The sequence below is a fragment of the Schistocerca cancellata genome, chromosome 3, assembly GCF_023864275.1.
Source record: "Schistocerca cancellata isolate TAMUIC-IGC-003103 chromosome 3, iqSchCanc2.1, whole genome shotgun sequence".
NCBI classification, from domain to species: domain Eukaryota; kingdom Metazoa; phylum Arthropoda; class Insecta; order Orthoptera; family Acrididae; genus Schistocerca; species Schistocerca cancellata.
In genome coordinates this window covers 49,690,195-49,834,373 of record NC_064628.1, presented here as the reverse complement: position 1 = coordinate 49,834,373, position 144,179 = coordinate 49,690,195, and the positions used below count along the sequence as shown (strand labels likewise).

Below are 144,179 nucleotides of genomic sequence, written 5' to 3'. Positions count from 1 at the left end.
CATGGCCGTGGACTTGCGAGTAAGTTCAAATAAACAACTAAAACATATTCGTGTGGTATAGTGAAACCGGAAGCCCCACTCATAGAGTAGAAATATCTCTGGAGTGAGCATTCAGAAGCGCAGAATTGATTTTGTGTTGTCAACATATGTTGCCACAATGGTCACGTGATCTCGGGGCGCTGTAGATTTGTTCGACATTTGTCCTATAAATTTTGAATGTTGTCATATCGCTAGTAAAGACAGATTCCCTTCGTAAGTGCTGTGGATTTAATATAGACGTTTTGCAGGCACCATAGCAGTTTGCGTCTGATATTTGAAATAAATTGTGCTCTTAGCTTTGAAGAGCAAAATGAACGAGCATGACGTCACAGAAGCTTCACGTCAGCATGTATTTAGAATGTCTTTCATGTCACATCTCGTCAAGTCACTTAACACAGTACTGAACGGCAAAATTGGGGTTTTGAGTCACCATCCCTAATATGCATAAAATGTTATAGTATCAGAACTGAGGAACTAACAATGACAAAAGTTTGTCAATGGCTGAAGCAAACTTTATAACCTATGTTCTTGAGCAGTTATGTTCGGTAAATTACTGAGAAGTGAGACAACGTTTCAAAACATCGACAATTATTTGCTAGGGAAAATATGTACATTCATACGCATCAAAGAAAGCTTCAAACGAATCAATGAAGCCTGTTAAACTTATCCATTATGTTTTTTTCTTACATAATTAATAACGTCATAAACAACTGTATTTTACTCCTTCATTAAAGCTGACTTTATTGCTTAAAATGTCATATGATGGAATTTGCTTCGTCTACTTGTGTTCTTACACATATACATTGTGGGCGTCAGCGCTGTTGTGTTATCGTAAAACATAAACAATTTTTCGCCGTCAGATATACGACCTCAGTTGTGTAAGAAAGTGGAAAAAATATGCCACTCGCCATGGAAGAACTCCAATTTTTCACTAAAACAAAGCGCTATTATAAATTATAAAATAAAGATAATGAAGATACAACAGTGCAAAATCCACTATTATAAGGAGAATGAGCGCGGCGAAAATAGGTTAACTTAAGATGTTAACAGACTGATACCGTCAAAAATTTCTTCCCGAGAAACCTTGATGTACCGTGAAATGACGTGACGTTCCATTGATGACCTGTGCGAATGCCTCCATTCGAAAGGTATTGTAGAATGTTTTGATGTTATGTGACAAGACGTGACGTCACCTGATGCCGGATGTGAATTGGCGTTAAACAATCGACGTCGTCCCTAGATCACATGACAATTCCAGTTTAATGTTGACAACATGCGCAGGACGCAATGCTCACTCCAGAGATATTTCTGCTCTATGGCCCCACTTAGCGAAATTAAAAAAAATGACTTCATCCGCAGAGTAATAAATCTGCACGATAAAGGCTTTGTTGTACTTCTGGGAGGCGCAAACGACGTCTATAAAAATGAAACAGCGAGTGTAACCATAGAGTAAATATCTCTGGAGTGAGCATTGCGTTCTGCGCATGTTGTCAACATTAAACCAGGATTGTCACATGTTTTCTGGACTTCGTTGTGCGTGTGGGCTTTCCCCAGAGTTTGAAGTTTATAATATCAAGAGTTTTTGTTATGTTTTCACCGTTTGTTGATAGTGTAATAGCGATAGTGAATTACTGTTGTTGCTACGGATACAAAAAAATATGTGAAAGGAGGGATAGTAACTTTGCATGGGTACTATGTTTATAAATTTCGATACGCATTATAATTAAGGCTTGATTCTGTAGACCTATTTTCCTACGATTTTATGACTATATAATAGATATTACGGCTAGTACAAAACTTACAAACAATCACTTCCTCTCGTAAATTTGCTAGTGGAACAGGAAAGGGAATGGTTAGTGTTTCAGCAAATACTATCCTCCATGCATTTATCAGTGACTTGTCGATTATGTATATAGATTTAAAAGACGGGAGACAGATAAATTCAATAGAGTGGGAGTCTGTAATTGTCTTCATATAATATGTGTGTCCAAACCTTTTTGTGTACTATAAAGTTACAGTAGGAGACCATGTGAAGTGTGTGTAGGACATGCAGGATGATTATGTGTGATTTATATTTTAGTTTCACGAAGGATGAACAACGAGTAAAGATGAGGCTCCAGAAAATGAGGAGGAGTAATTTTGTCCTCACAAAATATTCCAAAGTATGTTCAAAACACTTTGAAGAGGAATGTTTAGACAGAGAAATATATGGACGTGTGTGGCTGAAGGTAGATGCTATACCAACTATTTTTAATTTTCCACAGCACCTACTACCAATTTCTGCGTTCAGCTTGTGATGACCTCAACCCACAGGAAAAATAATAATCAAAATCTGAACTGTGAAGTCATCCAAAATTCTACTTGGAAAACCACACTCTTTGTTATACTTTTCAATTGGTCATGATCCCACTTTGTTTATGAACTGAAACCTCTAATATTCACGAGAAACTGCTCTGAAATTAACCTGAACCGACAAAATTGTGTATACATTCTCTGAAGCTTCAAAGGAATTAGAAAAAGTGACAAAATTTCGTGCATCACACACAATATTGTTAACAACCGCATGAACACTGGGAGGGGAGGGGGGGGGGTTCACCATACATCTACCCACTTTTGAGTATAACCAGTGTCTCTTAATACTATGACTCGTAGCAATACAATATCAAAAAACTTTTATTACTGGGTAAACAGTCACTACGTGATTTGACAGCTGACATTTATAATTTCCGCTCACGTCAGGAAAAGCACCAATAAGGGAACAGCAGCTTTTACATTATTGGTCAGAACGCAAGCAATTATGGCAGTCGCCGTAATTTTCGCGCGAAGCCATATTTCACGACAAAATACTCGTATTAGTTACTGTCATATATCTAGTCTCATAACAATACATAAAACTACATAAAATAACTACAATAATTTTGACATGCAAGGAGAATTAGTCCTAATGAGAGGAAGAAGTTTATATTTACTGGTGTTTCAACAGTGACTACCAGGCAACTTTTAATTCACTGATTGTAATTTCGTTAGCAAAAAGCAAACAAACTAAACAAAGAATTTAATTAAACAGAGTATGTAATTCTTATACTTTTAATAGAGAAAGAAAGTTTCTAGGTCAGGGGATAGCGTTCAGCGAAATCCCTTAACTTTTTGTTGCATACGAAGCGTTGCGTTAGGCAGCACGATGTCGGCGGGTTACGATGATGAGAGCAGGATGCACACAGTTCCGCTGGTTAATCTTCTCCGGTGAAACGCAAATAAAGTTCTGGCACAGCTGTAACATTTAACCCGTGGTGATTAACAAACCACAAGACGCCAGTATACGAACGTTGTTGACATGTATTCTCTTTCAAAGTACATGACGTAGACATCGCTCGTTTTTACACTTTATGCACTGTCCGTGACGCTATCGTCCATAATTACACGGTTCGTCACATTCATATAGTCTTAGCCACAAATACACAGTTCATAGAATTGTTCATGTATGTGAAGCACACCGTAAACAATGTCCACTCTATTCTCGCATTTCAAACTTCGACAACGTCACTGAAAGCCAATTATATTGCACAATTTATTAGTCTTCACTTTCATGGCTTGATAGAATGTGATATACAAAAGTTCCACCACCCAAAACCAATACCAGCAAAGTTCATTCGAATAAAGGCACAGTTCGCGTCGGCCACAACAAAGTAATGTTAGTGGCACTTTCACAGTCCGGTTTATTTGCTCTTAAAGTTCGCTGGCGATGGCATTACATACCGCAGTGGTAAAGAGAATTAACAATCTGATAGTTCGGTATCACTGTCCATACAATTACGTATGCTTTTCATGGAACACAGTACTATTTTTCCCGCGCACGCTTCACAGACACGCCATCCACCATCCCCTCTACTACGCAACAACCTTTCAACTCTCGATATCACTATCGCTGTCCCCTGTCTATAGATGCTATATCGTTATCGTAAATTACATAAACCTTTATAAATGTTATTGACTGCAGTTTTCACAATTAATAATATTCCAAAAGAGAACTTTAGAAACTTTACCACAGGTACAAAGCAAGAAACATATTTATCCATTGGCAAACGAAATAACCACAATTACATCTTTACAATTAAAAACCGCAGTAGAATGTGACATAATCACAATTAGAAATGCCCATATGAACGAAAGAAAATGAATAGAAATCTAAAGTAAATCACGAAAAAAATTTATATACGTAATTAGCAATGCCTTCACATATGCCCCCCATTTCATCATGAGATGTTCCCAGGAACCTCTCAAGATAAAATTTCATTGACTCATGTGAGACAACCAACTTCATAAAGCTAGGTCAAGTCATGGGTATATATATTGCCCTAAAGTATTCAAACTTCTATTCAGACTATTTGACATGAATAATTGGATACATCATATAACATTACAAATAAACTTAACAACAATGAAACAGCATTTTACACAATTCTTTGAGAATGCTGACATAAAGCAAGCATATCAAATTAACAAATGAATATTTCATATAGTAAAGACTAAAACTAAGACAGGTGTTAAGTTACAGCACAAACAGAATTCTAGGATGAACAAATAATTACAGTAAACCTATACAATGCTGCCGCAGACAAATCTTGCTAGATTCTTGACAGTTGTACATACTACTTGTCATCACACAAACTGGAGTGTCTTTGGAAGAATTTGTAAGCAAACCCACAGTCTACTATAACAACTCACATTTCATTGCTTGAATCTGATAACTACTTGACTCTTCGCATCATCAAACATGTAAAAAAAACTATCTGGTTTCAAAAAGAAATTTATATAATGGTATACAAGAAATTATTCTTAAACCACTTCTTATTTACAGTTCATAATCAAATCTTTACACTGTTTACACTGAAATTTATTTCCTCTGAAAACTGCGAGTGGGCAACTGTATTAGTGTGGTTTTCTGCCTTATATGGTTTTAAATCAACCACATTCTTAAGGGCAAATTTCTTCTTGGACATGGGATAAATCAGATAGAATGCATTCGGGTGGGGTATACCAGCCACCTCAAATGGTCCTTTGTATTCATCAAAAAATTTAGAATTCTCACTAGTTATCTCTTTTGACTTCTCATATGTCTTGACCAAAACCAAATCTCCTATCCTTATATCAACACCCTTCACCTTATCATCATGTCTTTTTTTTTTCTTTCCAACAGTTTCTTCTCTACCAGTTCTCTTACCCTTTTCTTCTTTTCACCCCAAGGGAAAGATAAATTTTCCTGCACCAGATTTTTTTTGTCTCTCACCTTCCATAATCTCCTGAGGAGTAAACCCCATTACCTCATGAACAATAGCATTCATTACATCCTCAATGTCTCTTATTATGTCTCCCCATGAACTGTGGTTATTGCTACAATAAGTACGGCAGAATCTGCCAATCTCCCTCATATAACGTTCTACTGGATTCCCTTGCGGATGATACATTGATGTGTAAATTACTGTAACTCCTTGATTGGTAAGGCCTTCTTTCCACTTCTTACATGCAAACTGTGACCCATTGTCGGATAATATGGCCTTAGGTTTCCCAAACTTCACAAAATAATCACCTTCCAATTTACTCAAAACGGCTTTTCCAGTAGCTCTACATAGCAGATAAAGTTTTATAAATTTAGAAAACACCTCCAAAACTACAAAAATGTATGCAAAACCTCCCTTGGTTTTTGGTAACTTACCATAAAGATCCACCGATAACAGTTCCATTACATCATTCAGTTTAATATTTTCTATAGGGAGCCTACATGTTTGGTTAGTAACTTTGGCTCATTGACAGTTGTCACATGTCTTAATACGGTTATTCACTCTCTTTACCATGTTGTCAAAAAATACACATTCCCTCAATTTCTGGATACACTTCTTAGCACCAACATGTCCAAAACTCAAATGAATATAGTCTATTATCTCATCTATATATCCACGGGGCCAACTTACTTTCCAATCTTCTGAATTTTCATCAGTTCGTCTAAACAACACTCCATCATGAATTTTGTAATACTTTGGCAACTTATTGTTACTATCTTTCCTTTCCAGTTCACACTTCACCATTTTCCACACTTCATCCTGCTTCTGATACCTTCTCATGTTTTTCCAAATACCTTCAGTTTTCTTCTCTCCTTGAACACCTTTTATATAAAACAACTTTACATGCTCTTCATCAATATCACACCCTGCATCATTACCTTCACTCAATGGTAACCTGGATAAAGCATCTGCTACTTTGTTCTGTGTACCTTTAATATACTTTATCTCAAAAGGAAACTATTGTAAGAACAAAGTCCATCTTGTTAACTGTCTATGTACCAGCTGAAACTTTTTGAAAAATATAAGAGCTCTGTGATCATTATATATGATAGTTTTATTCCCCCGTAGGTAATCTCTGAACTTTTGAAATCCCCAAACTATTACCAGTGCTTCACACTCAGCCACAGTGTAATTTCTCTCATACCTGGTCAATGACCTACTCGCAAAGGCTATGGTCCTATGATCTTCCTTTTCCTCATCCCCAAAATTTTGAAACAATTACACTCCAATACCGACTCACTCGAATCAGTCCCCAAACAGAATGGTTTACTAAGATCCGGATGGTGTAAAATCTTTTCCACTTTCAAAGCTTCCTTAAGTTCATTAAAGGCTTTCTGACACTTTTCTGTCCAAACATAGTTCACTTTAAGACTCAATAATTTGTTCAGACATGGGATTAAAAGCTTGCCCTGGCACAAAATTCCGGTAAAAATTACACATACCCAAAAATGATTTCAACTCTTTTCTATTTCTTGGGGATGGACACTCTTTGATTGCTTTCATTTTGTCTGGATCTATCTTAATACCAGCAGTTGACAAAATCCTACCCAAAAACTTTATCTCTTTGCAAACAAATTCACAGTTTTTGAGTCTCAGGGTGATGCCCCCTTTCCTTAAGGCTTGAAACAACTCATTTAATAAACAACAATGTTCTTCCCATAACTCAGTGGCAACTAATAGGTCATCCACATATATTGTCAGTTTTGAACTCAGCTCTGGTCCTAATACTTGATCAAGGGCTCGTATAAAAACAGACACACTAATATTCAGCCCGAATGGGACAACAGTGTATTAATAACACTTCCCGTTTACCAAAAATGCTGTATACTTCCTATATTCCTTAGCAAGTGGCACCTGCCAGTATCCGCAGGTCAGATTGAGACTACTAAGATAGTTTACTTTGTGATACCTCTGTAACATCCCCTCCATACTCTCTGGCCTATCAGTTTCTCTCCTTACCACTTCGTTTAACATCCTGGCATCAACAACTAGTCTCACACTACCATCTTTCTTGCCCACAATGACCAGAGGTGAATTATATTCACTCTTCCCTCGCTCTGTAACACCACAATTCAACATCCTCTCAATTTCTTTATTTACCGCCTCCCTCTGTGCAAATGGTATGGAATAAGGTTTTTTCGAAAAAGGTTCATGTGGTTTGATATCCAGCTTACATTCATAATTCTTTACTCTTCCTGGCCTGTCAGAAAAAACTTCCCTATTCATCCACAAAACTTCTCTCAGTTCTTCTCTCTGGCATTCATTTAACCCTTCAACTTTAGAAATTTGGTTCTTCAATTCGTCCATAAGTCCACTTGTATCCTCCTCACTCCTATACTCCAAGTTCAACTTATCATCACCCAAATTAGTTACTACAGGCATCATTTTCACTTTTAAATACCCTAACAATCGGTCCTTATCTATCACCAATCCATCAAACCTCACACTGATCCTTGACCCATCACTCTCAAAATTAACAAAACTCTCTCCACAATTTATCTCTGCCTTGCACTCTGTCAACCAATCCATGCCCAATATAATATTCACTGTTAACCCAGGTACTACAAAAAAATTATGCACTAAACCTATGCCCCCAATCTCAAATTCCAAAATTATTTGGTCTTTAATTACCTTGCTTAATTTCCCTGTAGCACCCACTATCTTAAAACCACTACTGGTACATTCATCACTTCATTATGCTCCTTTATGTAATTAAATAAACTTTCAGCAATAGCACTAATTTCACTACCTGTATCCAAAAGAGCTTTTTCTTCCCTACCATACATTCCAATTCTCACAAAAGGTTGCTTAATCCTATCACCATCATCACTACTTTCTTCACATAACAAATCCTGCTCAATTTCATTATGAGCCCAGTCATCACAATTCAACTTTGAACTTTCCTTTCCTTCTAAACCTTTCTGAAGAGCACAAACACCTACTTCTTCCTCATCATCAGCTGCTATTCCTACATCTCTGTGAATAATAAAAACATTGACATCTTCTTCGTTACTTACTTTCTCTTTATGGTTCAAGGCATGTGTATTCATCACCCCTCCATTGACCTCAGAAATTGACCTTTCTCTTGGCTTAGCATCTTTGCTTAAATCATCACATGCATGGAAAGCACCCCTTTCACTACTTTCTTTCTCTCCTCCCATACTGCAACGATTACTCATACTCTCCCTTTCATTATTACCACTTGCATCTTGAAATAATTTCTTTTCATTTATCACTCCCTTTGGCTGCCTTTCATATACTTTGACTCCCTCATACATCTGGCAAAATCTCTCCATACATGAGTCCCCTAATTCCTTACCACCTTCACCACTAACCTCAGGTCCAATTTCTTCCATCACCAGACCATGATGACTACACACCCTATCACCATAATCATTACTAATACTACTACCCATCACTGTATCCCTTACATTACCATGGTGATTTGAAAATTCAGTAGGCCCTAACCTTTGACCCGCCCCAGCACGGGCCTTCACTGTAGCGGGGTCCGGTTTCCCTCTCGTGATTCCCCTACTGTCTGATAACCTTGGCTATTTCCTCTAAAAGCTCCTCGGCCTCTTCCCCTACCTCTAACATTTACCTGGTTCATTCTTCCTACTCTATCCTGATTATCATAATGACCATCCACATGTCTATTTTCATTAAATGAACAACCCACTTGCCACCTATCCACATCCCTCACTCTGTTCAGAAAGTCTTTGATAGTACTAAAATTTCCTATCAATCCACATCTTCTATTAGGAGGCAACTACCCTATCAATACTTCTATAGAATGAGATTTTCACTCTGCAGCAGAGTGTGCGCTGATATGAAACTTCCTGGCAGATAAAAACTGTGTGCCCGACCGAGACTCGAACTCGGGACCTTTGCCTTTTGCGGGCAAGTGCTCTACCACTGAGCTACCGAAGCACTTTAATCTGCCAGGAAGTTTCATATCAGCTCACACTCCACTGCAGAGTGAAAATCTCATTCTGGAAACATCCCCCAGCCTGTGGCTAAGCCATGTCTCCGCAATATCCTTTCTTTCAGGAGTGCTAGTTCTGCAGGGTTCGCAGGAGAGCTTCTGTAAAGTTTGGAAGGTAGGAGACGAGGTACTGCCAGAAGTAAAGCTGTGAGTACCGGCTGTGAGTCATGCTTCGGAAGCTCAGTGGTAGAGCACTTGCCCGCAAAAGGCAAAGGTCCCGAGTTCGAGTCTCAGTCGGGCACACAGTTTTTATCTGCCAGGAAGTTTCATATCAGCACACACTCCACTGCAGAGTGAAAATCTCATTCTGGAAACATCCCCCAGGCTGTGGCTAAGCCATGTCTCCACAATATCCTTTCTTTCAGGAGTGCTAGTTCTGCAGGGTTCGCAGGAGAGCTTCTGTAAAGTTTGGAAGGTAGGAGACGAGGTACTGGCTGAAGTAAAGCTGTGAGTACCGGGCGTGAGTCGTGCTTCAGTAGCTCAGTGGTAGAGCACTTGCCCGCGAAAGGCAAAGGTCCCGAGTTCGAGTCTCGGTCAGGCACACAGTTTTAATCTGCCAGGAAGTTTTAATACTTCTGTAGTATTCTTGTCACTCCATGGGCTGTCCAAATGTTTTAGTTTACTAACCCATTTCTCACAATATTTTCTCATATTCTCCCTACTCCTCCTATCATACCATGGCGCCTTCTTAAAAGCTTCTCTGACATCACTTTGTTTTTCTTTCGACCAGTATTCTTTCAAAAACGCTGACACAAAATCCTCAAATGTTTCATATTTTTCTGGTGCATCAGGTCCCCAATCTAAACCTTCCCCTTTTAAACAACCACTTGCCCTCCTTAGTTTGTCCTTTTCTGTCCAATCTGTAGTAAACTGACTTCTCATACTATTCACAAAAGACACGGGATGTACATCTCCACTAGGATCAAAAATTATATTATTGAAACTACTACCATCCCTTATCTGCACTATTACTGGTGATGTAGTAAACTGCTTACCCTGTACTGTCTTTTCTAAACTCCCTACCCTATTCTCGATCTTAGCAGTGGTCTCTCTAATATCTTCCACTTCTGCCTTAGTCTCTTGTCTATATTCACGGAACATTCCTTTGCAATAATCTTTAATTTCATCCTTCCCCTTCATACATTCAGTAGCGTGGGTTTTAATGTTTTTATCCAAGCATTCTACTCTTTCCTTTATGATGTTTTCAAACTTCTCTTGCTTCTTATTTAACTCAAACTCTGTCTCTTTAAAAGTCTCTTTAACGTCATCTTTAAACTTCTCAAAATCTTTATCAACCTCTGACTTAAAGCCCAAGATTTTCTTTTCCAACCCATCTTCCATTTCCTGTTTAAATCCCCTCAGAGGTTTTTCAAACTTTTCGTCTAGCTTTTTTATTTCTTCACCCATTTTTTCCTGTGATTTGCTAACAGCTTCTAGCTTTCCACTCACTTCTGTTTTCATTCCTTCCAGTTTCGTCAAGAGCAATGCTAACATACTTTCCACTCCTCCCTTGTCATCTGCTTCTCTTCTGACACCTGGTTCCACATTAATGTCAAATCCTTTATCTACCTTCTCCATAACAAACTCTTCTTCTTTATTTCTTTCTTGCTCACTTTCCCACACCTTGAAACTAGCTACACGCTCATCTTCTTTCATTGTCATTTTGTCTACAAGAAGTAACCCACACAAAACAAAACAAAAAAATTTTGACTCTTCCAAATTCAAACATCGATCCTAAAATTGACAGGTTCGAAAAGACTGTCCTGGCACAACACAGCGCCATATGTGATGACCTCAACCCACAGGAAAAATAATTATCAAAATCTGAACTGTGAAGTCATCCAAAATTCTACTTGGAAAACCACACTCTTTGTTATACTTCTCAATTGGTCATGATCCCACTTTGTTTATGAACTGAAACCTCTAATATTCATGAGAAACTGCTCTGAAATTAACCTGAACCGACAAAATTGTGTATACATTCTCTGAAACTTCAAAGGAATTAGAAAAAGTGACAAAATTTCGTGAATCTCACACAATACTGTTAACAATCGCATGAGCACTGGGGGGGGGGGGGGGGGTTCACCATACATCTACCCTCTTTTGAGCATAACCAGTGTCTCTTAATACTATGACTCGTAGCAATACAATATCAAAAAACTTTTATTACTGGGTAAACAGTCACTACGTGATTTGACAGCTGACATTTATAATTCCCGCTCACGTCAGGAAAAGCACCAATAAGGGAACAGCAGCTTTTACATTATTGGTCAGAACGCAAGCAATTATGGCAGTCGCCGTAATTTTCGCGCGAAGCCATATTTCACGACAAAATACTCTTATTAGTTACTGTCATATATCTAGTCTCATAACAATACATAAAACTACATAAAATAACTACAATAATTTTGACGTGCAAGGAGAATTAGTCCTAATGAGAGGAAGAAGTTTATATTTACTGGTGTTTCAACAGTGACTACCAGGCAACTTTTAATTCACTGATTGTAATTTCGTTAGCAAAAAGCAAACAAACTAAACAAAGAATTTAATTAAACAGAGTCTGTAATTCTTATACTTTTAATAGAGAAAGAAAGTTTCTAGGTCAGGGGATAGCGTTCAGCGAAATCCCTTAACTTTTTGTTGCATACGAAGCGTTGCGTTAGGCAGCACGATGTCGGCGGGTTACGATGATGAGAGCAGGATGCAGACAGTTCCGCTGGTTAATCTTCTCCGGCGAAACGCAAATAAAGTTCCGGCACAGCTGTATCATTAAACCCGTGGTGATTAACAAACCACAAGACGCCAGTATACGAACGTTGTTGACATGTATTCTCTTTCAAAGTACATGACGTAGACATCGCTCGTTTTTACACTTTATGCACTGTCCGTGACGCTATCGTCCATAATTACACGGTTCGTCACATTCATATAGTCTTAGCCACAAATACACAGTTCATAGAATTGTTCATGTATGTGAAGCACACCGTAAACAATGTCCACTCTATTCTCGCATTTCAAACTTCGACAACGTCACTGAAAGCCAATTATATTGCACAATTTATTAGTCTTCACTTTCATGGCTTGATAGAATGTGATATACAAAAGTTCCACCACCCAAAACCAATACCAGCAAAGTTCATTCGAATAAAGGCACAGTTCGCGTCGGCCACAACAAAGTAATGTTAGTGGCACTTTCACAGTCCGGTTTATTTGCTCTTAAAGTTCGCTGGCGATGGCATTACATACCGCAGTGGTAAAGAGAATTAACAATCTGATAGTTCGGTATCACTGTCCATACAATTACGTATGTTTTTCATGGAACACAGTACTATTTTTCCCGCGCACGCTTCACAGACACGCCATCCACCATCCCCTCTACTACGCAACAACCTTTCAACTCTCGATATCACTATCGCTGTCCCCTGTCTATAGATGTTATATCGTTATCGTAAATTACATAAACCTTTATAAATGTTATTGACTGCATTTTTCACAATTAATAATATTCCAAAAGAGAACTTTAGAAACTTTACCACAGGTACAAAGCAAGAAACATATTTATCCATTGGCAAACGAAATAATCACAATTACATCTTTACATTTAAACACCACAGTATAATGTTACATAATCACAATTTGAAATGCCCATATGAACAAAAGAAAATGAATAGAAATCTAAAGAAAATAACGAAAAAAAATTTATATGCGTAATTAGCAATGCCTTCACAAGCTTAAATACATTTTCTGCACAAATCAAATAAAAAACACTATAGTGTAGCTAATCAATGTACACATTCATCTTCTTTGATGTATTTTGCCTCCAATTTATTTTCTTCGCCATTTGATTAAAGGCTTAAAATATTAGTAAACATGTCACCAAACACTTTCATTTGTGTCATTTTTCACTTCCCTTAATGGTGTTATATGGGTTGACTGTTACATGACCAATTGTATTTGCTTGCAGTACATTTATTCTCCGATCGCCTTTTTCCCCCCTTCTTACTCAGTCTACTATTTATTTAATAAACTGGGAGCAATTACGTAAAATGCGTTAAATAAACACTTCAAAGCGTCACCAGTAAGAAAAATTGTGCTTTAGGTCGCAAAAACGAGAAAACAAATACGCAGAAATAGCAGAAAAAAGGACGAATTAACAGGAATATAATCGCTAATGTGTGGCAAATTCGGTGTGTTTCGGACACTTGCAAAAGTACTAGCGTACTGTCAAGTCGTTTTGCAAGACTATCACTGCAAAAATGTACGTCTGGCTCTGTAATACTATAAAGTGCCACTCCAGAGATAATTAACCGATGAGTGCCATGGAGGTATTCTTACCTCCATGATGAGTGCAACGTGCGATCTTAAACTGTCTGAGAAATCTTATTCACACAAACGTAGTAATGGTCAATATTCCGCATCGCTATGATCATGTAAGATTGTCATGTGTTAATACGGAAATAAAAAGTGCCAACAATCAGTTTGCAAAAATCAGCAGACCCTTAAAAAACGTGAAATGTGTTGACATAAGCAAAATTGGACGTAGATTCCACACACACCACGGACTTCACCTCAACGGCTTGGGAAAAGAATATCTGGCAAACCTGATAACCAAGGAAGTAAAAAGCCACCAAAATAAATTCAAAAGCAAAATGATCGCCATCGCCAGACTCCATAACGAAAACAATTCCAAAAAGGTAAAAGCATTAGAACCATCATCAGCACCAACAACGCATGTAAAAAAAGACGTGGTGACTGAAAGAACAGTGGACAGCGATTTCAACGACAAGAGAACTACATCATCCAAATATTATTTTAGACGAAAACAAGAAAAACGAGAAGACTCCAAGTTGACAAGAGAACACAGCAGTAGTGGAAGAACCAACATTTGAAGTGTCAGAAACAGCATCACCATCAATAACAACAGTAATGGCAGTATTAAGTACATTAGCAGCAGCAACAATTAAATTACCACAGCCCAATGTACAGGCACGTCCCATGAGGTGCAGGAAACCTGTCCTTCTCAAGGATTTTTGGTATCTCACCAGGACACGGAAATGAATATGACAGCACAAAATGTGAATAAAGCTGTTATCAGTTCTCACCCTGGTCACCTGCAAATTTTAAGTCTAAATATTCAGTGCTGTAGAAATAAATCACTAGAACTTGAAGTAGCAATGAATGGTGCTGACGTTGACTGCATGTGCATCATGGAGCATTGGTGCAGAACTTTTGAACTAAGTATCATTAATATTCATCCATATGAGTTGGCAAGTCAGAATTGTAGAAAAAATGCCAAAAATGGAGGTGTATGTATCTTTAGTAAATCAAGTATCAGGTATGAAAGAAGGTGTCAAGCTGAATTATTGAGTGTGGAAAATCATTTTGAAGCACCAGCTATACAGTTGTATGAAATACAGAGAAAAGTCATAGTAATAGCAATAACAGACCACCTACTGGGGACACAAACATATTCATTAATAAATTAGAAACACTGCTTAACACTCTTTTTACTGAAACAGCCACTGTAGTTGTCTGTAGGGATTTCGGTATAAATCATATGCATGCAAGTAGGCTAAAAAACCAATTCCTAAATCTATTATATAGTTTCAATCTGTTTCCACACATACAGGAACCCACAAGAATAATATATACTGCAAACAGTCTTGTAGGTAATATATTTTAAAACATACAATCCACAGAAGTAGAAGTAACAAATACTGATTTGGGATTATCAGACCATAATGTTCTTGTCCTCAAAATTCCTTCAATGCCACTGCAAGAGAAAAAAGTGTTTTTCATGTATAAAAGAAAATTTTCCACTGAAAACTGTGTAGATTTTACAAATATCCTAACTAGTGACTCCTGGGCAGAAGTGCTGTCCCTAACAAATACCAATGATGCATACAGCACTTTTTCTTCAATTTTCATGGGACAATTTGAAATTTGCTTTCCAAAGAAGCTGTCAAGAATCACACCACAATACAAAGCCAAGTTCTTGGATTACAGTTGGCATCAAAATCTCTTGTGGAAATCTAAAGAGACTAAATTCAAAATTGAAGACATCTACAGATTCACTGTTCATACAATATGTTAAGAATTACAGGAGAGTATATCGACAAGTAATTGCCAAGACAACATTTATGAGTAATGACAACTTAACTAGACAGTCTGATAACAAATCAAAAGCCATATGGGGTATAGTGAAGACTGAAACATGAAAGAGATGCAAAGACCAGGATATCACTCTCAAAAACACAGCAAATGTCAATATTAAAAAACAAGATTTGCCAAATTACATCAACAATTATTTCATAAATGCAACAACTTCATTAAGCTCGAAATTGACAAACCAAGAAAAACCTTGTAGCATGAGGATAGATCCAACAGATGAACATAAAGTGTTCAAAGTAATACAAAGTTTGAAACCTAAAATGTCAGCAGGAGTAGATGAGGTGCCTGTTTATATCATAATAATGACAGCTGCACAAATTGTAAAGTCCTTGGCACACATAGCCAACTTATCATTTAGTGAAGGAGTGTTTTCAGAAAGGATAAAAATGTCAAAAGTGAAGCCATTATTCAAAAACGGTGAGAAGCATAAGGTGGAAAACTATGAGCCAATATCCCTCCTTCCAGCATTTTCCAAAATAATGCAAAAGTTAATGAAGGACAGAATCAACAAATATCTAAATGACCATAAGTTACTAAATAGAAATTAGCATGGCTTCCAGGCAGGTAAAAATACAGAAACAGCACTAATGTGCTACACTGAACAAATAATCAAAAACCTAGAAAAAGACAACAGCATAGTAGGAATAAATTTAGATCTCTCCAAAGCATTTGACACTGTCAATCATGACATGCTTTTAGAAAAAGTGGGAGCATTAGGTAGTCATGGGACAGGGAAAAGGTGGTTTGAATCATAACTACAAAACAGATCACAGATTGTAGGACTGATGTCAGATTACTCGAACCACAAAATAAATTTAGTATCAGATGCAAAAAAAAGTGGAAATAGGAGTGCTGCAAGGCAGTATTTTACGCCCCTTATTGTTCCTTGTCAGCATAAATGACTTTCACACCTCAGATGGAGCAGCAAAGGCCATACTACTCACAGGTGACATTAGTGTGATAATTCAAATGCTGAAAACAACTACTGATCAAGTAATAAAGAATGTCCACACTTGGTTCAATGCAAACCGATTGACATTAAATGAAAATAAAACAAATTATATGCACTTTAGGAAAATATGTCAAAATGTAAATCTAGATCTGGTGTTGGGTGACGAGGCCATAGACAGTGTGGCATCAACAAAATTTCTGGGGATTCATGTAGATAAAAATCTTATTTTTAGCGATCATGTAATGAAACTTGTGCAGAAACTTAACTCAGCTTGTTTTGCTCTTAGAATTAATGCAAATGTTTGTACTGCAGAGGGTGCCAGGATGGCATATTTTGGTTATTTTCAGTCTCTTGCAACGTACGGAATAATATTTTGGGATTCCACGACTTGCTATCTACAACAAATCTTTCTGTTACAGAAGAGGGCTATCCGAATAATAACACACAGTCATCCACACACACAATGCAAACCCTTATTCAACGAGCTTAAAGTTCTAACAATACCTTCTTTATATATATACAAATGTGGTTTATATGTTAGGGCCCACCTTGCAGATTTTCAGACAAATGCCGCCTTGCATAATTACAATACTTGAAACAACACAGCTCTCCACACTCAGTGAACAAAAAGAACACGCACACAATGGCATGTGAGCCATATGTGTACAAAACTCTGCAACATACTGCCAGCCAATGTCAGGAAGATAGAAGATGAAAACAGATTTAAAGTACTAGAATTTAAAGAATATCTCAAAATGGTTCAAATTGCTCTGAGCACTGTGAGACTTAACTTCTGAGGTCATCAGTCCCCTAGAACTTAGAACTACTTAAACCTATCTAACCTAAGGACATCACACACATCCAAGCCCGAGGCAGGATTCGAACCTGCGGCTGTAGCAGTCACGCGGTTCCAGACTGTAGCGCATAGAACCACAAGGCCATTCCGGCCAGCAAAGACTATCTACTTGAACAATGTTTTTACTCAGTAAATGAGTATTTAGGCCAATAAATAATTCTGATAATGTTTATATCAAGGTAAAACTGTCTTTCATCCTCTAAATTTTCTGTAAATTTTTTAAACCTGATGGACAACTGTTGAGTGTGGTAAAATCTTCACTGAATTATTGTAGTGAATACAAGGGCTTCCTGTTTAGGGAATCAAGAATCTTTATTCACCATAAATCATTTCACAATGATGTGGGTTTTGTCAATTTGATACAAGATAAAGTATATACAATGCACAGTAGTGCAATGTGTAGCATTAAATATTAGTTCTAATAAGTTTATGCAGTATATAATAATACAATTAAAAGTACCAGTTTTTAAAAGTTAGTATAATAATATGGTAAATCAAAGTACTCTTTAATATTATAAAAATGGTGATCTGTTAATCAGTTGTACCACTTATGTTTAAAACTAATTATATCCATGGTCCGAGCAAAGACTGGTAACTTATTGAAAATTCTGAGTGGGTTTACTTTGTGAGAATTTCCAGTCATTGCTAACCTGTGCCGACATATATCTAACTGCAACTTAGCCCTAACATTGTGGTCATGAACTACCCCCTGACAACAAGTTCTGTCATATTATTTTTAATATATATATGGTTATAATAGAAGGAAACATTCCATGAAGGAAAAATATACCTAAAAACAAAGATGATGTGACTTACCAAATGAAAGTGCTGGCAGGTCGACAGACACACAAACGAACACAAACATACACACAAAATTCAAGCTTTCGCAACAAACTGTTGCCTCATCAGGAAAGAGGGAAGGAGAGGGAAAGACGAAAGGATGTGGGTTTTAAGGGAGAGGGTAAGGAGTCATTCCAGTCCCGGGAGCGGAAAGACTTACCTTATGGGGAAAAAAAGGACGGGTATACACTCGCACACACACACACACATATCCATCCACACATATACAGACACAAGCAGACATATTTAAAGACAAAGAGTTTGGGCAGAGATGTCAGTCGAGGCAGAAGTGCAGAGGCAAAGATGTTGTTGAATGACAGGTGAGGTATGAGTGGCGGCAACTTGAAATTAGCGGAGATTGAGGCCTGGTGGATAACGGGAAGAGAGGATATATTGAAGAGCAAGTTCCCATCTCCGGAGTACGGATAGGTTGGTGTTAGTAGGAAGTATCCAGATAACCCGGACGGTGTAACACTGTGCCAAGATGTGCTGGTCGTGCACCAAGGCATGTTTAGCCACAGGGTGATCCTCATTACCAACAAACACTGTCTGCCTGTGTCCATTCATGCGAATGGACAGTTTGTTGCTGGTCATTCCCACATAGAATGCATCACAGTGTAGGCAGGTCAGTTGGTAGATCACGTGGGTGCTTTCACACGTGGCTCTGCCTTTGATTGTGTACACCTTCCGGGTTACAGGACTGGAGTAGGTGGTGGTGGGAGGGTGCATGGGACAGGTTTTACACCGGGGGCGGTTACAAGGGTAGGAGCCAGAGGGTAGGGAAGGTGGTTTGGGGATTTCATAGGGATGTACTAAGAGGTTACGAAGGTTAGGTGGACGGTGGAAAGACACTCTTGGTGGAGTGGGGAGGATTTCATGAAGGATGGATCTCATTTCAGGGCAGGATTTGAGGAAGTCGTATCCCTGCTGGAGAGCCACATTCAGAATCTGATCCAGTCCCGAAAAGTATTCTGTTACAAGTGGGGCACTTTTGTGGTTCTTCTGTGGGAGGTTCTGGGTTTGAGAGGATGAGGAAGTGGCTCTGGTTATTTGCTTCTGTACCAGGTCGGGAGGGTAGTTGCGGGATGCGAAAGCTGTTGTCAGGTTGTTGGTGTAATGCTTCAGGGATTCCGGACTGGAGCAGATTCGTTTGCCACGAAGACCTAGGCTGTAGGGAAGGGACCGTTTGATGTGGAATGGGTGGCAGCTGTCGTAATGGAGGTACTGTTGCTTGTTGGTGGGTTTGATGTGGACGGACGTGTGAAGCTGGCCATTGGACAGGTGAAGGTCAACATCAAGGAAAGTGGCATGGGATTTGGAGTAGGACCAGGCAACCGTGGGTTGCGAAAGCTAGAATTTTGTGTGTATGTTTGTGTTTGTTTGTGTGTCTATCGACCTGCCAGCGCTTTTGTTGGGTAAGTCTCATCATTTGTCAAATGTCTGCTTGTGTCTGTGTATGTGTGGATGGATATGTGTGTGTGTGCAAGTGTATACCTGTCCCTTTTTTCCCCCTATGGTAAGTCTTTCCGCTCCCAGGATTGGAATGACTCCTTACCCTCTCCCTTAAAACCCATATCCTTTTGTCTTTCCTTCTCCTTCCCTCTTTCCTGACGAGGCAACCGTGGGTTGCGAAAGCTAGAATTTTGTGTGTATGTTTGTGTTTGCTTGTGTGTCTATCGACCTGCCAGCGCTTTTGTTTGGTAAGTCTCATCATCTTTCTTTTTAAATATATATATATATATATATATATATATATATATATATATATATATATATATATATATATATTTAAAAAGAAAGATGATGAGACTTACCAAACAAAAGCGCTGGCAGGTCGATAGACACACAAACAAACACAAACATACACACAAAATCTAGCTTTCGCAACCAACGGTTGCCTCGTCAGGAAAGAGGGAAGGAGAAGGAAAGACAAAAGGATTGGGTTTTAAGGGAGAGGGTAAGGAGTCATTCCAATCCCGGGAGCGGAAAGACTTACCTTAGGGGGAAAAAAGGACAGGTTTACACTTGCACACACACACATATCCATCCACACATACACAGACACAAGCAGACATTTGTCTTTGCCTTTACAAATGTCTGCTTGTGTCTGTGTATGTGTGGATGGATATGTGTGTGTGTGCAAGTGTAAACCTGTCCTTTTTTCCCCCTAAGGTAAGTCTTTCCGCTCCCGGGATTGGAATGACTCCTTACCCTCTCCCTTAAAACCCAATCCTTTTGTCTTTCCTTCTCCTTCCCTCTTTCCTGACGAGGCAACCGTTGGTTGCGAAAGCTAGATTTTGTGTGTATGTTTGTGTTTGTTTGTGTGTCTATCGACCTGCCAGCGCTTTTGTTTGGTAAGTCTCATCATCTTTCTTTTTAAATATATTTTTCCCACGTGGAATGTTTCCCTCTATTATATATATATATATATATATATATATATATATATATATATATATATATATATATATATATATATGATGTGACTTACCAAATGAAAGTGCTGGCAGGTCGACAGATACACAAGTCGACCTGCCAGCACTTTCATTTGGTAAGCCACATCATCTTTGTTTTTAGGTATATTTTTCAATTCAAGCCTTCGCAACAAACAGTTGCTTCGTCAGGAAAGAGGGAAGGAGAGGGAAAGACGAAAGGATGTGGGTTTTAAGGGAGAGGGTAAGGAGTCATTCCAGTCCCGGGAGCGGAAAGACTTACCTTAGGGGGAAAAAAGGACGTGTATACACTCGCACACACACACATATCCATCCACACATATACAGACACAAGCAGACATATTTCTCAATGAAAGAGACGAGCAGAGGAGCAATACGGCTTTGAATGTGATGAATTCAGCATCTTCAAGAATTGTAGAGTTATATGGGTTGTCATCATTACTGGCTGTCCAGGAGTCAATCAAAAGAAGGGCTTTAGTTTTTTCTTGTATATCTGGCCTCATTACTTGTTCTAGTAAGACTTAAATCCATCTTCATCATATTAGCAGATTTGTTAGCAAACGCCTTGATGCTTGGTAAATTTATATTCACAATTGCGGGAAAACGGCCAGGATATACATACTGGGTAGCAGTGTACCATCTGCCACAATCTCAGGCTTAATATGTAATTTGTGGTTGCTGCTCTGGATCCAAAAAGCTTTGTTGGCATTAATTACTTTGATCTGGTGGCAGATGTTTATCCTCGGTGAGAGACTTGATTTCTCTCACAAATTGTAAGCTTGTTGTTGAATATTGGCATCCCTTTCAACCAACCGCTTGCTAACTTTTTAGGTTATTTTGCGACACAGTCTTATTCTTACACTCAAATTTCTTTGCCTGCGAGTTGGAAGCTTTGAGCTGGAGGGTTTTATGAGTCAATTCTCTTCTTTATTTCTGATGCCCATTGATGTACAGAACAATCATGTGGCAGTGCTGAAGTACTTATTCTGCACCATGTTCAGGAGACATAAAGCCTCCATTAACAAGAGGGTCTTAGTAACTTGACTCCTGGGGACAAGTGATAACAGAGCCCATTGAAATCCCTGCAGAGTGGTAAGAAAGGCTCAAAGAGGTATGTGATGAAGTTAGTAAGCCTTGGGTAACTGGTTCATTGGGGAATGGAGCAGCGCTGAGAGAAGTTGAGTGGATAAAGGGAATATACAGTAACACTTCTTCCAGTAAATCTGTCCTCAGACAGCTATCAACTGGACATCATTCATGTGTATCTGTCCTGAGCATCCACCCTCATTTCCTTGTAACTTCTTCCTCTCCTGTTTGCATTCCAAACTTTCTTCTTCCTCTCCCTCTCTTTCCTTCTATTTTTCCTTCCTCAATTATCCGTAGCAGAAATTCTTGTGTAATATGTGATCCATCCAAAATGTTTATCTCAAGTTCCCCTCCTCTCCCACACTGCTCAGCACCACCCCATTTCTCATTTTATTGAGTTATTTCACTTTCTCCATAGCCCCATTTCAAAACTTTTTAAATACTTTTGTTCTTTCTATCTGACTGCCCATATTCCAGAAACATAAAATACCACAAAACTTCCTGGTAGATTAAAACTGTGAGCCGGACCAAGACTCGAACTCGGGACCTTTGCCTTTCGCAGGCAAGTTCTCTACCAACTGAGCTACCCAAGCACGACTCACGCCCCATCCTCACAGCTTTACTTCTGCTACTACCTTGTCTCCTACCTTCCAAACTTTACAGAAGCTCTCCTGCGAACCTTGCTGAACTATATCAGTGCACACTACGCTGCAGAGTGAAAATCTCATTCTGGAAACATCCCTGAGGCTGTGGCTAAGCCATGTCTCCACAATATCCGTTCTTTCAGGAATGCTAGTCCTGCAAGGTTCACAGGAGAGCTTCTGTAACGTTTGGAAGGTAGGAGACGAGGTACTGGCAGAAGTAAAGCTGTGAGGACAGGGCGTGTGTCGTGCTTGGGTAGCTCAGTTGGTAGAGCACTAGCCCGCGAAAGGCAAAGATCCCGAGTTTGAGTCTCGGTCCGGCTCACAGTTTTAATCTGCCAGGAAGTTTCACATCAGCACACACTCCACTGCAGAGTGAAAATCTCATTCTATAAAATGCCACACTCCAGAAAAAACATTTTGTGAACCTCTTCCTACATGTAATGGGAATGCTTCTGGCTGTCAGTAAACCTTTCTCTCTCCTGAAAGCACTCTTTCTCATGGGTATTCTGCGTCTCACTTCCTCTGTATAAGCTTCCCAAATATTAGAATGACTGGACCTCGTCTACCATTCCATAAAGTTATATACAAATCATGTTATCTTCACTTCTAATTCTCATCACTCTGGTCTTGCCAATGTTCAGCTCAATTCCAAACTCTTTACCCACACTTAAAATATTCCCCTTCATTACCGGGAGCTCTTCCTCCATTTCTGCTAGCACAGTCATATCATTAGTGTTCTTTTTGGTAGTTTTTATTATTTCTCCTCCCACTACAAGTCCTCCTGATTTTTCCAAGGCCTTATTTATTAGCTTGCAGCATATACATTGGAAAACACTAGTAACATAGAGCAACCCTTCCTCACACCTCTTCCAATACCCACTTCTTCACTTTCATTTTCTTCTCCTTGAACTACCACTTCTGTCTGCTTTTTCAATCTTCTATCCTTCCATTCTATACCAGTATTTTCCAGAATCTTCCAACAGCATACATCAGTGAGTTCTGTCAAATGCTTTTTCCCAGTTGACAAAACACACAAACATTTGTCTATTCACTTCCAAAAATCTTTCTGCCATCATCCTCAGACACCCAGGTGCATCTCTGATCTCTCTTCCTTTTCTAAATCGGAACTGATCTTGTCCTATATTCTCCTCTATTTTCCTTTCTATTCTTCTCAGCCCTACTCTGATGACCACCTTGGTAACATGGCATTCAAAATTAATTGTCCTATTATCTTTACATTGATTGGCACTGTATTTCTTTGGTAGAGGAACCATTACAGTTATAAGGAGATCTTCAGGCTGGATACCTATTCTTAGATCAGATTCGTAATTCTAGTTGTAGTATCATTGCCTAAGGACTTCATTGCCTCAGACGGTATTAGTACCAAAAACATACACATATACTGTACAGGTTTTCAGAAATGTTCTTATAAAACTTGTTGAGAGTGAAGTGAAACAAACTTCCAACCATGTTTCAAGCAGGGAAGTCCAACCACCACCTAACATAGATTTCAGGGCTGGAAAAACGATTAAATGTTCTCCATTGCCCCATAATACTCTACTCCTCCTCTCCTGTGAAAGAAACTCTATCTTATTTCTGCAATGCCAGGTCTCTGAAAAATAAAGCTGATGAGTTTGGTATACTATTAAAAGGTAACAAAAGAATGATTTTATGTATAAATGAATGTTGGTTAAAGGAAGATGTAAAACTGTATGCACCATCAGGTTTCAAATTAGCTACATACTACTACAGACCCAGTAAATCTTATGGTGGCTCATCCATATATGTTAGCAATGATCTAGACTTAAAATTTTCTGTTCTTGAAGTTAGTGACTCATGCATTAAAGGTGTTTATGAAGCAGCTGCTTTGATTATACCTAGTATACAGCTCATAACTGTTTTTTTATACCACACTCCTGATATTAATTTTTTGGGATCTAAACCTAGATATTAGCAAAATGGCAGACAGAAATGTTAATCTAGTAAATATGCTAAGATCCTATAATCTCTTTTGTGTTAATAAAAGTCATACAAGGCATTTCTCCTGCCTAGACAATCTAATAACAAATGTATACAAATGTGATTTTGAGCTAGGCTTATTTAATGTCGATTACCTGTCAGACCATAGAGGAATATGGGTGAAACTAATTACTGAAAAACTATCAGTTTAATAAGCCATGGCTGCAAAATACTAATACGAATCCTTTACAGATGAATAGAAAACTTGGTAGAAGCCAACCATGGGCAAGATCAGTTTGGAGTCTGTAGAAATGTGGGAACACATGAGGCAATACTGACCCTACGACTTATCTTAGAAAATAGATTAAGGAAAGGGAAAACCTATGTTTCTAGCATTTGTAGACTTACAGAAAGCTTTTGACAATGTTGACTGAAATACTCTTTCAAATTCTGAAGGTGGCAGGGGTAAAATACAGGGAGCGAAAGGCTATTTACAATTTGTACAGAAACCAGAGGGCAACAATAAGAGTCGAGGGGCATGAAAGGCAAGCAGTGGTTGGGAAGGCAGTGAGACAGGGTTATAGCCTATGCCCGATGTTATTCAGTCTGTATATTGAGCAATCAGTAAAGGAAACAAAAGAAAAATTTGGAGTAGGAATTAAAATCCACAGAGAAGAAATAAAAACTTTGAGGTTCACTGATGACATTGTAATTCTGTCAGAGACAGCAAAGGACCTGAAAGAGCAGCTGAACGGAATGAACAGTGTCTTGAAAGGAGGATATAAGATGAATATCAACAAAAGCAAAACAAGGATAATGGAATGTAGTCGAATTAAATCGGGTGATGCCGAGGGAATTAGATTAGGAAATGAGACACTTAGAATAGTAAATGAGTTTTGCTATTTGGGAAGCAAGATAACTGATGATGGTCGAAGCAGAGAGGATATAAAATGTAGACTGGCAATGGCAAGGAAAGCATTTCTGAAGAAGAGAAATTTGTTAACATTGAGTATAGATTTAAGTGTCAGGAAGTCATTTCTGAAAGTATTTGTATGGAAGTGAAACGTGGATGATAAATAGTTTGGACAAGAAGAGAGTAGAAGCTTTCGAAATGTGGTGCTACAGAAGAATTCTGAAGATTAGATGGGTAGATCACATAACTAATGGGGAGGTATTGAACAGAACTAGGGGGAAGAGAAATTTGTGGCACACCTTGACTCAAAGAAGGAATTGGTTGGTAGGACATGTTCTGAGGCATCAAGGGATCACCAATTTAGTACTGGAGGGCAGCGTGGAGGGTGAGATGAATACACTAAGCAGATTCAGAAGGATGGGGGTTGCAGTAGGTACTGGGAGATGAAGGAGCTTGCATAGGATAGAGTAGCATGGAGAGCTGCATAAAACCAGTCTCTGGACTGAAGACCATAACAACATGAACCATGAAAAGACTGTCAAGGTAATCTTCAGTCTATCAAACAGTATCACTGAGTTATCATCTGTTAAACTACTAGGAATACACATTGACTCGAAATTAACATGAGACACACATACAGATTATGTATGTCGAAAGTTATCACGAGTTACACATGTGTTACACAAAACTTATTATTTCATTCATACTATGCCTTCTTTCACTGCCATCTACACTCCTGGAAATTGAAATAAGAACACCATGAATTCATTGTCCCAGGAAGGGGAAACTTTATTGACACATTCCTGGGGTCAGATACATCACATGATCACACTGACAGAACCACAGGCACATAGACACAGGCAACAGAGCATGCACAATGTCGGCACTAGTACAGTGTATATCCACCTTTTGCAGCAATGCAGGCTGCTATTCTCCCATGGAGACGATCGTAGAGATGCTGGATGTAGTCCTGTGGAACGGCTTGCCATGCCATTTCCACCTGGCACCTCAGTTGGACCAGCGTTCGTGCTGGACGTGCAGACCGCATGAGACGACGCTTCATCCAGTCCCAAACATGCTCAATGGGGGACAGATCCGGAGATCTTGCTGGCCGGGGTAGTTGACTTACACCTTCTAGAGCACGTTGGGTGGCACGGGATACATGCGGACGTGCATTGTCCTGTTGGAACAGCAAGTTCCCTTGCCGGCCTAGGAATGGTAGAACGATGGGTTCGATGACGGTTTGGATGTACCGTGCACTATTCAAGGTCCCCTTGACGATCACCAGTGGTGTACGGCCAGTGTAGGAGATCGCTCCCCACACCATGATGCCGGGTGTTGGCCCTGTGTGCCTCGGTCGTATGCAGTCCTGATTGTGGCGCTCACCTGCACGGCGCCAAACACGCATACGACCATCATTGGCACCAAGGCAGAAGCGACTCTCATCGCTGAAGACGACACGTCTCCATTCGTCCCTCCATTCACGCCTGTCGCGACACCACTGGAGGCGCACTGCACGATGTTGGGGCATGAGCGGAAGACGGCCTAACGGTGTGCGGGATCGTAGCCCAGCTTCATGGAGACAGTTGCGAATGGTCCTCGCCGATACCCCAGGAGCAACAGTGTCCCTAATTTGCTGGGAAGTGGCGGTGCGGTCCCCTACGGCACTGCGTAGGATCCTACCGTCTTGGCGTGCATCCGTGCGTCGCTGCGGTCCGGTCCCAGGTCGACGGGCACGTGCACCTTCCGCCGACCACTGGCGACAACATCGATGTACTGTGGAGACCTCACGCCCCACGTGTTGAGCAATTCGGCGGTACGTCCACCCGGCCTCCCGCATGCCCACTATACGCCCTCGCTCAAAGTCCGTCAACTGCACATACGGTTCACGTCCACGGTGTCGCGGCATGCTACCAGTGTTAAAGACTGCGATGGAGCTCCGTATGCCACGGCAAACTGGCTGACACTGACGGCGGCGGTGCACAAATGTTGCGCAGCTAGCGCCATTCGACGGCCAACACCGCGGTTCCTGGTGTGTCCGCTGTGCCGTGCGTGTGATCATTGCTTGTACAGCCCTCTCGCAGTGTCCGGAGCAAGTATGGTGGGTCTGACACACCGGTGTCAATGTGTTCTTTTTTCCATTTCCAGGAGTGTATAATATGGCATTCTTTTATGTGGTTGATACACCCACTAAACCCGCTGGGCAGAAGAGGTGATCAGGAATGTGAAACAGGCCAAATAAGGTGTCGGTCAGTTTCACTCAAAACTGTAATTTATTGTAATTTAATAACACCTTTAACCAAAATGGCACATAGCCGAACCTTTACAACTATGAGTTTCAAAATGTAATTCTCTCATGGCTGAAGGCCTCCAAACAAGAAATCTTAGGCAGAAAGCCTCAAGGCAAAAGTAGATAGAACAAACATATGCAAGGCCCCAAACATCTGAAGGCCACAATTAAATTTCAAATTTGATAATATATTACCACAATCTTTTAAGGCAGAAGGCTGCAATGTTTTTTGCGTAAGGGGAAATATTTAGAACAAGGCTTTAAGTGGCTGAAGGCCCACAGATGATTTTCCAAAAATTCAAAAATACCTTAACCTTTAAATTTTCAATGCCAGAATGCACACTAAATGAAAAAGCAACGCAATGAGAATAACTAAATTTAAGAATAAGGTTTTTAAGCATATGAAGGCCTGCAATTAATTTACGTAAATTGATTTACATAAACCACAATAAAATTTTTTTTTACTATAATAGATTACCAACAGACCATGAAAAGGACAGTACAGACATTGGCACTCAGACACCTGAGGGGGAGGGGGGGGGGATGGACAGGTAGTGGGCCCCACTACACTTGATCCATCAGTAACCCTACCAAGAGACAGTCACAGACCGACTGACCAAACGACTTGCTCGCCACCAATCGGTACATAAAAACTCAAAGACCCAACTCTTACAGATGTAATTATCCACAATGAAATATGTATTAAGCTGTCAAAACTACACACCATGTTGGACAGCTACAACAGGTGAGGAAAGGACACTGCCTGGAATTACGTTAGTGGCCAGGGCAGGTAACCGCAACACTAACGGCCAAAAGGCAGAAAATTCTGCTGGTACAGTTGAATTTGAAATAAGGTAATATAGTTAACTTCACCAAAAAGGAACACTGCCTGAATGTACGTCAGTGGCCAGGGCAGGTAACCGGAACACTAACGGCCACAAGGTAGAAAATTCTGCTGGTGCACTTGAATTGTAGTGAACCAATATAGTTAACTCCATCGCACGGTGGCTTGATTTCACCACTGCAAACACTCGGTGTTGCTCACAGGAAAAGCTCCCAAACAGCGATTCACCAAAATGAACAACACAACATGAATGGATGTGGCTTGGGTACTTAACACACCACTCAACTTTGGCGTCCTGGATCGGTGAGCCACGAAGCTCGTAGCGATCGGACAGCTCCACACATGCTCCGACACTGCGCAGAAGACACCAACGGACCCAGATGACTGCACCGTGTGGAGATATGCTCCCTGGTCTGCACCAACTGACCAACTGCCCGCAGAATGCTAACAACATCTAAAATAGTCGTCAGTGGAAATAACGCCCACTACACACACAACCTGACAAGCACTTGCACGAAGACCTGAATGATACCCAACAGTAACAAGCATGCATGGACTGTAGCCCGACTCAAGTGATGCGTGGCGGCAATGGTCTGGCGAGCCATGTTGACGCAGATCTCAATGCTCCAATCCGACTGCACTAGTGCAGCATTGCAAATCCCCAACTGGCAGGTCCGGACTGCGCTCCAGACGCGTTCCAACTGACTGGCTGACCCGAAGTTGCGATCCGAACTGCCTTACGACAAACAACGACCGGGAAGTAATAGCAGTCCAGCAAAGATACTATGAGAGTGGATATATTCATACGTGCTGCTAATGCCGCTCACCGTCAGGCAAAGCAGCAACTCAGTGACACCAGTAATTTAAATTAACATAGTGAGGTGGAACTATGTTAATACAGGGTGTAAAATACATGATGGTGGGAACACGAGCCACGCACGGCTCTACCTCCCGCAGAAACCGAGGGTGATATGCCGAAATAAATTAACTAGCAGCTTCTAAAAAGGCACAAGACACCAGCTGAGAAAGGCTGCAAACAAAACACTCAGTCAGACCCTCCCCTGCAGAGGAAACACGTCCACTGGCTACGCGACATCCCTGCCCTGGGAAAAGACCGACCTAAGTCCGACAAGACGACCAATTCGCAGCCATTGTTAAGCCAGCAATGAAAATAGTGAGATACCCTCTCAGCAGAGGAAACATGCCTCAGGCAACCCGACATCCCCACACAGTAGAAGGCACCACGCTAAGCCTCACAAAATGACCAAAGTTGAAGGGACTATTCGAAGCTGACAACCAAAGAGCTACCAGAAAGACCAAAAGGTAATGTCTGAACTTAACAGATTATCAGTGCCCGCAATCAATCCAGCTGACTGTCACCAGGTTCAGTTCCCTCTAGAAGACAATTAGTGTCTTCAAGGCCTTCCATAGAATAAAAGGAAACCAAATTGGCGCTCCTGTCTCTGCAACCACTACTGATGTAATGTCAACCAGCTGCAGCATGGCAGTGCGTGAACTTGCTACCAATTCTGGGGCACTGCCCTCAGTCGCTTGATGCCTTACTGCCAACTCATAAACGAGATGGTCTTTCTCAGCAGGCCATTCCCCGGACACTGTCTGACTGCCATTATCTCAACACCTGAAACAATAACAAGCCAAACAATACGATGCCACAGTCACAATTGAAACAAGAGTGAAACTGACCGCAACTAGGTTGGTAAGCACAAGCACGACCACGCTCTGCTACCAGTGAAACGCCCGCTAAACCTGCTGGGCAGAACAGGTGATCAGGATTGTAGAAAGGGCCAAATAAGGTCTCTGCCAGTTTCATCTCTTCTAATTTATTGTAATTTAATAACACAAAGCAACACTATAGCTGAAAGCCCGAAGGCAAAAGTGGATGGACAAACAAAAACAAGATGCAATACAAACGGGCGAAGGCCCACAATGAAATTTTCAAGATTTTAAAATAAATTACCATAACCTTTCAAAGGCAGAAGGCCGCAATGTTTATTGCTTAAAGGGTAATTTTAAGAATAAGGTTTTAAGTGGTTGAAGACCCACAATTGATTTTCCAAAATTCAAAAATACCACAAACCTTTAAGGGCAGAAGGCTGCAACGTTTAAGCTTGAAGGGTAATTTTAAGAATAAGGTTCCAAGCGGCTGAAGGCCCACAATTAATTTTCCAAAATTTTAAAAAAAACTATAACCATAAGCTTTAAGTTTTAAGTGTCTGAAACCACACTAAAAGAAAATACAACACAACGACAATAACCTTTCAGCAAATATCCACTTGCCGGAATTCAAACTTACTTATTCACAGGTGAAGACTTTTAATTTTCATAAAACACAGTAAAACCAAGAATTTTTTAAATGATTGGCTATAATAAATTATAAACAGACAATTAAACACTGGTGATAAAGACAACGGCACTCAGCCTCCAGTGTGTTGGTCTGCCATTGTTCACTTCGGTGAGACAGGTAGTGGGCCCAACTACACTTGATCCGTCGGTAACCCAACCAAGAGACAGTCACAGACCGACCGACCAAATGACTTGCTCGCCACCAATCGGTACATAAAAACTCAAAGACCAAACTCTTACGGACGTAATTATCCACAATGAAAGCTGTCAAAACTACACACCATGTTGGACAGCTACAACATGTGAGGAAAGGACACTGCCTGAATTCAAGTTAGTGGCCAGGGCAGGTAATCGGAACACTAACGGCCACAAGGCAGAAAATTCCACTGGTACACTTGAATTTGAAATATGGTAATATAGTTAACTTCACCAAAAAGGAACACTGCCTGAATGTACGTCAGTGGCCAGGGCAGGCAACCAGAACACTAACGGCCACAAGGCAGAAAATTCTGCTGGTGCCCTTGAATTGTAGTGAACCAAAATAATTAACTCCACTGCACAGCGGCTCGATTTCACCACTGCAAACACTCGGTGTTGCTTACAGGAAAAGCTCCCCAACAGCGAATCACTGAAACAAACGACACAACATGAACGGACATGGCTTGGGTACCTAACAAATCACTCAACTTTAATGTCCTGGGTCGGTGAGCCATGAAGCTCATAGCTATCGGACACCTCCACACATACTCCGACACTGCGCATAGGCTGCCAACAGACACACACACACACACACACGCACACACACACACACACACACACACACAGAGAGAGAGAGAGCAGAGCTGTCTCATGAATGATCGGCAAGCCAAAACGCGTCATCTGGTAGGACAACCAACCGACGATCCACCAAGTCCATGGCCTGGTTCAAGTGATGCGTAGCGGCAATGGTCAGGCTCATGTCGACGCAGACTTAACAGCTCCAACCCAACTGCACTAGTGGCGCATTGCAACTCCCTGACTGGCAGGTCCAGACAGCACTCCAGACGTGTTCCAACTGACTGGCCAACCCAAAGTCGAGTCCCGAACTGCCGTACGACAGACAATGACCAGGAAGTCATAGCAGTCCAGCAAAGATACTACGATAGGGGACATATTGATATGCGCTGCTAGCACTGCTCATGCTCAGGCAAAGCAGCAACGCAGTGACACCAGTAATTTAAATTAACATAGTGAGGTGGAAGTACGTTAAAAACAGGGTGTAAAATACATGATGGTGGGAACATGAGTCACACACAGCTCAGGGGTAACTCCTCAGGAGCCAAAAAAATTTTCACTTAGCAGAAAAAAACAATTAGACATGTTTATGGAATCTGACAAGACCTCATGTAGACCTTATTTTAAAGATTTAAAAATTTTCACAGCCCCATCTCTTTACATATATTGTTGCCTGTTAAACATAAAAGAAAACTTAAACCACTACACTATAAGGAAATCTGCTCATCAACACAATACTCAACAAACAAATATGATTGATATATCCACAACCAGGCGTAAGAAAACTCAGTCTAGCTATGGATGCATAGGCATAAAATTATTCAACACTTTACCCATACAGGCTCATTTGGTTTCACTGAATATTTTCAAAACTAAAACCAAAGTGTGGATGAAGGAAAATACTTTCTATAGTATAGAAGAATTTCATAATAGTTGTAAAAGATTACATAATTTATTGATAAATTAAGGCTTACTGTTATGTATAGATATGGGTGTAGAGGCAGCTACAAGCTAATAGGGTACATCACTGCTATATTTTTTACCATGTAATATTTTGCTATATGAAACATAATGTACAAATAGCTATAATTCATCTGACGACATTGCTTGCATGTTAATACTGAAAGATGGATAAAATAAATAAAATAAAATAACTGCAACAAGTCAAGTTCTGTGATGGTTCAATTTTTATACTGCCATGACCAGCTTCAAGTCACTTGGTGACTCATCATCACAGGGTACATAGTTTTTGGTGATTGTAGTAACATTGTGGGTCTCATCAGGTAGTTGAGGCAAAACATAAAAAATGAAACAAGCAAGCACTAAATGGGGTGAGGTATCACAAATTATTTACTGGTATATCATAAGATTGACTTGAAGGAATCACTTACAGTTATTAGCATTCAAGGTTTTAATCCTGGCGTACAATATATACTGTAATAACACCTGCTTGTAGGATGATATGCATCATCTATAAATATAATTACTGCTCCTTATCTCCCTCCCCACAGTTGTACAGGGGCGTTGGATAATTTAAAATGTGTTTTTTTTTTTTTTTTTTTTTTTTTTTTTTTTTTTGTAAACAGAACTAAAAATATCTATTGTATGCTAAATGCCTGTCTTCTTAAGGTACCCTGCATTCATTTATGTTCCAGAGTAAAACAAGTCATTTTTTTGTCATCATTATATACTTCAGCCTCAGATCACACAAGAATTTACAAGATGGTTATTGTTCTTCTTTGTAATTCAGTGTGCCTAGTCTGTGTGAGAGCTATCTTACGGGTAAAGTTTTGCATTTTCTTTATCACTATATTTCCACTGAGCTGACAACATTGAAATAAAAGGAGTGGGGAAGGGGGGATTTCTTGGAGGGACTTTGCACTTGCTGGTTACCTTGGGCAGAAAAAATACTCTCACTTACTCATAGATATATGTTGCTGGATATCCCATTGTGCTATTACGTATATACTGATGTCACATACCAATTGAAAAAGAACAGCGGTATGAGAGAGTTAGGGCTGTTAAGTGAGTGGGAATGGCTACTTGATTAGTATACAGATTCACAGCCAAAACAAAATTTATGCCTGCAAGAAAAAAAAAATATTTTAATGGGGTGTGGTATCAACAGTGAGTGTAATGAGAATGAAACCTGGCTAATTTAATTAATACTAGTGCTTGTGGATGACAAATTGGATTAAATTGTAAGTCTGCCTCTATTACAGAAATTGATTTTTTAAGTTCAATCCAATGGATCAGTCTGATGCACACTCACTAAAAATTGTCCTGGATATGATGCAGTATGGCAGAAAAGTAACTACAAATTAGTTTTTTCTGACAGATTTTTATACATCTACTTCAAAAGAAATTGCATCAATTGCACAGCAGGTGTTAGAGGAAGTTAAGGAACCCTTAGTGCATTATATGTCATAAAGGCTAAATAATATTTAAATTCTGAAAATAAGAAAGACACAAACACATTATTAGACTATATTCATCAAATCACACTTTTACATTTTCAGCCACGAGAAGCAATATTGTTTCATAAGGTACCAAGCTGAGGAAAATGCCTTCAACATAGATAGAACACAGTCACCCAAAATTGTTTCATTTACATTTCCTTTTAACATGATCTGACAACATACTAAAAAAAACATGTTACGAATCTGAAAACCATTACAGGAACTCACTCACACGTCACTGACAGAAAATGGCCTTCCATCTAGTGTTCTATATAAGTGATGTAACATCCTGCAGTAAGAAACAGTACAGAACTAACCATACTGTACCAGATTTCATTTTTCTGGAGATGAAGAGTCCAGGTTTTGGGTTTCTGCACCAGTGAAGCTCCATCACATTCAGCTCGTTTATAAAATTGATGGCAATAGCATGTCTGTGAGGCACGTTTCTGTTGGAATTGTATTTTTCTAGCTGCATATTCAATCCAGGAGTTTCTTTGGTAGCAGTGGTTTACTTATCTGGGATAACAATCCTAACTAATGCCCACATATCACTTGCATTAAGTTTAGTTTTTCTTTAATTATTGTTTTTGCAAATTGTAAGAGTATAACTCAGTATCACATATACACTGCATACATAGGGTAATGTTTTTATAACTTCTATAACTAACTTTTTAAACTGAATTCTGTAGTTAATTGTCTTTTCATGTAAATACCTTTTATCTGATTTACTCTGTATAACAATGGAAATTCCTGCATGGAATACTACTTAAAATAAACGAAAGGCAACCACTCATCTATAGCTGACTGGTGTGTGGACATAGAAACATGCAACATGAAACTAAAATAAATAAGTTTCTACGGGGCATTTCTATGCACCACAAATCAGTCAGCTATCGGTGAGTGGTGGATTTTAATTTATTTTGTGTATTATTCCGTATAATAATTTTCATCACAATAATATTTTATAACATTGAATAGCTGAGTCACATATATGAATGATTGATAGCAAAAAATCTTTTATGAAATTAGGTACAAAAAACAGGGAAAGTTCCTCCAAGAGAAGAATACATTTAGTTGCCAAAGGAAGCTACAGAATGCAAAAGCCGTTGTGTTCACAGACTCTGAACAGTATCAGTTGGGCAGAAGCTAACACAGTGGCAAGGTTTACTACTTTTATGGACACTGTTAACCTGGCATATGGACTTGGAACAAATAGCGTCAAATGGTTGTATGTTACCCAGGATAGGTGTCTAACTTGCTTTACAACACTCCACCGATAAACTTTTCTATTCATATATATTGAAACAGACAATGATTTGTTTACACGAATAATAACAACATTAATAATAATAATTGTTGTTGAGTATCTGAGAAATGCTTTGATACAGCTTTCAGTTTTGTTTTAACTAGGATCTTACATGCCTACATCAGAAACATAAAACACTAAGAAAAAAAAGGAGTTAAAAACGACTAAATGTTAAGCCCAAGCGATGGAAGGAAACACAGCTAAAACGGGGACTTGGAGAAAGGTCCATAAAATACACCGTAGAGAAATGGGCATCCTGAACTAAAGATTAAATGTCCTTTGCCATATTGCTACAATGGATAAAAATTAAAACACGGTCAACAGCCCGCACATTGTTCACTAAAATGGCCGGTAACTCAGACGACAAACATAAATGACAACATAAGTGGTTAAAAAAAGGGCATTCCATCAGGAAATGGCAAAATGTCAGAGGTTGAGGGCAATGAGCACATAGTGGTGGGGGAGCACCACTTTACAAATGGCAATGGCTAAAAAGACAGTGCTCAATTCGCAACCTTGCTAAAATGATCTCCTCATGGCGGGAGGGCTGAGAGGAGGTTGTCCAAGCCAATGGGAGAGGCTTAATTGCCCAAAGCTTGTTCCCATGAAGGTTGGACCAGTGCTGATGCCAGAGTGATACCACCTACTGATAGATGGTAACACAGAGATCATCGAAGGGAGTGGAAGAACTAGTGGGCCAAGGTACAAGGATGGCAGCTTTGGCAGCAGCATTAGCGGCCTTGTTTCCTGTCTGACCGACATGACCAGGAACCCACATAAACATCACAGTGGCTCCATCCAGAGTAAGCAAGTGACAGCTTTCCTGTACCTGTTCCACTAAGGGATGGACAGTATACAGCACACTGAGGCTCTGAAGGGCACTGAGAGAGTCGGAGCAGATGACACAATTTAAAAGCCTGTGTCGCTGGATGTACTACGTGGCCTGATACAGGGCGAAGAGCTCTGCTGTAAACACTGAGCAGTGTTCTGGAAGCCGATACCGAAAAACATTGGTGCCAATGACGAAGGCACATCTGACACAACGGTCAATCTGAGAGCCATCAGTGTACACAAAGGCACTATCGTGAAGTTCCATGCAAAGGTTGTGAAACTTATAGTGATAGAGCAAGGCTGGAGAAGTGTCTTCAGGAAGCAAACGAAGACCAAGGTGAACATAGGCTGCCACACAAAGTCAAGGTCGCAGAGGGTCACATTGTGACAAAGCAAGCTGGGATATTTTTACTTACCCTCTTGTTTTGCCATCTGCCTCCTTAAAATTCATTTTCTCACCAAGATAATTACAACTCACAGCAGATGACAATTTGAGCAAGCAGCACACGAGTGATTAAAAACAAGGTAATTCATTGCAAAAGCTGTTTTGTATTAAGTGATAAATAATGAGTGGCCTTAATGAACAAGACTATGTGACTGAAAACAAAGCTGCAGAGGTTAGGTTGTTAAATGAACAGAAAGACCCTAAGTGGGACTGGTTCTATAGCCGATTATAAATCAAACATGAATGTAACTTTGAATGATGGGGATGAAAATCCTGTTGTAGATGAAATCATAAAAGCATCATCTACATTGTATCATGATGTCAGCGGAATGGATGAAAAAAGTACTGAAGCACATGTGATCATTAAGGTTAAGGAGGAGGAACCTAGTAGCGAAAGTCAGCAAGAACAAAAGTTTATGGCAGATGGAAATATGAAAGCGATATTAAGGCAAATTATGAGAAGTTTGAGTAATATGAGTACAAGTGAAGACATTAGTAAGGTGGAAAATAACATCAGTAGTATGAAAGTAGATAGTAGTAGTATAAAAACTGACTTGACTAATTTAAAAGATGAACTGAAACAAGAATTTAAAAAGGAAATTAAGGTAGTTAGTGCTAATCTTTCAGAATTAAATAAGAACTTTGACGCAGTAGTTAAAGTCTGTGATAATACTAATGAGAAATTAACATTGAGTCGTAAATGTGTGGAAGAGAGAAAGAAGCTTTGTGATGACAATAATAGGAAGGTGGAGGTTTCCGAGAAATTTTGTGCTGAAAGTAGAGTTAAACTAGAGAACCAAATCAATCAGATTAAAAATGATTTAGAAGCTGAGGTAGAAACCAAGTGTGCAGTAGTGGTAGAGGAAAAACTGGTAAAAGTAAACTAAAATGTAGATTCCAAAATGACTGAAATGGAGAAAAAGGTGGAAGAGGTACAAAATCAAGAGCATAGAGAAAGTGACAGTGGGTCTGATAATCATTTTGGTAAGCAGGATGACAGTTTTCTCAGGGAAAAGTTTAATGAGGATTTGTTGTATGAACAAGACCACATGGTAAGCAAAAAGGAAGTGTGCCACCCTGTAACAGCACCAAGTGTACAAGGTATACATGTTAAGTGTTTATTGGACAGTGGTAGTGATTTGAATGGCACTTCACAAGCATTTTTTTAATCTATTAAGAACACCGAGAGTATAGTAGTAATGCATGTGTCAGGAATAAGAATTATTGGTGCTACTGTAAGCTATCAAAAGTGTGAAACAAGAGGTACTATTAAATGTAGAATTGGCAGGACATATGTTGAAATACAATTGCTTGGTGATTCAAAATCTCATCATTGATGTTATATCTGAGACTAATTTCTTGTGCAATTAGCAAGTAGGGGGTTCAACATTCTGTGTTGGATTCATTATGTGGCGATAATGCTTACCCAGCTGCCTGTCTCATTTTTCATGTTTCCTGAGGCAGTCAAACTCTTCTGCTATCCTATGTGTAGTTTATATGTGAATCACAACCATTCTATCTTCGACTTTCATGTAAATTTGTACAGTAGCATACTTTAGTATAGGAATATTGTAGAAAAGATTTCTCTAGTGTTATCTATGTGTATATGTATATATGTTATGTTAGTTATAAATAATGCGATCACAGCAGGATGGAAGAAAGTAAATTGGTACTATGGTTAAGGAATTTATGTCAAACAAAGAGGTAAGGTAAACTGAAAATGAAAAGTATCAGCATGTGTGGAGGATAATTAACATCTGAAGTAATCAGCTCATTGCTGCAGCAGCGGAGGCAATATGCAGTAAAACAACATATTGAATACTAGATATTAATATTAATTGTGGTATAATAGAACTGTTTGTGTTCTGTGCAATATGTATACAGGTATAGCTATTTACCCATAGAAGTGTGTCATAGTACAGCCTTTTCTAACAATAAGGAGCTACAACTTTAAACATGGTTGCCTGGAGTAATGTGTGTGGAAGGAGTAAGCAAAATTTGTATGTATATCACCCTTCAGGCGAGAATCTTAAGCATTTTGACGGAATACAGTGAAGTAATAGTTTGTCTAAGTGATAATTTTGTCTGTTCAGTAATCAGTTGAGTTACGTTTGCCTTAGCATAAGGATCTGTTACTGTGGGGTGTTTTTCAGTAGAGTCAATTTTGCATTAGATAAGCAGAGCAGATGTTTATTAGATAAAGAAACGATAAAGGAAATAATAAAATAATGAACGAGGTTAGGGTCTTAATGGTTAGGGAATTAGTCTCTTTTTTTTATGAATGGACTCCACTAGTTAACAAGGTAAGAAATGTAAGTAAAATAAGTGAAATAATGGTGCTGACAGACATGATTAATGTAAAAGATACAAACAAATGTGGTGTAACTGTATTGTTGATGTAATTGTGAACTAGGCAACATCGGGTACTGTGTATATTGTGTAATTTATGACACTGCAGCAGGGAATGAGAGTTTAACAGAAAGAGCGATATTTTAGTGAGGTACAAGTCATATAATGCTGCGTCATCCAACCAATATGTTATTTGAAAACTCCTTTTTGTATTCTGAGGAATTATGGTAACACTGGGACGAAGAACAATATTTTTTCTGATTCACTGATAACTGTGATGCTAGACTGATGTACATATCCTGACAGGTCAACTATTTGGTAACATTTTTGATGAGTCAATTTTTTGGTTGAATGAGAGTAGTGCTCAGAGTTGGTGGAGAAATAGAGCAACGATTTGGTACAACACCCATCCCCTTAATTTTGATTTGAGTAGTAATTAAGTAATGAAATGGTGACTCTATTCTTTTTTCATGACATAATGATTAGTAAATCTACTACTGCCCATCTTGAGTTTTTGGTATTTTGCAAATGGGAAAGAAACAAAAATCTTTCAAGTTTAACCAGTTTCAGACAGTTATGACTTAAAGTAATGTAGTGTAATGTGCTCCTGATTTTAAAATTTTTTATAGTCACCAAATTTCGTACTATAGTCAATGTTAGTGCTAATTATTGTAATGTTATGAGAACTATGTAATGTATTTATATATGATGTAATGACTACCATTTTCCATTAGAGTTAAACATTTTTTCTTAGACTTCAGCTAAGAGTAAAAGTGAGTGTACTAAAGTAGGGTATTTTGTCTAATTTTTTCATGTACTGTGGCAGAGGAGAACCACCTCCAAGGGAACTGATCGCAGTACATTTTCTATCTGACTGCCACTTGGACCTGTTGAAGGTGTGGAGAGCTGTGGTGAGGAAGTGTGTAAAAACTCATTAAAAGAGTGAAAGTGCTTGTGAAAAATACTAAACATTGAGAAAGTGAAATTTTCTGTTTATTGCAACCCCATTAGGATTTATTTTGTTTAGCAAGACAGGACTTATACAAAGTGATATGTATTTTAAAAGATAATCTTCACTTAACAAAAAAGGACATCACTTATGATGAAGACGCCTAATTTTTTGTTAAAAGTATGACTTGTAGATATTTTGTGATATTGTACAACAGTACACTGTATGTAATCATTTTGTATGGGGATTTTCGTATGGCCAGTTCACATAAGTATAAATTTGAAAAAAACATATGTAGTTCTGATAAGATTTCTTATGTAATAATTTTTTTGTGTGTGTACAGCATTAAACCCAGTTTCTGGCATCACTTGTGGTATTGAATTGCCCAGTTGGCTATTTGCAATATCTATCTCGTCAATCCAATGGGGGGTAATGTGAGGAAGCAAGCTGGGATATTTTTACTTCCTTTCTTGTTTTGTCTACCTCCTTAAAACTCATTTATTCAATTTTAACTAATTAACATTAACATGTATGAATATAATCTGCAGTTTCATAAAAGAGAAAGGTTGGCCCTCATTTTTAAAGAATATAACACCAGATCTAATTTTGTGCTTAGTTATAAATAATAAAACCCCATGTCACACCAAGCATGTGTGTCAATTTGTACCTCTCTATCTACATTATTCCGTGATTTATTCAGTTTTCAAATTGATACTGACTTTTTGATCACCCGGTATGTAATTGATTTTATAATTTAGATTGACTATTTCATTTAATACTTTTAATAGGGTGAAATCAGTAATTGTTTCGTAAATTAAATTCTATTGTTGACATATAATCAAATGTAAATTCTGCAATAATTTTAAACATTTGGAAGACAAAATGCTAGTATTCTTAAAGTATCTATTTGGCTCTATTCGAAGACATGTTTGCAAAGTCAGCCCTTCATTAATTCCAAAGTAATTAACAGTTTTGTCAAAAGTATTGTTTACATAACTATATATGTTAATTTCATGATTTAAACAAATAATTCGGCTTAATCCTTGTAGTAGAAGAAACTGTTAAAAAGATGGAATTGTTCGACGTATTCAGTTAACTTAATGAGTTAAGTTTTAATTTTTGTAAATTTAACTTCGAACAATGTGTAGTTTCAGTACCTATTATTGTGATGATATATAAGAGCCCAATTTTTGTCATGAGACAGTCAGTCTACGGCCAAGTTTCAGATGAGGAACCTGTGTTAGTTAGGGCAACAACAATGCTTCAACTTAACTGTGAAATAAGTGTTACACAATTAGGCCGTGTGTTAAAACAATGACAGTGTCTGCTCCATATGTACCTTTCTATTCTTCAAGAATGGTGAACTTCGTGGTTACATTTTTTTACTGCTCATAGATGTTAAACAGTTAACTGTTGTAGCAGGATGTGGATGTTCGCCTGCAACCTATTAATGAGGCTTATCGAAAGTTAAACAACAGTGCACTGGCCATATAAATGTGTATATGGGGGGGGGGGGGGGGGGGGGTTGTGAAAAGTGAAAGTAAAAGACAGTAAAACACAAATGTGCATCTGTTGGATACATCTTTTACAGTAGACAGTACTGCACGTTCACCCCCTATTTTTTCAGCCAGTATGTCGACACCAAGGACAACAAACGAGGAAACAAAGTAGGTGAACCGTCGCAACACCCATTGAGAAATTGGCAGGTAGCATGAAGTTCAACTGCCAGAGCAATAGCCAAAACCTCCTGGAGGTAACAGAGAAGAGGACCGCGCCCCATACTGGCGATCAAAGGGGTCATCAAAGGAGGAGGCATAGGATGGGTGGATAGCTGTGGCACACAAACTGCATGTGTATCTGCCGAGAAGGTCACAGCAATATGACAGCAGTAGTTTGGCAGCTTTGGCATACAGACTCTCAGCCTGGCTAGTGTAAAAAGTGCCAATGGCCAAACGGATGCCACTATGGTGGGTAGTACTGAGACAGTGCAAGAGGGACAGATGTACAGATGCATAAACAAAACAACCATAGTCTAATTTCGAACAGACAGGGGACTGATACAAATGGAGGAGGATGGTCCTATCTGCTTCCCAGTGTTGCTGAGAACACACAGGGCATTAAGGAACCGCCTACAGCAGGCTGCCAGGTAAGACACAGCAGAGGGCCAAGAAAGTTTCCTATAGCATGAGCCCCTGGAATTTTGTAGTTTCAGTGCATGGAAGAGCAGCGGGCTCAAGATGTAGAGATGGTGGAAGAAATCAATAGCACTGCCATAAATTCATACAAACAGTTTTGACAGTGGAAGGGCAAAAGCCACTGTTGATGCTCCATGAGTAAAGATGATCAAGATATCACTGAAGGTGCCGCTCAAGGAGACAAATTCATGGAGAACTGCAATATATGGCAAAATCATCAACGGTAAGGGAGCTGGAGATGCCCAACAGCAGACAGGCCATAATAGGGTTTATGGTGATAGCAAAGAGGATGATGCTCAGGATGGAACCCTGAGGCACACCTTTTTCCTGGATAAAAGTGTCCAACAAGACAGAACCCACCTGCATGTTGAAAACTTGGTCTTTTAAAATTTATGAAGCAAATGGGGGATGCGACCATGGAAACCCCATGTGTAGAAAGTATGGAGGATACCCGTCCTTCAGCAGGTAAATCGAAAACACAATCACAGTCTGTTATTTCCACAGAAAACCATTCATGACATGGGTTGACAAAGTGATGAGATGATCAACTGCAGAAATCCACATTGTGCAGTGGTTAGTAAATTGTGAGACTCGAGCCACCATAACAGCCAGGCATGATGAATCATATATTCCATCACCTTGAAACACAGTGGGTGAGAGAAATGGGGTGATAACTTCAAGGAAGGCATTTGTCCTTGTCGGGCTTAGATATGGGTATGACAATGGCTTCACGCCAGCTTCTGGGAAATGTACCCTCTGCCCAGATGCGATGTACATATGAAAGAGAAACTGCTTGCTCGCAAGAGAAAGATTCTGCAACATCTGAATGTGAACATCGTCTGGCCCTGGGGTGGAGGATTGGGATGAAGTCAGAGCATGATCTAGCTCCCTCATAGTAAAAGCAGCATTGTAGCACTCACGATTCTGAGAAGAGGAAAGTATCGCATGAGCCTCTTCCACTTGTTTCCGATGGAGGAAGGCAGGGTGATAGTGAGTGGAGCTTGATATCTCTGCAAAATAGTGGCCCAACGTGATGGAGATAGGATCCACTATGACATCATCTGCTACTGTCAGGCCGAAAATTGGGGAATAGACCTTGGTTCCCATACAGCCGTCGAAGGGTGGCGCACATGACAGAAAACAGTGTGGAACTGTTAAAATAACTAGTAAAGGAAACCCAGCTAGCTTTTCCGCTATCCCAAAGAACGCAACAACACTGTGCACATGCAGTTGGTACAAAGGGAAAAGGTCAAGTGAGGAAGGGAAATGTGGACAGCAACAGCTTGAAGCTGGGTAGTCAGGGAGATCAGTTGACTATGAACATCATCCAGGATGAGCAGCATGCCCCCCCCCCCCATGAGATGGAATGCCATCTTCGGGGGGAAGGTCAAAGTGGACGGGAAGAAATGCACGAGGTAAAAGCACTCATGAGTATGCAATTTTGTTTCCTGGAGGCAGAGAACAAGCAGACACTCCAATTCCTAGAGCAGCCATAAGTCGTCTTTGTTGGACTGAAGGCCGCAGATGTTCCTTTGGAGGAGAGTCATTACGAGGAAAGAGGAGGAGGGAAAAAGTGACGGGGTGTCACCACAGTGGCTGCCGAGTGCCGGCCTTTGAAGACTCACTGCGACAGGGTGCAAAGGCTGGAGGATCCTGCTCCACGAGATCTACAGAGGCATCGGCATTCTCTCCCTGTCCATCTGTGCCGTCTAGGGCAGAAAAACTGTTGGTGGTGCACACCAGCAACATGGAGGTCGACCGGGCGAGGTTATCACTTAGCAAGGCCATCAAAGAACATCTCCGAGTCAACAAAGGAGAAGACCGTTTGTCTTTGGTTGACTTCTTGGAGCCTTTCCAGTTGGCAGAGGAAGACTCAGATGTTTGTTGGCTACAGGGATGCAGGAAGTCTTCGAGGAAGCATTCCTTCTGTCTGACAGTTGTGTGTCAGGCGGCTTCATTCCATGAGATGAAAGTTTGGTGGCTTGTTGCTCAGATCGAGGAGGAGACGGGGATACTGCCATGATACCAAAGTGCTGAATTTGAGGTTGCATGTCTGCGTGGCTGTGTCCTTCGTGGAGCGATGTGTAGCAAGTACAGTACTGTAAGTGCCGGATGGAAGACCGCAGGATTTCCGACTAGCCAACAACTTGCAAGCAAATGGGTAAGATACTTTTTCCTTCACCCAGATCCCCTGGACAGCCCGCTCATCGAGATACACAAGACAATCTCAGGAGGAGGCGGCATGGTCGCCATTGCAGTTGGCACAGCGGGAGAAGGAGGTGGACAGTTGTCCTCATGAGCATCCCTACCACAGGTTACACATTTTGCTGGGTGTCGACAGGACATTCGAGTGTGGTTGTAACACTGACACTGATAGCAGTGCATTGGGTTTGGAATGAACAGTCTGACTGTGGTGTTATTTACACTAGGTGCTCGATGGTCTGACTGAGGCAGGAATCCAAATAACCTCTCTCCACAGGGTGTCATTGCAGTCGATTGGGTGATGAAAAAGGTAGATGCATCCTTAGTGCCCACATGCACTCTTTTTCTCACTTCTGCTAGAGTGGTGCTTCTGTCAAAGATCAAAGCTGGTTATACTAGGTGCGATTGGAAAGTTTTAAGAATGGGCTTGTAATTGTACAGTGGTGGTACTTACAGTTTAGGAAACAGGTAGAAGTCCGCAGGGGCCAAATCAGAGGACAGTGTGGTTGTGGAAGAACAGGAATTTTGAATTTATTTCAAAATTCAACAATGGAGAAGGCATGATGAGACAGAGCATTGTCATGATATAGCACTCAACTCCTGTCTTTCCACAATGCAGGCCTTTTCTTCTGCACCTTTTCGCGCAAACGCTCAAGGATACATTTGTAGTATTCCTGGTTAATTGTCTGTACTCCAGGGGTAAATTCATGATGCACAATATCAGTAGGCTCGAACGTCTTCACTTTCGCCCGACTTTGCCATGCTTTTTTTGGTCATGTTGAATCTGGAGTCTTCCACTGTGATGACTGCACTTCTGTTTCAGGATCATATCCATGATTCATCACCTTTAATTACCCTATTAAACAAATATGGGTCATTTTTAGTCCAATTAATCAGTTCTTGGCACACTTCAAAGTCGGTATTGTCTCTGGTCACTTGACAGCACTTTTGGAATGAATTTTGCGGACACACTACGCATGTTCAGATCTTCAGTTAAAATTAACTGAACTGCATAGAAACTTAAATTGAGTTCATCAGCCAGCTCCCTAATTGTAAGTCTACGATCAGACAGCACTAAGTCGCTAACTATCACAACATTTTCATTCGTTTTTGAGGTGGAAGGACAGCTGGACCATGGTTCATTTTCGAATGATTTGTGACCATTTTTAAATCTGTTGAACCAGACAAAAACATTCGACTGGCTCATACAACTGTTTTCAAAAACTGTTTCTAATAGTCTGTAAGTCTCAGAAGCTGATTTTCTGGTTTTAAAACAAAATTTCACACAAACTCGTTGCTCCGTTTTTACATCCATTTTCACACAGACAGAATCCGGCAACAAGCCCTAACAACCCGCACTCAACCAGCTGCCGCAATGAACTGAATAAAGGAAATGCAGTTTTCTGTCAGAGGGCATTCAAGGAGAAGGCAATGACTCACTCCCCACCCTCCATGTACCCGCCCGCCAAACCAGTAAGCAGCAGCGGAATCATTCTTAAAACTTTCCAATCACACCTAGTATAACCAGCTTTGATCTTTGACAGAAGCACCACTCTATCAGAAGTGAGAAAAAGGGTGCATGTGGGCACTAAGGATGCATCTACCTTTTTCATCACCCAATCGACTGCAATGACACCCTGAGGAGAGAGGTTGTTTGGATTCCTGCCTCAGTCAGACCATCAAGCACATAGTGTAAATAACACCACAGGAAGAATTCAGTGTTCAATGGGCCTCGACACAAACAGGATAGCCGTGGAGAGCTAAGCTGCAAGTAGTAGTCATGCTTGAGAATCAGAAGTAGTCTCGAAAAGAAAAGTGCCTTTTCGTAAGTGAGAGCAGTATTTCCCAGAACCAGCAATTGAGTCAACTCCTTTCTGAATATCAAATGGATTTACCATAGCAAAGGACTGTCTTCAGTACATGAAACATCGAGGAACCATGGGGCAGCTGGGAGGGTCTTTGAATCATTAACCTCATTCCATTTACATTTGGTAGACCTTGCCTGATGATGAAGATTGGTTCATTGTGAGAAAATCCCCTATGATTGCCAGCGTCTCCAATGGCGTGCTCCTTCCAATTGGGGGGCCCCCTCAGAAGGTGGCACACCCGCCTTAGGTAATTGTTCATACCTCAGGTCACACCTCCCAAATGCCTGACAGAGGGACCAGTGGGAATTTGGGAAGGCAGTAGCTCAGCAATCACCCCCCCCCCCCCCCCCCTGGGTCTACCAGGGGGTACGTGTGAGCCCTACCTGTCAACCCAGGGCTGGGAATTACACCTTACCCAGCCACCTGTTATGTGTCAGACACAGGGGTTGGCCTTCAGGAACATACAGGAAGGAAGAAAAGAGGAACCTCAAAAGCAATAGTGGAGGAAGGATAGGAGAAGGGGACAAAAGACAGAAAAAAGGAATGAAAAACAGTGGATAGACTGTTCTGATATCAGCTACTGAATATGCAGAACACATTTCCAAACCATACCAGACATGTTCCCCAAGGGAGGGGAAAAAGAACAGCAAGAGGATACACATGCAACACAGAAGGGAAAAGATATTGAAAAGGCTTGGGCCCCGCGGTAGCCAAGCACGAACCTACCAGAGAGTGGCAAGTCCCTGGGGGTTATAGGTTATAGCTTTCAGTGAACACTATATAGTATGTCCTCTCCGGGGGACACCACCTTGATGAAGCACTGTCCATGCGGGTGGAGAGGCTTGCGTATTCGTGTGAAGCTGAGGGTTATGCCAAAGGTAGAGGACCTACTGCAGGAAAGGCCTCAGCCGATGGATCAGACTAAGAGTGTCTCACAACGTCCCATCTTCCCTATCCACTCCTAGTCCTACACAACTCCCTGACCCAACCCAATGTGTGATGCAATCCGTGCTGAGGGGTGCGTGGCACATGGGAAGATGTGTCGCAAATGGAGCCTCAGGGATACTGGGCAACCTCCCTGAGTAACACCGCGCATGGTATTCGTGGTGTGGACCTTGTAGATCCACAAATCTTGTGGGACCAATATGGACATGATTAAAGAAAATGTAGAAAAACAAATTGAGAAGCAAACTGAGACCTCAGATATCAAAACATTGGGGTCAGTAACAATGGAAGGCATTCCCACTACCGAATCAGGGTATAAACCTGAGCCAGAAGTGGAAACTATAACCGAGAAGATAGATCAGATTAAGATCAAAGGCTTGTCTGGGGCCCAGAGGAGGAAACTACTCAGGGAACAGAAAAAAAGGAAGAGAAAGAATGGCTTTCTAAAGACAAGTGGAGGGAATTAAAGGGACTTGAACCTAAGACCCCCCAGGAATAAACTGTCTCAGGTTGAAGGAGTAAGCAGACCTGCACTATGTCAAAGACAGGTAGCAAGCGGATGAGGAAGGAATCAAAGACTCCCTCCTCCCTGGATAAGCGAGTCCAGAAAAAACCAAGGCAAGAAACAGGGAAACAGACATATAGAAATTATTCAGATAGTGGAGGGAGACGAGAATTTAATATTCATGGGTGACTGGTATTCGGTAGTAGGAACAGGAAGAGAAGGAAACGTAGTAGGTGAATATGGATTGGGGAAAAGAAATGAAAGAGGAAGCCACCTGGTAGAATTTTACACAGAGCATAACTTGATCATAGCTAACACATGGTTCAAGAATCTTGAAAGAAGGTTGTATACATGGAAGAAGCCTGGTTATACTAGAAGGTATCAGATAGATTATATAATGGTAAGACAGAGATTTAGGAACCAGGTTTTAAATTATAAGACATTTCCAGGGGCAGATGTGGACTCTGACCACAATCTATTGGCTATGAACTGTAGATTAAAACTGAAGAAACTGCAAAAAGGTGGGAATTTAAGGAGATGGGACCTGGATAAATTGACTAAACTAGAGGTTGTACAGAGTTTCAGGGAGAGCATAAGGGAACAATTGACAGGAATGGGGGAAAGAAATACAGTAAAAGAAGAACGAGTAGCTTTGAGGGATGAAGTAGTGAAGGCAGCAGAGGATCAAGTAGGTAAAAAGACGAGGGCTAGTAGAAATCCTTAGGTAACAGAAGAAATATTGAATTTAATTGATGAAAGGAGAAAATATAAAAATGCAGTAAATGAAGCAGGCGAAAAGGAATGCAAGCGTCTCAAAAATGAGATTGACAGGAAATGCAAAATGACTAAGCAGGGATGGCTAGAGGACTGCCTCCAGGAAAATTAAAGAGACTTTCAGAGATAAGAGAACCACTTGTATTAATATCAAGGGCTCAGATGGAAAAACAGTTCTAAGCAAAGAAGAAAGGTGGAAGTAGTATATTGAGGGTCTACACAAGGGCGATGTACTTGAGGACAATATTATGGAAATGGAAGAGGATGTAGACAAAGATGAAATGGGAGAAAGATGAAATGGGAGATATGATACTGCGTGAAGAGTTTGACAGAGCACTGAAAGATCTGAGTCGAAACAAGGCCCCGGGAGTAGACAACATTCCATTAGAACTACCGATAGCCTTGGGAGAGCCAGCCCTGTCAAAACTCTACCATCTGGTGAGCAAGATGTATGAGACAGGTGAAATACCCTCAGACTTCAAGAAGAATATAATAATTCCAATCCCAAAGAAAGCAGGTGTTGACAGATGCAAAAATTACCAAACTATCAGTTTAATAAGACACAGCTGCAAAATACTAACATTAATTCTTTACAGACGAATGGAAAGACTGGTAGAAGCTGACCTCGGGGAAGATCAGTTTGGATTCCGTAGAAATATTGGAACACGTGAGGCAATACTGACTCTACGACTTATCTTAGAAAATAGATTAAGGAAAGGCAAACCTACATTTCTAGCATTTGTAGACTTAGAGAAAGCTTTTGACAATGTTGACTGGAATACTCTCTTTCAAATTCTGAAGGTGGCAGGGGTAAAATACAGGGAGTGAAAGACTATTTACAATTTGTACAGAAACCAGATGGCAGTTATAAGAGTCGAGGGACATGAAAGGGAAGCAGTGGTTCGGAAAGGAGTGAGACAGGGTTGTAGCCTCTCCCCGATATTATTCAATCTGTATACTGAGCAAGCAGTAAAGGAAACAAAAGAAAAATTTGGAGTAGGTATTAAAATCCATGGAGAAGAAATAAAAACTTCGAGGTTCGCCGATGACATTGTAATTCTGTCGGAGACAGCAAAGGACCTGGATGATCAGTTGAACAGAATGGACAGTGTCTTGAAAAGAGGATATAAGATGGACATCAACAAAAGCAAAACAAGGATAATGGAATGTAGTCGAATTAAGTCGGCTGATGCTGAGGGAATTAGATTAGGAAATAAGACACTTAAAGTAGTAAAGGAGTTTTGCTATTTGGGGAGCAAAATAACTGATAATGGTTGAAGTAGAGAGGATATAAAATGTAGAGTGGCAATGGCAAGGAAAGCGTTTCTGAAGAAGAGAAATTTGTTAAGATCGAGTATAGATTTAAGTGTCAGGAAGTCATTTCTGAAAGTATTTGTATGGAGTGTGGCCATGTACGGAAGTGAAATGTGGATGATAAATAGTTTGGACAATAAGAGGACCAACTTTCGAAATGTGAAGAATGCTGAAGATTAGATGGGTAGATCACATAACTAATGAGGGGGCATTGAACAGAACTATGGAGAAGAGAAATTTGTGGCACACCTTGACTCAAAAAAGGGATTGGTTGGTAGGACATGTTCTGAGGCATCAAGGGATCACCAATTTAGTATTGGAGGGCAGCGGTGAAGGATAAAAATCATAGAGGGAGACCAAGAGATGAATACACTAAGAAGATTCAGAAGGATGTAGATTGCAGTAGGTACTGGGAGATGAAGAAGCTTGCACAGAATAGAGTAGCATGGAGAGCTGCATCAAACTAGTCTCTGGACTGCAGACCACCACCACCACCACCACCACGGATGGCAGTTATCCACTGTTGGCCATCACCTTGCAGGAGGAATTGGTACAGATGGTCCTCTTTGAAAAGATTTGGGGGGAGGGATGCTGGCCCATGACCCAACTTCAGGAGGGCCAATCTATATCATGGTGCTCTCAGTTTTGTCTGTGAGGGGGTGCACACGGTGGAATGGCTGAAGGACAAGGTGATCATGATACCCCCGTGGGAAGATGTGAAGCTACTGGTTATGACGGCGCGGAGCTTCTTACGACCGCAAAGATATCATTATGGGTACCTAAGATTCTTAAGGAAGTCTCTCCTAGGACTCTGTTCAGGAAAATAGGGGCCCAGAACACAAAAGTCTTGACAGATGATTGGAGAGTGATCAACCAGAAGGTTGCACCGGAAGGACGTACCCTTGTAGTGGAGGTCGGAGAGAAGTCCCTGAAGGCAATGCGGGAGCAGGACCTGAAATTGTTTTTAGGGTTCTCGCAGGTCACTGTCAGGGTTCTCAAAGATGGTAGCACGATGGAGACTGGAGGTGCTGCAGATTAATTTGCAGCACAGTAAAGGGGCCTCTGCTGCCCTGAGCCGCTGCTGGGGGAGGCAGGAAGTGGACATGGCCCTGATACAGGATACCTATTTATATAAAGGGGGTGTATTGGGCCTCAGTGGTACTGGAGGTATGCTGATCTATGCTAGAAATCTAAGAAACTCCAGAACATGCATCTGTGTAAGAAATGGAATTTATTTCATGCCAATGATGGATTTCTGCTCAAGGGATTTAGTGACCATCAAAATGCAGCAATGTGAGGAAGGTATCGTGAGGGAAATTGTCTCGGCCTCAGCATACCTTCATTACGAAGACAGTTCTCCCCCTCCCTTGGAGGTGAGGAGACTGGTAGAGACTTGCCATCGGCAAGGTGGCCAACTGCTGGTGGGATGCAATGTCAATGCCCACAACCTAGTGTGGGGCAGCATGGACACCAACAGTAGAAGTGAGTATCTTCTTGAATTCCTTTTAGCTAACAACTTAGAGAATAGGGGAAATTAACCCACATTCAGGAATAGCAGAAGGGAAGAAGTAATTGACATAACCTTTAGTTCCATGAAGATGGACAGCTATGTCAAACAATGGCATTTGGTGCCAGAGCCTTCCTCATCGGATCACATGTACGTTAAATTCAAGGTTAAAATGGGAATCAGACAGGACATGACCTACAGGAATCCCAGGAACACAGACTGGGAGACATATAGGAGGGACCTTGATTTAGACTTATCGGAAATTAAAACCTCGATAAGGAATCCAGTAGAATCGGAGGAAGTAGCAGAGGCTGTTACCTCTGGCATAGTGACCTCATATCAGGACGGCTGCACAATCATCAAGGAGTGCACAAATAGGAGTGTGCCTTGGTGGAATAACAGCTTAGAAATGCAAAGAAAACAGGTACAGAGACTGTTTAATATTGCGAGATGAAAAGGACAATGGGCTAGATATCATGAGGCCCTTGTCAACTACAATCTTGCAATCAAATAAGCAAAGGAGGCATCCTGGAAGGCATTCTGTGAGGAAGTGGAGAGCACAGCTGCACAAGCCAGACTGCACAAGATTCTCACTAGAGTACCAACCAATCCAGGAGGTACATTGAGGAAGGAGGATGGGGAATATACAAAGACAGCACATGAGATACTGGAACTGCTCCTCAATATGTTCTGGTGGACAACATAGTCCAGAATCTGACCTTGGAGAGACAACAGTTCTCAGGCACTTGAAGAGAGGACTGGGAATCGGCCACGGAGTGTGTGAACTTTAATAAAATCCAATGGGTGGTGGGAACATTCCAACCGTTCAAGTCACCTGGCCCAGATGGAATTTATCCAGCTCTCCTGCAACAGGCAGGGGAGAAGCTCATAAGAGTCCTATGCAGGCTATTCAAGGTAAGCCTAGCAGTAGGAATCATTCTCAATACTTGGACGGCAGTGAAGGTTGCCTTCATTCCAAAGCCAGGAAGAATTGATCATACCAAGGCTAAGGATATGAGACCAGTCTGTCCTCCTCCATTCTCAAAACATTGGAAAAACTGGTTAATGTATATGATGGGGAGAGGAGGCTAAGTAGGGCCCCTCTACATTCAAACCAGCATGCGTATCAACCAGGTAAATCATGTGAGTCAGCTCTCCACCAACTCATTGGGAAGGTGGAGAAAGCACTTCACTTCCAAGAAATAGCCCTCTGCATCTTCCTGGACATCAAGTGGGCCTTCAGTAACATGATCTTCGATTTCGTGGTAAGGGCAGCAGAGGTGCATGACCTGGAGACCACTATATGCAGGTGGACCAGGACTATGCTTAGTGGAAGGAAGGTAGAGGCTACCATGATGAATGAAAAGGTGGTAATTAACACCACTAGAGGCTGCCCACAAGTAGTAGTTCTGTCCCCTCTATTATGGAATCCAGTAGTGAATGAACTCATTGTGAAATTAAATTCCAGACAATGGTTCTGCCAAGGATATGCAGATGGTCTTGTCATAGTAATACTTGGCAAATTTACTGACACAGTTAGAAATATGGCACAAGGAAGTTTGGACATTGTGCAAAATTGGTGCATTAAACAGGAGCTAAGGGTTAATCCCAAGAAGACTGTTGTGGTGCCATTTACGAAGAGACAACTCAAGTTGGAATCTAAAGCTCTTCAATGGAACTTTGCCTGTGAAGGGGATAGTGAAATATCTAGGGGTAACCTTAGATGAGAAGCTAAAGGGACCCCTCACATTAAGAGTATCTGCTTCATGGCAAAAAGTACTCTAGCGAGTACTAGAAGGGCGTGTGCCAAAAACTGGCGCCTAAACCCCAGGAATATGCACTGGATACATACCACAGTGGTCAGACCTAGGATTTCCTACGGGGCCATAGTGTGGCGGAAGAAGTTAGAACAGCGGGAGCTTGCTGAGGTGCAGAGATTGGCCTGCTTAGCCGTAACAGGTGGAATTAGCAGCACACCAACCGCTGGAATGGAAGCCATGCTGGACATGCCTCCACTAAACATTTGGGTCAAGGTGGAGGCAGCAGCTGGGGCACACAAACTTAAAGCTGGCAAAAACTGGGTCTCATTCGGATATCCAGAATCACACACTAACATAGTGAGTGAAGTAAACATAGAAATGGCTGGGGAAATGCCTGCCAACTATATAACAACTCCCAACTGCTTCGACAAGCCTTACGATATAACAATTGGAAGCAGGGAGCAGTGGGAAAAAACAGTTCAACATTCAACACTGTACAGGGGACATTTGGTTCACTGATGGGTCAAAAATAGACCAAGGTGTTAGGGCAGGGGTGTAAGGGGTTCAGCCTAAGACTGGAGGGCATCATCTCTCTAGGAAAACTGGCCTCTGTGTTCCAAGCTGAAATTACTGTAATCAGGGCATGTGTGGAGGAGAATATGTGTAGGTGCTGCAAGGACCGTAGCCTCTACATCTATTCAGACAGCCAGGCAGCTCTGAAATCCTTGGCAGCTCCTGCAACAAGATCTAAGATTGTTCCAGAATGCCACAAGGCTCTGGTGGAGCTAGGGGGAAGCAATAGGGTAAACCTGGTGAGGGTCCCTGACCACTCAGGGATCTGTGGCAATGAACAAGCCGACAGATTGGCTAGGATGGGGGCAACAACTCCATTTATTGGACCGGAACCTGTCCTGACAATCACGACGGCTATGATTAAATTAGAACTATGGAACCGGCTTAGGAAACAGCACGTAGGATATTGGACCAAGGGCCATAAACAAAAACACGGTAAGGTAATGTTGTCAAAGCCACGTTTTAAAAGAAGCTCTGTAATCCTGGGATTGAACAGGAAAGAGATCAAACTCATGACAGGACTGATAACCGGCCATGAGAACTTCAGAAAACACCTCCACACAATGGGTATAATGGAAGAGGACCCTAAATGTAGGATCTGTGATGAGGGTGAAGAAACTGCATCACACCTAATCTTCGAATGCATGGCATTAGAGAGTAAAGGATACAGAATCTTTGGGACAACTAGACCTGAAGAAATTGAGCCTAACAAAAAAACTCGTAGAGGGACTCTTTGCAGTATATAAGGGCACTGGTTGGCTTTACATCTACATCTACATGACTACTCTGCAATTCACATTAAAGTGATCGGCAGAGGGTTCATCAAACCACAATCATACTATCTCTCTACCATTCCACTCCCGAACAGCGCGCGGGAAAAACGAACACCTAAACCTTTCTATTCAAGCTCTGATTTCTCTTATTTTATTTTGATGATCATTCCTACCTATGTAGGTAGGTTGGGCTCAACAAAATATTTTCGCATTCGGAAGAGAAAGTTGGTGACTGAAATTTCGTAAATAGATCTCGCCGCGACGAAAAAGTCTTTGCTTTAATGACTTCCATCCCAATTCGCGTATCATATCTGCCACACTCTCTCCCCTATTACGTGATAATACAAAACGAGCTGCCCTTTTTTGCACCCTTTCGATGTCCTCCGTCAATCCCACCTGGTAAGGATCCCACACTGCGCAGGAATATTCTAACAGAGGACGAACGAGTGTAGTGTAAGCTGTCTCTTTAGTGGACTTGTTGCATCTTCTAAGTGTCCTGCCAATGAAACGCAACCTTTGGCCCGCCTTCCCCACAATATTATCTATGTGGTCTTTCCAACTGAAGTTGTTCGTAATTTTAACACCCAGGTACTTAGTTGAATTGACAGCCTTGAGAATTTTACTATTTATCGAGTGATCGAATTTCAACGGATTTCTTTTGGAACTCATGTGGATCACCTCACACTTTTCGTTATTTAGCGTCAACTGCCACCTACCACACCATACAGCAATATTTTCTAAATCGCTTTGCAACTGATACTGGTCTTCAGATGACCTTACAAGATGGTAAATTACAGTATCATCTGCGAACAACCTAAGAGAACTGCTCAGATTGTCACCCAGGTCATTTATATAGACCAGGAACAGCAGAGGTCCGAGGACGCTTCCCTGGGGAACACCTGATATCACTTCAGTTTTGCTCGATGATTTGCCGTCTATTACTACGAACTGCGACCTTCCTGACAGGAAATCACGAATCCAGTCGCACAACTGAGACGATACCCCATAGGCCCGCAGCTTGATTAGAAGTCGCTTGTGAGGAACAGTGTCAAAAGCTTTCCGGAAATCTAGAAATACGGAATAAACTTGAGATCCCCTGTCAATAGCGGCCATTACTTCGTGCGAATAAAGAGCTAGCTGCGTTGCACAAGAAAGATGTTTTCTGAAACCATGCTGATTACGTATCAATAGATCGTTCCCTTCGAGGTGATTCGTAATGTTTGAATACAGTATATGCTCCAAAACTCTACTGCAAACCAACGTCAATGATACAGGTCTGTAGTTCGATGGATTACTCCTACTACCCTTCTTAAACACTGGTGCGACCTGCGCAATTTTCCAATCTGTAGGTACAGATCTATCGGTGAGTGAGTGGTTGTATATGATTGCTAAGTAGGGAGCTGTTGTATCAGCGTAATCTGAAAGGAACCTAATCAGTATACAATCTGGAACTGAAGACTTGCCCGTATAAAGGGATTTGAGTTGCTTCGCAAGCCCTAAGGTATCTACTTCTAAGAAACTCATGCTAGCAGCTGTTCGTGTTTCAAATTCTGGAATATTCCATTCGTCTTCCCTGGTGAAGGAATTTCGGAAAACTGCGTTCAATAACTCCGCTTTAGCAGCACAGTCGTCGGTAACAGTACCATCGGCACTGCGCAGCGAAGGTATTGACTGTGTCTTGCCGCTTGTGTACTTTACATATGACCAGAATTTCTTCAGATTTTCTACCGAATTTCGAGACAATGTTTCGTTGTGGAACCTATTAAAGGCATCTCGCATTGAAGTCCATGCCAAATTTTGCGCATCTGTAAATTTTTGCCAATCTTTGGGATTTCGCGTTCTTCTGAACTTCGCATGCTTTTTCCGTTGCCTCTGCAACAGCGTTCAGATCTGTTTTGTGTACCACGGGGGATCAGTTCCATCTCTTACCAATTTTTGAGGTATGAATCTCTCAATTGCTGTTGCTACTATATCATTGAATTTGAGCCACATCTCGTCTACATTTGCATAGTCAGTTCAGAAGGAATGGAGATTGTCTCTTAGGAAGGCTCCTAGTGACACCTTATCCGCTTTTTTAAATGAAATTATTTTGCGTTTGTTTCTGGTGGATTTGGAAGAAACGGTATCGAGCCTAACTACAACGACCTTGTGATCGCTAATCCCTGTATCAGTCATGATGCTCTCTATTAGCTCTGGATTGTTTGTGGCTAAGAGGTCAAGTGTGTTTTCGCAACCATTTACAATTCGTGTGGGTTCGTGGACTAACGGCTCAAAATAATTTTCGGAGAAAGCATTTAGGACAATCTCAGAAGATGTTTTCTGCCTACCACCGGTTTTGAACAAGTATTTTTGCCAACATATCGAGGGAAGGTTGAAGTCCCTACCAACTATAACCGTATGAGTGGGGTATTTATTTGTTACGAGACTCACATTTTCTCTGAACTGTTCAGCAACTATATCATCGGAGTCTCCACCCATACCTATTCGCACAGAGTATCTACTTTGACTTCACTACAGGATAAACCACTACTGACAGACACAAACACTCCACCACCAATTCTGCCTAATCTATCTTTCCTGAACACCGTCTGAGACTTCGTAAAAATTTCTGCAGAACTTATTTCCGGCTTTAGCCAGCTTTCTGTACCTATAACGATTCCAGCTTCTGTGCTTTCTATTAGCGCTTGAAGCTCAGGGACTTTCCCAGCACAACTACAACAATTTACAACTACAATTCCGACTGTTTCTTGATCCAAGCACGTCCTGTATTTGCCATGCACCCTTTGAGATTGCAGCCCACCCCGTACTTTCCCGAGGCCTTCTAACCTAAAAAACCACGCAGTCCATGCCACACAGCCTCTGCTACCCATGTAGCCTAGTGAACTCCTGACCTATTCAGCGGAACCCGAAACCCCAACACCCTATGGCGCAAGTCAAGGAATCTGCAGCCAACACGGTCGCAAAACCGTCTGAGCCTCTGATTCAGACCCTCCACCCGGCTCTGCACCAAAGGTCCACAGTCAGTTCTGTCAACGATGCTGCAGATGGTGAGCTCTGCCTTCATCTCATAAGCAAGACCGGCAGCCTTCACCAAATCAGATAGCCACTGGAATCCAGAGAGAATTTCCTCAGATCCTAAGCGACACACGTCATTAGTGCCGACATGTGCCATCACCTGCAGCTGGCTGCACCCTGTGCTCTTCATGGCGTCCGGAAGGACCCTTTCCACATCAGGAATGACTCCACCCGGAATGCACACGGAGTGGACACTGGATTTCTTCCCCTCCTTAGCCGCCATATCCCCAAGGGGCCCCATTACGCACCTAACGTTGGAGCTCCCAACTACCAATACGCCCACCCTCTGCGATTGCCTGGACCTTGAAGGCTGAGAATCATCCTCTGAAACAGGCCAGGCAGCTGCATCTGGCTCAGCCAGAGACAGTACCTGAAACCTATTTGTCAGACGCACTGGGGAGGCTTTCTGATCAGCCTCCGGGGACGTCTTTCGCTGCCTGCCACGCCTTGGAACGACCTCTCAATCAACCACAGGCGAGGGTTCAGCCCCACTGCGTGCAGCAACCGGGGCAACCACAGCGGCAGACCGATCTGGGGACAGACGGGACGAGGTTGACATCTCCGTGATACCCAAGTTCGGCTCCCCACAGTGGTGCCCATTGGCAACAGCCTCAAGCTGCGCAACCGAAGTCAGCGCTGCTTGCAGCTGTGAGCGAAGGGATGCCAACTCAGCCCTCATCCGAACACAGCAATCACAGTCCCTGTCCATTCTAATCTATGTTGAACAACAGTTACTGAAACACGAGTCCGTGCCTATATAACACAAGGGAAACACACAAAGAATGTATTAACTAACCTGTATAAATGCCTAACTACTGCACTACAATCTGCCTGAATTTACGATTACAGTACCTAAATCTTGAAATTACACCTCCTATACGAAAATCACACGCAATTTAAGAATCTACGAAGTAAACACTAAAGTGCGACACTACAACTCTCAAATACTATAATACACCCAAAATTTATGAATTAAACAATGCAAGTACCCAAAAACACACAAAGAAATTAAGAATTAAACTATGTAACAATTAAGTAAGCTAGGGGTATACGACTTGCTGCTGCAGCTGCTTATCCAACGGCGGCAGGGAGCACACTGGCTGTGACCAACCGACACTGGTCGTTCAAAACAAAAACAGAAGACAGACGACTACGCGAATTTACACTATTCAGGTACTAAAGCGCGATGCTACAACTCTTACTAGATAACAGGGAGCGATACCGCACAATAAGTTTCGGTGCGAGCAGTGGCGGGTTAGACCTAAGCTGTTTTAGCTTCACTGTTAAAATCAAATCAATATAGTAGGTTATTTTTCAAAGTTGATCTCTATACATCAGTTTTCCATTTTAAATGGAGAGTTCACGAATTTTTTTTCAGTATTATTGCAATATACCCAAACAATTACGAAGGCTGAACTGTGTGTTGAATTAGTATTATAAAAATCTTCTTGTCCAATACTTTGCTTTATAAGCATTTGTACCTATGTTGTGTTGACATAGTTGTGAGCAAAGTGTGTCTATAATTAAAGTTCCAGTTTCAAAACAACGTAGAAAGAGAACCACTGCTCAGAATGACATCACAATGAAACAGCCCATGACTGACAAAGGGGAAAACAACATGGAGCAAAGATAAATTTAACGAAAATATGACCAATAGATGGAACTAAGTGTCAGAATATGCACACCACACAGCTGTTGTTCAGCTTGTCTCTGAGATGCCCAACATGATTTTCTCTACAAAGGAGAGCACATTACTGGTAAAGCTCCATTACAAGAATGGTGACAATGCACCAGTAGCTTTGCAGAAGTTTTGGACACATATGGGTATGAAAAAAGGCATTGGTCGAATATCTGCTGAGGATCTGGAGAAAATGATTACAAATGCAAAATCACCCATTTTCAGGAGTTTCTTCCTGCTGACCTACCAGCAAGACGAACATTTACTCTGGAATTTCTTGCTCGCATGGAAGTAGACAATGAATGGCCACGGAACATTCTGTGGACAGGCAAATCCCATTTCCATCTCCAAGGAAGTGTCACTGCACAGAATTTCAGAATATGGGAAATGGAAAAATCTGCATACAAGGTGACTTCATTCTGCAAAGGTGACCATATGACACAAGTTGACTGCATTGTTTTATGATAGGGCTGTATTCTTTCAAGGTCCTGTTTACCCGTAACATCACTGCCATACATTGAGAGTGTCTTTTGTGCATCCTTTAACAGTGTGTAAGTGTAGGTAGGATTGTTTTATGCACAACAGTGCACCTCTGCATATTCCACAGCCAGTGAAGTGGCTGCTGCAGAGGCATTTCAGAAATGCTAGAATTATCAGCTGTCGTTTTCCCACAGCCTGGTTGTCCAGATCATCTGATCTTAATCTGTGCAGCTTCTGGACGTGTGTTACGTGAAAGATTTCTTCAGTGCTCCAATTGCAAACGTAGCTCCATTGATGGCACACATTGCACAACGCATTCTGAATGTGATCCCCGAGACAATCCGAACTGTTGTGGAACGAATCGTTTCTTGATTCCAACTTGTGGCAGAAAACTGGACACCACACTGAACGTCTTGTGCCAGTCTTGCAATAATTAGAAACTGGTGTCACTTTGCTTTTGCTTTTTTTATGTGGTTTTTGACACCAGCACAATTAGAAACCAGTATCATTTTGATTTTTATGTAAAAACAGGAAAATTAAAAACAGATTTTTCCCACCCAATGTGGTACAGCATTGCCTTTGTGGATGGGACACAACTGTTGACTGCTGAGCTTGTGCAATCAGACACATTGAAAGTACGGATAGTGTATGTGAAATTCATACCATAGCCATCATATTGTAATTCGTCTGTCATTGCAGCCAAACCCATTCATGTTAAGACGCTTACAGCATCACCCAAACAATTTTATTTATTTATTTTTTTTGCTCCACGACATTTCCCACCGTCAATAAGTTGTTCAAATTTATCATTCTAAGATGTGATTCTCTTTCTGCAGCAGTTTTAAATGAACTTTAATTATGGACACCCTGCACAAACTCAAAGTGCAGTGAGGAACAGTACCCTCAATGAAAGTAATTTTTCTTGTAACTGAGGTTGATCAATATTTGAGGTATTCATTCACAACTGTTGGTCAGAATTAGCAGCATTACAGTGCGGTTTGATACAGTTATTTCTGTTCACTCACATTCATGGAAATTGCAATGAGCAATTAGATTCATGTTTCATTTCTTGTAACACGAAATAAACACTGGTTAACATTAGCATTTATAAAGTAGAGTGATTGTAACTTGTTTTCTTTTCAGTATATCAGTTAGTAGATGGTGCCAGCTGCTCTTGGCCATGCTAATCTTGTTCTCTATTTTTAACTACATCATATCATTTATCATCAGACTAACAAGTTTCGAGAAAGTGCCGTGTCCTATATATTCTGATTGTAGCTAATGAACTGAGCACTTGCATAACATTTCCATGGTCATATGCAGGGTGTCTTTCCTAAGAGTCATCAGGCACATTTTCTCTGATGTTTCAGTAGGTATTTGCAATTTCCTTTTTGCAGTGTGTCACTGGAGTCAGCCCAAACAAACAGTGCTCATTGTGTCTTTCACGTGATGCCCAGTGTCGACAAGAAGCATTAGTTTGTTTCCCGTGACAAACAGAATGATTTTTTAAGTGGAATTTTACATGCCAATTTGATAGGCAGCCCTGGATTAATCTAGTATGATATTTGTTTTACTGATAAGTATTAACAGGAACAGTAAAACTCTACAAATAACCAGTACTCCAGCAGCAACAGCATTGCCCCGGCCCTTGCTGACTTGCCACCAAGCACGTAGTGCTACTGGGTCGCTGCTACATAGCTGATTACCCACCCTGTTTTAATCTCCCCATTAATATATGTCAATAAAACAAATATCGGACTAGACTAATCTGGGAGTGCTGTATCGAATAGGCATGCATAAGTCACGTTTAAAAATCATTTTGTTTGTAATGGGAAACAAACTAACACTTTCTGTTGACACTGGCCATTGTGTGAAAAATGTGACAAGCAGTAACTGGTTGGTTGGTTGACTGAGGGGAGGCAGGGGGGTGGGCACCAAACAACGAGGTCACTGGTCCCATGATGAAAGGTGGCAGAAATCAAGGGAGGAACAACACACAGCACAACCCAGTCATTAGGAAGGGATAATGTGCAAACAAAGAGGGAAAAGGGAAGTCAGGACAGCAGGAAAAGGAAAGAACAGGAGTGGGGTGGGTGGAAAGCTACACACGGGAGCAACCAGCACTGGCCTGTTCCTACACCCATATCATGCCATTATCACAATACAAAGGGGACAACACCATGGAAAGAGAACATAAGAAAATAGAAAACAAGACAGTACAACAGTCCACAAAAAATTTAGGAAAAAGGTGGGGAGAATCTGGCTGGTGCGCAGACAAGGTCAAGGACTCCATAACCAGTACCTACGCTAATTGAGGGACTCAAATACTAGAGGAAAATTCAAGGACTTCTATATAAGAGGACCAGCCACATTCGCGAAGAAAACTGAGGACAGATGTAACCATGTAGGGTTTTGCACTAACTAATCCTAGCAGTAATTGTTTGGGTTGACTTCAGCTACACACAGCAAAAACAAAATAGCAAATATCTACCAAAATATACGAAAAAATATGCCTGGTGACTCTTAGGAGAGACATCCAGTATACACTGCAGAGATCAATTAGGAAGGAAGGAAGGAAGGAAGGAAGGAAGGAAAGAAGGGAGAGAGGGTAGGAGGGAAGATGTGTCACAGCCACATTCAGAGTAGATGTATTACATGTGACTCCCTAACAGAACAGTCCATTACCATAGCCCCTAGCACCAGAATCTGACCTACTCTCAGGAATTATATGCTGTGACTACTATATAGACATCCCTCTTGGGATGCCTGCAACAGATCATATGAATAGAGATATTGTGTCTAATGTTACAATCTTGAGTTTCATCAATCTGACACACAGTATTTCAGTTAAAGGGAAGCACGAAGGCACATCTGGATAACACTATTGGGGGCCACATGATTGGCAAATTAGAGGTCACCCTGAAGTGGGCCCAGCTTTCAGTGTCATTTCCAATGTCACATAATGATTGAAGATTCCAGGAATGGTAACACAGTCAACAATAGTATGTCAAAATTGATCATGTGCTACAACTCAATATCAGAATTGCGCCCCACCTTATTTTTTAAGTTTTAGAGATTTGGGTCCCCTTATTATGCAAAAAAGTGTTCCTTTTTAATGCCCTAACATATTTCAGCATCTTTGTCATCCTTGGATCTTCTATTCAGTTCCATACATTTATTATCAAGTATTAATTATTCCAACAAAATTAGGCCTAAAATAGTTTATGTCTGTTGTAAATATTAACCATTTTCTTGAATGTATATTTCTGGAGGACCTCCCGTAGTTTATTGCATAGTTTGCCATCTGCAACTAAATCTTATTGCTACTTTAGTTGGCGAGTTAACAAATCACTTTGTTTTTGGTTGTGCAAAAATATTTCATGACTATAATTCAGTTACTTACAATTACTTTTGTAGTATAAGTCATCTGTTGTAGAAATATATGCAGAAGGGCAGTATATGATGAGGAACTCAAGTTATTCAGAACAAGACACAGCAGCAACATATAAGCACTGCATATTTGTTAAGTTCAAAAGTTTAACTTAACACAGTGCATCACTAAACACAAATCCCACCTCACAGTTGGAGTGGAACATGAAGCAGAAATTGTAGGGCAAGCTTTCCCAAAATGTCCTCATTTATGTGTAAGGAGAAATTTACAAAACAACAAAATAAAGTGGACTGTATTTTGTAGATTCATTATATGTTTACTTGACCATCTATTATTCAGACATATTTACAAAATGTGCTATTTATAAAACTTAGGTGGCAAGAAAAGTTTACAAAAGAAGGCAACAACTAGGACAAGGAGAACCTTGAGCCTATTTTTATACAAGAAAAAAACCACCTTTAATTTTTTCAATTTGTAAAAATACACATATTTACAATAATAATTTGTCTCTCTCTCTCTCTCTCTCTCTCTCTTTCTCTCTCTCATAATATATATACTTAGATCAACACCTGACAACAAGTACACTATTAACATCTGTACCATAAACTCACAGTACCTACATGATTACAAATATACATTCAGGAAGTGTGCGCACGCACGCACACCCCAAAATATTATCCATTAAATATAACTAACATTGGGATGTGAAATAGTTGTGCAAATACATAGTTAAAAATATGGACAGTAAGTATCAAAGTGCAACAAATTTATTTTGTTGTGAAGGTTTGGAGGCAGACTTGCCTTTTTTTTTTGAGAATGTTCTTGCAATCAATATGTAATATGAAACCTGTAGTACCATGTAACTGTGGCTTGCAATGCAGATGTTAATAGAGATTTGTTACAGTAATCCATACAAAAATAACTCCGTTAAAACTAGTTTATATTTCAAAATCCACAACACTCATAAAGCCTTAACAGCATCTCCATACAATACTCTCACATACACAAGCCCACCCCTACTTTAACACACACACACACACACACACACACACACACACACACACACACACACGAGTTACAAGAACATTAAATGTAAGGATCTCTTCTTGTAGTTCATAAGCAGTACATAGCACAGGTCATTGTGATTCAGATTTGGCACATTTAACACCATGAAGTTATCTGTGTTCAAAGAGCACAAGAAATGGCCAGTGTGTACACATTATTCTTGGATAATGATTTGCAATATAAACCACATTCATTTTGCACGACAATTTTTCTTCTTTTCCAGAGCACTTGTCAATAAACAATACAATTTTCTCTTCAATTATAGAGGTGAATTTTCTTCTATAACTCATATCATCATCAATAGTTTAGTTTTAAAGAGAATGAATAGCCACAGAAAATTCTTAGTTACTGCTCATAAAGACACTGCAACATTTCTGGTTTACTCTGTGTAAACATTCCTTTTTAACAAAACTCTTAACATAAATGTACACAATAACAAATATAACCAGGTAATAGTGTGTCTTCACATTTATACATCATTAGAAAAATGGGAAGCTGAACAAACATTTCCATGCATTGTCACATTAATAATGTGAAAGTCTAACTCCAATGAATAATTATTATTAGAAGTAAGAAAAAAGAGGAAAGTTTTTCTGACCATTCTTGCCTCTCAGTTTCCAGTGCACAGTATTACACCAATGCATAGGAAAACATTCATATTCAATATGATTTCCTTAACTGAGGTTGGTTTCACACAGATAATTGCTCACAAAATATGCACCAACAGTACTCTTACTTCAGAGGCACAATCTGCTTTAGCAGCTGAATACAGCAGCTAATATTATGACAAAGAAACACTTTATTTCCTGATCACACCAGTCAATCTTAAGAGAAACAGTTTATGCATCTTTACAGAAATTGTGGAATAATAGCTATGTGCTAATGAGAACAGTTATTAAAGCATTCAGTGTGCAAGGTGCAGAGGTCTTATAAAATAAGATTGGAGCAAGCTGTTGTCTTAATGCATGCTCTAGAGAAAATACCCACTTTCTATTTCTTAAACTTTCCTCAGTTGCACTATTATTGCACTATCCATACCCACTCTCAGATAAAATAGCCATAAAGGTCCACTGTAATAAGAGTGCAATAAATTTCACCTCTTTATTACTGTTTGTATCCAGCAAAGAACATGAACCTATGAGTCACAGCAACACTTATGAACTTACCTTAGGAATTTTTTGTGTGTATTTAAGACAGCAGTGATATATTAAAATTAAAGCTCCAAAATTAATTATAATAAAGAAAAGTAAGTACTAAAGAAAAGAACCAACAACAGTTTTATTTTCCTCATCTGAAGATTTTTCACATATGATCTCTTCCTGAATGACTGGGTGTGTTTTAAAACAGAGCATGATTTACAGCAACTCAAATATCTTCCAGACTCAGCTAGCAAATCATGTACTGTTTAGACAACACTAATATTTAAGTATAACATTTCTGAATGACTACAATGGTCCCAATAACCAGAAATCTGTAGGACAGTGATTTTTTACCCTTTAGTGTTCATTATGCCATATCCATCTAGAGCACTAACAAGAAGTAATGAAACAAATCAAAACTTGCTAAGTATAATATGCACAAGACTTATTTTTCCAAATACTGAGTATTTATTAAAAATTTGAAAAGACTTAAGAATTTCCTAATAGCTTTATGATTCAATTTTTTTTTTTTGGAAAGAGGGGGGGGGGGGGGGGGGGAGAATCGTACAATGATAAAAACCTCAAAGATAGGACTCAAAATTGATGCTACTCCTCCCCAGCTCCATTTCGGTTAATGAAATGAATAACTGAAGATAACAAGTTTTCCTGCACGCAAACAGTCTGCTGATCACCAACATGCACTCCTTATTTGAAAAACAATAGAAGAAGAGTTAAGAAGTTAAAAAGTTGTAGCTTCTAGTCACTTCAGAATTCTGCACCTGAGTCAGCAAAACCCCTGTGAATGAATAGAAGTAAACATCTGGAAAATGATTTAAAATTCATTAACTTTCTATTACCCTGCATACCATTAAAATATTTTACATTTAAAATCGTCAACAAATATCACAAAACAAACAGAAAAAGCATTGCTACTTTTTCTAAAACACTGACTACAAAAGATGCATCTGATTTGTTTCCAAATTAGTACGTCCTTGAACACTAGATTAGTAAATGGTAAGGCATAAAAAGAAAACTATGAATTGTATGGCACATGAAGTACACGAACCAGCCCCTGAGTATGTACCACTGCAATGCTGATGTAGTACAAGAACAACATTTACATATAATGCAATGCTTTTTCATTATTTGTACAAACAAAATATAGTTATATTTTCTGGTATATATATCATATTTATATATATATATAATCTATACAAGGACAGATTTTTTTTTTACATTAATTGTCTCTCTCCAGTAAGCCAGGATACTTTGGTGTTGATTACACTTCATATATTCACATCACAAGCCTTTTAAATGCACTAAGCAAGTCATCTGTTGCAGTTCACTTCCAAGAACTCTCTTATCACCAATCACATTTCCAGCATTAGATATTAGTATGTTCAAAGGAGATTTTTTACCCCAACAGTTACAGTACGACACATCAACATTTTTCCTTCCTGTCAACACAGTGTTGTTTGTACGCACTGTAGTTAAAACCGACGTTACTTAATAGCAACTTCTTTGTAAAAATATATGTTTTGTACATTAGTCTGTCTTGTCTCCAAACATACAACCTTGTGGGAAAGGCTAATCACAGCTATGTCTTCATTTTCCAATAGAAATAAAGATCAATGAACTGATCACCTTATAGCTGAGAAAAATCAGCATGGGATGTAATATCAGCTGCTAAAGCAAGCTCACTCAGTTTTTTGTTGGCAATAAAGATCTTTTAACTGTTTTAGTTCATCTATAAGGGCCTTGTTTTGATTTTCTAGCACAGCTACTCTGTTCTCCAGGCATTTGATGTATTCCTTCTTTTTCCTCCTGCATTCTCTGGCAGCTTCCCTGAAATAACAGCATATTAATAATAAAAAAATTCCATTATTACAAAAAGTGTGATTGAGCAAATGACAAAGTCTTTGTGGTTCAATAGTGATAAATATGCTAATGATACAGTCTACATCACATGGATTTGTAGACTATCTGGGAAGTGACTTCCATATTGTGTAGTGCAAGGCGCTGGTGGAGGTGAAACCATTCTCACATTGAAGAAAACATTAACCCATTATACAAACTATTATGTTTCTTTGCCTACAGCAGTCATTCAAAACAAGTGCTGCAATTGATGCTCCCCATAGATGGGAAACCTACATTTCATTAGCTAGTAGTCAGTCTTTATATCAGGATATTATTTTGTCAATCAAACATTGTGAATTTTGTGGAGTATATTTACAAAACATGATAACTAAAGGAAGAAAAATATCTGGAATTATTAGAGACCTGAAAACATAGCATTTATCTTTGGAGAAGTTTGCATCTGGTGTGGTGACTGGAGTTATTTTGACTATAATGTCTGCTATTGCAAAAACTTCCAACAGTTTTTCCAAAATGTTCTTTGCTTGTTTTTTTTTCTTTTGCCTCTATTTAAACTTTTAAAAAATGACTTTTTGTTGAGAAGCAGCAGCATATTCCTACCTGTGATCAGTGCACTTCTCCAATTTAAGGTATTTCTCAACATTTTCTATTCCCGCCCAATCCAATAATTACAAAATCTGCAGAACATTGATTTTGACCTTTCGTAGGATTTCATAGCTGTGCAGCTCCTACTTGACAATGCTAAAGATATAACTGACAGGGCACTCAATGTAGAAACGGAACAAAATGTAACTATTCAGACATTAGAAGAAGACTTTTGGCATACTAAAAAGATGTCGACAGGCCTTGTTTTCTGGTAGCCAAATTGCAGAATTTGGACACAATAAACTGTCAGTTGGCCATCAATATAAACATACCAGAATTTTGGCCACCAGGAGGGTCAGTAGCAGTGCTGGGAAACAAGCCCCACCTCTCTCCCACACAGCAGCCAGCCTACACATCTGTTCTGTGCAAGCAAAACTGACATATGGTCATTGCAATCACCAATACCGTCTGGAATTGTGAAGGTCAAATCAATCTCTGATGGACCAGGATTAGCTCTCTCTCTCTCTCTCTCTCTCTCTCTCTCTCTCTCTCTCTCTCTCTCTCTCTGCCCCCCCCCCCCCCCAAAAAAAAAGAAAAAAATTAAATAAACAAATAAAACCACACAAACTCAAGCTCTGCACACAACACATGCATTTCGGTAATGGCTATTGCACAATTACTTGCTGAGGTTGCCAGTGTCATAAAAGGGAAATTTCTGGCTTGACTACTACTTGTATTTGACAACAAAGTTCAAAATTCTCAGTGCCTAAAACACCCACATTAAAATGTTGGCATTAAATCAAGACAAACTTAAATGCTTTCTTTGTTCTAAGACGCTACATACCACCATTGAGTCCTATATTGCAATATGCAGTGTGTATCTCACACAGGCAATTCAATCATCCACAATTAGTGTGGCACCAGAGCATTGAGCGCATTAATACATTTTGCGTTCACGCACTTTTTGATTTTGCACATGTTCTTACACACATTATGTTTCCAAACTGGGCTTTGCCATATGATGTGAAACACCAATAACTGAGAATTGGTAAAATTTTCAATATTTATAAGCACAAAATAAATCTACTTCAAACACTCTCTCATAAAATATTTCATCTGGATACAATTTGCAATTAAATAACACTGATTAGCTAATTTCAGATTCTGAAGCAGAATTCGTAACTATATTAGCATTTATTACAAACAGGAAATTTTTTAGGTCCCTAATACTTAAAAATGAAGTTATGCATTGAAAGCTTTCATGATCTGATGTCTCTGCTGGTGAGCCTTCTCAGTTGTACGGCTACGGTCCACGAAACATTCAGATTCCTCAACAAGGCTTAGCGGAACAAGGAGCACCACTGAAGCAATCCGTTGCAGCACTGGATGAAATGTTAGGAGTGGAAATGTTTCATGGGCCATGGCTGTACAACCCAGAAAACTCGCCAGCACACAAATTAAATTGTCAGGTCTCTACTGTAAATTATTAACTCTTTGGAAGGCGTTTATTAAAAGTTTTATGGAAACAACCAATATAATATAAGAAATTAGTATAAAAATCAAATGACGGAAAATTCAGGATGGAATGTAACAATATTTCCTTCTCATAAATTAATGTAAAAGTTAGGTATTGTCAAATAGCAGTTTGTAAAATGATTTTGCTCACTTCTTGTGAGTTTATTCTTGATAATAAAAGACCAAAAACTTTGCTCATCACAAAAGAGGTCAGCCCTCTTTTATGCAAAACAAATCATCATTGTTCCTCACATTTTACCTATGAACAGAATTAATTTTTAATTGTCAGCTGCAAAGACTTTTTTTGTTTGTTTATTTCTGCAAGAATTGCATGAACTTCGTATTTCACAGCATGCAGTTTAAATTGCTGTTACATCACGTGCTTCAGTCCAATCTTCTTCTTTTTTTTTTGCTGGTCTCAAAACTAGTCTATACTGTAAAAGCCTATTGATCTCAGCATAACTTACATCCATTCAAAACAGCTTTCTCTAATCAAGCCTTATTCTCTCTCTACAATTTTTAGACACCACACTTCACTTCATTACTTTAGCAAATTGACAACTCCTCGATTCTTCTGAACGTGTTATATCTACAGATACGTTCTTTTCATCAGGTTGCGCAATAAATTTCTCCTCCCCTCCCCCCTCCAATTAGGTTCAGTACCTCCTCATTAGTTATCCAATATGATCTTTTAATAAGTACTGTAACAGCACAATTATTTCAATACCACAGATGTGCATTGTGCACAAAAAAATGCACACTTCTATCAAATATTGTTGGCACTGGCCTTACGAGACATTACTTTCCAGGTAATCCTTTTGTATTGAATTTTTTACATCCAGAATACATATGAAAACCAAAACCTACTGGCCACAAGATAAAATAATTCTGGGGTAAAATATCCCTTAATAAAATTAACAAATAGAAATTGGGCAGCAACAATGGGTAATAATTTTTGTACTAATATTACAACATGCCATCTGGCCACCAAAAATATACTGTAAGTTCATGGTGTATACACTGACAAGGAAAAAAATTCCTGGATTTTTTCCCAAGTGTCCCGGTTCAAGATACACTTTCTCAGTTAAAAATACATTGTACCTCTAGTGAAAGTAAATTTTTTTGGTGCTGAAAGGTTTTACACACTGCCATAGATCTTCTTGGCACTTAAGCAAAAAAAGGGAAAGATCTTTGATGCATGACAACATTTACACTGCATATTTTCATATTACGGGAGTATAAATACAATTTCCACTAAATACAGCACGGTAGCTTCCAAAGTGCTGAAATCAAGATTGCTATGTGCTTTTGTCACCCACTCATAGCTCACATCAAGTGGTCTCACCAGTCAATGACAGCAGATGTTCAGCGCGTAGGACACATGATGTAGTCACCCAACAGCAACATCACTGTTAAGTAACATGAACATACAAATAGCGAAAGTTAATGCTTTAAATTACTATAGATATCATACAACTACATGAAAAGCTAAGCTTTTGCATAAAATGTTGATTGTCAAAACCTTTTTTGCTGTTTTTTTCCCAAGGATGGGGTAGGCAGATCCTAAGAGCACAGCTGAATATTTCTAACAAGCAAGATTGTACGTTTCATTGTTGTGCACCAAACATTTTGTGGGTTACCTGGCTGAATATATGTTACAGTGAGTACTTCAACTGTCACATACAAAAGCCAGTTACAAGTGAAGTTGCTCAGGAATTCACTTCATATATTTTTAAAGGATAACTATACTCTCTGCCATTGTTTTTGTGTAATTTCTAAGCTATGGAAAATTAAAATAAATATGAAAACTACCTTTGAAGCTTGGTCTTTTTTAGTGTGCCAGAAAAAATAAGTGAAACCAGTCATGTGATCTACAAGCTAAGCTGCAACCACTGTGCAGCATTCTATGTAGGCATGACAACAAACACGCTGTCTGTCCGCATGAACGGCCACCGACAAACTGTGGCCAAAAAACAAGTGGACCACCCTGTAGCTGACCACTGCCAAACATTATACCCCTCATCTCAATGACTGCTTCACAGTCTGTGCCGTATGGATTTTTCCCACCAACAACAGCTTTTCTGAATTGCACAGGTGGGAACTTTCCCTGCAATACATCCTACATTCCCATAACCCTCCTGGCCTCAACCTTCATTAGTCACTGTCCTCACCCATCCAACCCCCTCCCTGTATCCATACCAGCACTACACAGCCACCATTTCACTGCCACACCCTATCTTTTAATTTCTTTTATTTTTATTTCTCTCCTTCCCTCTCTCCTACCCTCTGTCTAAACTGCACCACTTACTGTCCGCAACTCCCACCATACTATCCCTCCCCCTCCCCGCCCTAGCCTCCTCCTTACCCCCACCCAGTCGCCACTCCCATCATGCACTGGTGCTGCCACTCGCAATATAGTTTCAGCTCTCAGACTGCAGATGTGTGTGAAGTTGCACGTGTGTGTGTGTGTGTGTGTGTGTGTGTGTGTGTGTGTGTGTGTGTGTGTAATGCTGACAAAGGCCTTAATGGCTGAAAGCTATGATTGTGTGAATCTTTTTATTGTGGCTCAGCATCTCCGCTATATGGTGAGCAGCAACTTTCCTTCTCTTGCATTGGCTTGAATCAGGCATTTAAATTTCTTAAGTATCATTGGTTAACATATAATAATAATAATAATAATAATGCTAGGTGGTGTCAACATCCCCCATAGAGTCAATTACACAGGGTTGCAACTGAACATTGATATATGAAGTGTCACAGTAGGGAAAGCACTTATTTCTTGACCTATAGCATCTTTCTTGTAGTGGGAATTTATCTGGACACACACTGAGATTACTAGAGGTAAATGCTGACAACAATGTAGCTATGTGTTTATGTACACTGTGAAGCAAAATACATATCTGTAATTTGAGCTATTATATCAAGTTCTTGTTCATGAGCCTACCCACATCTGACATTACTAGAGGTGTGCCGAGTGGTTACTGGTCCTCACTCCATCACTTGTTTTTCACCCAGGATTTTCCAGTGTTGTATCTATTCGTATTCAGATAATATATGAAATGGAAAATCCTGCAGTGTGGGTGAGTGGGTGGCTGGGAGGGCATGGGGAGATAATGGATGGAATGAGTAAATATAACTAGTCCATGTATAATAGAGGTGCTGAGCCAAGCTGTAGATAGGCATACGCAACAGCCAAGTGTTAAAAGTTCTTGATCACATGCCTATGCACCTATTAACACTTCCCTTACGAAACCACATATTTACATTTTCAGAATTAACATTTTCCCATTGTTCACAGCATTTATTGGTCCCTTCAAATTTACCATGTTGAAAGTAATTAGGTTGGTACACAAGTTTGTAGTATTTTTATTTTGCATGTCGGTATCCTAGTTGCTATGGGTTTATTAATCAACTGTCATTTTTTATTCGTAGTTCACTATTGCTATTTGAGTTTACGTATTGTCATTTGTCACGGAGGTAGAGTGTGGATGCTGGAAAATGGGAGTGCCAAGTGGAGAAATCAAACATTTCTGACATATTATCCTGTTTGTGTTCAATGAGGACTGACAGCAGCAAAGGCAGCCAGAAAGATTTTCGCCACCTATGGAGCTAATACCACTGGACAGAGCACAATAAGAAAATGAATGGTTTTTTTCATTTTAAGGAGGATCGTTTTGACATTAGCAACTCTCCGCGTTCAGGGTTCAGGAAGACCTTCCGAGTTTGATGATGTACATTAAGCACATTAATCCACATGAGTGTACTCTTGAACTGGCAAATGTAATGAAGGTTCAAAAATCAGTTGTTCAGGTAATATATGATCTAACCCAAAACCACAAAAATCAATGCGTGGCCATATGTGCATCTCTGCTAGCTCATCATCAATTGGGTCTTGAACACCACCAATCATTCTTACCCTGTATCATTACTGGTGAGAGAAATGGTGTCTTTATGCTAACATAAGGAAAGGAAAGGAAGGGAAGGGAAGGGAAGGGAAAGGCTGAGCTCAAACAAAGCAGCAACTCCCCATAAAAATACCTGCATGCATCCACAAAAAAATGTTATGCATATGGTGGAACAGTGACGATGTGGTGTACTATGAAGGGCTTCCCCGAGGTGTAATCATAATTACTGACATACACTGTCAATAAATGAGATGTCTTGCAGACGCAATGACTGCTTGAAGTGATACTACTCCACAATAATGCCCACCCACATTCTGCTAGACTAACAAAATATACTACGCAAGAGTTGGTTTGTGAAGTCTTTCTGCACCCACCTTGTTCACCAGATCTTTTGCCCTTAGATTTTCACTTTTTGCACACACTAACAACCTTCAAAGAACTTCTTTTCCAGATAAAAATTCGCTCCAAACATGGCTCGACAAGTTCTCCACTTCAAAACCAAGTGATTTCTACATTCACGGAATCGAAAAGTTACCTGAACATTGGCAGACTGTTGTAAATAAGGAAGGAGAATATACTATTGATGACTAAAGTCTCTTATGTGTATTTGTTGAGTTTATTAAACTTATGAAAAAACACTAAGCCTTCAAGTGACATTTAGAGCACTACACGGTTAACTTTCATGAGCGCTATGCTGTGTAGTCACAAGTTAACAAAAACTATATTTTGTGTAACAGTGTACATAGCCACTGCATAATTGAACATAGTGTTTTGCTGCTTTTTAAATTGGTATTAGAAAATTTTCTGCCATTATATTACTATGAAAAATGTTACAAAAAGATGCTTAAGGTGGTCAATAAGTTCATCATTGTGAATTTCTCTGCATCTAATGGATGGATCGACACGTTCATGAAGGAAACAGTGCAAATGTGGAAATTGTTAGTGGATGCCAGAGCATTTAATTAAAAGAAATTATGCAACAATATGAAACCAAGGATGTATTTATATCGATAAAACCCAATTTTTCTTCAGTTTCATTTCAAATAAGATACTTGCCTTCAAAGGCAAAAAATTGCCATACATGAAAAACAGTAATGTTCAACTCACAAGAAAGTTATTTACCAATGCTGATGCATCTCAAATAAATTAAGCCATTGAGACTGAAAATCACAGTAACTTCGCTCTTTTAAAAATGTGAAAATATCAACCAATAACTCCAAACCCTGTCACTAAGTACTGATGACTTCATATCTTTTTAAAAAGCAGTTGCATAGCCTTAGAACAAAAACTGATGCCTGTAACAAGAGTATTTTCCCCTAATAGATTGTTGCCCTGCACACCCCGAAAATGTAAATTTACAAAATGTGCTAGTAAACTGCACATGTAAGTTGTAGCCCTTGAATTTGGTAATTATCTGTGCTTTCAAGACCTGTTACAGGAAAAATATTATGCAGAAGCAATTAAGTTTTATGTAGCCAGAAAAGAACACAGAATCCTTTAAAGGATGGCTGGAAAAATGCTGCACACTGTGCAAAACTGCAGCACAGGTGTGCACATCTCGACCAGTGGGCACAGCGAAACAGCAACACCTGCAACTAGACACGTATCTCAAATGAGCGGCAACAGTTCCGCTTCCTTGTTTATGCTGCACTTGGAGCACTGAAGGACACCCAGTCTTGCTTTCCTCTGGAGACTGTAGCCTTATGCGAGATGTACTGAGAAATGGCGAGTATTGCTGAAAAGCAAAGAACAGGAGATCTGTGTTCTCAGTCATTTAAATACGACTGGGAACTTCATTTTCTTTACAACAGTAGATGAAAACACACATTTGCTGTGCTGCCAAATAATAAGCATCCAGTGCAAGTTCATGACACTCATTTCATATAGGCAGTGTAGTGTAGTGTACTGAACACTGCAGAACGGGAAGCCACATAAAGTGCCCTTAAGAAAATTGATGGGTAAATCGAAATGTTATTTACTAACTCTGCCTCATTCTGCTCCACATTACATGGGCCAATATTGTGATCTGAAAAATTTGGTATTAAACCGGTTGTTTAATGTTTACTTGCATGTGTAAAAATTACCCTTTAATTATTGAGAAACATGTTTGATACCCTTGCTAAAATATGGGTGTCAAACCAATCTGGCATACTTGTGCACCATTTGTTTTTATGTTTTGTTTTAGAACTATGACATTTGTTGATAGGGTGACGGGATAACACGATACCTTCCCACGATTGCAATGCACACTGTGAAAACAGCACATGAGTGGCCCATGTAAATTGTATCCCAGCTAATGAGTAAAGAGAAGCCGTGACATCTGTGGTTAGACACACACACACACACACACACACACACACACACACACACACACACACACACACACACTAAATGAGCGGTGATGGCTCCTTTTCCCTGTTTACAAATCTGGTAAGTGTGTACACTGATCAGGAAGTTGCATATGAGCAGCAGCTGTGCATGTGTGCAGAATTTCTGGCCAGCCCTGCTTTAAAGTATCAATTTCTGATCCTGTACAGTGAGGACACAGATGATGGTTGAAGAGTCCACCACCTGCATCTGCTTTTGATAACTGTATTCTTCCAAACAGATAAAGGAATCAGATCTTCCTATCAGGCCTGGGCAATGAAAAAAGATGACTGTGAAAGTCTCCTCACTTCTATGCGAATACAGTTGCAGTTTGAGCATTCACTCCATTATTTCCTGTGTGTTGATGACAATTTTGCATTGTTTAAAGTTTGCCTGAAGAAAATATGGTGAAACTCATACACAGGAAAGTATGACAGCTCAGGAAGTGACAGTGATGACACAAATCTAAATGCAGCAGTGAACACAAGAACACGTCTAAACCAAATCAGAAAACAAATGAACCTGTTTCATCTATTCTAACTATGATAGCTGCACGTGGTAGCCATACTACATATGTTGGCTGATTGTAAAAACAGCTGCACCAGTACTTGGAAGCTACCACCTGTTTCTCCACAGCTGCTGTAACGCAATACTCTCTGGTTCTACATCACAGCGTCTACTGTGGCATGTAATAGTGCGCCAAATGTGAGGTATTTCTTCAAGGTTATACAGCGCAGATATGTGCAGAACCAGCACAGAAATTAACTTCTAAGAGTCTAAAGTGAGTGGTGTGTGTGTGTGTGTGTGTGTGTGTGTGTGTGTGTGTGTGTGTGTGTCTGGGAATATTGATGCCACAGCTGAAGAAGAATTTACAGAGGAGTACAAGTATATGGATTGGGTCTGTATTACAGCAGACAATTGGTCTTCCAGGGCTCAGCCATGCTGAGAGAAACCCCACCCACTTCTGACCCCAGAAAACCCGATTAAGGGCAAAGACAGCTACAGAGTGAAGAATGTCTTCTATTCTAGTCGAGAGAGGCAGAAAAGTAAAAGGGAAACATGCAAAATGTAAGGGACATCTGTTGAACCTCAATAATACACATGGAAAACAGAGTGCGGCAGGAAAATAGGCTAAAACTACATCTCAAAGCAATTAAAACAGAGGCAGCATGCAAAGAAGGCAGGGTCAAGGCTCCTCCGGACCTAGCATGTGACACAATATGCCCCCAACCACAACCATCCCGCTCCTGCCCCGAATGTAGTATAAAGCAGTGTATCTGAGAATAAGCATGGAAATAACAGAGCAAGAACCAGTTTAACTGTCAATGAACTGTGTGCCAGCATGCAAGGCAACGAAATCAGAAGACCATGTGTAACACTATTAATGATATTACCTATACAGGTCTTATATAACTTCTTTGTTTTTACTTAATGTGACCTCTGTATAATCACAGTCTGATGTAACACCCAAGTAATGGTTTATTCATTATTTATGAACATTATGTAATTAAAATTAATCTATGGATGTAATTTCAAAAGTAATGTGCTGTAAAAGAATGGAAAAGTTAAAATTTTACTTCAATGGATTCATAGGACTTGTAGGTTTGTAATCATGTAAAACATGGATGGAAGCCCCTCTGCAACAAAACTGGCTTGGCGGGAATAGAAAAGCTGGATCTGGTCATCTAATTGCAAAGCTCCTGTGTGACACGAGTAAGTTGATGGTTAGCAGCCAAAGTGTGTGCATCTTGTGAACCAAACAAGACAAGAACAACAGCAGGAATATAGTAGCACTTGGGATAGCATCCCATCTAGGTAAATGACTAAGGATAAAACATTTGGCCTCAATACAAAGTTACAGAACACATTTATTTTTGAAAAAGAAACTGCATAACTGATCCATGCAATTATACAGTACTCAGTTGGTAATTTGAGACAAGGATGGTGGCAATGACAAGACTCCTGTGTTATTTTGAATAACACAGGAGTCTTGTCATTGCCACCATCCTTGTCTCAAATTACCAACTGAGTACTGTATAATTGCATGGATCAGTTATGCAGTTTCTTTTTCGAAAATAAATGTGTTCTGTAACTTTGTATTGAGCACAAATGTTTTATCCTTAGTCATTTACCTAGATGGGATGCTATCCCAAGTGCTACTATATTCCTGAGTATCATCCTATTTTATTGAACTGAAAAGCCATTTCAGCACACTTCCATTACATTTAATGAACTTTGTGCAGCAGTAAATTTCATAATTATTCGTTGAGCTAAGTTCTGAAGTACCCCACACAATTTTAATAAAAGGATAGTTAAAAGTTTCACTGAAGTACAATTCCTAATTGAAGATTTAAAGTATTTATTTCGTAGATTATCCTTACTGAAATAACAGTGTTTCTAATATTGCTTTGTGACTAAAATGTTCTGTCTGGATCTGAGTCTACTGATAGACTAGCTTCTGCACCTCCATGCTAACAGTTGAGCCATATTTAAATTCCATATCAATAACAGTATTGAAGAAGTACAAGTTTCATTCTTATACCTTGTGTAGTACAGTACACAATTAGCTATAGCTAGCCAAACTATACTAGATTTAGGTATCACATGTCCTGATAGCCCAGGAGGATGGTCGTCTACTTCTTGGCAAAAGTGGGGAGCTAGCAGCTCACGCATCAACTGTCTGATTCCAGTGTTGTCAGGGGACTCAACCAAAATGGTATGTAACTGTCGGATTCACTGCAGTGTTGGCTCAGAAGGGCATACGAAAGCCTATGTATTATGTACAGACGATATTTAAAACAGCACACAGTGGGCATTATCTAAGCTGTTCTTCCCCAGTCAATCAACACTAAAGAAAAAAAATTTGAAAAATGAAGGTCTAACTAAAAAGAGAACCAAAAATTATTTCAGCTGAAAGGTGATGAACGAACAAACGAATGAATGAATATTCTGAGAAAGGAAAGGGAATAGCCAGGTCGATCCCAGAGGCTGCCATTAGACTACAAAAAAAGTTGTAATTTTGACTAACAACAACGGTATTTTGCTATAGGCAGATGTCTGCAAACATTTTATAGTCTGTCTGTAAACTGAAGAGCGAGCGAGCGAGTCCCCACTCTGCCAACCCAGCTACGTCACAAGGCGCTTCTACAAGCTGTTTCACAACGTAGTACCGGCCCTGCCGCGGCGCGCGATTTAAATCTGTGGGGACGCCGTACACAGATACGTCTCGGCTGCGTTTATTTTTAGACAAATGCGTTAAGACCATAAGGAATACAAAAGACGATAGCTTCTTTCGAAATACAACAATAGAGTAAGTAATATTAACATAAGAACTGAAGTCAGGATTCTACTACAAACATAGAACCGAATGCCTGTTCATGTGAATATGGTATATGTTCCTCCACTGCTATTCGTAAAACGAACCGCACATAATTCAATAAATCTGTAGAATTTATGGCTTGTTCTTACTTTGTGTTTCTACTGAAAGGTAGAAGTTTTCATTGAAGGACTGTGTTGAAACTTAACAATTCTTGCAACATGAAGAGTGTTAAAAAAGTAAGCAGAAATTTATAATTTTATGTGTTAGTCCGATTTGCACTACTTTTTTGTCACTGTCTTCGTGAACATGTCTCTAAAGTATGTGTACAATGTTATGCATATTGGCTATTTACTCTGTTGTCAGTTGTCAAAAAGGTTACATGTGTTTTGGTAGCATCAACGATTCTTCGTTTTGTATAAAAATAGATCAGATAATCTGTATCAAATTTTGTTGTAAGAATGGAATAAAATGTATGAAATTTTTAGAAATATTGAATATTGCTTTTGGTGAACTTGTTATGAGTAAACCAAGGGCATACAAGTGGTATAAACATTTCAAAGTGGGTCTTAAAGGGCAGCAGTTTTAACAAGTATGGATGAGATTAAAAATATGCAGTTAGAAGACCTACAAACTATCCCGAAGAAACAGTTCCTAAAGTGTTTCGGGAATTGGAAAAAGCATTGGCATAAGTGTGTAGTATGTAATGTGGAATATTTTGAAGAGTATAACATTGCTGAAGACTAACAAATAAAGTTCTTACCAAAAAATAAAAGTTAATATGTAAGCGCACCTCGTATGTCAAGCTTTCTGCTTGGAAGTCCAGAATCGGGGTATGTGTTTCGAAGTGATTACGATAGCTATTGTGCACATGTCTTAAGCAGTATGTCTTAGAATCAGGTGAATAGTGACCGAGACAGAGATTTAGTGTTCCATCAGCATCAAAGGTTTTACGTGATTTTGAAACTGTCTATAAGAATGAGTTTCCTCACAAAATTATTAATTTCCTTCGTGGCGATTCCAGTAAACCATGCGGCTTATTTCCGCGTTTCTTCTTTATGCGTCTTATTGGGCGATGCTGACGTTTGTCTAAATTACAGCCGTTTGGTTGGGAGTTGTAATATTAGCCAACAGTTCTTTTTGCGTCGCCTCTTTAACATACGCTGTACTAACATTAGAGACGATCGAACGCTTGTTACTCCGCAAATATCTTCTTCGTATTCTGCACATTTTCTTACAATGCTAGACGATTACCCATCACTTCCGGATATCGAAGTATATCAGTAAGTATACAAAGTTAACTGACACTGGCAACTAAAATCCCACGAACAGAAACGACGTATATCACTGCACACCGATCTGCACCGCTACACAGGTAATGGGCAACAGATTTTGGGTGCCCCTGTAGTCCGGTGGCAGCGTTCTTCCGGGAAAGGCCACTTCCCCCACCAAAAGCGCTGCTCGCTCTTCAGTTTACAGACAGACTATACCCCACTGATAACAAAAACAAAGGAAAAACTGAAATATTTCTCCTGTAAGGGAAAAAGAAAATAGAAATTTTCAAATCTTGTTTATTACCTCTTTAATAGTAGTCCTTGCTATTTTCTCTTACCCATAACTGATTTGTGAACCCCCCCCCCCCCCCCAAAAAAAAAAAAAAAAAAAAAAAAAAAAAAAAAAAAAACACTTAATCTTTAAAGGCTTTGCGTTTAAATTAGATTTTCTTCCAAAAGAGCGAGCCATTCCCCTCCGTCTAGTCCTACACACCAAACTTCTCAAACAATAAAATGACAATTATGGAGAGGAGACTACCCACGATTGTGGTTAGGTAAAATGGTTCAAAGCACTGTAAGCCACCATCTGTACTACAGAAGTGGGAAAGCTTGTGGCATGCTTTAACAGCAAGAAGAATAAAGGAATGCCAAGGGCATCTAAAAGAAGATGCCCCTTCCAATTTCACACAAGTATGACTTCCTTTGCATATACTCATCTTTTACACAATCATTTCCAACTTAAACACATTATCCTTTACAAACACAAAGAAAACCGTTTCAATAAAATACTATCAATTTCCCAAAATTTAGGCAACAGTATACTGAAAAGAAAAATATTTTTACCTGTTTTTCAACAACCTCATCTCTCTCTTGCGTGCCTGGTCCTCAGCAATTATTGGGCCACTGCCAAGTCCACCTCCCTGTGTTACAACTGAAAAGACAATATGCGAACATGAATTTCAATAATTAATGCTAGTGTGTGGAGTGTGTGTGTGTGTGTGTGTGTGTGTGTGTGTGTGTGTGTGTGTGTGTGTGTGTGCGCGCGCGCATGCGTTTGTTTTTCCCCTATATAGTTTGTCTTGCCAGATGTGTGGCTAGGTGCCTAAATGAGTTAATATTAGACAACAAATCCAAAGGATTTCAATTCACTGCCAGTCATATTTTTAAGACACTTAGCATTTTTCACTAAGAAATTATGTCATAGCTGAAAAAATGTAAGCTGTACTCCGATTACAGTCTACATTAAACTGTGTGTCTATCAGAGGGGGATGGACCAAGTCAGTTCAAAAGCCAGAGGAGGCAAGTGCATATCACCTTCAACAGGACCATGTATAGTAAGACAATGTGGCACTAAATCTAGCCTCCAGGTTGACGTCAGATTTACCTTTAGGCAGCTTTTAGAACCTTTCACTTTACTAAGTAAGAATGATGATCTCATAGAAAACTGTGCACATACTGTTCCACCACTGAATATTTGACATCCTAATGATCCAAACAGGGTCTCCAGTGTCTTGGAGTCACACTGGGATAAATCAGAACTACACTGAGGTGTATTTGTGAATTTAGTATAATGAACAGTGCTGTTATTAGCATACTTGTCGATACTGTCCTTGAAAAATGTGATTTAAACAAAAAAAAGCATTACGGGTAAATATGAATTGCACTCCCTTTCTTCCATTTTTACACACATTCACTTGCGTAACAACATGTGTGGCTGCCTGATCACTTAAAAAAAAAAATCCTGAGTATGCTAAACAACCTGACAAACCATTAAAATTTTCTTTTTGTCTTCAGACCAAAGACTGATTTGACAACTCTCCAGGCTAGTTTATCTTGTGCAACTCTCTTCAATTCATATGTGCCTAACTACTGCAATCTCCACCAACTTGACAAAGCACAGTGGCTGGCACAATGGACTCCCATTTGGGACAACAATGGTTCAAACCTGTGTCCCACTATCCATATTTAGGTTTTTCATGATTTCCCTAAATCACTCCACACAAATGCGGGATGGTTCCTTTTAAAGGGCACAGCCAATTACCTTCCCCATTCTTGACACAATCTGAGCTTGTGCTCTATCTGTAATGACCTTGATGTTGACGGAACGTTAAACTCAAGTCTTCCTTCCTTCCACCCACTTGCCCCCTTTCCCCTCAGTTAAGATTAAAGTTTCTTTTCTCCTCAATTCAATCAATTAGATGATATATTTATCCAATCTTTTCTTTGACGACACATATCAGAAACTTCTATTCTCTTTTTGTCTGTACTATTAATTGTTTCACTTCCATATAAGGCTACACTACAAATTTGTTCAGAAGACACTTTAATTTATATTGAGTGCTAATAATTTTCAAATTTTCAGAAATATTTTCTTGCTATTGTTAGTGGTATATTTTATATAGTCAATAATTCATCAATCATCACCATTTATTTTGCTGCCCAAATAGCAAAACTCACCTGCTACTTTTCGTGTTTCATTTCCTAAGCTAATTCCCTTAGCCTCACTCGTTTTAATTTGAGTACATTCCATTACTTTATTTTTTAACCTTTTTCATGACACTAATTATTCTATTCTACTGATTTTCCAAGTTCTTTGCAGTCTCTGACAAATACAGTAACTGGCAAACCTCAAGGTTATATTTTCTTGTTTCCTGACTTTAATTCCCTTTTCAAAATTCTATTTGATTTTCTTGGCTGTTTGGTCTATGAATAGAGAACAACAGCAGGGACAGGCTACAACCACCCTGTCTCACCCCCTTCTCAACTACTTCCTCCCCTTCATGTCCTTTGACTTACTTAACTGCATTCTGCTTTCTACGTAAGTTGTAGATGACCTTTGGCTCCCTGCATTTTACCTCTACTAACTTCTAAATAGTGTCTTCCAGTTAATATTGTTAGAAGCTTTTTCTAAATTTACAAACATTATGAGTGTAAATTTGCTTTTTCCCCTCAGATTAACTTTTAGGAACTAAATCTAAATCCACACACTTGTAATTTATGAAGCAAATCTGAATGTTCTCACAATTTTTAAACTTATACCAACTTCATTTGTCCCTTAGTCTTATGTAAACTAGTCGCTGCCCTCTTCTCTATGAATGAAATAAAATCTATTAAAATGTTGTGTACTGAAATCTGTATGCCACAAGCACTGCAAATTCGATGGTCTTCCTACTGGCGAAGGAACAGCAAGTTATTGGACTGTTCTATCTCTGAACACATGAGAAAGACCTCATTTCCTGCAATTTGCCAAAGAGGTATATTATGGCAGAATAGTTCACTGTCAGATTTCTGGACATGCATTATGGAGTGGAGAACTGTAGGATTCCCCTTGATATGACAGGGGTGCACTACATAGAGGAAGCAGCGACTCTGCTAGCAGAGTAAATGTGGAATGCACAGTGGGCTTTTTAGGCAGGGCAATAGTTTGATGAACACCTGTCAGTCAATATGCAGAGTGTGCAATATGGTTGCATACAAAGTAGACACTTTAAATACCAAGAGTTTAACAATAAATTTATATAGCCTTCGTAATAAAGTCCCTGAATGTTCCACCTTCCAGGAAAGGTGTCACACTCAAATAATACTTGCAACTGAGAGCTCCAAAATATTTAATGAGACAGAGAATTTGTATAAAGGACAGGTAAAACAGCAAAGGAGGGGGGAGTAGCAAAGGAGGGGGGAGTGTTCATTGCTGTCAACAAAAGCAGTGTACCTATTGAGGTCTAAATCGAGTCTGCAGTACCTGGGCACTATAGTTGGAGTCACGAACAATAGCAGTCAAGTTTAGGCTCATTCTGCGCACATACGTCACACATTCTCCCGACAGCCAATAAGCATTCAGCAGTGTTCTGAGCGCCCTGCTGCGAGTGCTGTAGTTAATGTAACCATTAAATGTGACTGTAGCAAGTCGTCATCACTGAATGTGGTGGTAAGTGATAAATTCTGAATAAGCAAGCGAGAGACAATTTGCAGGCTATATGCTTTCTTCAAGTGGAAAGTACATACATGCGTGTACTGCAACTGTCTGTCGGAATTGTCAACAATGCAAAACCCGTCTGTGCTTCGACGTGTACGATCCGTTATTGTTCGTGGATTGGACTACAGTAACTGGCCAAGACAAACTCTAATTAATCACTGGATATTTTTACCAACCACCCAGTTCTGAAGTAACAGTTGCAGAATCACTGAAAGAAAGACTATGTACAGTAGTAGATATGTACCCCAATTGTGCAATATTAATTGGAGATGCTTACAGGTTGGAATGCCTATGGATTAATTGCTGGATACAATGTCACATAGCCCACACACAGTGTAAATATTTTAGACTTCGTAGCTCCAAACAGGCTTGAATTTACCAACGGTGTCAGAATAGACACAGGGATAAGGTATCTCAATATCATCATACACGATGACTACAAAAGTCAATAAATCTAACAAGGCAGCTAGGAGAGTTTTTAAGCTGTAAAGATCAGATAAACAAAACAATTGTATCATGGATATAAAGGAATTATGGGCATTTTTTTATTAGTTGCAAACTGCACTCTGGAGAAGTATGTATCAAGTGGATTAATCCACTTACCATGGTTTTAACAACAAAATTCAGGAAATTTTGAGAAATCAAGAGTGTTGTACTCTCAGTTCAAAAACTGATCACAGAAATATCGACAAAAGCTGATGGAAATTAGTGTATCTGTGAAAAGACGTATTAGTGAAAGATCTTGCTGAGAACAGTAGAATATTTCGGTCCAATGTAAAAGAAAAAAGAAGGTCTAAGGCTTCTATTCAGGCACTCACGGAACATTCTGATGTGGCAAGGGAAAACAGCAAAAGGAAAGCTAAAGTTTTAAATTTTGCATTTAAAAAGTCGTGTACGTAGGAGGACTGTACAGATATGCCATCATTTCACAATGCACAAACTCCCGCATAGGAGAAAAAGAAAAATACATCCACAGTATTGAAAAGCAACTGAAAGAGTTGAAAACAAGTTGCCAAGTCTAAATGGAATCCCAATTCGCTTTAACAGAGAGTGCTCTTCCACAATGGCCCCTTACTTAGCTTCAATTTTTCGCCCAGAGTGAAGTCCCAAGCAACTGGGTAATAGTAAAGAGGACTCGTGTATATGATAAGGGTACGAGAACAAACCTGCAAAAGTACAAATCCATATCCTTAATGTCTGTCTGAGACAGAATCCTCAAGCATATTTCAAGTTTTAACATAATAAATTTCCTAGGGAGCCAATACTGTTCACAAATCAACACATATTTACAAAGCCTCTCACTCCTGCGAAACTCAAGATTGTCCTTTCCTCACACAACATCCCGCGTACTATGGATAAAGAAGGCCACAGGCAGATTCCATATTCCTCAAATTTTGGAAACCATTTTGACAGTGCCACATTGAAGGTTTAATGAAGGTATGAGAATATGTAACAGATTCTTGCTCGAATACTTTTTAAGTAATAGAATTCATAACAAACAGTTAACTGTGCTTAACAGCTAGTGACGATCAGAGGCAAAGGTATTGTTAGGAATGTGCAAGGGAAGTGTGATAGGCATGCTTCTGTTCTCTATACACACAACTGATGTCACACAGAGTGAGCAGCAATTTGTGAGTGTATGCCGACAGAATTTCTATTTGGAGGGATGAATGTCAAGGAGAGAATTTTAAGTTAATGTAGATAAGCAGGAAAAACAATCCTGTAATGTTCAAACATATAATCTGTAGTATGCCATTTCATGCAAGCATGTTGATTACATATGAAGGAGTAATGGTGCAAAGAGAAACAAAATTCAATGAGCGCAAAGGTCAGGTGTAGGGACAGCAAATGATTGAATTCTCGGGAAACAAAGCTCATGGATAAAGGTGACAGCAGATCACATTGATGGAAGGTATTGGCAGAAGCATGCTGCTGGATTTTTTTTTAGTGTAAGTTCAATAAACACACACTTATCACAGAAATGCTATGCGAACTCTAATGGGAATCCCTGGGGAGAGGGAAATTGTTATTTTTGCAAAACAGTATTGAGAAAGAATATAGAAATGGCATTTGCAGCTGACTGCAGAACAGTTCCATTGCCATGATCATACATCTTGCTTTAAGGACCATTGAAGAGAAGATGAGAGGAATAAGACCTTACAGAGAAGCACAGTCAGTCTTTTTCCCCTGACCCAATTTGTGAATGGAACAGGAAAGATAATGACTAGCAGTAACACAAGATGCCCTCTGCCGTACACCATATACCGACTTGCAAAAAAACAAATACATATTAATGTTGTATGAAAGTTCTTGCAGAATGTAATTTTCCTTCCTTTGTGTGTGCTTATTGACAACTCAATGCTTCCGCTTTGTGCTGAGTTGTCTCCTTTAACCCTAAAGTATTTACAGAGTGTACATATAGATTTATCACCCATAGTGTAAGGCAAGTCACTTTTGGGCCGAGATAAAAGAAATATGAAAGGCCTAGTTACTGAGACAAAGATATTTAATATTGTTACATTCCATCCTGGATTTTCCACTGTTTGAAATTAATCATCCACAAGAAAGGAATGAAACAGACATTCTTACAGAACATCTACATCATTACTCTGCAATTCACATTGAAGTGCTTGGCAGAGGGTTCATTGAACAACAATCATACTATCTCTCTACCACTCCCCTCCCGAACAGCGCGGGGGAAAAACGAACACCTAAACCTTTCTGTTCGAGCTCTGATTTCTCTTATTTTATTTTGATGATCATTCCTACCTATGTAGGTTGGGCTCAACAAAATATTTTCGCATTCGGAAGAGAAAGTTGGTGACTAAAATTTCGTAAATAGATCTCGCCGAGACGAAAAACGTCTTTGCTTTAATGACTTCCAACCCAACTCGCGTATCATACCTGCCACACTCTCTCCCCTATTACGTGATAATACAAAATGAGCTGCCCTTTTTTGCACCCTTTCGATGTCCTCTGTCAATCCCACCTGGTAAGGATCCCACACCGCGCAGCAATATTCTAACAGAGAACAAACGAGTGTAGTGTAAGCTGTCTCTTTAGTGGACTTGTTGCATCTTCTAAGTGTCCTGCCAATGAAACGCAACCTTTGGCTCGCCTTCCCCACAATATTATCTATGAGGTCTTTCCAACTGAAGCTGTTCGTAATTTTAACACCCAGGTACTTAGTTGAATTGACAGCCTTGAGAATTGTACTATTTATCAAGTAATCAAATTCCAACGGATTTCTTTTGGAACTAATGTGGATCACCTCACACTTTTCGTTATTTAGGGTCAACCTGCCACACCATACAGCAATCATTTCTAAATCGCTTTGCAACTGATACTGGTCTTCGGATGACCTTACTAGACGGTAAATTACAGCATCATCTGCGAACAACCTAAGAGAACTGCTCAGATTGTCACCCAGGTCATTTATATAGATTAGGAACAGCAGAGGTCTCAGGACGCTTCCCTGGGAATCACCTGATATCACTTCAGTTTTACTCGATGATTTGCCGTCTATTACTACGAACTGCGACCTTCCTGACAGGAAATCACGAATCCAGTCGCACAACTGAGACAATACCCCATAGGCCCGCAGCTTGATTAGAAGTCGCTCGTGAGGACCGGTGTCAAAAGCTTTCCGGAAATCTAGAAATACGGAATCAACTAGAGATCCCCCGTCAATAGCGACCATTACTTCGTGCGAATAAAGAGCTAGATGCGCTGCACAAGAATTATGTTTTCTGAAACCATGCTGATTACGTATCAATAGATCGTTCCCTTCGAGGAGATTCATAATGTTTGAATACAGTATATGCTCCAAAATCCTACTGCAAACCGACATCAATGACATAGGTCTGTAGTTCGATGAATAACTCCTACTACCCTTCTTAAACACTGGTGCGACCTGCGCAATTTTCCAATCTGTAGCTACAGATCTATTGGTGAGCGAGCGGTTGTATATGATTACTAAGTAGGGAGCTATTGTATCAGCGTCATCTGTCGTAATCTGAAAGGAACCTAATCGGTATACAATATGGACTTGAAGACTTGCCCGTATCAAGCGATTTGAGTTGCTTCGCAACCCCTAAGTTATCTACTTCTAAGAAACTCATGCTAGCAGCTGTTCGTGTTTCAAATTCTGGAATATTCCATTTGTCTCCCCTGGTGTAGGAATTTCGTAAAACTGCGTTCAATAACTCCACTTTAGCAGCACAGTCGTCGGTAACAGTACCATCGGCACTGCGCAGCGAAGGTATTGGCTGTGTCTTGCTGCTTGTGTACTTTACATACAACCAGAATTTCTTCAGATTTTCTACCAAATTTCGAGACAATGTTTTGTTGTGGAACCTATTAAAGGCATCTCGCATTGAAGTCCATGCCAAATTTCGGGCGTCTCTAAATTTTAGCCAATCTTCGGGATTTCGCGTTCTTCTGAACTCAAATTTTCTCTGAACTGTTCAGCAACTATATCATCGGAGTCTCCACCCATACCAATTCGCACGGAGTATCTACTTTGACTTCACTACAAGATAAACCACGACTGACAGACACAAACACTCCACCACCAATTCTGCCTAATCATCTTTCCTGAACACCGTCTGAGACTTCGTAAAAATTTCTGCAGAACTTATTTCCGGCTTTAGCCAGCTTTCTGTACCTATAACGATTTCAGCTTCTGTTCTTTCTATTAGCGCTTGAAGCTCAGGGACTTTCCCAGCATAACTACAACAATTTACAACTACAATTCCGTCTGTTCCTTGACCCAAGCACATCCTGTATTTGCCATGCACCCTTTGAGATTGCAGCCCGCTCCGTACTTTCCCGAGTCCTTCTAACCTAAAAAACCACGCAGTCCATTCCACACAGCCTCTGCTACCCATGTAGCCTAGTGAACTCCTGACCTATTCAGCGGAACCCGAAACCCCAACACCCTATGGCGCAAGTCAAGAAATCTGCAGCCAACACGGTCGCAAAACCGTCTGAGCATCTGATTCAGACCCTCCACCCGGCTCTGCACCAAAGGTCCGCAGTCAGTTCTCTCAACGATGCTGCAGATGGTGAGCTCTGCCTTCATCTCGTAAGCAAGACAGGCAGCCTTCACCAAATCAGATAGCCGCTGGAATCCAGAGAGAACTTCCTCAGATCCAAAGCGACACACGTCATTAGTGCCGACATGTGCCACCACCTGCAACTGGCTGCACCCTGTGCTCTTCATGGCATCCGGAAGGATCCTTTCCTCATCAGGAATGACTCCACCCGGAATGCACATGGAGTGCACACTGGTTTTCTTACCCTCCTTAGCCGCCATATCCTATCAAGGTCGAAACTATCACACAAGTATTTGAAATAGTGTCTAGAAACAACTGTCATTATGAGACTAGTTATAAGATCATAAACATATGATTACGGTAGCACCACGTGTGAAGCTATTCTAGAATACTGTGTCTACCAGTAGTGTCTTACAAAAACTTAACATCAAAAATGGTTTCAATTATATAATGATTTCATAAAAGGCTGTTATGTCTTATCCTCCACCAGGGTCCATGCCTAGAATGAAATTTTCACTCCGCAGTGGAGTGTGCGCTGATATGAAATTTCCTGGCAGATTAAAACTGTGTACAGGGCCAACTCTCTACCTTGGGACCTTTGCCTTTCGCAGGCAAGTGCTCTACCAACTGAACCACCCATCACGAATCACGACACGTCCTCACAGCTTCAATTCTGCCAGTACCTCATCTCCTACCTTCCCAACTTCACAGAATCTTCAGAATTTCCTTCTGGAAGCATACCCCCTTACTGGAATTATGTGACGCCCATTCATAGTCAAAATGACATGCTAACAACTGCTTATCTGCTCTCTCTAGAAGAAACACTCTCTTACTGTTCTTCACTGATTTATTAATTGTCATAACCACAGTTGCTATGATATCAAGACCACTAATCCCCATCTCTACACGGATGCCACAGACACGGACTGACCTGTTTGTAGCTACAAGGTCTAAGATATTTCTATTGTGCATGGGCTGCCAAACTAGCTGCTCAAGACAGTTTTTGGGAAACTGGTTTAAAAGTACTTCGCAAGCCTTTCTGTCTGTACCCTCTGCAGTGATTCCCAAAGGCATCCCAGTCTATACTCAGTAGGTCAAAGTTTCCTCCAACTAGTACTTCATGACCTGGGTATCGACACGCTACTGACCTTAAACTTTCTTTGAATGATCCTAAGACTTTCTTTGAATGTTCCCAGAACTGTCACAGTGGAATCGGGGGCTGGTAAAAACATCAAACAATTAACTTTGTGTCACCTAGACCTGTTATACACAATTGGATATCTTTGTTCAACTCTGACCTCAACAGAGGCAACTGCAATGAACACTTCCACTCCTTTGGTGTCTAATCTATCCTTCCGATACATATTCCATGACTCACTAAATATCTCAGAGCTTTCTACTTCATATTTCAGTCAGCTCTCAGTCCCAAAAACATAATTTGAGTAGGAGAACTTTCTTGGAGGGCAGTAAATTTGGGAACTTTACTGTGGACACTTTCACAATTTACTAATAAAATTTTGACAGTCTAAGTGTCTTTACTATGAACGTAGTCTGATTTCACTATTGGCGTATCACATTCAAAGTACCCCAAACTACAGCCTAGCCTAGAAAAACACCACCCATAAGCACTCCACTACTACTATGCTATCCGAGTAGCTGCTTCCTTTGTGTGTGCACCCCAACCTACCAACAATATCAAGAAGACTCCTACAATTACCGTATTTACTCGAATCTAAGCCGCACTTTTTTTCCGGTTTTTGTAATCCAAAAAACCGCCTGCGGCTTAGAATCGAGTGCAAAGTAAGCGGAAGTTCTGAAAAATGTTGGTAGGTGCCGCCACAACTGATTTCCGTCGTCGAATATATGTAGCGCTGCATAGGCATGCTTTGCCGGGACAAAGATAAATACTAGCGCCAAAACCTCCGCATCATAAAAAAAAAAAAAAAAGGGTGGGAAACTAGCCTTCTTCTCCGCCCCGAGTTTCGGTCACTGCATTTTATACATTATCCACGAAGTAAATACAAATTCCGTATTGTTCATCTTCGAATGTAGCAGCATTTCAATGTTGAATGTGCTACGAAAATCCGACTGGCAAGACTGTGATGATTTGTCAATATGGTCAACCCTACGTTCTGAATTTTTTCCTACCTGTGAGAAGAGATGGTTGCTAATAGGAACTTTTATGAATTGTGAATCACATACAGTATTCTCTTCGCCATAAGAATAATACGAATATAAATATTTTGCCGTGTATTCTTTCGTGTTCGCTGCTATCTCATTTAAATCCTGTCTGCCTAATAAACTACGAAACTAGGGTGAGACAACAGCAAACGCGGAAGAATATACATATCATGTCATTTTTATATTCGTATTATTCTTATGCCTAATAGTGATACAGTCAGAAATGAAGCATGGCAATTGACTCCATTTTTAAATCTAAGATGACTCTAATTTCTGTGCAGAATGTAATGTACTAAAGAGGGGTCTGCAAAGATTTTCAAACGGAGAAAAATTTTCGCTAAACTCTCGTTCAGAACGCCTTCTATCAAAAGCAGTCTATTATTTGGTTCTTGTTGATCATTATCAAAGAAAGCAGCAGTGTAAGTAACAACAAATAGCAGTCTCTTGCCATTGTTTCGCTAATGAGACAATTCCTCTCTTTTTTTTATTGTAAGCGGCGTTAGCGCACACAAAAGCAATCCATGCCGCGAGCGGCGACAGACCGTAAACAAGCACTATCAGAATGCGACAAACAACTCATGACACAGTACAGTAATGCATTTTCAGCTTAGAGTAACGTAAACACCTATAACAAAGAGAACGGCACTTACCAGATCAAAGCAAAATAAGCAATCAATTCAAACCAGACGAAGCACGTGAAAAAGTAAACTTACCCGTATAAATACGGACGGAGCGTGTGACGCGTAGCAATGGATACCTAGTAAAGCTTACCTGCTGAGCTTACGACTTGAACCTACTGTAGCTGTATCATCATTCATTCGACCTAACTTGTGGCTCATATTACAATGGACCAACTTTGTTTCGATTTGGAGGTGTGGCCTAAAACTTTTCTCCCCCCTTGAATTTCGAGTCTCAAATTTCAGGTGCGGTTTAGATTCGGGAAAATTTTTTTTCTTGATTTCGAGTCTCATTTTTCAGGTGCGGCTTAGATTCGAGTGCGGCTTAGATTCGAGTAAATACAGTAGGCACTCGACAGCGCAGGTTAGGGAATCTGCAGCCAAGAGTATCAGTGTGTCGATGTAGCCTTTGGTCGAGACCCTTCACTCGGCTCCAAACCAACAGATTCTGGTCGAATCTGGGAACAATGCAGAAAACTGCAAGTTCTGCGGGCACCACATGCCACATGTGCAAGGCCAGCAGCCCTCACCACCTCAGCCAGCTGCCTGTATGGACTGAAAATTGCCTCAGAATGCATTCAACAAGCACTGTTGGTGCCAACATGAGCCACAAATAGCAGATTGCTGAACCCTGCTAGCTCAATAGCTGCAGGAGGAGGAGGAGATTAGTGTTTAATGTCCAGTCGACAACAAAGTCACTAGAGATGGAGCACAAGCTCGGATTAGGGATGGAGGAGGAAGGAAATCAGTCATGCTCTTTCAAAGGAACCATTCCGGCATTTGCCTGATAGGGTTTAGGGAACTCAAGGAAAACCCATATCAGGATGGCTGGAGACAGGTTTGAACCGTTGTCCAGTGTGCTAACCACTGTGCCACCTTGCTCGGTAATAGCCGCAGGCAAGGCATCCTTCGCATCTAGATGAGGCCACCCAACAGACATATTGAGTCCACAGTGGCTTTCTTTCCAGCCCTGAATACTTATCTCTCTAAGGGAATCCATGGTGTGCCTAATGTTGGAGCTCCCAAAAACCAGCAAACCCCTGCCAATATATGCCTGCTCAGATCCTGCTGAACAAATGGCCACCTGCTCACTTACAAGGCAAACAGGTGAGGCCTCAGTCCTCCGCCTCAAGCACCCCTACCGTGAGGGTGGATCCATTGTGTCAGGTACATGAGGAGGCGACTCGGCAGCAGAGCCCATGAGTGAAACAAGTGACACCTACGGTATCTTACGTGTTGCACCAGATTTTCCATCACCACTCCACCTCGAGGCAGTAGTGTGAAGGCAGCTGACCTTAGCCGAAAGCTCATTCAGCTGTTCATGAACTGCATCTAGCTGCTCCTGCATTAACACATATCCTATTCTACGGTGGCAAGACTAACTAAAGAAGTTAACTATAAAAGTACACAGAAATAGGTTGAAGGTGTGAACTGAAATTTGTTTTAGGGAGGGCACTGAACAAGGGTAGTCCGCACAGCTTTGGTAGCCACAATGCTACTGTGATGCGGTTAGCGCATTTGCTAAGCAAACACCAGATCCGGCTCAAATCCCAGCTGCGGCATAAATTTTAACTCATTGCTTCAGCTTTCATCCTTATCGAAGATAAAGTTAAGACACTTGTCTCCAGCAAAATTTTCACCCAGTATACAGAAATCTACATACACAACTTGCTACCCTCCTGACGTGTCACCAATGGATGCTTACGTCTTAATGAGCTGTGTAGCTGCCAGTTCAGAAGAAACGAAAATTGGGCTACAGACTGAATTTATACTTACAGTTAAAAACACAAGATTAGACCTCTTAAAGGGGAAAAAGTCACTATGGAGATGTGAACAGATGACAGCCAAAAACCTGCCTGACTACCTTACTAAACAAATGCATGCTTGTCTTCAAAACAACACAAATGAGCAACTACTGCACTACAGGTTGTTAACACTAAGCACCACCAGAACCCACACAGAATGGCCAACAAGTTTCCCCAATCACTAGGATACGAAGTAGGCAACTGTTGACCATTCACTCCAAGGTATTTCCTACACAAATTAGACCAGCTTCACACAAGGTTACTTTGCAGTGCTGTTCAGTGTTTCGCAAGCAGTACTGCCACTGATGATAGTGCCACTGCTACAGACCGTAAGTGGTACTTCAGACGTATGTTAGTGGTGCTAAAAAGCTCTGTTCACCATGTGTAAAATACTGAGCAATAGTGGAGGATATATCATTAAATGTTCAGCAAGACTTGGAGAAATTACGACAGATACTTGCTATCTTCTAGATCACTTCGTCAGAGAAGGAGATGGAATACATTTGAGGGGACACTTTCAAACAATATAAAATCCAGGACAGAAAAATGGCAATAGTATGAAAAGAATAGATTGCTACTCATCATATAGTGGAGATGCTGAGTCACAGACAGACACAACAAAACACTGCTAAAAACCTCAGCTTTGTTTTTTTTGTGTGTGTGTGTGTGTGTGTGTGTGTGTGTGTGTGTGTGTGTGTGTGTGTGTGTGTGTGCGCGCGCGCGCGCACTCCAGAGTCAGCCTTTTGGCTGAAAGCTTACTTGTTTAGGAGTATTTTTGTTGTGCCTGGCTGTGACTCAATATCTCCAACCACATGGTGAGTAGCAATCTATCCTTTTCATAATATTGAGGAGATACTTTGTATTGCTGGACTTGAGGATGAGCTGCCATTAGACAGCCCTACCTGGAAAAACTACTATCCCCAGGCCACTGAAACTTTGCACCTAACATATGCATTTCAAGTCAACAGCTTTACAGGTTAACAAGTGGAGAACAAGGCGAGAGAGGCGCTAGGCGCAGAGCGTAAACCAATCCCAGAGTGGTAATAGCTCATGGCCGTGATGTCAAATCTCCCGCACTGCCAGCTTTGTTTGGTGCGAACATAAACAGTGCGCATTGTGTATGGTTTGTACTGTGTGTTTGGGTTGTACAGTGCTTTGTTTCACTGTGGTTTAGAAAATTGTGATACTCTAAACAACTTTATTCATTTAGTGACAATTCTTTGATCAAGGTGTGCTGCTTGACAGTGAGGCACTGAAGTTACTACAGAGAAAGAATGCACAAGTATAAGTGCACAGCCATCATTTCCTGCTGATACTGTTATGGAAAGCTCTTGGAATTAGTGCAAGAACAGCAGTAAGCAACTGAGTGTTACTGCAAAATTTGAAAAACCTAGGTGTGAACTGTAATGATTTAGAGTTGTCTGAATCGTGTAATATATTTTTTCATGACACCTGGGAAGTAGGAAAAGCAGCCTCACCCTGTCACTAACTTAAGATTCTTTCAAGACTGGTGCAATTCGCAGGGATATTTATGCTTATTACAGCAGGAAAGAGTATCCTCCCTTACCAAAATTGCTAGTGTCATTAAAAGAAAGTGAACCTCTCAGCAATGGTAAAATGTCACTAAAAATTTTGCTGAAAAGCACAGATTTAAGTTACAAAGCACTAGATGAATGCAAAGTCCTCTTAGAAAAAGTGCATATTGTTATGGCTCAAAGCATATTCCTCTAGACATTCATTGGCAATGACTGTCAAGTGTAATGTTCTGAACACCATTTGTTGATTACTTCATGGATGAAAGGCCATGGAATTGATTTAAATGCACATTGATCTTGGAATCACAATTAACGTACAGCTGAGACATTGCTTGAAATACACTTTGCATATACTAAACTTGGAAAGTATTTTAGTTACTACAATATTATTGTGATACCAATATTTGGTGCAAAGAAACATTACTTTTTTACTGATCATGCTTTTCTCTGTTGAAGACATGGCAGTGAAATTTGTTTCAAATTTCCCTATGATGGACTACCAAGCATTATTCTTTGTGATCTTTTAGCTGTAGTCACTGTGTTTCAGATTCTATTTGGGAGGCTCTTTTCAGTCTCAATGGCAAAATTTCTGTGTCAATGTCAGGTCTCTACCCAACGCTATTATCCGTAACAGTGCAAACCAACCACTTCCTCTTTGCAGCAGCTACTACGCTAGGGACAGAGAGTGGTGTGGCTGGGGTGCAGTCTGAACACTACCTTAATGTTTCTTGCATAGTCACAAGTGGAGCCACTATTTACAATCACCACTTGCAGCAAAGCAGACCACTTAGACGGCCAGCAATGTCACTATTCGGTGGCTGTGGCTGCTTGTGAAACCAGTCATTTACCTGCAGAATTCATTACTGGCAACACTGCTATGGAGTGCTGCTATGTCACTACATTTGAAGGGGTTCTCATTAAAACAATGCTTTAGTAATTCAGGGAAAACAACAATCCTCCTATGGTTTGGGAAGAGGGATTGAACTTTTCTCCTGCACTAAGTTTACAATTTTTTTCCTGTCTACAGCAGTAGAAAAGTATTGTTACTGGGAAATGAATTCAATGCACTTTGTTTCTGTCCCCAGTAAGGTCATGTTGCAGTGAACAGAATTACATATCGCACACACCACAGCTTGACATCAGAACGGAGGATGCTGAGAGCAGACACTTGCAATCAGCTTGTAGAGCATTGGCTGTCGGGATAGCCACCACTGCCGACGCCACTGCTTCCTCCTCCTCCTCCTCCTCCTCCTCCTCCTCCTCTTGTGGCAGCCAGATTATAGCTTACAAAAAATTTAGTGGGAATTGCCAGATAGATCAGGTACAGCATCTTTGTTCATTTCTGTAAATCAATCGCTATCAACAAGCATAAGCAAAGCCCTACATTTTGAAACTGATGGGCCAATCGAGAACAACTGACCGCTGTGTCATCCTTTGCCAATGATGTCATTGGATAGTATGGACAAGTGTGGTGTCAGCACACTGATCTCCCAGATGATGTTGACTATCTTGTTCTTCAAACCGCCACTTCTCATTCAAGTGGTTCCTCCACAAGTCACACGAATCTGAGAATCACTATGAAAAACTCCTCACATAAATCAAAACTAAATTCCCAACAGCTATACTTATTGCTATGGTGCACAATACTGTTACATAGCTAAGGTTGGCAATGTCACTGAACATTCCGGAGCAGCACGAAGTAAGCCAATTTTTGCCAATCAGGGGCACCACGGTTGTTCCTGTACAAGCAGTTACAGTTCATCTGTATGTGTACTGAAATATGAATAGGGGACTGGATGAGGCATTTGGTGGTTTCCTCACAAATACCACAGTCCTTAACATAAAATGCCATTACAGATATTTATCAAGATGCAAGTATATATACTCTTCAAGAAGAAGTAGGTGTCAAAATGTTGATCAGTTTGTCTCCCTTAACAAATGGTTCAAATGGCTCTGAGCGCTATGGGACTTAACATCTGAGGTCACCAGTCCCCTAGAACTTATAACTACTTAAACCTAACTAACCTAAGGACATCACACACATCCATGCCCGAGGCAGGATTCGAACCTGCGACTGTAGTGGTCGTGCGGTTCCAGACTGAAGCGCCTGGAACCGCTCAGCCACCAGCGGCCGGCTCTCCCTTAACAACCAGAGACATGCCACTAACAGTGTCACTTGTCTGAGTAAGCCTAATACAACTGGTCTGTAGCAGACACCACTGAGTTTGCTTTCTAATGACTGTTTCACTTCAACAACCACCTATCGTAACATATTTATGTTAGGACTTTCATAGAGGTCGGTACTTGGCATGCAATCTGGGCAGTTAATGGCAGTTACGGTTCCTTATGGCACACAACACTTCACCATCATGTTGCATGGCTGTTGCTGTACAATGCACAGAGTTTATGGTACAGGGCACTGACAGTACTAACTGGCTGCCAGCTCTGGTACTCAATTTTTAGCAAATCCTACCCACCCAAGACTTGACCATGCCCATGTAATGATCTTTCTGTGCAGATATCTGCACAAATGTCTGTGCCTGCAATGAATGGTTGCAAATGTGGTGTATTCATACAACACACATTCTAAATTAGTGCTCGTCCACCATCTATTGGTCTAGAAAAGAAATTTCAGTGGCTGACGATTATGGTCCTGCCCGCAAGATGCAGAGCAAACCCAGCAACTGGCAAAATTATTTGCGGATAATTTGGAAAAACATAATCATCTTTTGACGCTATAATTTAGTTTGCTTCTTAGGTGGGATTTTCAATTCCCTACCTGAAAACAATAATTTATTTTTCATTACCTTTCGCCATAGGGTCAACAATTAGTAAGGTCTCTATTAAAGAATTACAGGCAACTGCCTTCTTATTTTGATTCCAATACAGTTCAATAAATTCAGCACAAATATTCAGAGCACTGACTTGTACCTGCCATTTTAAAATTTGCTGTGCACTGAGGAAAGACACACTAAACCAAAGAAACAGGTGATCCAAACATGTCTTGGGCACCAAATTTGCAGCAGATGCAGTTGGTGCCCACAGATTTGAGCAATTTTGCTCAAACCTCCATCTCAAACTTCCAGGTTTGCATATACCTCCTATTTGTGCAAATCTTCTGTCGACACGTAACAATCTGTGCAGATGTGATGCATTCAGATCTTTGCACAGACAGATCATTTTGTGTGTATGGGCCTTAAGTTCTGAGGTGCTTATCATTAGGTATAGCCCAGAAGACATACATAGATTACTGAATGTTACAGACTGTGAGACTGAACACAATCACCTAAAATTGAAAGGAGAGTGTACAAGAGCGAATTTAATCAATTTTGTCACCAGTTAAGGCTGCTTACACAACTACGCACTGATAGGAGCACACAACAGTTGTGCATTGCTACACGGAAGAAGAATGTCCGACGAGTAGTCACAATTGTCTCCTCTGCTTATACAGCTTTCTGATCAACTAACAATGTCTAATAGTGTGTTGTATTCCTTGTCATCCTTTCAAGAAGAAAATCAATTAACTAAATGTTGAATCCTGAATGGCAGTTGGTATGACTTTCCTTTATGACTGGCAAACCTGGGATCTGACCGGACAACATTCTTATCTTGTTCTCTTTCCCAAATTCATCTTTTAAGTGTGTGGTGCATACTGACTGTCTCATCACAGGGTGTAATTTGTGTAACTCTCCTCCCCTTTCATCAAATTTACTCAAAAGGTGCTGATATATCAATGAACACTTCACTGTACACACAAGGGGGCCCACACCACATTACACTTACAGCTGTCAAGATTTTTTCTGATAAAAGTTAAGCACATTCCTGGTAAGATCTCCATAATAAATGTGTATGGATCTCTCTCACTAGGAATTTTTGGGGGGAATGCATTCACTCCTTGGTTCTGGTGGAGTTTGGGCACATGGAGCTATGCCCCATTAATGTATGTACAAAAAATTTTTGTTCTCTTGTTTTATTGCGCTTTGTAGTTTTTCTTCTCCTATTTTGGTAGCACTGTTGCCAGCAGCCAAGGCCGGCAAACTGGCCAGATATTAACACTCCAGGAGCAGACAGTGTCGGGAGAGATTTCAGTTAGCCAGCTGTGGAGCAGACATCTCGGTTGCTTGTGCAGCTTTCAACACATTGTTGGAGATATGCTGCAGTGTCTCGGCAAGTCAAAAGCTGCAGCAAGCCAGATGGTTAAGGAAACCAGGTCACCACTGGTTACGGCCGTGGCTGTAGCACCCAGGGATACTAGTATGGTGTGGACAACGGTTGTCGTGTAGCTACCAGTGTTGCCTGCTGTGATGTTATCCTCTCTCTATGGTGGGCAGTTGGTTTCCCCCTGGGATGACTATTTCTATTGCTCATTTGGAGTGCTGGGCCCAGCATGCTTTCTGGCACGTATATGCCATCTACTGTTGTCTTCTGGAATGGAAGCAGTTTCTCCAGCCAGTATTGCACAGCACTGTTGTGTTGTTGGCAGTGTTAGCCAGTCTCACAGTTGTCAGTGCGCCTCAGTGTGGACACGGAGTGGAGCACTTTGCCTTTGCCTCGTGTAACAGGCTACACTCGTGTGCTACTGTAGCCTTGAACTTTTCATATCCACAGTATTTTGTAACTTACTTGCCACAACTGTTTTTTTGCACTTCAGCAGACGTGCATCCAGAAGTGTGTATTGCTTGCTCCCATGTCGCCTGTGCATTTCAGATTTGCCTCAGCGAGTGAGCAGCACTGTGCCACATGCACTGCCCTTTGCCAGCCGAAGCACTGAGACAGCCCCTCTTGTGTTTTAACAGCTCAACACTGACCGCTGTGTTGGGCCCCGTGTCACCTAATAGTGTCTCTTGAACTCTAAGTTATCTGTGGTAACAACGAGGAGAGAAGGGAACACTGTATGTCTCTGATTACCTTATGCGCATCACTGTGTATGTCATGCCCGAGGTCCTCCGGCAGTTCTTTTGGGTGATCAGAGTTCACACATCTCAGGGAATACTTAAATGCCACCTTTATCAGCCACTCTGAGGTGGAGGCATGTATTTAAGAAAGACAGTGACCATGCCCCTGTCTTGTTTGTCACCCTCCTGTAGTTTGCCTCGCAGAGACCTGCGCTCTCACTGTGCCTTTTCCTGCAGTCCCCAGTCACAGTCTTCCACTGTTTGATGTGCTGCAAGAAGCCTTTGTACTCCCCTTAACCTCTAAGACTTAGCACAAGAGCTGGCCTCTTCTTTTGTGGCAGAACTGCATCTGTTCCCCTGACAATGATAGAAACTGGTTGTCGGCGGGGGTTCAGCTGCCGTGGAAGTTTGAATTGGGTGAGCCACGAGCTCGGATGCCACATTCGTCCAGAAAAAATCCATAGCACTGGTGTCAGCTGTAGTGCTTCTCTCGTCATCGGTCGTGGAGACAGTAACCTGAGTTGTCCTCTTTGGCAAACATCTGGCACTTACAGGTTGCACGATAGTCTGTGAACAAGCCCACAGCTGCTTGTCCAGTTGGAACAGTCCAATGCTTATTTCCATATTTCTTCTGATAGCTGCACTAGGACAACCATCTGTGTCACTTTCATCCATTGCCTCCCTGTACATGCCCATATACATAGGCCATGTTATCATACGCAGGTGGCCAGGTGGGGCCACCGACTGAGCAAGCTCTTCTTGGTGGCAATTCACCACACCCTTTTCATCACATTGGTCCACATGCTTAAAATCTCAACTTGGAATGGAACACTTGTCACCTTCCACAAGATTTCAAATGACGACAATGTTGTTATTAGACTCATTTGATTGCGGGTGACACTTGTAAGCTCTGTTTTTCAACAGCACTACGTTGTTGTTGTTGGGGTATCCAGTCCAGAGACTAGTTTGATGCAGCTCTCCATGCTACTCTATCCTGTGCAAGCTGCTTCATCTCCCGGTACCTACTGCAACCTACATCCTTCTGAATCTGCTTAGTTTATTCATCTCTTGGTCTCCCTCTACAATTTTTACCCTCCACGCTGCCCTCCGATACTAAATTGGTGATCCCTTGATGCCTCAGAACATGTCCTACCAACCGATTCCTTCTTCTAGTCAAGTTGTGCCACAAATTTCTCTTCTCCCAATTCTATTCAGTACCACCTCATTAGTTATGTGATCTACCCATCTAATCTTCAGCATTCTTCTGTAGCACAGCACTACGTACAGAAAAATAATTTAGAACTACAACGGGATCTTTGATATATTAATACTTCTCAACTGCGCTCACTGATTAGAAAATTTTACTCCTTCCTTCACAAGAGAAAAAGAATTAAAAACATGCTGCACATCTTAGAAATGTACAGCCTATCAGCATGCAGTTGCCAGTGAGAATGGAATAGTCACTGCAGGGTTATGAAAGTGTTGTGGCCTTCCATATACCCTCGCTCATTTACTTCTAATGCCTCACTGTACTACCAGCAGTACCCACAGTACAATACTCCAAACTGAATTTAAATTACTCTTATTAGTAGCTGTGGATTATAGTGAACACTACAAAATAAAGATTCTACTAACTAAATATAACACATGTGAATATCTCGATTGAAAGGGAGTTGATAAAAATGCTCACCAGAACAAAGAGCTACATGCTATCAGTTAAAAAAAGTCAACAGCATGATCAACAACAGAAAGGAATGCAGAATCATTTCATGGTTAAATGTTTCGCTCTATGGTAATGTTGGTCAGTCTGATCATGTAGAAAATCATCACAGTTTGGAACATTACCATAAAACTAAATGTGTTCTAGACTAACTGAAACAGCATTATTTCATACAACTATTTAGAACTTTTGTAAAATTGTCTCATTCATTTTATGGAACATACAGACATAATGTTACCTGCGAGTATTGTGATGAAAAATATCACTTCAGATGTATGATAAATATTTATAAAGCAACTACAATCTGATTAAAATTACTTGATAATTGACTCTTAATGCACTGAAGCTAGTTTCCTCCAATCAGAGTGCTCAACATCAGGCCCAAACAGTTGACCGTTGCTATACTGCAACAACTAATCTGTTCACTTCTAATCCCTTGTCCAACAGTCTTCATTTGTCTGGATCCCAAATCATGGGTCTGGCACTTTTATTTCATATTTCATCATACATGATAACACCCCCCCCCCCCCCCCCCACACACACACACGATGCTAATGAAATACACACATTTCATACACAGCGATAACCAAACACTACTGGATACTTCCGCACAAGAGGCGATTCAGCATCACATATGCAGTTATCATAATCACAGAGATCAGCTTCTATTACCTAAGCTTCGCAAGACATTGTTTGAAACAGAGTTTCTGAAGGCTGCAATTCACAATTCATCACTGTGATTGGGTGATCACACTAGAAAATGTAACAACCAGACTCAGAGCTGTACTATAGCGCAGTGGTTATCATATTAAACTGCCATGTTGAGGGTCGTACAATCGAATCTCATCAATATGTCTAAAGCTTTCATTTCTAAACCTAAACAAAAAAGTTAATCATCATTTTGATTCAATTGATTTGTTTACATGTAATTTATTTTATTTCTAATTCTTTACTGATCCTTTTCATCATCATATTGACTTTTTTATTTGCTCTATTTTTCTTGCTATCACACTTTTTTTTGTTTGGAATCTGCCTCTGTCAGCTATAACCTGCAACCAAGTGCCAATGAGGAGTGCTCATTGGTTGGTAATGTGGCAGCCAGTGTAGACAATAGTTTCAGGTAACCAACGGTAATGAGAAATTACAGTTTGCTTTTAGCACTGAAACTAAACTTCTTCTGTCTTATGTTTCCTTATACAGGTTAGCTTTTATAGCCATGAACAAAGGGATCATGATTCTAGTTCTGCCACAGATTGTTGACCACTGCTTTCTCAGATACATTGCACTTCGTTGTGGTTAGCTGACAACACAAGGTTAACTTCAAAGCTACAAAATGCTCTGTCTGCCATATTTCAGTCATTGGTCACTTAAAAGCAACTGTCGACAGAGCAGCTCACATTTCAGACATACCTCGCGGTGTCCACTTCCAACATTGATCTATGTGAAACACCGATAACATTTGTGAAGTGACTTGCCGTGTTTGTGTGTTACCTGCAACCGAGTGGTAGAGGTCAATCAATATGGCAACAACGTTGCGACAAGTGACAGGTGTCAACTATCAAGTAATTTTGAATGGACTATAGTTTCACAGCACTAGAGCAACATCTTCAGGGTCACATCTGTATATAAACATGAGAGAAACATTCAGTTAAAATGTAGTTGAACTGTACACAAAACTATACAGGAAAATTATCTTCTCACATTTATTTTACAACTTTGTTGAAGTGATAACCAGTAGATGACAGAATGTTCTCTGTCCAATTATAATAAAAATGTTCAACCTTAAACAAGTCGGTAGTAAAGCTGGAATTCAGCAGAATGTGGGGATCATCATACCAATACAATAAACCTAGAATAAGGATAGAGCAGTACACTAGACGGACATAAACGTGTAAAACAGATGATATGTGTAGGTGGTGAATACCTAATTTAACCTGCTAAGGTAAAACAAATCTCTGAACCTAGAGCCTTTTTGGATGATGATAGGTAATTAAGGTTACGTCTTGATAAATATTGCCTCCAAAACAATCATCGAGATAAAAGACTTGGGAAATGGAAAATTAAAAGTATTATGTAGACCTACCAAAGGCAAAACACCATTGTAACAATATGAGGAACACAGAGGTCGCCAAGATTACCTCAATGATTGTCTGTTTCGAAAGTGGCATTTTATGTATTGTAGACTTGACCATCAACTATTATACAATTTGGCAGGCTCTGGCTGGAGACATCTGCTTTACCCTACCAGGTTCATGTAGGTTTTCATCACCCACACATATAATTTGTTCTATACTTTTACATCCATCTAGTTCACCACATTATCCTTATTCTCGGTTCCCTTTCATAGAACAATGTTCCCTGCATTTTGCTAAATTTTTGTTTGGCTACCAACCTCTTGATTGAATATTCTTATTACAATTGGACAGAGACTGTTGGGTCATCTACTGCTTACCCTTGAGTAAGTAATGAAATAAATGAAAGTACATAATTTTGTGTACAATTCAACTAGATTTTAACTGAACCATTTTTATTCATTTTGCTCTTGTTTATTAACAAATGCTATCCTGAAGATGCAACTAATAATGAAATAAAACTAGTTGGTACATAACTAAATATCTACCATATAGCTGGAGCAGTTTTTTTCATCATGATACAATTCCACAGTCGCGGATGCCCACAATACAAACTTTTTTGTTACGTGTGAATAACTGTAATGGGGAAAACCAGATGAAGAGAACGAAGAGTTTAGGTGAATGAAGATTTGGTATACAGGGGAACCAGAAAGAAATGGTATACGAATGTTAGTGCCCATACAAGAGAAGATCAAAAGAAAATGAAAAGTAACAACTGGTAACATTATGAAGATGGTTCATATTTGTTCTAAATGACACATATACCTGGAACAAAAAACTGTCCATCTTGTCCCTGTGTGGCATATTGTACAATAGCGCCACCCGTTGAAGCATTAGTCATGGTGAGGGTGTGCAAGCCTTGTACCGTTTCCCCTTGGCTGCCAATCTGAATTGTGCCGGGTATCACTGCAACAAAAGACTTTTCTCTTAATCCACATTACACTACCTGTCAATGGGGGCAGGAACATATTGATATAAAACTTATGAAATTTTTACTTGCAGTGACTCCATATACAAAATGTAACACAAATGCTAATAATATACATCTAAAATTGAAAGTATCAGAAAATGATTAGTATGTAGTATAATTTGAATATACAAAAATTATCCGAGGATGGCAAATGGAAGCTAAAACAAGCTCTCAAATGTAAAAAGCAACACTCAGTGGGGTTTCTCAGAACAACAAAGTTAATTACACAGACTGACAATTAAAAGTTAAGTGGACTGTGCAAGAGCGTACCCAGTGGAATACAGGGAAGAGCAGCTTGTGCCATTACCCCTCCCTCACAAAAACAAAAAAATACTTTTTAACAGAACTCTCATCCTGCTTCGTAAAACAGATAGACTTATCAGTTTGAAGCAAGCCAGACTATGTAACAGATATTTAGCAGTAGCAAGTGCACTCAGAGCCATTTGTTGCAAAATGAAAACCTCTTTCATTAATTACCCCCCCCCCCCAAACACACACACACACACACACACACACACACACACACACACACACACATCCTGGGTACACTCTTGACATGGTGACATGCAAAAGCCCTAGAAGTTCAAAATTACAAATTTCTGAATCAAGAATTCAGATATTTATTAAGATATGCAAACAAGGTATCAGAAGAGAAATGGTACATTAGTTAGTACATTATTTGTGTCGTGAGTCTCATATAAGCAAAAGTACACAATATTTTTAAGACATGCAAAGTCTGGCAGTTCTGAGCCATTGATACAGAAGGGTGATAACTTAAACAGGTAGTCTAAGAAAGCTCCTTCCCCTAAACATCTGTTTACTTGCTTGTGGTACACCTAAGCCCTTGCATTGCCAACACATCTATTCTAATTCACCAAGCATTTTGTGTATAGTTCCCTAGTATAGGATTTATGCTTTCCTCCTATTGAAGATTGCTGACCTTATGTGTATAGCAGCTAAATTAAGAGATACATGGATCAAGAATTTCCATTGCATCAGTACTTCACAAAGCAGACAATAATTACAATAAAGGAGCAAATATTCCAAAAAGGCTTTGCCATGCAAATGAACATGCTAATAAATTAACCAACATTTTTAGTATTCATGGCTACCCACAAAAGGGTACATTAGTTAGTATCCAAAGAGGACTTACGTAATTAATTTCATACAAGAAAATAAGTGTGTGTGTGTGTGTGTGTGTGTGTGTGTGTGTGTGTGTGTGTAGGAGGGAGGATGGGAGGGCATGTTTGTGAGTACTCGGCTACAACTATCATTCACGCGTGTTACCACCCACTGCTAAGCACAGGATACTATCTTTTCTGATCATATTATTTGTATTCTAACCAGGATGCTTGCAAACTTCTGAAAATGTAAAATGCAAATGAAAAAAAAATTAAATATAAGAATGGGAAAATGATACATTTAAGATGTAAGAAGTCATACTTTTAAGAATAACAATGAGAACTACCCGCATTTAAAAAAGATTGCACCTTTATGCGATTCAGCATCCTTGCTAATCCCTCTGTCTACTGCGGATTACTTACTCCTATAATGTAGAAATACCAACTTTTTTCCCCAATCTCAATCTAATCAGCTATGAATAAAAAATACAACTGCCTAAGGAGAACCTCTTGACTTTGTTATACCACTGAAAAGAATCCACATTTTATTTTCACAATAATTTTCCATCTCATCTGAAGAAACAGTACATATTTGTATCATTACTCTTTGATCAAAAATACATCTACATGTAGAAGTAGATGCAGGTGATCCAAAATAACACAAACCTAAATTGCAAAATGGAAAGGGGCTGAAAATATCAGTACTAGATATCACCCTGTGGCACAACATGCAGTTGCGCATAACATGCTTGAATGCAATGGCTGCTTTACTATTCAGGCCATCTGGATCCTTCCCCACACCACCAGCTTTTCTGAACTGTGCAAATGGAATTCACCCTTAGAACACATTCTCTGCTCTCTAATTATCCCAGCCTCAACCTAAGGTAACCTAATGTCTCCCATCTCCCCTCACCCTCTTTACGTGTGCCATCACCCTCTGCTAATACACCCCCCCCCCCCTACCTCCTGTGGTGCGTCTGGTTGCAGTCTCGTCATGCTGCCTCCTAGTTCCTGCATGCTCTGTCAGACAGCCCTCTTCTCTCCCCCCCCCCCCCCCCTCGTACCCTGTTATCCCTTCTCTTATCCCTTCTCCAGACTGCTGCTTCTGTTCAAGGTGAGAGTTGCATTCTGGTCCGAGCAGTCGGATATAGTGGTCATGTGTGGGTCAGGTGTGCTTGCTTGTGTGAATGAATGTGTGTGCGTTTTCCTTTTCTGAAGAAAGCTTTGGCTGAAAGCTAAATGTGTAACAGTGTTTTCATTTTGCCTGTCTGCAATTCAATGTGTCATCTTTACAGTGAGTAGCAATCTACCTTTTTCCTTATATTGTAAATAAAATATTAAAAGATAGGATACAGTAAGGGATCAACAAATGAAAGGGTACTAAAATAATGAGATGAAACTTAGCATTTGCCCGGAATCTCTTATCCTCAGTGCCAGGGGAACAGTGTATAGTGAATGAAGATGAAGTTATAAGATGACTAATGCAATAAAGTGAACTACATTTCTAAGATTGCCTGCTGATAAAGAACAACTTCAGGAACTGGGATTAGGGATTCTACTTTCATTCAGTATAGCAATATGATAAATATACTTTGGAGACTGACAAAAATTATAAAATTGGTAGCCAATATCAACATTCTGACAAATTGCCACTCACTATATTGTCACAATCAGAGACACGTATGCTTCAGATATCTTCATCTTGTGAACAGTAAACCTTTGCAAAGTTTATCTCGCAACACTATCTCAGCCAGTGTCAGTAGTATAATTGGTATGTGTTGTTACATGTTGATGTGAACGTTTAAGTTTAGTTCCTTTGTTCGTCTGTTTCGTTTTTGTCACTGTTAAAATGCTAACCATTGAAGAATGTACGTTTTTAGTCGAACAAGTGTTCAAAGCTGGCGGTAAATACACAGTTTCAGTTCATCAAACATTTAATTCAGTTTTCCTGGAGACAACACATCGCGATACTGTAAGAGATTTGATTAACAAATTTTGAAGTACAGGTTCAGTGACAGATTCACTGAGAAGTGGTTGTCCTAGCATTTTGTCTGAGGATAAACTACTCAATATTTTGATAAAATGTCGATTAGTCTGCACAAGTCAGTGATAAATCTCGCCCAGGAAATCGATGTTAGTGTTGGAATGGCCCACACAGCTGTAAAGAAAAAATTAGAACTTTTCCCATACAAAGTGACAGTCGTCCAAGAACTGAAGAATACTGATCATGTATGAGACTGAATTACTGTCAATGGTTCAAAAATTTCATTCAACAAAATGGAAGGGATATTCTTAATGAAACGTTTTCACTGATGGGGCACGATTTCATTTGTTCGGCTACATGAACTCGGAAAATTCTCATATGTGGAGTACTGCATAACCATTGTGTATTCATGAGGAACCACTTCATTCTGTGAAAATAGAAGTTTGGATTGCAATTTCTAGACATCAAATTGTGGGTCCCATGTTTTTCAACAAAACAATAAACGCACAACGATACTGCAGTGATATTCTGTACCCATTCATAGGAGAACTTGAGTTAAGTGAAATACTGAACAGTTATTTTCAACATGATGATACAACTACATAAACAGCTCACGTTTCAGTGTCACTGCCTGCTGATGTTTTTGGTAATCGCATAATTTCACAGGGACTTTGGCCTCCACGATCGCCTGACTTTAGCTTCTAGGGTGCAGCGAAAGCAACTGTCTATAAAAACCGTCCAAACTCCATCGATGAATTGAAAACTGCAATATCCACTTTCACGGCTTCTGTTACAAAAGAAATGTAACAGCTTGTGTTTGGAAGTTTGGAAACATGATTAGATGAATTGAATTGTGTATTCAACAACACGGGTGGGGGGGGGGGGCATTTTAAACATTAAATGTGAAAATTTATAAGTAAAAACAAATATTCAATGAATTAATAACTTGTATTTCACTGAGTTTCATTTCGGTATATTCACTGTGGCATACGGCATGTGCGGCTAACAATCATAAGCACTGCAAGAGACTTTTTGAACACCCCATATATTTCCTTTAACAAAGTTTTTCAATCTCATGTAGCACCACCACAACAAATATACAACAACATAACAGAGTAAATTTGTGGTGCAAGATTTTAATTCTGTCTTGTCTTCCAAAAATCAAACTTCAAAACAGTCAACTTAACAATGCACTATTTCTAGCTTGGCAACAGTACACTCTGGCCATTCTAACTCCCAGTTGTTGAAATGTCACCTCTTGATCCCAATCTATCATTTATTTGGATCCTCCTCTCTGTGTGTGCTTTGACAGGGACCCTAAAAAACTTTATTTCTGAATATTTCAGTAATTGTTTTATTCACTCCTGTGCCTGCTGTTGCTCAACAAATGGAAATTTTATTGTGGTTCTATGCATTAAGTAAAAGCACCAATGTGTTAAAATCATGAAACAAAAACATTACACACAATGGTGTCAAGCAACAACGAATTACACATGATAGGATACACCTTGATGACCTCGATGAGACATTATAGCTTAATTTTTTTTCTGTTTTTACTGTGAGTTATTTAGTATCATGACAATAGACTCCTTCAAAACAGTGCAAATACATGTTAACTTTTTCATACTGTGTTAACAGGAGTCTGTTTTAATACACATTTAACAGAACACACACAGGTTCAAGATCACAGTGAATAATATCTGCAGCAAGGAAGGTTAGAGGGGAAAACCACAAAGGTGTTATGTAAAAACACAAATTAAGATAACTAGATAATGAGCTTTACACTCACTACTTTAAGAAATACTTTAAACGAATATTGGCTATGGAATCACAAAAAACACAAATATGACAGGGAAACAAATTATACTTCCTACAAAAACTGGCTACACATTCCTTTTTGATGTAGAGAATTTCAATAATCTTAAATCACAAAGCTTTCACTTGTGGTCTAGCTACGGGGTTTCCCAATAAACATATATGGCTACACTGCACAGTTTCGTACTGTTTTGAGGTATGGAGTAGGGCTGGGAAGGGGGAGGGACTGAAGATGGGGGTGGGGGTAGGGACTTAATCAATTGAAACCAGTAGGGCCATAAGGCCACCTGGACCACAAAAGTAGAGGACTGCATGTGCATAGCAGCACCAGAAATGACATAAATGTACTACATGCAGCTGTGGCCCGTGTTGTCGAAGATGTTCAATACTATTTCGCCTATAGCTCAAATAAAATAATACTGTGATTGACAAATTGCAGTGGCACAGGCCAGTGTTGCTGGCAGCAGCATACTTTCAGTACTCACAAAGCAGACTACACAGCTAATATGTGGCCCTCAAGAAAGGAATACAATCAGCTGGCTGTCAACCTCTACCTTTCAACTTGTTTAAATGTCAACTGCAAAATTATTTTAATCTCAGTATAATGATAAAGCCATACGGCTTGGCACATTTGGCCATACAGCATTCACTTGCTTCATTATTCCAGTCATTGCAATGAAGATTTGCCATCTGTAACAGTTATAAGAAGTCAGTATCTTCATAGGCTTTTGCGGCTAGAGTCAGCTCCCACAAAATTCTTCAGGGTTGTAGGCCACATCATATTATAAAACGGAGAACTAACTGCAAGTGTCCATAGAGTTATAAATGGCCACTTGTTTGAATGGTTGTACAGTTCTATAACATGATGCTAGCTCCAACCCAGAAGAACTGTATAGACACTATTACTAGGTTATTTCCCTGATTAAGTTGTGCCATTCTGAAGAGACAATGGAACAGCAGAAGAATTTATTGCATCTTTAAATGCATGACACACAGTTGCATATTGTCTTTGTGATATAACTACCGCCTTTGGTTCACATTATCACAGTATAAAAGAGCTATTGTTATTCACATGTTGTAGCACATATCAATATCACAAACCATGAATTTCTGTCCTATCTGAACTGCTAAATGTATACAGAACTCAACTGGTATCTTCATACAAAATGTGTTGTGTCCCAAGTTATTTTTATTTAATTTTGATAGCAATTTGATATTACAGTATTGTAAGTTGGTGAATGTAGCTACAAATATCTAAGGAGTATAGTTATTAGCACTTCACCTGATTATGTGTTTAGTTCAAGTTGACATTTAATTTCAGCAAGAAAGCGAGCGATACACCAATCAAATGTCAACACTACCCTGTTCCTCAACAGTTACTTGTAGAATTTCATGAGAACAGGATTCACACATGAAATAATGTTAAGTTATTTAGACTACAGGATAGTTAATCATAGGAATTTTTACTATTATAAACCCAATTAGTTACCGTTGATAATTACAATTAACTGACACATTTTAAACATTAATTTAATCCTAACTTGAAATGAGTTCCAACACATGTCAAACCTATCGGTGTCACTCCACTGTGACAACACAGGCTGCCATGTTACTTAGCTGTGTGGAAGGGCCACACATCCTTGCCTCACAATTTGTGATTGCTCATCTGTGTGGGGGTGAGTGGCCAAGTCAAACCAAACTGCAAGGATGCGGAAATAATTACCATGAAAATGCAGTGCTCTACTGACAAGCAAATGACAATGTCAAACTTGGGATACAGAAGGCTGGATGTGTTCCTAATGAAAATGCCAATGATAAATCACATTCTTAATTCTGCATAAAATGGCTATGTTATTCTTCCGAAAGATTAAAAGGCACAAATTTGAAAATGTAGTATACTATTAACCTCCACTTGAAATCAAACCAGCTGATTTTTATACTTTGTTATCTTAACCCTGCGGATCAAGTGGTGGGCACGACCCCCCCCCCCCCCCTCAAAAACACACACACACACACACACACACACACACACACACACACACACACACACACAGAGAGAGAGAGAGAGAGAGAGAGAGAGAGAGAGAGAGAGAGAGAGAGAGAATAAAATATAAAAATATCGATACAGACAGCAAGCCGCAGCCTTAAAAATGAAATAAGCTGTATCAACGTACATAAAGTCATGCAGCTTATGATAAAGTACCATGGATTTCCATAGTAGAAATACAACTTTAAGTTAAGAGAAGATAATACCTACAGAACCAACTCAATCATATGTTGTGTTTATTTCTTCTTATTTAAAATAAAACTGTCCAAATTCAGTCTCCAGAGTGCTTTCCTTTATTTCCATATGGCCAGTTTCAAGCCTGTCGCCCATCCTCAGATCTATTACAGAAAAATTAAATTACAATGCGTTCAAACGATAAACGGTTCAAGGTTTATGTTTAGAAAGGCTCAAAATTTCTCAAGAAATTGTTTACAGTTACAGAATACCAAGTCGAATATATGGAACGGAAAGTTCTCTGTCAAAACTAACCATATGTCAGGCAACTGCAGGTTATATATATATACAAAATCTTATTGGCGCAACACCTACAGTGCTGAAAAACAACTCTCCCCTCCCCCCTCTCTTGCGGACTAATGTAATTCATGTTATACTACAAAACAGTCAGGCATCAGCATCCAGACTGTGTGTGTGTGTGTGTGTGTGTGTGTGTGTGTGTGTGTGTGTGTGTGTTTTGTATATTTCCAACGAAGGCCTTGTTGGCCGAAAGCTTTCTTTCCGACAGTCTTTTGTTGTACCCATCTGTGACTCAGCATCCCCACTATATGATGAGTAGCAACTATTCTTTTCATAATATTGTCACATTACATCCTGGACTTTCCATTATTTGATTGTGCTAAAAAAGTTTTATGCAGCAGCAGTAACCTGATGTACTGTCAGTTTATGACAGTGAACTTTCAGTTCTGTATTCGACACATTGCTCTGTAACTGTAACAAATGATATGTTGCAGAACTGTATTATTATAACTAATTTCTAAAGCATGTTGAACCTTTCCAAACATAAATCTTAAACCACTTGTAGTTTGAACCAATTGTAATTTAATTTTACTGTAACAGATATGAAGATAAGCAGCTGTCCCAAAAGAAGTCATATGAAAATACAGGAAAGCAATCTGGAGGCTGAATTTGGACAGTTTTATATATGCAACAATCGTGGGCAATCCCTGAAGACGAATATGTCTAGTTTTGATATTTTCTTTAATTTGTTTGTTTATTTATTTATGATGAATCAATTATGATCAATCAATATACAGAAAGGATTGACATGCAACAGGAACAATGATTACCTCTAGTATGGCCAACATGTAATGTACAATGACTGATACAGATCTACAGTAGAATATTCAAATGTGCAACATATGGAGAATGGGAAGGAGTTTTATGCCACACAACTTTAGAGCCTGATCAACATACCCAGATAAAACAGAATCAGGAGTAAGAACTTATTTTTAAGTAAGATGTCCAGTTCCACTGAAAACACAAATACTAAATAGACCTACACCTCATTTGCATGACAGGCAAACTTGTAACAGAGCCAGTAAATTGAGTCTGAAGAGAGCTACCCATTATGAAGACCTTTCAGGATTGGGGTAATCTGCACTTAGGAAAGGAATAACATTTCCCGGTAAGTGGAGATACAGGATGATGGTGGCGGTGATTAAGCTCAGTCACAAATTTGTTTGTCAGATGCAGAGGCAAACTTACCTTGCCTAAACGTTTAACTTCTAGTAACTTATATATTCTGTTACTTCTCAATGATGTAAATGCACAAGCTGACAGAATTTTGAAGGAGCACAGGGAGTAGGAACCAAGGGAAAGCGAACCAGACAAGCAATGTTTAAACCAACCTGCATGAGTCTGGTAGTGAGAAGGAATTGAGTGGGACGACACCTCGCTGTCCTCATTTGTGTCACACTCTGACGAGGATTCGACTCTACCCACTGCGAAAAAGATAACATCACACGCACCATTAACCCCAATCTCTGGTCCTTCAGTAGTGTGGTCCATTCTTGTTATGTGCATTACAAGCTTTTCATATATCTGCTGCTATTTCCAAACCCAATAATTTTAGAAGCCTCTCATTAAACAATCTGAAAAAATCTGTGTTACACAAATTAAGGAAAGCCTCAACTTTAATTTTGCTAAAACATCATTCGCAGCCAGAAAATCTTACTATTGTGCAGATTTGAACTAAACATTCTGAACATACTCAAGGTGTTACCAATTCTAAAATAACATGCAAGGTATAAAATAGTAATTCAGCTCAAAGTTTAAAGTAATGGAACATTCTAAATGTAAAACTGACATCGTGCAAGCTCCAAGTACCAGCACATAATTACAAATTTCAGTTTGTTACCTGCAATTTCACCACCACCAAGATCATTCAGTATTTTCCTGTAGGAAGGTCTCCTGGTCAATATATCTCTCCTTTTTTTGCTGGCTTCATCGTCATTTGATAAACTGTCATCACTGGCTGTTTCCACAACCTATAGATAAAATAACTTGCATTTACATACCAAGAAAATGTTAAGGAACCTATAGACTAGAAGTTTGTCTCATAACATAAATTTCCAGTCATTGCCTTAATGTACAGGAGACTCAACAAAACAAAACTTGGTTTTCAGTTTCCTGTAAAGTAGCACCAATACATTGTATTGGAAACGTAACTGATACACAGTGATTGTTCAAAACAAACTTTAATCCTAAGTAATGTGTTCTCTCCCACTCAAATTTTCATATCATCCTTCATGAACTTTCAAATTAAATAATATTTCTGAACCAGTTTGTCATATAAATTCTTTTTTTAAAGTGATTCTAAAGTAACACTAATCACTTCTTTGTTAAAGGTTTTCAAATCTATAAACTGCAGAGTTTGAACATAAAGTTTTAAATGATGAGCATGCAGCATACTATTATTTTGCTTTCTGGTGTGGTAATCATAATGAAATTGTTTCACTCCAAATAACTCAGGTGTACTATATACAAAGATAAGCAGTTCATACATGCACAGGGAGGGAATGATTAATGTACTCAATTTTTTGATTTTCTTTGCATTACATTTGTATTTTTCCAAAGATGGTTTTCCAAAGTTTTAATATTCAAGGCGTATGTTTCGAGCTAACCCAAAACAGAATTTTGTACTTTATTACCGGTTCGAAGTAGCTTTACTTATGTTAATGCTGGTAGCATTAAAGAATATTGTTGTAAATGTCATGATATTTAATTTGCTAGCGAGGGAATACATATTGTGAGCCCCCATGATAAATTTTTATCCAATGGCTTTCCTAAGAATTTCAAACAGCTAACTTCCTGCAAGTCCGAATTTTTGTGATGCATCTGAAATTCATTAGCTTTGCTTATTGTGATTTAAACTGCATTAATTGAGTTTTTCCATGTTTAATTTTAATTCATTTAGATTAAACCAGTTGTCTAATTGTTATAAGGTATTTATGACAGTTTGATGAATTTGTTCAGCAGTGCTGGTTTCAATTATTACAGATATATCACCTGCAAATAAAACTGAGTGACACTCAGTAATAAGCAGTAGATTTTGTATGTAAAATAAATAGAATGGGAAATAAGACTGAATCTTGATGCTACTCTTTGTGAAATGTTTTTACATTGTGAAACATAATTTTCTCCCTGATGTTATAATCAGTCTGTTTGTGGTTGGCTAGGTACGACCTAAAGCATTCTAACACACTGCTCCTAATTCAATTTTTTTCCCGTTTAGAAAATAACAAGCAGTGGCTCACATTATCAAAATTCTTTGATAGGTCACAAAAAAAAAAAAAAAAAAAAAAAAAAATAATAATCTGTGGCAAGCAGGGAGTTTTCCGTAGAGGTGCTAATTTTGTCTACAAATCTGTTGATAACGTCACACACTTTTGTCGGTCTTAAAAATCGACTTCAATTCCCCCCCACACAGATTAAGTCAGGACTTCAGTTGTGTTTTAGTTCCATGTATAATACTCTTTTTCTAGCACTAGATATTTTTACTGCTTCAGTAGCCCACTGTACTGTACTTGTTATTGTTTCATGGTATACATTAAAAGGGGAGTTTCATTAAAAATGTGGAAGAAGTTTCCCAAGAACTTCCAAAAAATTTTCAGAACTTGAAATACAATATCAAGGTGGCCACAAGTTTCCCCAAGAGAAATTCCCTGATTTCCAGACATGTTTTAGCAATTTTCCCTGACAAATTTTGAGATCTCAAGAGTAAGCACAGACAAATTGACAAAAAAAAACGTAAGGACTTGCTTATTTCTCCTCTGTTCTATTTTGCTCATACACTCCAGGGACGTGGAGAAAGGTCTGTAAAATACACAATAGAGAAATGGAGGTCCAGAACAACAAATTAAATGGCCTTCACCATATTGCTACAACGGATAAAATTTAAAACGTGGTCGACAACCCACGCATTGTTCGCTAAAACGGCCGATAACTCAAGACAGCAAACTCAAGCAGGAACATAACTAGTCAAAAAAGGGCATTCCTTCAGGAAATAGCAGACAGTTAAAAGTTGGGCACAATGTGCACAAAGTGGTGGGGGAGCGCCACTTAAATGGCAATGGCTAAAAAGGTAGTGCCCAATATACACTCTACTTAAAATGACCTCCTGTCAGGAGGGGCGAGACGTGGTCAACCAAGTCACTGAGAGAGACTTAACAACCCAGTGCTTATTTCCATAAAAGGGAGGACCAGTGGCAATGCCAAAGTCACACCTCCTCTTGACAGACAGCAACACAGAGATGATCAGAGGGAATGTAAGAACTAATGGACTGAGGTACGAGGACTGCACCATCGGCAGCAGTGTCAGCAGCCTCCTTTCCCGTCAGACCGACATGACCAGGAACCCACACAAACATTACAGTGGCTCCATAAGAGTGAGCACGTGTAAGCTTTCCTGGAACCACTGCACTGAGAGATGGACGATGTACAGTGCACAGTTGTGATTCGGGTGTGCATGGAGGTGGGGTAGGAGTCAGCAAATTGACAGCACACTGGAAACGGTCACTCGAGTAGGTGACAGAAAGAACAGACCACTCAAGACAACAAGAAAGATTTGTAGTGCAAAATAATAGGTCCAAATGGTAATAGGTGTACGTGGAGTCTGAAAGGAATGTAGGTGTAGCTGTGTTAAGGCAGAAAAGGTTAAGTCGATTAAGAATGTTAGCCAATAGGGTACCTCTCTGACAGGTTCTGGGGGAACCCCAAACGGGATGGTGGGCAGCAGAAATGGGTGACGTAGCTGCCCAATAACCTGGAGGAAGTCGGCCCTGGTGAAATCAAACGGAGGGATGTAAATGATACAAAGGGAAGAGGTCAAGTGAGGAAGAAAAAGGCGAACTGCAACAGCTTGAAGACGGGTAGTCAGGGAGATTGGTTGATTATGAACATCTTCCCATATGAGCAGCATGACTCCCCTATGAGATGGAATGCCGACCTCGGCCGGAAGGTCAGAATGGACCATGAAGAAATGAGAAAGCTCAGTGTGGTCATGAGGGTGCAATTTTGTTTCCTGAAGGCAGAGTACAAGTGGACACTGCAATTCCTAAAACAGACGTAAATCCTCTTTGTTGGATTGAAGGCTGTGAACATACCATTGGAAGAGTGGTATGATGAGGAAAAAATGAATTGGTGCTACCTATTCAGCTGGCAAGTGCCAGCCTGTTAAGACTCGCTGCTACAGGACACCGAGACAGGAGGATCCTGCTCCATGAGGTGCACAGAAGTGTCAGCTTTTTTCGGCTGTCAATCTGTGGAGTGCAATGCAGAAAAACGGATGGTGGTGTGCACCGACTACTCCGAGACAGGCTGGGCAAAAGTATCACATGGCAACACTGTCGAAAAGGATCATCGAGTTGGCAAAGGAGAAGACCGTTTGCCTTAGTTGGACTTTGTCAGCCTTCCTGGTTAGCAGAGGAAGACTCAGGTGTTGGTTGGCTGGAGGGTCATAGGAAATCTTCATGGGAGCATTCCTTCTGTTCCTTCCGGGCTGCTGGTTGTGTAGCTGGTGACTTCGCCCTGTGAGGTGAGGGTTTGATAGCTTGTTGCACAGTTGGACGAGGGGACTGCGATGCTACAATGACACTGGGCGATTTCACAACCTCAGAGCTGAATTTGAGGTCGTATGTGTGGCTATGTCTTTCATGGAATGAGATGTAGCAAGAACACTACTATAAGTGCCGGATGATTGAATGCAAGGTTTGCGACTAGCCAATAACTTGCGAGCGAATGGGTAAGGAACATTTTCCTTTACCCAGATATCCTGGACAGCCCACTCAGAGACACACGGGACAATCTCAAGAGGAAGTGCATTGGTCGTCATTGCAGTTGATATAGCAGGGAGGAGGAGGTGGAAAATCGCCCTCGTGTGCATCCCTACCACAGGTAACACATTTGGCCGGGTGTTGACAAGACATTAGAGTGTGGTTGAATATATGACACTGGTAGTAGTGCATCGGGTTCAGAACGTATGGTTAGACTGTGAGAACCTCATAGCCTGCTTTGATCTTTGACGGAAGCACCACTCTCAAAGGTGAGAAAAAGAGTGTGTGTGGGCACTAAGGAGGCACCTACCTTTTTCATCACCCGATGGACGGCAATGACACCCCGATCACAGAGGTATGTTCGAATTTCAGACTTGGTCAGATCATCGAGCAGCCTAGTGTAAATAACACCACGGGAAGAATTCAGTTTTGGTCAGCCTCGACACCAACAGGATAGCCATGGAGAAGTGAAGCGGCAAGCAGTTGTGCTTGAGAACCAGAAGTAGTCTCCAAAAGCAAAGTGCCGTTCCGTAAACGAGATCAGGATTTCACAGGGCCAGCAACTGCATCAGCACCTATCTGAATAATAAACAGATTTACCATTGGAAGGACTGACCATCTTCAGTATGTGAAACCATGAGAAATCGTGGTGCAGTTCAGACGGTCTTAGAATTGTTAGCCTCAAACTGTTTGTTTTGTAGACGGTGATTGTGAAGATGATTGCCTCATTGCGAGAAAATCACCCATGATTGCCAGCATCCCCAATGGCACACTCCTTCCAACTGCGGTTTCCTTTCACAAGGGGAAGCAACATCCCAAACACCTGACAGAAGGATCAGTTGGCAATTTGGGAAGGTAGCAACTCAGGCAATCACCCCTCTCTGGGCCTGGCCTGTACCTGGCCTGGCCTGGGGACATGCAAAACCTACCTGTCGACCCGGAGCTGGGAAATACATGTTAACCAGTCACCATGTATCAGACGCCTTCTACCTTCAGGAGCGCACAAAGAGGAAGAAGTAAAAAGAGGAGCCTCAAATGCTGAAGCGTAGGAAGGGTAGGAGAAGGTGATAGAGAAAAGGAACGAAAAACAATGGTGAGACTGTTCTTATGTCAGCTACGGACAGTGCAGAACATTCCCAAATACACCCCAGACATGTTCCCCATGGGAGGGGAAAAAGAACAGCAAGAGGATAGACATGCAGCTTGAAAGGGAAAAGACGCTGTCAAAGCTGAGGGCCAGAGGTAGATATCTCCCCCATGTGAGCAAAAATCTTAAGCAATAACATCAACATCTTTTGTAATGAACTGTTTTTAGATGGAGAAAGCAAGGCAAATGGTGTGTGTGCTCCATTAAGAGCACTGTTATTTTATTTCAATAAAACAAAACATTTGTCACAAAAATGTGCATTTCCTAGGAGTCGCAAGACAGATTTAAAGTAATACCTCCACTAATTTCAAGAATAATCTCAGAAAAAAGTTGGTCTCTTGAAATAAGTGTATAAGGCAGGGAAGAGTTGTGTAAACCAACATTATGGGTGACCACCAATAAAATGTTGGTTCTACTACATTCATTATTGTCGGTTATTTGTCACTGTGTTATGTCTAATAGTTACAGGTATTGTACGATTTTTCTTTCGAGAAATATATGAGTACATAGCGTACAAACCGCCAGCAACTGCCACAGTTTTCTTCTTCTTATCGGCCATACTTTCTAATATATAAATAATTTTTGAAGTGACAAAAAACAAAGTGTACTAGAACAAACAAAGTGTACTAGAACAAACAAAGTGTACTAGAACAAACAAAGTGTACTAGAACAAACAAAGTGTACTAGAACAAACAAAGTGTACTAGAACAAACAAAGTGTACTAGAACAAACAAAGTGTACTAGAACAAACAAAGTGTACTAGAACAAACAAAGTGTACTAGAACAAACAAAGTGTACTAGAACAAACAAAGTGTACTAGAACAAACAAAGTGTACTAGAACAAACAAAGTGTACTAGAACAAACAAAGTGTACTAGAACAAACAAAGTGTACTAGAACAAACAAAGTGTACTAGAACAAACAAAGTGTACAAGAATAAACAAAATGTCTATAAAACGCCGCACTATACAATGTCCTTGCAGTGAGACAGTCGCAATTCCTGAAATCCATCACCTGTGGCCTCTGGGATACTGAGGAGCACCACAGTCCTGGGTCCTTGGATAAACCACAAAAATCTGCCTCATTATGTCATACACAGAGAGACAGACACAGACCACAGGCAGATCGGTGAGACTAGATCTGATGGGCCAGGCTTACACATTAGTGGGAAATGATGGGCTTCAAATCAGCAGGCCCAATCCATTAAGAGATACCCAGAGTAATGGCCTGTGGTTTTGACCTGTCTTGGAAGTCCACTTACGTGACCAGCTATTAATGTGTCACAGACACCATGTTGATGAGATTTTTCCGGTGTTTTTTTTTTCCAAATTTCCCTGATATTTCCCCAACACATTTTAAATTCCACGATTTACAGACTTTCTGGCAACTCTGGATATTCTGTAGTCCCCTCCACCTTATATAACCTGCGATGTAATTACTTCATATTTTCTGAACTGTTGTTGTGTGTAGGTTCTTTTGGAGCAAGGTTGTATTGCTTTTGTTAACAGCATAGACAGGGCTCAACGGTCAGAAAGTATTAACTCCAAGGAAAACTTTTCTTCCTCTTCATAAGTGTAATTGGTTGAAACATTGTCTATACATATTGCTGACCATTCGTTCACTCATGTAAAATTAGCACTGAAACCCGATTTCTGAATCAATACAATGAATTTTATCAAGCTGTTGGTTTCACCAGCAATATATGTTGAAATCAGTAGGTATTTTGACTCTTTTCTTTGTTTCTTTCTTTAGTCTCTGCAATAGCCACTGGAATTTTGACAAAAATAGTTTTGCTATTTCCGCACCTGGAATTCTATACACAAAATAATATTTTGCTCTTTCTGACAGAATAATTTGCAAGTTTTTAAATTTTGTTTCTCTGCCATCTGGCTAGTTTGAACTTAACCATTTATGTTCAAGAACATTATGAACAAATTTTTACTTTTGAATATTCTTAACAGCATCTATTTTGAAAGTTTTTTCCCCAACTTCATTATTAATTTTTACATCCACATCTCTGTATGCTTGTTTCACTTATTCAGTATGATCTTAAAAATGAGGAGCATCGTTTGAAAATGTATTAAATGCAGCAGAGGTCAAAACAGTTTTTATGGGTTTCCATCTCAGCTGTGGCATATTCTTCAACGATGTTAAGTCAGACTGGGTCATTTTCTATTCTTTCTCAAGGTAATTTAGTACTGGAAAATATGAACCTGATCAAATTGTATTATGTACAGTGCCAGTTAAACATATTTTCAGCACTTTTCCCAGCCAACTCTCTTGTTGGCAGTTTTGCTTTCTCATTTTGCAGTTCATTGTGTGGTGTTAATCACAATGGAAGACTGTTTACCTGTGGCAGAGCAATGGAAAGGAAGTAGAATGATGATGATGGGGGCAGCACAGAAGACTGGGGGGGGGGGGGGGGGCAGCACAGGACAGAATGAAATCAAAATCATGAAGTATGTTTAATTCAAAATCATGAAGTATGTTTAATAACAGATAAACATAACGGGCAAGACATTCATGGGTAGCATTTATTCACTTATTTTCATTTCATGGTCTTCGGCAAATCAATTTAGTCAATTTCTTTTGAAAGGGTTTTCAGTATCTTTTTGGTCTAGGTGTCTTAGATTGCTTGTACAAACCTCTGTTAGTTGTTATGGTGTATGCCGTCTTACTTCTTGACTCAAAAGATCTAGAGAAACAAGCAAACCTGTCTACAAACTGAGATCAATAAACAATGAGAAGGCTAATTTCAGACTAAGAAAGACAGTTAAAATCAGTCAATGGAGATAAAACTTCAACAATGATTGAAGGTCCTTTACTGCAGAAAGTTTGAAATTAGGCCTGAAAATCAATTATCAAAAATCAAAAATAGTGTAAGACCAGCATATTTGAAAGAAAATAATACAATTTAACAACAAAGTCAGAAAATCAATAAAACTGTTCAGAAAACACAGACAGCTGAGGATTACTAGATGGCATGCATAAAAGAAATAACTAGAATAGTAAAAGTAGTCCAAGTGACTCTGATAAACTATGTAGAGTTTACAACACTATACTTCTGATGTTCCTGAACAGGAAAGTTTACAACCATGCAATATTACCAGTTTTAGATGATGAAGCGAGACCAGATCTTTAAACGTGAAAGCCATTCAAAATCTGAGGGTTGCTCAGAGAGAAATAAATGAATACGATGATGGATTTATAGGGATTCGATATTCTGCTTATCAATCTTATTACTGAATATCAACATACATATTTCATGATTTAAAGAACATCTGTTTCCACAAGCAAAACCGCTGCGGCAATTTGCCAGGAACATACATTTCTTTAGAATGTCTGGCTACGCTGACACAAACATGCGGTTTGTCATTAATAAAATCAACCACATTATCTTGCTTAAAATGCACCAACTGTTTGGAAAAATGTCCCTGTAACCCACTTAAAAAAAAAAGAGCAGGCTCAGCCCATCTACTCGGATCTGACACTTCACAAACTTTTGTTGGCTAGGATAGCGGACAGATTTCCAGCCAAGCTGAATCATGCCCTTTTGTCAGTATTAAAAATTTTTGTGATTAAAATGTGCTGTACCAAATGTGATATTCCACAAGCAGATCCCACTGGAGAAGGACCATACCCCACTCAAACTGGTGGCAATCACAACCAACAGTGTGGCTGGCACAAGGTTCACCACACTTGGGTCATCAATTCCATTGACTGCAGTGTGTTGTTTGCCACCTCCACACACTCCCCTTCTGCTGGCAAATGATCCTTCTGTCTGTCAGATGATAGTTTACAGGGTGATAGGACATCCAATCACAACACCACCATTACATGTTTCTTGGCTGATTTGTCAGTTCCATCATTTCCCCATATCCCAAGTTGTCCTAATGCTCAGTAGAAATCTACCACTTTGTCTTGGGTTTGGATATGCTGTAAGGCATCCTAGGCAGTTTGTCTTGTGTTTTTCTACTGGATACGCTTTTAGTACAGATTACAGGGCACACAAGAGTCAGATCAGATGAGCAACTATTCATTGTGATGGCTTCCCACATGTTCCAGAGCATTCAGGACACTGTATATCTTGTCATCGCAATTTGTTAGTTGTTCTGGGAGGGAACATTGAAGGAAGCAAATGTCAGGAATTACTAGAAGACACAGACAAACAAAGAAATGGTCAAAGAATAAAGAAACAAACAAATGGATAAAAGACAAAATGGGAGGAACGGTATACTTATGTACTGCAAATGAAACAGAGGAGGGTGGGACACATAGTCAGGTCATTGGTTGGCCAACGGAGCAAGACAGTTCTCTACTGTATTCCAAAAGATGAGAAGACAAATGTAATATCCTAATAAATGGTTGGTGGACGACATTAGAAAATGAGTGAAAAATATTTTTATTCAGCCTGAGTGTGGAATTGCTGCATAAGGTGGTGGTAGGAACAAGTTTTGTGGGGACTACCTTTAAAACAGAAAAATATCCCAAAAACTATGACAGAATTAACAGAATTTCCCCAGTGGTCATACATCACAGCCACAGTTGGAATTCCAAAATTCATTTGGCCTATAATGCCATAGAATGCTGTTGTCTACAAGACTCAAATGTGTCTGCAATGATTCACATTTCTAACTTCTTGCCTACCAGGTACTCCTGAATGAACCAACCAAATCCTATGTGCCATGTAAGAATGGGCATTAATGTTTGAGTATTATCTGAAATCATTTCAGAATATCTGTGTGCATTATATCATGCCACTATGTAAAACCATGTTGTTGGAAGTGATTTCTACATCTACATCCATACTCCACAAGCCACCTGACGATGTGTGGTGGAGGGTACCTTGAGTACATCTATCGGTTCTCCCTTCTATTCCAGTCTCGTATTGTTCGTGGAAAGGATTGTAGGTATGCCTCTGTATGGGCTCTAATCTCTCTGATTTTATCCTCATGGTCTCTTCGCGAGATATATGTAGGAGGAAGCAATATACTGCTTGACTCCTCGGTGAAGGTCTGTACTCCTTGCTGAAGGTATGTGCTCCTCAGTGAAGGTATGTGCAGTTTATTAAGTCTCAGACTTAGTAACATATCGATGTGTTACTCATGTGAAATGCTTACAACAAAATATAACTTTCAGTCCAAAATCAATGTGTATGGTGGTCACAAATTCTCTATCCATTTCTGTATCAACTACACAACAAATAAATGAAAGAGCATATTCAATATTACATATTAATAATAATAATAAATTACCTGCAATGTCTGAAGACTTCCTTGGGTTGTCTGTATCACAGAATTTGGCTTGCTTACAAGAATGACATTGCCCTTCTGAAGCTGGACTGGGTGTATACTTGATGGTGTCTGTATGACAGATTGCTGGTTAGGCTGGATAACAGACTGAACCTAAAAAAAATGAAGTTTTTACATTTTATATAGTTGGTGTCTTACACTTTCACATTCACTTCATCTGTTACATCAAATAACATCTATCTCAAACAATTAGTATCATGGGCAGAGAGAGGGAGGGAGGGAGGGAGGAAGAGGAGGAAGAGGGGGAAGGGGGAAGAGAGGAAGAGAGAGAGAGAGAGAGAGAGAGAGAGAGAGAGAGAGAGAGAGAGAGAGAGAGAATATTTACTTAGTGTCTTTATTTATTATTGACAACACCAAAATCTTTTCATAAAAACTGAATCTCCAAATAGATTGTTAACATTACCATTACTTATTAAACCACTACTGGTCCACACTACAGGCAATTTAATAACCAAAATGTTTCTTTCTTAAACATAGTGATCCGTGATGTAAACTTGAAATGTACTTTGTCACTTTTCGTCAGATTGCTAGTAAGATTACCAATGTTGAAGCATCTATTAAGTAGAAAGGTGGTTGAAACAGTTGAAGTTAGTAAGCATAAGACTACAAATTCAAAGATTGGTGGGTCAACCCACCTTAGGATTCACCTACATCTACATGGATACTCTGCAAATCATACATTAGTGCCTGGCACTAATAGTTCTCTATTATTCCACTCTCAAACAGCACACAGCAAAAACAAAGACCTATGTTTTCCTCTGCAAGCTCCAATTTCCCTTATTTTATTATTGTGATCATTTCTTACTATTTAGATTGGTGTCAACAAAATATGTTTGCATTTGGATGTGAAATTTGGTGATCGAAACTCCATAAGAAGATTTCTACAAAACGAGAAATTTGTTTTAGTGATGTCCACCCCAAGTCATGTATCATGTACACACGACACTCTCTCCCCTAATTCTTGATCATACAAAATGTGGTCTGTCTATGGACTTCCTCTATATACCCCATTAAGGACGACTCTGGTAGGGATCACACACTGTAGAGCAGTACTGCAGAAGCAGACAGACAAGCATAGTGTAGGAAGTCTCTTTAGTAGATCTGTTGCATGTTTTAAGTGTTCTGCCAATAAAATGCTGTCTTTGTTCACTTTTCCCCAGAACATTATCTGTATGTTCTTTCCAATTTAATTTATTCGTAACTGTAACTTCTAGATATTTAGCTAAATTTACAGCCATTAGATTCAATTTAGTGTACAACCAATGTTTAACAGATTCCTTTTAACACTTGTGGATGGCCCCTCACTTTTGATTATTTAGGGTCAATTGCCAATTTTCGCACCATACAGATATCTGCTCTAAATCATTTTGAAATTTGTTTTGATCTTCTGAAGACTTTACTAGACAATAAACGACAGAGATATGATGTCAAAAGCCTTCTCAAAATCTATAAATATGGAAGCAATTTGAAAATTTTGTCAATAGCACTCAAAACATTGTGTGAGTAAAGAGCTAGTTGTGCTTCACAAAAACGACGTTTTCTAAATCTATTTTGGCTGTGTGTAAACAGACCATTCTCTTTTTTGGGTGAAAGTGCACTTACAGTGTCTGCAGTGTTTCCACTGCCTGTAACTGTTCCTGTGGTGAATGGCGGAAAGTTAACATAACACAGCATCACATTATTATTGGCAATTTCCTTTACTCCATAGATAAAGTTGGATGGTATTTTGTTTCACTTCCAGCATTTTAAGCTGTGCTATTAGGCCCCACTCTAACAAAAATCTTGAAATATTTGGGGGGGGGGGGGGGGGGGGAGGGGGGAGCAGCTTACATTGAGTGTTTTTCCTTTGCTACCATATATTACCACCTGACTATGACCAATAACAAATTACCTAAAGCAACATGCAGTGGATTAGCCTTCGTCATCTTAAGTGCACTTGGGGCTGTGAAGACTGTAGCCCCCCTTAAGATTTGCTAGTTAATTCATTCAGTATGCACTAGCCTTCTGTGGGGACACCTTCACCTTTAACCCTTTAACCCTTTAACAACATATTTACGTGCGCCACCAGTCTTTGACATGTTCAGAGTACCAGGTAGAAGAACTGGTGGCACGCGTAAAGAGGTTCAGAGCACACAGGGACAGGTACAAAGGTGTGCGCGTTAACACATCCAGAGCAGTTAAAGGGTTAAGATAATTATATATCACTGGTCTGGCTGGAAGAAACTTTCTGGCATTAACAAAGTAGTACTCACTTTCTACATACAAACCATATGAAGATCAAACCTTATCCTGACACTTTCTAAATTAACTGTAGCAAAAACTTTGTCAAAGGTACCATCAAATTCATTTTTGAGAGGATTTTCATCAAAACTAACATCCAATCTGTCAACACATTACATTAATACTTGTCCCATACATCATGAATACAACATTTCACAATGTTGAGGAACGTCTCGTTTACTTAACTTTTTATTAATTGTTTTTTCTTTTTTCTGTTACTAGTTCATATCTAAAAATTCATCACAAGGTTCTTTCACAATCTTTGAAGTTGCACCCTATTCAATATATACAGTAATAACTTTGTTCCCTTACTGACTAAAAACAGAGGGAATAAGTTTTGCTTTATGTTGATAATTTAATCATACAGCATCCAGCACCCAAGAGCATAGGTTTATTTTAGCTTCCTTGTCTAACTACAACATGGTAGCCATGGTCTGTCGCCCCCTATGAGCCTATTACATTGAATGAACATTGCATGTTTCCATCCCTCTTTCTTTATAATAACAACGACTCTTAACAAAAATTGATAAATTATGGACCATATTAGTCATGAAAGTACAAGTAATATGTAAAATCACGTGTAACAAGTAATACAGATGCCTGAAACTTGGAAGTTTAAACTGTGTGCCGGATCGAGACTCGAACTCGGGACATTTGCCTTTCGCGGGCAAGTGCTCTACCACTGAGCTACCCAAGTACGACTCACGCCTCGTCCTCACAGCTTTACTTCTGCCAGTATCTCGTCTCCTACCTTCCAAACTTAACAGAAGCTCTCCTGCGAACCTTGCAGAACTATATCAGCGCACACTCCGCTGCAGAGTGAAAATCTCATTCTGAATACAGATGCCTATTTAATGAAAGGGGCATTGTTCAGGTATACCACTAATCCCTCCCCCCCCCCTCCCAACACACACACACACACACACACACACACACAAACTTGCCAATTTCCTACAATATACACTCAGTTCCTTAAGAAATTCACCGAGGAAATTAGTACTCAATTCAAATCCCAAAACCACAACACTAGCAAACTTGCAAGGCAATTTGTAACTGTAATCCTATGGCATTAGTGATAAGAATGTGCAGAAAATAATACACACACTTACTCTATATTACTTATGCTGACAAAAAACAGTGTGAAAAGTACCAAACATGTTTATTGATGCTTGCCTTTGAATTTTCAGAAGTTGGCAAGTTTGAGCAACTGGTGTTAGATTTCTAGTGTTTTTCACCACTGAAAATGCTTATAATCACTACCATCACTACTCTCTATTAATCATTTCCTTTTATCTAGGTGTGGTACAAGAGTCTTTTTCATCTGTGTCCCTCCCCCTTGCCTCAGTGCAATTCCACTCCTTCTCCCAGATCGTGTTTGGCTTGACTGGCCCATTGTTTCCACCTGACCTCTAGTGTCATCAAGGCAAAAGTTGTTTGAACACAACAATACTTTACTAGACATGGTCCTATTGAAAGTGGCATGCTATTGACTTCCTTCGATCTTATACGAGGCAATTTTGGCAAATGACGTAATCAAAAAGACAATTATTTGATAGACTACATAACCACTATAGTGACTGTCATACATCATCACTGACTTTAATTATCAAGAATACATGGCATTATTAATGGATATTATAGTATTTCAACAACATCATATTAAAAGGTTGATCACGTAGGGGGAAAAACATGAATCATCATACTGATAACATAGGTTGTAAATGAGCAAAGCCTAACGAACAGTCACTTTCCGAGCTAATCTAGAGCTCTGTTTACATTATCAGATACGTCTATCACAACAACTTTCTTTAAAAACAAAGTGGTAGTAAAGTTATCACTGGCCAAAACTAAATGCCAATATCAAAAGCTTCACTAAACACTGCAGACTATATTTGGATGCCACAAAAATTTTCGAGTTCATTGTCTGTGTTCATGACTTGGTGCTCTCTTAGTGTTAAGATCAGAGTGTAGATGATACAGTACTTCAGGATTGTAGGGATGGTTGATTCCAGATAATTCTTCTTACTGCATCCTTATGCGAGATGAGGCTTGCTTTCTGCAACACTCCCACCACTTTTCCAAGCACTAGGGACAAGCTGCAATGCCACTAAAAACTCCGTGGATTCCTATTTTGTTCAGCAACACTGCAGATTTAACCAGTCAAATGTTCAGACATGACACTGGCTAGGTCCACTACACCGATAATGCGGTTGGTTGATCCTACTAACAATTTGATGTCGTGCAATGGCTTGCTGCAAGCCTTGTAGCTGGATGCCACTTTGGCAACTTTCATCTCCTTAACCTACCCAATAACCCTCATCATAAAAGGAAACAACAGTTTAACACAAAATCTAAACCATGTATTATTCTGCCGATTTTGAGATTATTCAGGTGTGAAGGTTAGGTTAAAGACAGAGTGAAATTTTACATGGTGAGACCAGGATTAGATTCAATTTCCGGGCACGAGTTTTATCAAGTCCCAACATTCTACACACACCAGATGTAAACTTTTTACATGTGACATCTCATGCACATAAATTTAAGTATTACAGAATAACAACATTTTGTTTTTTATGTTATCTCTTGGAATGGAGGTTGTTTAGACAATGATCTGTAGTGTAGCTTGAGGTCTAGGTTAGATTAATGACAGTTTTGTTGTGAATTAGTAAACCCAATGAATGTAATTTGTGAATAAATGATGACATATGAAGAGTATAATATATTTAAATTAGATCCTTTTGTCATTATAAACTCCTCTGGTGTAACTAAATGCATTTTGTTAACAATTATCTACCAGCGAAATGACTTTATAAACACTGATATTTTATGTTCCAAATTCAATGGCGAACTTTCTCTCATTGCTACCATTAATGCACACTAACATAACACAGCGACATGTAACACTAGTATCTTAAATAGCAGCGTAAACGTAAGATTGCAAAATGAATTCACATAAAACTGAAGGAAAATGGTTTTCACACTGAGTTAGAAGGCAAGAGCATGAGCTTCAAATAACCCACTGTTAACTCCACTGTGAGAAGCGGAAAGAGAAACAATCCGAAGGAGGGGGAAGTTCGGTACACTGATTAACACTCACTGTTTCACTGGGGGCTATCTATTATCAAGACAACTGTAACAGAAATGATAGTTAATTAGGACAGTCTACTGAATTTCCGCGAGTCGCATTCTGTTAACTGTCTCAACCCATACCGATGTGACAACAACTTGTGACGACGTGTCCCCCGGCGAATGAGCCAAGGGATCAGTTGCACCGGTTCCGTTTTCGTCCACCATTCCATCCATAGCCTTGATGTATCGCCGCCTGCAACACAGAAGACATTTCACGTGTTACATAACCTTCACAACACTGACAAGTGATAAAATGGCTTCGAAAAATGACATTCAAGCTACGCAAATGCTTAAGGTAACACAAATGGCATACACATTAGGTCTAGCAATGACTTGGCATAAACACGAAGTTTTGATTACACAATAGCGCGAAACGAAAGTTTACATTTTTTTATAAACTAAATTATTTACCATTGACATAGGTCTTCCTCTATTTACCGCGTCACGCGTTAAAACATTTATCACATACGGTCATTTGCGTAAACCAGTGAAAACTTCAGGAACTTATTTTTAAATTTAAGCATACAACTACTCCAAGACGCCATATTATGTACCTTTCCCCATAAGCAGGTAAATCCGTCTCGATACATTTTACAATATGTATAACAACAAAATTCTACTCAAAACCAAGTTCAAATCATCACTGAAGCATTGGCCACGCTCGCTTGTTATTATTCTTCAGCTGGGTACTTACCAGTTACGTATTCCTCGTCACAAACTTTGCTGCAATCGGAGTGGGCAAACGCAGAAGTACGTAGGAGCCACGTCAAAATTCCAAGGCCTTCGTCACAGGGGTAGTAGGGTGGGGGCAGCGTCACGAAACAATATGGCGCATGTATTATTGCGCGTAGTTTTCGGAGGAGGTTACAAAGGGCGTCTTTTTATCAGTAGAAGGTTTCCATTTCACATTTTCCAACCATGACTGTTATAATTGACGATCACATTCATGGCGCTCTTAATTCAAAGTAGTCTACACGTTAACCTGAAACGCATAAATAAAACGCATATTTTACTTCATGATCTTATTAAAAAAATGAGGAGAGAAAGACGAATTTCAAAATACAGCGAAAACTTTTTCTAAAAGTCATATTTTTTATAGAATACGGGTGTTAATTTTAAGAGTACCCGTGATACATCTGACACAAAGTATCTACTTTTATTTCCCAAAGTAGAGGCTAAATCATTATTTAGAATGAGATTCATCGTATCCAAATCATGATACAAAAGGAGAAACGATAATTAAAGTCCTATGGGTGCAAATATTCTCCGCTTGCCATTTGTTCACGACCCACCCAACCCAGCACCACCCAGACCGGGCCCAGCGATGTTTTGCTGGCTTACGTCATCCATTGACGTCACCCGTCTGCTGACGTGATGTACACAGATTGACAACAAAAAATTGCTCACTGCCAGATTGCTCCATACCGAAAGTACTGCCATGCGTTATGGAAATAGAGAAAATAAAAACAAAATTTCAGGGTACATTTCTCAATTACTCTGTTACGTTTCACACGCGAATCTTTGAAATAATATTCCATAAGATCCTGATGTATCGGTTTTGATCATAATCAACTTTAACTTACATATGAAATCTTTCGATATATCTCCTCAAACTAAGAATATTAGGGAACCCATTATATCCAAAGGAAAGTTATATGTTTCCTAGAGTGAAAAATTATAGGAATTTGATAGTAAATCTGCTCCGTTTATGACGGGAGCTTCAGTACTATACTGTCTTCACAATTTATCTGCGAGCTACTACCTTAAGTTTTCATACAACACCTGTGGAGTTTCATGAATGTTTACCATGTGTGATACTTCCCATCACAGGATGACGTAACGCGAGAACAGTTCGATCTCATTCCATCTTGCATTACGTCATCAGAGCGTGCGTGACGTCATGATGAGTCATCATCGCTTGTGTTCCAGCAATAAGCTGGAGAGAGTGCTGAATAGCCTTTGTGTTTACCTTTTTAATATAATCAATACTTGCCAAGGGAGTCCGTCGGTGTTTCATTAGTGAATAAAAATTCATTTCATGTTAAATGATAGGTTTTAAAATAAGGGCAAAATTTTTGTATAATTTGGACGTTGTAAGTGCGCTGCATACCTACCTTGCTGATTGTGTACAGTATTTGTAGAATATATTACATGCTTCATTCGTGGCAATTTAATATCTCAACAGCGTTTTCTGTATGGGATATGAAATTTTGTTATATCCCCACACCGGTATCAAAATAATTGAAACACCTATAAGACGGCTTGAAACAGTAGGCACTGCTATAAATTTTTTACTGTATTTGAGTATGTTCACATGAACATCAGAGCACTTCTCTTCCAGGTGTGCTTTATTTACATAAAAAAAAACTATTCCGTAAGATTTCATGTCGACGCCGAAGATGCAAAAGAAGAAGAGTGCCCACATTGGACACAAACCTTCAGTTTTATCAGCAGATTGCAATTGAAGGGGACGGGATTAACTGGTGAATAGTTGTGCCTGCAGATCTAATTGACTGAACAAATGAAAACAATTTTGCAAATCTGTGTTCATTTGTTTCTCAACAAGTACTGTAGTTCTTTTGTCAGTATGATTTTATCTGCTTCATGGAATAGGCCTACTTACAAGGGAATCACAATAGTTTTTCCCTGTTGACTTGCAATTTTCATTCAAACTGACCATTACGCATTAATACTTAATGTTGACTTAAATCCCACAAAGCTTTGCTAGCTCTGCCTCCCAGTAGGAACCAAAATAAAATGTGGTATAATAATAGGTTCCACAGTAGGTGTAGCAGATAGACAGACAGCTAACATTAAAAATACAAAGCTAAGATAAATTAATAGTACAACAAAGTACAAAAATATCTAAGAGACTTTAGACATAAAACATAGCAATCAAACTACCAGACATTGCCAAGAGGATAGTGGAGTGTGCTTAAAACTGGTTCACAGCAAATAGGTTCATGGAAACAAATATCAGAAGTACAGATCCGGTTGTACACACTAAATGAGTGTATGTGAATTTCTCAGGCATCCAGATGGATTAAAAATTGAAGTGGCATCACCACTTAACAAGAAAGTACTGTTCTGTCTGTTTGCACATAGAAATCTCACCTGTAATGTTGGCTTGCGAGTAGGAGTGCCAACATACTTTCATTCAAAACTGTCCTATGGCATAATCTCTTGGAGGAAAGGAGCTAACATCAAGAATAAGCATATTTTACAGAATCATACAGGTCCACCTTATACCCAGCAGTTGATAATCAGTTTTGCAGAAGCCTCTTCAGGAACCTAGAGATTGATACATATAGAGAAGGTACATTTGCTCCCAAATGGTGTTTGTTGTTAATAATAACAGTGATCAGGATAAATTTCCAACCACTATACTAGAAGGAAAAATAAGTTGCATATACTGTGTGTTCTTGTAAAGTTCTGTATTCTGGTGCAGAAGTTTGTAACAAGTTGCCAGCAAACATCAGGCAGTAAATTGCCTCAGATAATATACAGTAAAAAGAATCTCCTAGATTACAGATAAGTCTGTTGATGTAGGTCAGTGGTCTCTCAAATCAGTAAAATTACATGAATGCTTAGCTTAATGAATATCGTGTGAATAAATGATCAACAGTTTACTGAAATAGCTCAGCCATTAACCACAGAAATAAACAATTCCTTACCTCAAAGAGTCTCCCCAGTCTTCTTGAAACTGCCAGAGACAATTTCAGTTTACAAAATGGAAGGCCGAGACCAAGTGTGAAGCTATAGGCCAATTTAAACTTTCCAGTCGTTGGTAAAGTATTGAATCCGTTATGAAAAAATCAGCTTTTGGATTACTCTGAGGAAAATAATATCTTATATGATGCATTACTTGCTTTTCAAAATGGAAAGTCCATGACTACTGCTGCACTGGACTTATTTTTAATAAGTAAATAAATAAATAAAGCCGGCATTTGAACAGAGAGAATTTCTGGAACTCACACTGTGTGAGTTAATCAAAGCATTTGACTGCATTCCCTGTAAGACCATACTCAGAAATTAAAACGCTAGGATGTAGGAGGTGCTGTTATAGCTCCCTTTCAATGCTGCATAGAAAACATGACAAATTGTTTCAGCATCTCACATACAGGTGTCAACATGGCGCACTATATGTCACAGCCCTTCTGCTCTTTCTCATTTCTGTAAATGATCTAAGCCAAGAAGGTAACACAGTACAACTTGCCAATGATACTACTCATATTGCAAATGGGAAAATCCAACTTGAGCAGTCCTGGAATCAGATGTGTTAGGTTATTTGGAAAAGCCAAGAAATGATTCCCTCAAATAAAATGAAAATACATGCAGATAGAACTTAGCATATGGTATCCAGCCTTAGTAGAAATACATATCTGGAAAATACAGGAGCTGTGAAACTGTCAGGCTCTGTAATAGACCACAAACTCACATGAAAGGACACACTGAGCATGTATGCAAGAAACTGTTTCATGTAATATACCTCCTGAGGATATTAAATAGTGTAATTACAGACCAATATCTGCATATTTTATACCGTATGCTCTTCCATAGCTATATTATCTACTAATTACAGCTATGATGTCATTCACGACACGACAGGTCATTGCTCACAAAAGTTGGAATAGTGACAGTTCACAGCCATTATGTTTTTTTTTGTGCTCGCTTTATATTAAGGAAAATCTAGACTTTCAGATACACAACCATAATACCTGTAACAAAGGAAACATAAACAAACCAACCTGTTGACAGTCCAAAACCAGAAACAGCTTTCTAGTGATAGCCCTGAGAATGTCCCGATTACTACCCATGGAAGCACAGGGATCAAGAAAAAAATTCAAGGCACTTAAATCTATGTCTGCCATACTCCGGCCAGGAATTTTTTGACTGTGATGGAAGTAAATGGATTAACTGGACTTCGTCCAAAACTAGTGAATCTGTCAGAGAACTAAAATGTCAGTGGTATATGAACTGTATCTATAGTAAAATGCTTAATCTGTTCAGATTTTTTTGTAATATTACACATTATTTGAACAACACAGACTTGGTAACAGATGGCAGTAATAGTACATTTGGTGCGTACTGAATTTCGTTTTTGTGGAAACAGAACTATTTTTTATGTCTTTATTCATGCCCACATGTCATGGGATCATGGAAACTAGAGGAAAAAAAATTGAGGATTCTGTTCATGAGAGACACCAGATATAATGAAAAATGGTCATACGACGGTTGCAACTTTAATAGTGGGAACTATTTATTTACAGCTCATACAAAATAGATATGTGTTTCAAAGTTTTACTGACCTTCAAAGTGGTCACCAGCATTGTGTATGACCCGTTGCCAGCAATGTGGAAGTCATGGAATGTCATCACTTCTGTCTCTAAGCCAGTTGTAGGTTGTGTTCCATAAATGAACAGCATAGAGACAGAAGTCATGACACTTTCTGCAGGACCTGACCATCATTTTGCAGGACAATGCTCAACCACGTACAGTGCAAGCTGTTACTGATTTGTTTGACTGATGGGGCTGCTAAGTGCTATACCACCTACTGCACTCCCCTGACTTAAGCCCTCATGAGTTCAACTCGATTTCTAAACTGCAGGAAACACTTCACAGCATTCGCTTCAGAATTGCTGCAAATACGTTGGGCAATAGACCGCGCTGCTCGAATTGTCGACACAACTGGCACTGCTAAGAGTATTCTATGACTTCCACATTGCTGGGAATGGGTTATACATAATGCTGGTGACTACTCTGAAGGTCAGTAAAACTTTGAAACACACATCTATTTTGTACAAGCTGTAAATAAATAATTGCCACTATCAAAGTTCCAGCCCCCATATTAACAATGGTAAGAAACAACTGATACACCTGTAATGTGGTGGTTGTTCTTGAATGTGTGGAAGCAGCTACGTTGACTCAATTACAGACGTTAGATAAGTATGATGTAGTGCATATCAACATTTTTTTTATTATTAGGTGTAACAGTTGTGCAAAATTTTCTAGAAAGGAGGTCTTTCATTATGCTGGTACTTTATTCCTTCTGCATATATCTTGTGTGATACTTTTGATTTGTACCTTAACTACCATATAAGTGCCTTTAATGTGACAACCCTAGTGTGGTCAAATAATGAATATGATGATCTTGAGATGTACAACAACTTACAATGTACCATTCACTTCCACGGACATTACAAAGACAAAATTAGACTAATTGCAGCATGCACAGAGGCATTTAAACTGTCATTCTTCCCGTGCTCCATACGGGACTGGAATGGGGAAATTGTCCTAAAACCATTACAGTAGGACGTACCTTCTACCATGCACTTTACAGTAGATTGCGAGTGTGAAGATAGATGTAATTTCAAAAGGGCAGTAATGAACCACAGGACAATGGCTACCAAGCTGAAAATGCAATAGTGGATACAGAAAGAATAAAATAAGTCAGATGATGTAAATATCATTTAGATAACAACACATTTCAGGTGATATTTTTATTCACTCATCCACTTGTTATGTTCCATAAATACCACCCTGAACGAGACACTGCATAAATGAAGAACTTACTTTTGAAGGTGGTTGTATAGAACTTTGAGTATAATATGTTAAACATCAGTATATATTGCAACCCTGGGTGCCATATAAGTTCTGTGTTCTTAAAAAATTATTCTTAAATAAATTTGAAACTCTGTTACATAAATTAAACCAAAAAACTGCGTAAGAAACTAGTTATATGTGCTGACATAGATGTAAAAACTGATGACAAATTTGTTTCACATTTAAAGAATCTGATAGCCACAATTAGTCTAAATCTACATTTTGACCATTGCAGAAGAGTTACACCAACTACTTCAACGTGTATTGATAATACTGTAAGTAGTTATAATTACAGTTTCAAAGAAAAATGTATTTTAGATTTAGGAGCATCAGGCCTTGCAGTACTATTTGTATCATTATCAAAATAAAAGTCAGCCTGCGTAACAAATAGATGTAGGAACATCAGCCAAGAAAATGTGAAGGTATTTACTAAAAAGCTAAGCCTCACTGTATGAGCAGTCAGGAAACACATTTCAACAAATGTCAACTACAATAACTTATCAGCCAAATTCATGAGCATATTCAATGAATGCTTCCCTGTTGTAACAACACGGACTGAGTCTCATAAAAGTAGATCATGGGTAACAAAAGGAATTACAGTGTCTAACATTAAGAACTGCATATGGAGGCAAAAGTTAATCGAAATACCAAATTCCTTAAATATGTAAGTACATACAAATATATCTAAAAACAAAGATGATGTGACTTACCAAATGAAAGTGCTGGCAGTTCGACAGACACACAAATGAACACAAACATACACACAAAATTCAAGCTTTCGCAACAAACTGTTGCCTCATCAGGAAAGAGGGAAAGACGAAAGGATGTGGGTTTTAAGGGAGAGGGTAAGGAGTCATTCCAGTCCCGGGAGCGGAAAGACTTACCTTAGGGGGGAAAAAGGACGGGTACACACTCGCACACACACACATATCCACCCTCTCCCTTAAAACCCACATCCTTTCGTCTTTCCCTCTCCTTCCCTCTTTCCTGATGAAGCAACAGTTTGTTGCGAAAGCTTGAATTTTGCGTGTATGTTTGTGTTCGTTTGTGTGTCTGTCGACCTGCCAGCACTTTCATTTGGTAAGTCACATCATCTTTGTTTTTAGATATATTTTTCCTTCATGGAATGTTTCCTTCTATTATAACCATAAGTACATACAAAAAAACATTTGACAAATTAGTTAAACTGGAAAAGTGTACTGCAAACAATACCTTCATTTTAAATGCAAAAAACAAATCCTAAGCTGTTTGGTCTGTTATAAGGAGTTAGGTTGGCAGTGAAATGGAGAGAAAATGTCCCTCTTAAACAAATGATAAATGGTAGAACAGTTACAGGTTCAAGTGCCATACATGAATCCTTCAATAATTTCTTCATCTGGCTCCTACTGTATTTAGACTGAGCCTTACCATTTCCCTTTTGAGGTTTTCTAGGGTCTGTACCACATTCAAACTTCTGATACTCCATGCCCTGACTTATAGAATGTTATCCTTTCATTCGTTATTCAATCTTCTTCTCTTGGTCGCCTCCCCCTTGGCAGTTTCATTGTTGTTGTGGTCTTCAGTCCAGAGACTGGTTTGATGCAGCTCTCCATGCTACTCTATCCTGTGCAAGCTTCTTCATCTCCCAGAACCTACTGCAACCAACATCCTTCTGAATCTGTTTAGTGTATTCATCTCTGTCTCCCTCTACGATTTTTACCCTCCACGCTGCCCTCCAATTCTAAATTTGTGATCCCTTGATGCCTCAGAACATGTCCTACCAACCAATCCCTTCTTCTAGTCAAGTTGTGCCACAAACTTCTCTTCTCCCCAATCCTATTCAACACCTCCTCATTAGTTATGTGATCTACCCATCTAATCTTCAGCAGTCTTCTGTAGCACCACATTTCGAAAGCTTCTATTCTCTTCTTGTCTAAACTATTTATCGTCCATGTTTCACTTCCATACATGGCTACACTCCATACAAATACTTTCAGAAACGACTTCCTAACACTTAAATCAATACTCGATGTTAACAAATTTCTCTTCTTCAGAAACGCTTTCCTTCCCATTGCCAGTCTACATTTTATATCCTCTCCACTTCAACCATCATCAGTTATTTTGCTCCCCAAATAGCAAAATTCATTTACTACTTTAAGTGTCTCATTTCCTAATCTAATTCCCTCAGCATCACCCGGCTTAATTCGACTACATTCCATTATCCTCGTTTTGCTTTTGTTGATGTTCATCTTATATCCTCCCTTCAAGACACCATCCATTCCGTTCAACTGCTCTTCCAAGTCCTTTGCTGTCTCTGACAGAATTACAATGTCATCGGCGAACCTCAAAGTTTTTATTTCTTCTCCATGGATTTTAATTCCTACTCCGAATTTTTTTTTTTTTTGTTTCCTTTACTGCTTGCTCAATATACAGATTGAATAACATTGGGGATAGGCTACAACCCTGTCTCACTCCCTTCCCAACCACTGCTTCCCTTTCATGCCCCTTGACTCTTATAGCTGCCATCTGGTTTCTGTACAAATTGTAAATAGCCTTTCGCTCCCTGTATTTTACCCCTGCCACCTTTAGAATTTGAAAGAGAGTATTCCAGTCAACATTCTCAAAAGCTTTCTCTAAGTCTACAAATGCTAGAAATGTAGATTTGCCTTTCCTTAATCTATTTTCTAAGATAAGTCATAGGGTCAGTATTGCCTCATGTGTTCCAACATTTCTGCGGAATCCAAACTGATCTTTGCCGAGGTCGGCTTCTACCAGTTTTTCCATTCATCTGTAAAGAATTTGCATTAGTATTTTGCAGTTGTGACTTATTAAACTGATAGTTTGGTAATTTTTGCATCTGTCAACACCTGCTTTCTTTGGGATTGGAATTATTATATTCTTCTTGAAGTCTGAGGGTATTTTGCCTGTCTCCTACATCTTGCTCACCAGATGGTAGAGTTTTGTCAGGACTGGCTCTCTCAAGGCTGTCAGTAGTTCCAATGGAATGTTGTCTACTCCCGGGGCCTTGTTTCGACTCAGGTCTTTCAGTGCTCTGTCAAACTCTTCACGCAGTATCGTATCTCCCATTTCATCTTTATCTACATCCTCTTCCATTTCCATAAGATTGTCCTCAAGTACATCGCCCTTGTATAGACCCTCTATATACTCCTTCCACCTTTCTGCTTTCTCTTCTTTGCTTAGAACTGGGTTTCCATCTGAGCTCTTGATATTCATGCAAGTGGTTCTTTTTTCTCCAAAGGTCTCTTTAATTTTCCTGTAGGCAGTATCTATCTTACCCCTAGTGATACATGCTTCTACATCCTTACATTTGTCCTCTAGGCAACCCTGCTTAGCCATTTTACACTTCCTGCCGATCTCATTTTTGAGACGTTTGTATTCCTTTTTGCCTGCTTAATTTACTGCATTTTTGTATTTTCTCCTTTCATCAATTAAATTCAATATCTCTTCTGTTACCCAAGGATTTCTACTAGCCCTCATCTTTTTACCTACTTGATCTCCTGCTGCTTTCACAATTTCATCTCCAAAGCTACCCATTCTTCTTCTACTGTATTTCTTTCCCCCATTCTTGTCAATCGTTCCCTAATGCTCTCCCTGAAACTCTGTACAACCTCTGGTTCTTTCAGTTTATTCAGGTCCCATGTCCTTAAATTCCCACCTTTTTGCAGTTTCTTCAGTTTTAATCTACAGTTCATAACCAATAGATTGTGGTCAGAGTCCACATCTGCCCCTGGAAATGTCTAACAATTTAAAACCTGGTTCCTAAATCTCTGTCTTACCATTATATAATCTATCTGATACCTTCTAGTATCTCCAGGATTCTTCCATGTATACAACCTTCTTAGCTAATGTTCTCAATCATCTTAACCTCGTTTCCCTTGACACAGGAGCACCCACGTTCTTTTCAGACTCCACGTGCATCTGTTCTCATTTGGACCTATACTCCTAATGTTCTCAATCATCTTAACCTCGTTTCCCTTGACACAGGAGCACCCACGTTCTTTTCAGACTCCACGTGCATCTGTTCTCATTTGGACCTATACTTCTGCACTGCCCAGCTTGCCCATCATCTCAAGTGGTCCATTCTCCATGACACATACTCAAGCAACCACTCCCTGTGTGCTATCTGATTGCTGACACCTACCCCACCTACGTGCACACCTGAATGATGGCTTTCTAAGGGTGACTGGAGGCTTTACTCCTTCCTGGTGACTTTTTATAAATGACATATCCCCAGTTGTGATCACCAAGTAGAATATCTTAAAAATGTTATACCTACCACCGCAGAACATTCCATTCCTCACACTTCCTCTTTTCCATGCCATGTCCCTGGCCCTTGGTGAACTGAGGCATGCCACGACACTATTCATGCACAGAGACATGGTCTCCGCATTTTTAACTGTCATCCTATGATGGCAAACTGCATTCACAGTGTCATCACGTTCTTCGGCATAGCAACAAAGATAGCTGGATTTCATTCACTCGTTCTTTTGACAGTTCCACTCCCACTTCCATCATGAGGACCAACCTCCAATGGTGTTCGGGACCAAGATCCAGTCCCCAATTTCCAGCCTGACAGCAGCAGATGATGTCATCATAGACCCTATTGCTATCTCCAATACATTGGGCCGCCATTTTGTGGAGATTTTGAGCTCCTCCCACCATCACCCTGCCTTCCTCCATTGGAAACGAGTGGAGAAGGCTTGGGCGGTATCTTTCTCTTCTCAGAATCATGAGCGCTACAATGCCGCCTTTACTATGAGGGAGCTGGGTCATGCTCTCACTTCATCCTGATCCTCTGCCCCTAGGCTAGACAGTATTCACATTCAGATGTTACAAGCACCTTTCTCTTGGGGGGAACAGTTTCTTCTTAATACATACAACTGCAATTGAGCAGAAGGCAAGTTTCCCAGACCCTGGCATGAAGCCATTGTCATACCCAAAGCCCAGTGAGGATAAACATTTTTCTTCCAGCTACCACCCTATTTTTCTCACCAGCTGTGTTTGCAAGGTGATGGAAGGTATGATTCATGCCTGGCTGGTATAGTGACTTGAGTCTCGCAATTTACTAACCACTGCACATTGTGGATTTCGAGCGCGCTGTTCTGTAGTTGAACATATTGTTACTTTGTCTATCTATATAATGAATGGTTTCTGCAGAAATCCCAGACTGTGGCTGTGTTTTTCGATTTCGAAAAAGTCTACAACAACTGCTGGAAGACTGGTATTCTCTATACTCTCTGCGCCTGGGGCTTCCATGGCCACATGCCGTTTCCTTGAGGAATTTTTAAAAGACCGAGTTTTCAAAGTACATGTCAGTTCTGCCTTGTTGCAAACTCTTATCCAGGAAAATGGTGGGCCTCAGGGTTTCATCCTAAGCGTCGTCCTCTTTGCTGTTGCCATTAACCCTATAATGGCCTGTCTTCTGCCGGGCATCTCCGGTTCCCTTTTCGCCATCTATTTCAATTGTCCAGGGACTTGTCTCACTCAGCGGCATCTTCAGTGATGTCTTGATCGCCTTCACTTATGGAGCATCAACAATGGCTTTCATTTTTTCACTGGCAAAACCATTTGTATGAATTTCTGGGGATGTAATTAGTTTCTTCCACTGTCTTTACATCTATGGCTTGCTGCTCTTCCATTCGTTGAAACTACAAAATTCCTGGGGCTCATGCTTGATAGGAAACTTTCTTCTTGGTCCTCCCACATCTCTTACTTGGCAGCCTGCTGTATGCAGTCCCTTAATGTCGTATGTGTCCTCAATGGTACTTGCTGGGGAGCATATCACACCACCCTCTTCTGTTTGTCCCACTCCGTTGTCCATTTGAAACGAGACCGTGGCTGTTTCATTTATGCATCAGCACGCCCATCCCTCTTACACCATCTTAATACCATCCACCATCATGGCAGCCATTTTGCCACTGGTGCCTTTTACACTACCCTCACTGAGATTCTGTATGCAGAAGCTGCCGAACTGCCGCTGTCCTATCGCCATGACTTTCTCCTCAGCAGATGCTGTTTGTCTGCCATGCGTGGCCACCCATCCTATGGCTCTTTCTTCGATGACTCCCTTGATCACCAAATGGGGCACATCCCTCTTCTGTTACCTCCTGGAGTTTCATTTTGGCTCTTGCTATGGCAGCTTAACTTCAACTACCTGCCACTTTCCCAGTGGGTGTGACCCCTTCACCACCTTGGCATCATGTGGTGGCCCGTTTTCACCTTGACCTTCATTCGCTTCCTAAGGACACTATTCCAGCCTGACTCTATCACCTTCAGTTTCACAAACTTCGCACAGGACTTTGCAATAGTACGTTTGTGTACACTGATGGCTCTTGGACTGACCACGGTATCGGGTGTGCCTTTGTCATTGGTAGGGCCTACTGATGCTTTTTGGTATCAGCTTCTGGAACACTGCTCAGTATTTACAGCAAAGCTTTTTGCTCTGTATCAGGCCACACAGTACACCTGATGACACAGGCTTTTCAATTGCATCATCTGCTCTGACTCTGCCAGTGCCCATCAAAGTGTCTCTGTGCTGTACACCATCCATCCCTTAGTGCAATGGGTCCAGGAAAGCTGTAACTTGCTCACTCTTGATGGAGCCACTGTGTTGTTTGTGTGGGTTCCTGGTCGTGTTGGTATGACAGGAAACGAGGCTGCTGATGCTGCTGTCAAGGCTGCAGTCCTCATACCTCAGTCCGCTAGTCACTACATTCCCTCCGATGATCTCTGGGTTTTTTTTTTTTTTTTGTTTTTTTTTTGTGGTTTTAGGGCGCACAACTTCAATGGTCATTAGCGCCCTGACTACTCTAAGAATGCACCGCGAGGCACAAGTGGACAACAACAACTAAAAGGGAAAACACGATAAAAGACAGACTGACAGGCATAGGATTAAAAAACAGCATCATCAAATGTCCTGAGAGAGGTTTGTCAAATTGATAAAACAAAGAACACGAGCAACTGCTCGTGGGTCATCCGCTAAAATGGCATCGAAAGTACTTGGCAGGTTAAGATCTAGATGCAGTGTGTTAAAATATGGACAGGACATTAAAATGTGTCGAACCGTCAGCAAGTGCCCACATGGGCAGAACGGCGCTGGCGCAGCCGTCAGCAGATGGCGATGGCTGAACCGGCAGTGTCCAATTCTTAACCGGGCCAAAACTACCTCCTCCCGCCGAGAAGGGCGTGAGGAGGATGTCCAAGCCACGGGAAGAGGTTTTAAGGCCCGAAGCTTGTTGTCTGTAAGTGCAGCCCAATCGGCATGCCACAGCGACACAATGCGCCAACAAATGACCCTGCTAAAATCGGACGAAGGGACACAACAAGAAGCTGTCCGAGGCTGGAGGACCGCAGCCTTGGCCACGGCATCTGCAGCTTCATTCCCAGGGATACCGACATGGCCAGGAACCCACATAAAGCTAACCAGAGAACCAACATCCACCAGCTGCTGAAGAGAGCGTTGGATCCGGTGTACGAAAGGGTGAACCGGGTACGGATCACTGAGGCTCTGGATGGCGCTCAGAGAGTCAGAGCAGATGACATAAGCAGAATGTCGGTGGCGGCAGATGTAAAGAA

The 144,179-nt window shown here is 39.9% G+C and overlaps 1 protein-coding gene and 1 non-coding gene across 5 annotated transcripts; both read right to left on the bottom strand.

Moving 5' to 3' along the window:
• Positions 1-9,235: 9,235 nt before the first annotated feature.
• On the bottom strand, positions 9,236-9,309 carry Trnal-caa (transfer RNA leucine (anticodon CAA)). The gene has a single exon. It is a non-coding gene; the product is annotated as a tRNA-Leu (tRNA).
• A 57,455-nt stretch (positions 9,310-66,764) lies between these two features.
• On the bottom strand, positions 66,765-131,298 carry LOC126176935 (cyclic AMP-responsive element-binding protein 1). 4 transcript variants are annotated; one of them, XM_049924129.1, is made up of 9 exons: positions 131,127-131,296; positions 130,696-130,983; positions 130,083-130,194; positions 124,536-124,685; positions 114,219-114,348; positions 113,710-113,802; positions 104,673-104,813; positions 80,773-80,860; positions 66,765-66,937 (listed from the first exon to the last, which is right to left on the bottom strand). In XM_049924129.1, exons 3-9 carry the CDS (start codon positions 130,173-130,175, stop codon positions 66,790-66,792), a joined length of 843 nt encoding a protein of 280 aa, XP_049780086.1. In that variant the 5' UTR covers positions 130,176-130,194; positions 130,696-130,983; positions 131,127-131,296; the 3' UTR covers positions 66,765-66,789. The 4 variants fall into 4 exon arrangements, with proteins under 4 accessions (XP_049780086.1, XP_049780085.1, XP_049780087.1 ...); XM_049924128.1 differs by having other exon boundaries at positions 130,696-131,298; XM_049924130.1 differs by lacking the exons at positions 130,696-130,983; positions 131,127-131,296 and adding an exon at positions 130,556-130,691.
• Positions 131,299-144,179: the final 12,881 nt, after the last annotated feature.

Bases quoted from the DNA above. Each gene is read 5' to 3' on its own strand.
- LOC126176935 (XM_049924128.1), bottom strand. From the start codon at position 130,175: ATGGATGGAATGGTGGACGAAAACGGAACCGGTGCAACTGATCCCTTG. The intron at 114,349-124,535 runs GTAATTTATTAT...TTTTATCTATAG, and splicing joins GAAGTCTTCAGACATTGCAG to GTTGTGGAAACAGCCAGTGA. The intron at 113,803-114,218 runs GTAACAAACTGA...TCTTTTTCGCAG, and splicing joins TGGTGGTGGTGAAATTGCAG to TGGGTAGAGTCGAATCCTCG.